Source organism: Ranitomeya imitator, chromosome 8, assembly GCF_032444005.1.
Source record: "Ranitomeya imitator isolate aRanImi1 chromosome 8, aRanImi1.pri, whole genome shotgun sequence".
Lineage (NCBI taxonomy): Eukaryota > Metazoa > Chordata > Amphibia > Anura > Dendrobatidae > Ranitomeya > Ranitomeya imitator.
In genome coordinates, this window is record NC_091289.1 from 141,585,963 (window position 1) to 141,694,239 (window position 108,277).

At 44.0% G+C, this 108,277-nt stretch overlaps 1 protein-coding gene across 2 annotated transcripts; it reads left to right on the top strand.

Annotated features, from left to right (window-relative positions):
- The first annotated feature begins 11,953 nt into the window (after window positions 1–11,953).
- Window positions 11,954–71,772, top strand: LOC138648011 (flavin-containing monooxygenase 5-like). 2 transcript variants are annotated; one of them, XM_069737468.1, is made up of 9 exons: window positions 11,954–12,160; window positions 32,499–32,639; window positions 32,722–32,910; window positions 34,430–34,592; window positions 35,490–35,632; window positions 37,896–38,095; window positions 48,962–49,311; window positions 70,033–70,105; window positions 70,983–71,772. In XM_069737468.1, the coding sequence occupies exons 2-9, from the start codon at window positions 32,508–32,510 to the stop codon at window positions 71,311–71,313; spliced, it is 1,581 nt and encodes a 526-aa protein (XP_069593569.1). In that variant the 5' UTR covers window positions 11,954–12,160; window positions 32,499–32,507; the 3' UTR covers window positions 71,314–71,772. The 2 variants fall into 2 exon arrangements, with proteins under 2 accessions (XP_069593569.1, XP_069593568.1); XM_069737467.1 differs by lacking the exon at window positions 11,954–12,160 and adding an exon at window positions 13,151–13,416.
- The last annotated feature ends 36,505 nt before the right edge of the window (window positions 71,773–108,277 follow it).

Sequence of the window (108,277 nt, forward strand, 5' to 3'; positions counted from 1 at the left end):
AGGATACTGTAAGGGCTCCAAGAAAAACCCACAGCGCCTAGCATACTCCAAGTCCGTCAAATTCAGGGCAGCGCCTGAATCCACAAATGCCATGACAGAATAGGATGACAAAGAGCAGATCAAAGTAACGGACAAAATAAATTTCGACTGTACCGTACCAATGGTGGCAGAGCTAGCGAACCGCTTAGTGCGCTTAGGACAATCGGAGATAGCATGAGTGGAATCACCACAGTAAAAACACAGCCCATTCTGACGTCTGTGTTCTTGCCGTTCAGCTCTGGTCAAAGTCCTATCGCACTGCATAGGCTCAGGTTTATGCTCAGGTAAATACCGCCAAATGGTGCACAGTTTTACGCTCACGCAAGCGTCAATCGATCTGAATGGCCAAAGACATAGACTCATTCAGACCAGCAGGCATAGGAAATCCCACCATGACATCCTTAAGGGCTTCAGAGAGACCCTTTCTGAAAATTGCTGCCAGAGCACATTCATTCCATTGAGTGAGCACAGACCACTTCCTAAATTTCTGACAATATATCTCTACCTCATCCTGACCCTGACACAGAGCCAGCAAGATTTTCTCCGCCTGATCCACTGAATTAGGTTCATCATAAAGCAACCCGAGCGCCAGAAAAAACGCATCAATATCACATAATGCAGGATCTCCTGGCGCAAGGGAAAATGCCCAGTCTTGAGGGTCACCACGCAACAAAGAAATAATGATCTTAACTTGTTGAACTGGGTCACCAGAGGAGCGGGGTTTCAAAGCCAGAAATAGTTTACAATTATTTTTGAAATTCAAAAACTTAGCTCTATCTCCAGAAAATAACTCAGGAATAGGAATTTTAACATAGGATTCTGAACCACTAAATCTTGAATGTTCTGTACACTTATAGCGAGATTATCCATCAAAGAGGACAAACCTTGAATGTCCATGTCTACACCTGTGTTTTGAACCACCCTGATGTAAAGGGGAAAAGAAAGACAAAACACAGTGCAAAGAGAAAAAAATGGTCTCAGAACTTCTCTTTTCCCTCTATTGAGAAGCATTAGTACTTTGGGCCTCCAGTACTGTTATGAACAGGTGATTCAGAACCACAATGGACCTGGTGGTTACGAGCACAGAAAATGACCTGATAGTTGCTAATCACATAGGACGAGCTCTGAGACGTGGGAACTCTGCTGACCGCAATACCTAATCCTATCATACCACACTAAAGGTAGCCGTGGAGCGTTCCTGACCAGACCTAGACGCCTCGGGCACAGCCTGAGAAACTAGCTAGCCCTGAAGATAGAAAAATAAGCCTACCTTGCCTCAGAGAAATTCCCCAAAGGAAAAGGCAGCCCCCCACATATAATGACTGTTAAATATTAATTATTCTTATTTTTATTCTGTACCGAGCACATGGTTTCTTGCTGACACTATCAAAAGCTATTTCTGTGTATGTAGCTCAGAGTATAAGTTAACTCCATATACAGAGGACATGTGATCTGTGTTGAACATATATAAACGTCTCTTAGGAGGGTGTGGGGGCTTTTGTGACGTGGGACGGTCACCTCCCTTCCTTCACCATCATTCTCCATAGACATGGGACAAGACACGAGGAATAACAGCTGTTAGCTACTCCATGCCATGATGACTTCAGACTTCACACAGACAGATGACGTTTACCATTCAGGACCTTGGGAAAGATGAGTAACAAGACAAGCACTGATATTTACACATGGACACTCTGTTCGTAACTGTTTTGCTGCAATGGTGAATAAACCACTATACTTTCTTCAGGATATCATGACATTTTTCTTTTAAGAATAACGCACCTGGTTAAGTCTTGATTAGATATTTTTGCGCAATAACGATTTTTAACAATGACTGAGTTAAGATGAAAATACAAACACAGGGATGAAATAGATTTTAGCAAAGTGAGGCCCGACTTACTGAATAGACCGAGGATAGGAAAGATAGCTTTGCGGTCAGCACAAAAACCTACAAACAACCACGCAGAGGGTGCAAAAAGAACCTCCGCACCGACTAACGGTACGGAGGTGCTCCCTCTGCGTCTCAGAGCTTCCAGCAAGCAAGAAAAACCAATATAGCAAGCTGGACAGAAAAAATAGCAAACAAAAGTAACAAAAGCAGAACTTAGCTTATGCAGAGCAGACAGGCCACAAGAACGATCCAGGAGAAAGCAAGACCAATACTGGAACATTGACTGGAGGCCAGGAACAAAAAACTAGGTGGAGTTAAATAGAGCAGCACCTAACGACTTAACCTCGTCACCTGAGGAAGGAAACTCAGAAGCCGCAGCCCCACTCACATCCACCAGAGGAAGCTCATAGACAGAACCAGCCGAAGTACCACTCATGACCACAGGAGGGAGCTTGACCACAGAACTCACAACACAAAACTCTCTCAATAAAGGAGTGGTTCTGCAAGTGGGGACCACAGACCACATCTCAGTACCAATGCTTTCTGGCTGATGTTTTGGTCACTTTTGAATGTTGGTTGTGATTTCACACTCGTGGTAGCATGAGACGGACTCTGCAAACCACACAAGTGGCTCAGGTAGTGCAGCTCATCTAGAATGGCACATCAATGCGAGCTGTGGCAAGAAGGTTTGCTGTGTCTGTCAGCGTAGTGTCCAGAGGCTGGAGGCGCTACCAGGTAACAGGCTAGTATACCCGGAGACGTGGAGGGCACCGTAGGAGGGCAACAACCCAGCAGTAGGACTGCTACCTCCGCCTTTGTGCAAGGAGGAACAGGAGGAGAACTGCCAGAGTCTTGCAAAATGACCTCCAGCAGGCCACAAATGTGCATGTGTCTGCACAAATGGTTAGAAACCGACTCCATGAAGATGGTCTGAGGGCCCAACATCCACAGATGGGGGTTGTAGTCACAGTCCAACATCATGCATGACGCTTGGCATTTACCACAGAACACCAGGATTGGCAAATTCGACACTTGCGCCCTGTGCTCTACACAGATGAAAGAAGGTTCACACTGAGCACATGTGACAGACGTGACAGAGTCTGGAGACACTGAGGAGAGCGATCTGCTGCCTGCCACATCCTTCAGCATGACCATTTTGGCAGTGGGTCAGTAATGGTGTGGGGTGGCATTTCTTTGGAGGGCCGCAGAGCCCTCCATGTGCTCGCCAGAGGTTGCCTGACTGCCATTAGGTACCGAGATGAGATCCTCCGACCCCTTGAGAGACCATATGTTGATGTGGTTGGCTCTGGGTTCCTCCTAATGCAGGACAATGCCAGACCTCATGTGGATGGAGTGTGTCAGCAGTTCCTGCAAGATGAAGGCATTGAAGCTATGGACTGGCCCACCCATTCCCCAGACTTGAATCCAATTGAGCATGTCTGTGACATCATGTCTCGCTCCATCCAACAACGTCATGTTGCACCACAGACTGTCCAGGAGTTGGCGGATACTTTAGTCTAGGTCTGGGAGGAGATCCCTCAGGAGACCATCCACTGCCTCATCAGGAGCATGCCGAGGCATTGTAGGAAGGTCATACAGGCACGTGGAGGCCACACACAATATTGAGCATCTTTTCCTTTTCATGAGGCATTTCCACTGAAGTTGTATCAGCCTGTAATTTGATTTTCCACTTTGATTTTGAGTATCATTCCAAATCCAGACCTCCATGGGATATTCATTTGATTTCATTGATTTACATTGATAATTGTTATGTTTTATTGTTCTGAACACATTCCACTATGCAATGAATAAAAATTTGCAACTGGAATATTTCATTCAGAGATATCTAGGATGTGATATTTTAGTTTTCCCTTTATTTTTTTGAGCAGTGTATTTTCAGCACTTTAGCAAAGATAATGGTGTTGTATCATGAGCGTTTGGCACGTGTTTGATGAGAGGAGGTGGTTTGCAGAGCTCAGAGGTGCAGCGATCTTGTAAGTAGTCATTTTTTTCCTAACTTTATGTGTGCACATTGCGGCTAGCCAATCAGGGAGCAGGAAACATCCAGAGGCGTAGCTAGAGCTTTTGCCGCCCGGGGCTGTTCCCGAGTTTGGCGCCCCCCCCCCCCCAATACACACAAAGGTTACCAAAAATGGTTTTCCTGTTTTGTAGAACTTAAACTGGGCCTAATGGTGTCACCCCCACATGCCAAACCTGTGACTTAATACCACCACACCATGACCAGACCACATAGCGACCGAATAATACTACATACAAGGGACAATTACCACCGCACCATTTCCAGACCACATATTACCACCACATAGTGACTGAATACTACAATACTGATCAGTAATAAAAAAAAAAAACACAATACTATCACCATAAGTGCCAGTATTCACAGGAGATCTGTACTTAGTATGCAGTGTCTGTGTAGAGGTAATACAGAGATCACTGGTGGTATTATACACAGGAACTCTGTATATAATGTATAGATAATACAGTGATCACTGGTGACATTGTACATAGGACCGCTGTATATAGTATACAGTGTATAGTGTCAGTGTATAGGTAACACTGACTCACCAGTGACGTCTCTAGGTGAAGTCCTTCATCTTTCATCCAGCACAGACCGCCATCATTCCTTCCAGCCAGGACTCGTTTCTGCAGGAAATAACACAGTTATCTCGAGCTCCGCTTGCAGAACACATTACTTAATTTTTCACAACTTCTACATTACACCACATGAAGAAAAAAAAGTGACATAGTGTCACTCTGCACAGTAACAGGACCGCCCCCTCATTTAAAACAGTATACTCAAAAAATAAAATAAATACATCACTGCAGTAATAATATCCCTTAATTACCCCCTATGGTAATAATATTCCCCACCCTGGCCCTGTTTATCTCATTCCTGGCTCCAGCCATATGTTCTCGCATCCTGCCATCATGAGTATCCATTCTACCCCATATGATCTCCACATCCTGCCCCATATGTCTCCATCGTATCCATCCTGCCCCATGATCCAATCCTGCCCCATGATCCAATCCTGCCCCGTGTCTCCAATCATGCCCCGTATCTACATTCTGCCCATGCCTCAAGTCCTGCCCCCAGTGTGTCCAGCATATTACCCCCATGTTGTCCAGCAATCTGCCCCAGTGTGTCCAGCATATTACCCCCAGTGTGTCCAGCAATCTGCCCCAGTGTCCAGCATTGCCCCAGTGTGTCCAGAAATCTGCCCCAGGGTCTCCAGCATTGCCCCAGTGTGCACAGCAATCTGCCCCAGTGTGCACAGCAATCTGCCACAGTGTCCAGCATTGCCCCAGCGTGTCCAGCAATCTGCCCCAGTGTCCAGTATTGCCCCAGTGTCCAGAAATCTGCCCCAGGGTCTCCAGCATTGCCCCAGTATATCCAGAAATCTGCCCCAGTGTGTCCAGAAATCTGCCCCAGGGTCTCCAGCATTGCCCCCAGTGTGCACAGCAATCTGCCCCAGAGTGCACAGCAATCTGCCCCAGAGTGCACAGCAATCTGCCCCAGAGTGCACAGCAATCTGCCCCAGCGTGCACAGCAATCTGCCCCAGCGTGCACAGCAATCTGCCCCAGCGTGCACAGCAATCTGCCCCAGCGTGCACAGCAATTTGCCCCAGTGTCCAGAAATCTGCCCCAGGGTCTCCAGCATTGCCCTAGTATGTCCAGAAATCTGCCCCATGGTCTTCAGTATTGCCCCAGTGTGTCCAGCATTCTGCCCCATGGTCTCCAGTATTGCCCCAGTGTGTCCAGCATTCTGCCCCATGGTCTTCAGTATTGCCCCAGTGTGTCCAGCATTCTGCCCCATGGTCTCCAGTATTGCCCCAGTGTGTCCAGCAATCTGCCCCATGGTCTCCAGTATTGCCCCAGTGTGTCCAGCAATCTGCCCCATGGTCTCCAGTATTGCCCCGGTGTGTCCAGCAATCTGCCGCATGGTCTCCAGTATTGCCCCAGTGTCTCCAGCATTGCCCCCAGAGTCAGACATAAAGAAAAAAAAAATCCTCACCTCTCCCGTTCCTAGCGCAGGTCCGGTGCAGCCAGTCAGCGTCTCTCCGGGTCTGCAACGCTCAGGACAGAGAGGCTGAGCGGCGCGCACAGTGATGACGTCATCGCGCCCTCTGCCCTGAGACGTCTCAGAGTCAGAGGGCGCTGAAGACGCTGCAGCTGCCGCAGGAACCAGGAGAGGTGAGTATTAGAGTGGGGGTGGGGGGGGCCTGGTCTTGGCGGCGGACGGCGCCGCCCGAAGATTTAAAGTGCCCGCGTCTTTTTTTTTTTTTTTCTTCCTCCTACTGCAGCGCCGGCCACCCCCCGCATTGTGCCGCCCGGGGCGGCCCGCACCCCCCCGCACCCCCCTTCCTACGCCACTGGAAACATCTACAATGTTCTGACACAACAGCTTGTGTCATTGGCTGCTGAAATCACATGTCCCTCTCCATATTCATATTAATAGCGGACATCTTCTTTTAGCGCCATTTTGACACTGTAACAGCACAGAGAGGCTGCTCCTGATGCTGGCACGGTTAACAGCAAGATTTTAGCTAGTTAGTTAGGTGGTTGTACAGTATAGACCAAAAGTTTGGACACACCTTCTCATTTAAAGATTTTTCTATATTTTCATGACTATGAAAATTGTAAATTCACACATTGGAAATTTTTTTTTTGGGGGGGGGGGCATTACTGAGGTCTACAGACAAAGTCAGCAAGGTACACGTTGTGCGCTGCTTCTATTGTGCTCTTTGCACGAGTATAGCATTACAATTAATATTTTTTCACTAGCTAAATGTGAAAAAGCCTGCTGTATCCCACATTTTAGCTAGTTAGCTAGGTGGTTGTATATCAGACAGATAGTGTAGCGAGCTACTGTCCAGTCTGGCTGTTAAATTTACCTTCCAGCATTTTTTTGTTTTCTTTTTTGGCCATTACTGAGGTCCACAAAGAAAGCCAGCAAAGCACGTATTGTGCACTGCTTCTACTGTACTCCATGCACGGGTATAGCATTCTAATTCACATGTAGCTAGTGAAAAAATATTAAACAGCCTGCTGTATCTCCCCTTATAATTTAGTGCTGCGGTGATACAAAACTGTCTGCAGACCTAAGGCACATTAAAAAAAGTTATAATTTTTTCTGTTGCTAAATGTGAAACAGCCTGCTATATCCCACATTGTCATTTTGTGGCTGTGATATGAACCTGTCTGCAGACCGAAGGCACATTAAAAAAAAATTATAGTTGCAAAAAGTTAGACAACCCACCGTATCACACTTTGTCATTTTAACTATTTTGTGTGACATAATTATGATTCTGATTTAAGGGCATAAATAATAAAAGGTTAAAAAATTGCAAAATTTTCACCAAATTTCCATTTTCTTCACAAATGAATGCAAGTTATATCGAAGAAATTTTACTGCTATCACAAATACAATATGTCACGAAAAATCATTCTTAGAATCAGTGGGATCTTTTGAAGCATTCCAGAGTTATTACCATATAAAGTGTAAAATCTGGCCTGGTCATTAAGATGCAAACAGGCTTAGGAGGTAAATGGATAGAGACAGAATCAGATTCAGTTATATATGTACATTACATTTAGTATTGAGCTTCCTTCATCTCTAAGTTAAGTTTTCTTTAAGCAGCATAATATTTTGAAGAATCAGTGTTATGGACAATAATAAGATGGTGCTACCCATGTTACATTAACCATATGACATCTGTTTATTTTGAGTGGAAGTTATCTGATATGGACACAAGAATATGTCCAGTTGTAGAAAATTGAATTAACATCCCGGCCTTGTTCCTTCTTATTTTACACATAAGCTATTTCCCAACAATTTCCTATGTGTTTTGGTAAATATATCCATATACAGAGCCAGAAATTTTCTTTAGACGATTGGTACAAGATGAGACAAAAAGGATCACGTGAAGGTTATCCAAATAGGGTTGAGCGAAACGGGTCGAACATTTTCAAAAGTCGCTGACTTTTGGCAAGGTCGGGTTTCATGAAACCCGACCCGACCCCAGTGTGGGGTCGGCCATGAAGTCGGCGATCTTTTGAATCTGGAATCGGAATTCCGATACCGATTCCCGATATGTTTAAGATATTGGGAATTGGTATCGGAATTCAGATTTAAGTGTAAAAGAAAGAATTAAAATAAAAAATTTCGCTATACTCACCCTCTGACGCGCCCTGGTACTAACCGGGAACCTTCCTCCTTCGAATCCGCGCTTCCAGGACCTTGCGGTGACGTCGCGGCTTGTGATTGGTCGCGCGGCCGCCCATGTGACCGCTCGCGCGACCAATCAGAAGCCGTGACGTCACCGAAGGTCCTTCAAGCGCTGATTCTTAGGAAGGAAGGCTGTCGGAAAGAAGCAGGACGCGTCCGAGGGTGAGTATATACAGTTAGGGCCAGAAATATTTGGACAGTGACACAAGTTTTGTTATTTTAGCTGTTTACAAAAACATGTTCAGAAATACAATTATATATATAATATGGGCTGAAAGTGCACACTCCCAGCTGCAATATGATAGTTTCCACATCCAAATCGGAGAAAGGGTTTAGGAATCATTGCTCTGTAATGCATAGCGTCCTCTTTTTCAAGGGACCAAAAGTAATTGGACAATGGACTCTAAGGGCTGCAATTAACTCTGAAGGCGTCTCCCTCGTTAACCTGTAATCAATGAAGTAGTTAAACGGTCAGGGGTGGATTCCAGGTGTGTGGTTTTGCATTTGGATGCTGTTGCTGTGAGCAGACAACATGCGGTCAAAGGAACTCTCAATTGAGGTGAAGCAGAACATCCTGAGGCTGAAAAAAAAGAAAAAATCCATCAGAGAGATAGCAGACATGCTTGGAGTAGCAAAATCAACAGTTGGGTACATTCTGAGAAAAAAGGAATTGACTGGTGAGCTTGGGAACTCAAAAAGGCCTGGGCGTCCACGGATGACAACAGTGGTGGATGATCGCCGCATACTTAATTTGGTGAAGAAGAACCCGTTCACAACATCAACTGAAGTCCAGAACACTCTCAGTGAAGTAGGTGTATCTGTCTCTAAGTCAACAGTAAAGAAAAGACTCCATGACAGTAAATACAAAGGGTTCACATCTAGATGCAAACCATTCATCAATACCAAAAATAGACAGGTCAGAGTTAAATTTGCAGAAAAACACCTCAAGAAGCCAGCTCAGTTCTGGAAAAGTATTCTATGGACAGATGAGACAAAGATCAACCTGTACCAGAATGATGGGAAGAAAAAAGTTTGGAGAAGAAAGGGAACGGCACATGATCAAAGGCACACCACATCCTCTGTAAAACATGGTGGAGGCAACGTGATGGCATGGGCATGCATGGCTTTCAATGGCACTGGGTCACTTGTGTTTATTGATGACATAAGAGCAGACAAGAGTAGCCGGATGAATTCTGAAGTGTACCGGGATATACTTTCAGCCCAGATTCAGCCAAATGCTGCAAAGTTGATTGGACGGCGCTTCATAGTACAGATGGACAATGACCCCAAGCATACAGCCAAAGCTACCCAGGAGTTCATGAGTGCCAAAAAGTGGAACATTCTGCAATGGCCAAGTCAATCTCCAGATCTAAACCCAATTGAGCATGCATTTCACTTGCTCAAATCCAGACTTAAGATGGAAAGACCCACAAACAAGCAAGACCTGAAGGCTGCGGCTGTAAAGGCCTGGCAAAGCATTAAGAGGGAGGAAACCCAGCGTTTGGTGATGTCCATGGGTTCCAGACTTAAGGCAGTGATTGCCTCCAAAGGATTTGCGACAAAGTATTGAAAATAAAAATATTTTGTTTGGGTTATGTTTATTTGTCCAATTACTTTTGACCTCCTAAAATGTGGAGTGTTTGTAAAGAAATGTGTACAATTCCTACATTTTCTATCAGATATTTTTGTTCAACCCTTCAAATTAAACGTTACAATCTGCACTTGAATTCTGTTGTAGAGGTTTCATTTCAAATCCAATGTGGTGGCATGCAGAGCCCAAATCGCGAAAATTGTGTCACTGTCCAAATATTTCTGGCCCTAACTGTACCTAATAGGAATATACTCACCCTCGGATGCGCCCTGCTTCTTTCCGACAGCCTTCCTTCCTAAGAATCAGCGCTTGAAGGACCTTCGGTGATGTCACAGCTTCTGATTGGTCGCGCGAGCGGTCACATGGGCGGCCGCGCGACCAATCACAAGCCGCGACGTCACCGCGACGTCACCGCAAGGTCCTTGAAGCGCGGATTCGAAGGAGGAAGGTTCCCGGTTAGTACCAGGGCGCGTCAGAGGGTAAGTATAACGATATTTTTTATTTTAATTCTTTATTTTACATTAAAATATGGATCGCAGGGCCTGAAGGAGAGTTTCCTCTCCTTCAGACCCTGGGAACCATGGAAACCCAATGCACTGCATTGGGTTTCGGGTTTCGGCCGACCCCGACCCCGACTTTTTTATAGGATCGGCCGATTTCACTCGACCCGACTTTTGAAAAAGTCGGGTTTCGTGAAACCCGACCCGATCCTATAAAAGTAAAGGTCGCTCAACCCTATATCCAAACAATGAAATGTTCCAGGGCGCACAATAATGTGGAGCAAATAACCATCCTGTGTTTTTCTTACATAGTTCAAACCAAACTATTGGAGGCTGAGAACGTAATTTGATATGGACTCAGTCTTTTTAAATTAACTATTAGATTTTTTTTTATCTGCCATATCACAAATGAATTTAATGAATAGGATGTGATGCTAGGTAATGTTACAATCAAAGAGAAAAACTAATTATTAGCTACTAAGTCTTGCTGTACTTAACAAACATATTTCTTCATTATTGCAATGCATTTCTCGCAAAATATTAAATGTTGCATGCTGTAAAGCAATCAATATCCCTGGGAATGATTGAATTAACCACTGTTACCAGGAAAAAACACTACATGCTGTACATGTAAAATATTATTATACTATTTTAGTATCATATCACAGCTTTTGCGCTGTTATTCTTTACAGTCAGGGAACTTTTCAATGGATATTCCATGTACAAGTCCTTTGATGAAATGTTTCTATGGGCTCTTACCTGTGTTAGGCTGGTTTCACATTTGCGTTCAAAAACACAGCATTTTAAACGCAAACGCATGTGGTGAAAAAAACGCATGTAAACGCGTTTTGACGTGTTTACATGCGTTTTTTCCTGCGTTTGCGTTTTTAAAACGCATGATGAAAAGTGTCTGACAGCTGCCAATCATCAAAATCAACAAGAAAACCCACTTTAAACAGAAATAGCTAGGGTTAGGGTTAGGGTTAGGATCCCTAGTAACCCTAGGGATCCTGACCCTAACCTTAACCCTATCTCTAACCCTAACCCTAAAGGATCCTAACCCTAACCCTAACCCTAAGGGATCCTAACCCTAAGGGATCCTAACCCTAACCCTAAGGGATCCTAACCCTAACCCTAACCCTAAGGGATCCTAACCCAAACCCTAACCCTAGGGTTAGGGTTAGGATCCCTTAGGGTTAGGGTTTGGGGTTGGCTTATTAGTGTGTATTCTTGTGTTTTTCTATTAAAATGCATGCATTTAAAAATGCATGCAAACGCATGTGCTTAAAAACGCATGCATTTACATAGACAGCAATAGGTTTTTTTGCGGCAAAAAACGCCGCTAGAAATTACTACATGTTGCATTTCTGCAACACAACGCATGCATAGAAAAGACGCATGTAGACATTTAGAAATATGGAGCATGAGGGTTTGTGCACATAGATTCTTCATGAGGAATCTTCCTGCATTCCACGTGAAGGTGCTAAAAACCAAGAAATATGAACATGTGCATTGCAAGTTGGGTTAACATTGCTGTGCGTATGTTCAGTCTTCTGTAACTTCTTTTAACTGCTTTAAAAGTTGTGACCGGCCCATTCTTCAGGTTGGATGACCAATACATGACTTTGACTCTTATAACATTTGTCCTACTTCTGTTGACCTATAATGCTGAACTGCTGTCCTCACTACTCCAAAGCCTGTAAGACAAGTGGATACACTGACTTGAACCCAATATTTAAAAATGGCCATAATGATATCGTGCCACAGATAAGAACCTGATGGTGTCGGCCAGAGAGTGTTTTAGACTTTAGACAGTGTGATGTTTTCCTATATAAGACTTTGATCACTGGATCGATAACATAACAGGCAGAAAATCGCAACTGATCATCAGGTAAGTGAAGGGCAGGTTGGGAATAGAAGCTTCTGCTTTTGTGTAACTATTTGTGTAACTAACTATACAAATTTACATTTACACAATGCAGCAATTGTGTTGTTGCTGTCCATATATATTTATAGTTTATGCCTTCTGCTTTTTTTTAAGAAAAATTACAGGATTTTTTTTTTCCCCCTGACACTTAACAATTTAGTCTTGGGCATCATTGAATGTCTGACTTTTGCATACAGTTGCAGTGAGTAGTCAGATGGGACTCGTACCTGTGATCTATGGGGCCATTCACACGCTTATATTTATTTTCAGACCAAATGGTCCACAGAACACTATGGATACATGTCCAATTTTGAGCCAAGGGTCTGATCTTAATAAACAATGCAAATCTATTTGTAATCCATCAACTGAGTGCTGTCAGATTTTCATAGTGTTTGAGAAAAGACTTTACCTTCTCTGTACAAGAAGCGGGCACTCAGGACAATTGTCAGACTTTGATTTTTCTCACATAGGAGGGACCATGGTCTGATCAGACGTCGGAGACCTTTTAAAAGTACCCCATTTAGCATCTTACAGAACTTATTGAGATTTCCAGTGCCCTTTGATACATTTTTCTCTCCTAATTGCCTCTATTTTCCCTGCATGATTTTCACTTTGCACAATACTCATCTTGCCCTTAGTATTTCTTTACTGAGGTTATATATTTATGACCCTTTTATTCAGTGTTTAGTATTTTGGTTGCATCTTAAGATGAGGGATTTACGGCAGTAAAAAAACAAAGTACGGTACACACAGAGCATTCTGCAGTATTAGAAAAGGACAAAATGCAGCTTGGCTAAAAAAAAACGCTTTAAAAATATCTGTCATATGAAGCGTGGTCTGGATAAGAGCGAAGTTTGTTGTGTATCAACCATGAATGTGAATCTTTACTGTACAAAGGGCAAACTCTTGTTTGCTCTGTAACAAACCCTTTGGGATCACGGCTGTCTGTTCTGTATGTGAAAGGTTGTTCAGCACCTTCTATGGAAGGAAGGGGGCTCCCTCTGCAGACCGCCTGCTTGTCATTGGCCTAGCTGGGCGTACAAACGCCTCTATTTTTTTTGCTCGTCATGTTTCCTAACATTTTAATGGCTGGAAGCTCTGTACACGCTGTGTAAAAATAAAAAAAAAATGTGTGCAGATCAGTATAGGGTAAAATAGGAAGTTCTCGCTGTAGAGAAGCAGGAAACCTCAGCAGCTACACTACAGACTATTGAGATCAGGCAAGTAATCAGCGTCTTGTAAATGAGCAGTAGCCTCTTCTGTAGCAATGAGTTGGCCCGGTAGGGGCTATCCAGTAGTCTCCTGTCATATACATATTTCCATGTAGTACAATATTTTACTGTATATTAAACTGTTGTGTGGGTATTGGTGTACAATTATTGCAGAATTCTAAGCACATTTTATTGTAGTTGTTAAACAAAAATCTCCCTACATCAGTAGTACTATATTCCCTAAACCTGGGGCAGAATCATTGTATGTAGACATTTGACTTGTTTCCTTTATAGGTTTGGTTCTGCAAAGAATAGGTAGCATGTTATATATGTTCTGTGTGAAGGGATGTGGCTCGCTGCCGGTATGTTGTGCTTCAGTAGGGTCCTACCCCATGATCACTGTTAGGCTGCAGTCACACTAGCAGTATTTGGTCAGTATTTTACATCAGTATTTGTAAGCCAAAACCAGCAGTGGGTGCATATGTTTCTATTATACATTTCCTCTATTTGTTCCATCCTGGTTTTGGCTTACAAATACTGATGTATACTACTGACCAAATACTGCGAGTGACGGCAGCCTTACAAAGAACTTGGCTTGCTATATATACTACAGATACAGATGTGCCATATCGATTTCCAATATCTTTGCACTTGTCAATTTCCGTGTTGCACGTAGAATTAATTGATTGCCAAATTGGCTCACCTGGTCGGGTGCATGGCAAAAATGCTCCAAATGGCCAAAATGGACCAAATCATAGCTGGCATTCAATCTTCATAAAAATAAATAAATAACTTTAATGCAATGCCTGAAAATATGATGTGTTCTACTCCTGCTGTTCAGTTTTAGCGCCATTTTGTGAATCGTTGTTTTAAACCTCTGACGTAGGATTTTTTATGAAAAGGTGAGTGCTGGCTATCGTTTGGACGGTTACAGCAGTAATTAATGCGGTGTTGACACTAAAAGATTATTGTAAATGAGCATTTATTAAGAATGCTGGTGTCACGATAATCTTTTGGTGTAACCAGGTGGCTGATTACCAGTTGAACTAGCAAAACTTGTTTGTTGGGTGAAATGATCTTTTTATGCACTGCAAAAGATCATTGCTCTCTGAGGCACAATGTCCTATGTAAAGAGGACTCGTATGGCCAAGAACTATGGCAGCTTGTGCGCACTGAGCAGTCTATTACACATCACTCGGTGTACGTCCTTTACTTTGGTCGGCCTGTATCAACAGGTTATTAAATGATTGCCAATCACCAGGTTTACCCATCGGCAGTTGTGTGTCGCTGGTCAGTCCACGTAAACAATACCATAGACATGGCATCCAATTGGCTCAAAGAAATTTCAATGCACTTCCTGCCCCTTCTGCTGGCCATCTAAATTGTCCGATTTGATATTTATAGAAGTTTGTCACCAAAGAATACTAGGAGTAATAGTTTTACACCGATTACTGGAAAATTTACTTGAATTACAGGGAACGATAACACAGATAATACAGGATCACAAAGTGTGATGATCCCAGCTCACCTCCTCCCCCTCACTGCACAACAACCTTTGCTCATGTCACATAACATGCCTAGATATGCTACTAAAAAGTCAATGATCATCTTAAGACTACTTCCTCTAGTCCACGGGTAGAGGTAATTTTCCAAGGGACTACATGAGACCGTGACTGTTTTAGAGGGCTGAACCAATAGTAATCTCGGAAAGTTTATGGATACAGTTCACCCCATCCAGTATTTCCATGTAGTTTAATCTGGTTCCTCAGCTGTGCATGGATAAGATTTGTGAAGTATAAGGTTATGTGCACACGTTGCGGATTAGGCTTATTAATTTCTGGTGTGGACTCTGCCTTTCCTGGCAGAAAACGCACCTGCGGATTTGTCGCGTTTTTTGTGCGGTTCCGCAGCGTTTTTTGTGCGTTTTTGCTGCGGTTTTCATGCGGATTTTCTGCGTTTTTTACCCCTGCAGTTTTCTATAATGGAATGGGTACAAAAACGCTGCAGATTCACAAAAAAGAAGCAACATGCTACTTCTTTTAAACTGCAGCGTTTCCGCACAGCATTTTTTTTTTCTCATTGATTTACATTGTACTGTAAATCAATTGCGGATCTGCAGCGTTTCTGCACCTCAAAAAACGCTGCGGATCCGCACAGAATCCGCAAAGTGTGCACATAGCCTTAAGCAGCTTGCTGAATTGAAAAAAAAACATTTTCCCCACTTTGAACAAAGTAAGTTAAAAGCAAAAGGAAAATAAAATTATTTATTGTGGTTTCATTAAACTACTATCATGGGCATAGAAAAATATCTGATTGGGTTAGTCTGACTCTTAATTACTCAATAAATAGTCAGCCAGTCTTAAAATGCATCAGATATTTTTCTATGTCCATTACTATTTTAATGAATTCACAATGTTTTTGCTTTTAACTCGCTCTACAGGCAGAATCGCTAAGCTGAACGTCATTCTGTTCAATATTGTTGGTAAAAGTAATATTTTAATACTATTTTATATATACATTTATTGTTTAATATTGAGCATAATTACTGTAGGTCTGTTGATTAGCTGCTAAAACATGTTACAGTAGGTGTAGGACTCATAACATTTATTCTTACTTACAGCAGCTACCTTAATTAAAAACCATGTAATTTGCTGCTTCTCAAAGTTTTTAAATCATTTGCTCCATGTCAAGAATCTCGATCCCACCCGCTGTCACCAATTTGTCAGGAACAGTCCTACTGCCGCCACCAAGCAGCGCTAGCGACACACATGACTTGGACGTTAGGGTAAAGGGGACTCCAGTTCCCACACTGACTTGTCCACTCGCCTATTGTAATAAATGGACAATGAGCTACTCACACCTCAGACCCAATTTCCGCATTTTTTTGTTGCCACCATTTGACGTTTTGATGGGCCAGTGAGATGCCTGCCTCGGGTCACACATGCCATCAAGTTTCCGGAGCACCCGATAGGCTACGTTCACACTAGCGTTCGGCTAGTGTGCGTCGCGCTAGCGTCGGGCGACGCAGCGGCGACGCACGCGTCATGCGCCCCTATGTTTAACATGGGGGACGCATGCGTTTTTGCTTGTTGCGTTTTCCGACACGTGCGTCTTTTTTGACGCTAGCGTCGGACCAAGAAAATGCAACAAGTTGCATTTTTCTTGCGTCCAATTTTCATCAAAAAACGACGCACGCGTCGAAAAACGCAGCGTTTTTGCGTGCGTTTGCACGCGTTTTTCGGTGCGTTGTGCGTCGCGTCGCCGACGCAGCGGCGCACAACGCTAGTGTGAACGTAGCAAAGGTAATCTTCTTACACTCAGGCACACACTGGGTATAACACCAAGCTATACTCGCCCTCTTCAGGGTTTGTGGGTACATTAAGAGCAGCAAGGAACAAACTTATACAATTTTAGATTTAATATATAAAAAGTAAAGTACTTAAAAAGGTTAGAAAAGATAAAATAAGTCATACATACAGGCAAAAACAATATAAAATAAAATTATAACACACAGATCTGTCTTACGAATTGGATCTGTGAAAGCTTTGGGCAGAGAAGAACACCATGGGAAATGTAGATGGATCTGCAGTACTTGTTGCTTCTCCTGGGTTGTGATCCTGATATTTGGTAGATGAAATGTAATAAAGGGTCTATTACACCCCTCACTCCTTCCTCAGCTGAGGTAAGAGGGGGGACGGCTGATTTTATTCAGTGGAACATCCTAAAGAAACAATAGTCATCATCTTATCAAGCCTCCTTCAATCACTCATACCACACGAGTATGGGATATCCATAATTCAGGGAGATATTGCTCCTCTGGGTTGCCAGTTACCAAAACCTTTTGCAATTTTACCCACTGATGTGAATTTGCCCGCTGATCCTGTATATCTCCATGCATGGTGTCAAATTTGGATTTTCTAGATATGGCATGGAAAATATTGCACTTTTATTGCCATGTGAGGTCTCTGATATGGAGCCATATTGTCTGCCTTGGAGGCACCTTGCATTGATTAGCACCTCTAATCAGACTTTAAGCAGCCAAAGTTTGCCTTTCCAGCAACTGTCAGCTACTTGTCCATTCCTCTATACACACACTCCAAGTCTGCTTCCCATTATATAATGTGCTTAATGCTGGCAGTGACACAATGCCCCCGGCCTTTCATCTGTATAAAGGTACCGTCACACATAGCGACGCTGCAGCGATACCGACAACAATCCGGATCGCTGCAGCGTCGCTGTTTGGTCGCTGGAGAGCTGTCACACAGACCGCTCTCCAGCGACCAACGATCCCGAGGTCCCCGGTAACCAGGGTAAACATCGGGTAACTAAGCGCAGGGCCGCGCTTAGTAACCCGATGTTTACCCTGGTTACCATCCTAAAAAGTAAAAAAACAAACGCTACATACTTACCTACCGCTGTCTGTCCTCGGCGCTTTGCTTCTCTGGTCTGGCTGTGAGCGCCGGGCAGCCAGAAAGCAGAGCGGTGACGTCACCGCTCTGCTTTCCGGCTGACCGACGCTCACAGCCAGAGCAGGAGGAGAGCAGAGCACAGCGCTGGAGGACAGACAGCTGTAGGTAAGTATGTACTGTTTGTTTTTTTACTTTTAGGATGGTAACCAGGGTAAACATCGGGTTACTAAGCGCGGCCCTGCGCTTAGTTACCCGATGTATACCCTGGTTACCAGCAAAGACATCGCTGAATCGGTGTCACACACGCCGATTCAGCGATGTCTACGGGGAGTCCAGCGACGAAATAAAGTTCTGGACTTTCTTCCCCGACCAGCGATCTCCCAGCAGGGGCCTGATCGCTGCTGCCTGTCACACTGGACGATATCGCTAGCGAGGACGCTGCAACGTCACGGATCGCTAGCGATATCGTCTAGTGTGACAGTACCTTTACTCATATGACACGGCTGTTATTCAGCATAATAAACATTGATGTACCTTGATCGTCTGTAATCTTTAATAAGCATTCTCATAGCCTCTAGCCTTGTCCCAGTCTCTATCTTGGTTTTTGTTATGATTAGTGATGAGTGAACATGCTGAGATAAGGTGTTATTTGAGCATGCTCATCTGCTAACGGTGTCTTCGGTGTGGTCAAATGCTATGTCCGAGTCACCGCGGTTGCATGTTTTGCTGCTGTTTGACAGCTGCAACACATGCAGGGATCGCATGTTTCTGAGCACATTCGCTCATGTCTAGTTATGATCACACTCATTCTCCTCCCACTCTTTGTTTCTGTCCTTACTCTCTTCTTGGTCGCTCACTTTCCATTGTTTCTCCATTGGCTTTTGTGCACCTGAGCTGCATCTAATGTTCAGGCCTACGGTTGTACGCAGGTACACACTGCGATTCTGCCATTTGATTTACATCCCTTTGGCTGTTTTGGTCCATAGTTATTAAGGTTGAAGGGAGACTTTAAGTTCATCTAGTTCAACCCATAGCCTAACCTAACATGCCCTAACATGTTGATCCAGAGGAAGGCAAAAAAAAACCCATGTGGCAAAGAGTAAGCTCCACATTGGGGAAAAAAATTCCTTCCCGACTCCACATACGGCAATCAGACTAGTTCCCTGGATCAACGCCCTATCAAGGAATCTAGTGTATATACCCTGTAACATTATACTTTTCCAGAAAGGTATCCAGTCCCCTCTTAAATTTAAGTAATGAATCACTCATTACAACATCATACAGCAGAGAGTTCCATAGTCTCACTGCTCTTACAGTAAAGAACCCGCGTCTGTTATTATGCCTAAACCTTCTTTCCTCCAGACGTAGAGGATGCCCACTTGTCCCTGTCTCATGTCTATGATTAAAAAGATCATCAGAAAGGTCTTTGTACTGTCCCCTCATATATTTATACATTAAAATAAGATCACCCCTTATTGTTTGTTTTTCCAAACTAAATAGCCCCAAGTGTAATAACCTATCTTGGTATTGCAGACCCCCCAGTCCTCTAATAACCTTGGTCGCTCTTCTCTGCACCCGCTCCAGTTCAGCTATGTCTTTCTTATACACCGGAGACCAGAACTGTGCACAGTATTCTAAGTGTGGTCGAACTAGTGACTTGTATAGAGGTAAAATTATGTTCTCCTCATGAGCATCTATGCCTCTTTTAATGCATCCCATTATTTTATTTGCCTTTGTAGCAGCTGCCTGACACTGGCCACTGAATATGAGTTTGTCATCCACCCATACACCCAGTGTCATGCCGTTGCTGCCGCCGCCTCTCCCCACTGCAGCTCGCCGGGTGCGCGCGAGCGTCGCATTCAGCTCTGCGCGTGCGCACATCTGATTCCTCTGTTGGTGCTCTTTCCTGTCCTCTCCGTCATCCTGGAGGACTGTAACCCGGAAGTAGCTCCCATGCTGCTATGTAAACTGCTTCCTGCTGCTTCTCTGTGCCTGATGTTCATTTGTGTTTACAAGTGCTTCTGGCCACCTGTGGTCTCTGTGCCTTCCTAGCTCTCTGACTTTGGGTCTCCTCCGCCCTCTGCAGTGCCTGCCTGTTTCCTGTGTTCCTGCCTTGTTCCTTCAGTTCCTTTTCCTCTGCGGTACCTGCCCGGCTCCTATATCTTTTCCTTGCTCCCGTCAGCCTCGGTGTCTCCTTATTGTCCTGCCAGCCTCCGTGCCTCCGTAGCATTCCCATCTTCTCCCTTGTCTCAGTAGTTCCTTTCTGTTCCCTCTTTCCCTTTGTGCCTGCTGTGTTCCCATCTGATCTCAGTCGACCCTCCAGCTTCCGTGGCGATAGTCCCTCACGGGCCTGCCCCTAACTCTCCCTGTATAGGGGGCGGTCCACCTGGTCAGCTCGTCCGAGAGGGGTTCGTCATCACGGTCCAGTGGGTCCACTCTCCGTTTTTCACTGTTTGAATCTACATGCTCTGTAGGACTGCACTCGGGTGACATCCGAGTGCAGCCAGATTCTTACAGCGTCACAGTAACATCAGGCCATGGACCCCGCTGGAGTCTCTGCCACTCAAAAGGAGTTACTCTTTTTGCGTGAAAACCAGACTAGGATCATGTCATTTTTAAAGAATATGGAGTCTCGCCTAGCGGCTTTACAGCCTTCTGATCCTGGTATTGCTCCGCAGTTGGTTGCCCTTCAGCAGGAGCTAGGTCAACAACGGGACACTCAGTCCCATATTTTGAATTTTATGGCCTCCATTAATGATCGGCTTCTCTCCCTCCAGAATGTGGCCTCTGTTTCCACTCCTGTCTCTGCGCCACAACCCTCGCCCCGACTTGCTAGACCTCCTCGGTATGGTGGGGATTCTAAAGCGTGCCACGGCTTTCTTAATCAATGCCAGTTGCATTTTGAATTGTCTCCGCTACTTTATCCTACCGACCGAGCTAAGGTTGCTTTTATAGTATCCCATTTGGAGGGTGAGGCTTTGGCGTGGGTTAATCCCCTCTGGGAGCGTGATGATCCTTTGGTCTCCCAACTCAATCCGTTCCTGGATACCTTCCGTAAGGTTTTTGATGAACCTGGTCGTCTGGTCTCTACCACTGAGTCCCTCTTTAACCTTTACCAGGGTACTCTCTCAGCAGCCCAGTACGCCATCCGTTTCCGGACTCTGTCCTCAGACCTTGGGTGGAATAATGAGGCTTTGGTTGGAGCTTTTTGGCGTGGTTTGTCTTCACGGTGTAGGGGTTCCACTCACTCAGCTGCGATGGCTGACACTCAGGAGACGTGTTCCTTTAAAGTTCACTGGGTTTATTGCTTCATAAACCATGTGGCAAAACAACAGAAAACAAAATAGCCTTTGGTTCAGGCAAAGAAAAACAAGTGTCCAGTTCTTCCGGCTCAGTCCTGAAGCCGTAACACACTCAGGAGGGTTTCACCTCCACACATATCTGCTGTGTAAAGCATTAGCCAGTCTTAAATAGAGCTAACCACACCCAGTAACCCATCACATGATTAGCCATGTGGTCTGACATTACCACAGGTCCTGAAACACATATATTTACATGGTTATGTGCAAGACAGAAATACCCCTGGGCTACCATACAGTAACAAGGCACTTATGTGGCACATACCTCCCATCGACTACACACCCTTTAGCCATGCTACATACCTCCCCCCTCTGCCTAAAGCCGTGGGGCTTGGCACTTTCCCCCACTAAGCAAGAGATTCTTGATAGGGCATCCGCATTACCATGCAGCTTTCCGGCCCTATGTTCCACATGGAAACTGAAGTCCTGCAGGGCTAAGAACCAACGGGTGACTCTGGCATTTCTCCCTTTCGTTTCCCTCATCCACCTAAGTGGGGCATGGTCAGATACCAGTCTAAATTTACGTCCCAGCAGATAGTACCGTAATGTGTCCACTGCCCATTTTATGGCCAAGCACTCCTTCTCAACGACTGAGTAGTTCTTTTCAGATGAGGACAGCTTCCTACTCAGATAGAGAACAGGATGCTCCTCCCCATGTAGTTCTTGGGAAAGGACTGTTCCCACCCCAACATCTGAGGCATCTGTCTGAAGAATAAACTCTTTCTTGAAGTTTGGGGCCATCAGAACGGGTTGCTTACACAAAGCGTTTTTCATTTCTTGGAAGGCTGACTCTGTTTCTTCGGACCACTTAACCATTACTGGTTTTGTCCCTTTTAGCAGGTCAGTCAGAGGCGCAGCCATCGTGGCGAAATTTGGGATGAACCTCCTGTAATATCCCACGATTCCCAGGAAGGCTTTAACTTGCTTCTTGTAAACTGGTTTTGGCCATGTTTGAATTGCCTCCACTTTACTGATTTGGGGTTTTATTTCTCCATGACCCACTATGTACTTAGCTTCTTCTTTACCCAAGGCACACTTCTTCGGGTTTATAGTAAATCCGGCCTCTCTTATAGCATCAAATACCGCTTGGACTTTCTCCAGATGACTCTCCCAGTCCGGGCTAAAGATGACGATATCATCTAGGTACGCAGCAGCGTAGGCCTTATGGGGTGCAAGGACTCTATCCATAGCCCTCTGGAAGGTCGCCGGAGCTCCCTGTAGGCCAAACGGCATCTGGGCATACTGGAAGCATCCATCAGGTGTCGAAAAGGCTGTCTTCTCCTTGGCTTCCTGTGCCATGGGGATCTGCCAATACCCCTTTGTCAAATCCAAGGTGGATATATATCTGGCGTGCCCAAGCCTTTCGATGAGCTCATCAATACGGGGCATGGGATAAGCGTCGAACTTGGAGACCTCATTCAACTTCCGATAGTCGTTGCAAAACCTCCACTCTCCATCAGGTTTTGGGACCAGGACAATTGTGCTCGACCAACCGCTCTTGGATTCCTCAATGACTCCAAGCCTCAACATACGCTCCACTTCCTTGGAGATAACTTCTCGACGAGCCTCAGGAATACGATATGGTTTCACATTCACCCGCACATGTGGCTCTGTTAGGACCTCGTGCTCTATGACCTTCGTGTATCCTGGCAATTCTGAAAACAGGTCCCTGTTTTTCTGGAGTAACTCCCGGCACTGCTGTTTCTGGGTCTTTGATAGCGTCTCTGCTATAGTAACCGCTCCAACCTCACCTTCTGGGTTGCTTACCAATGACGGAGTTACTGTTGGCTCTCTATCTTGCCATGGCTTGATGAGGTTGACATGGTAAACTTGGAATGGTTTCCGTCTTCCTGGTTGGTGAATTTTATAATTTACCTCACCAAGTTTCTCGACAACCTCATATGGCCCTTGCCATTTGGCCAAGAACTTGCTTTCCACCGTTGGAACTAACACAAGAACTCGGTCTCCCGGATTGAACTGCCTCACTCTTGCAGACCGGTTGTAGACCCTGGCTTGAGCTTCTTGTGCTTGGAGAAGGTGTTCTTTCACGATAGGCATCACCTTTGTAATCCTCTGCTGCATCAGGGCCACATGCTCAATGACGCTTCTGTGGGGCGTGACTTCGGCCTCCCAGGTTTCCTTGGCTATATCCAGGAGTCCTCGTGGATGTCGGCCATATAGAAGCTCAAACGGTGAGAACCCTGTGGAGGCCTGTGGAACCTCACGAATGGAAAACATCAGATAGGGTAAGAGACAATCCCAGTCTCTACCGTCTTTCTCTATAGCTTTTCTCAGCATGCTCTTTAGTGTCTTGTTAAACCTCTCAACTAGGCCATCTGACTGGGGATGGTACACCGAGGTCCTCAACTGGGAGATCTTCAGGGCTTTGCACAACTCCCTCATCACCTTGCTCATGAAAGGTGTACCCTGGTCAGTCAGGATCTCCTTTGGCAGACCTGTCCGGGAAAAGACATGGACCAACTCGCGGGCTATGCTTTTTGAGGAAGAATTTCTCAAGGGAATTGCCTCAGGATAGCGTGTGGCATAGTCCAGGATGACTAATATATACTGATGGCCCCGAGCTGATTTAACTAAGGGACCGACCAAGTCCATGGCAATTCTCTCGAACGGTACCTCAATAATGGGCAGTGGCACAAGGGGGTTCCGGAAATGAGGAGTGGGAGCAGTTAGCTGACATGTAGGGCAGGACCTGCAATAGTTCACTATTTCCCGGTGACACCCAGGCCAATAGAACCTCTGCACAACCCGTTCCTGCGTTTTTTCCACCCCCAGGTGTCCACCCAAGATGTGTGAATGGGCCATGTCCAACACTTTCCGTCTATATGGACCCGGCACTATCAACTGCTCTACCAACTCCTCCCTTATTTTCGTGACCCGGTACAACAACTCCCCCCTCAACAGAAAATGGGGAAATCTTGTGTCTGCCCCCGGCTCCTGTACCACCCCGTCAATAACTGTGACATTATTAAAGGCTTCCCTCAGAGTGGGGTCCCTATGTTGGGCAGTCCCAAAATTTTCACCGGTAACTTCTAACTCCAAAATGTCAGATATAGGGGATACTTCCTCCTCATCCCCAACCAGAACACAAAAAGGAAAGCTGTCTGCCTCTGGGTGTGGCGATACCCTTCCAGGGTTCACTGGTTCCCTGCCAGGGAGCTCAGAACCTTTTCCCCACAAATCCCAAAACAAACAGAAATCCCGGCCAATAATTATAGGGTGCAACAAGTCCTGAACTACGCCGACTATGTGGGACTCAGTGCTACATGCCGTTTCAATGTCCACTCTGGCCATAGGGTAGTCCTTTGCATCACCATGTATGCACCGCACTCCGACCTTCTTTCCTGGGAGCAGGTGGAGAGGAAAAGTGGCCCTCACCAGGGTCACTAGGCTCCCCGAGTCTAACAGTGCCGTTACTGCTCGACTATTCACCTTTACGGGACACGCTTGAGGTCCCTCGTTAGATGGAGAGTTCACACTACAGGCTGGATACGCATAGTATGAACAACGGCGTCCCATGCTGCAGTCCATCCGCTCAGTGGTTTGGGAACAACGGGCAGCTATATGTCCTGGCTTGTGGCACCTCCAACAAATAATATCACCCGTGGGGACCTTGGGCACCACCTCCCCCACCCTTTGTGACCTTGGACGCACCACCCCTTTTTGGGACTCAGCTGCCTTCTGGGACCCCCAGTACGGCATGGGCTGCCTCCCGAAGGAGCCTTCCAACCCTTGGTATCTCTCAACCAGTCCGATCAGCTCGTCGGCATTCTGGGGATCACCCTGGGCAACCCAAGACTGTATAGGCCTCGGGAGGGAATGGACAAACCGATCCATCATCACCCGTTCTACCATCTGTGCAGGCGCAGAGGATTCTGGCTGCAGCCATTTCTGGACCAGGTGCAACAGATCAAACATTTGGGAACGAGGTGGTTTGTCCCGGTGATAGCCCCAGGAGTGAACTCGCTGTGCCCTGACAGTCAGTGTCACCCCCAAACGTGCGAGAATCTCGGCTTTCAATTTGTGATACTCTTTGGCATCCTGCAAGGTCAAATCATAGTACGCCTTCTGGGGTTCTCCTGTCAGGTATGGCGCAAGTACCTCTGCCCACTGCTCTTGCGGAAGTTTTTCCCTCTCAGCGACCCTCTCAAACACCGTCAGGAAGGCCTCAACATCATCCCCGGGAGTCATTTTCTGCAATGCGCGTCTTACCGTCTTCCGGATGTGGGTGTCATCAGCCAAACCTGGGGTTGGGGCGCTCGCCTTGCCCTGGATGGCGGTTGCCAGAAGCTGCATCTGCTGCTGATGCTCCTGCTGGCTCTGCTGCATCTGCTGCCGTTGCTCCTGCTGGTTTTGCTGCATCTGCTGCCGTTGCTCCTGCTGGCTCTGTTGTATCTGCTGCATCAACAGCCTGTTGGTCTCTTGCTGCCTTTGCTCCTGCTGGACCAAGTGTTTCAGCAAGTCCTCCATTTTCTCCGGCAATGCTTGCTGGCTTGCAACAGCCTTGACCCAGGACATTCAAAAATAAACTCACGTCTCCGCTGGGAACGATGCCCGCATTCTCCACCAATTGTAGGGGTTCCACTCACTCAGCTGCGACGGCTGACACTCAGGAGACGTGTTCCTTTAAAGTTCACTGGGTTTATTGCTTCATAAACCATGTGGCAAAACAACAGAAAACAAAATAGCCTTTGGTTCAGGCAAAGAAAAACAAGTGTCCAGTTCTTCCGGCTCAGTCCTGAAGCCGTAACACACTCAGGAGGGTTTCACCTCCACACATATCTGCTGTGTAAAGCATTAGCCAGTCTTAAATAGAGCTAACCACACCCAGTAACCCATCACATGATTAGCCATGTGGTCTGACATTACCACAGGTCCTGAAACACATATATTTACATGGTTATGTGCAAGACAGAAATACCCCTGGGCTACCATACAGTAACAAGGCACTTATGTGGCACATACCTCCCATCGACTACACACCCTTTAGCCATGCTACAACGGATTAAGGATGAGTTGGCGGGACAGGACACTCCCACCTCTTTGGATGATCTTATCTCCTTGGCCATACGCATTGATCTGCGCTTTCAGGAGCGCACTCGTGAGCTTGCCAGAGAGAGGAGACCTCTTCGCCAGACCACTGTTGCTCGAGGGACTTCTTTTTCTCAAGCAGCCCCGGTGGCTTCTTCATCTTCTCCTGAACCCATGCAGGTCGATCGCCTTAAGTCTTCTGAGCAACGCCGCAAGGAGAGACTCGCACAAGGTCTTTGTTTTTACTGCGGCAGTGCCTCTCATCTCTTACGCGCTTGTCCTCAGAAGCCGGGAAACGCATCCGCCTAGGACAGGTAAGAGAGTCCTTCCTAGGTGGTTATGATTCCTCTCCGCCTCTGGTTTTGTCTGTTATTCTACATTTAGGTTCCCGTCACTTTTCTCTGGAGGCTTATGTTGATTCAGGAGCGGCTGGGAACTTTGTTCAGCTCGAGGTTGTTAACAGGCTTGGGATACCTGTTAGACCCTTGGAGACTCCTAGACAAATAGCTTCCGTCGATGGTCAGCCTTTGCGGGAGACCGTCAACTTGGTTACGGAGGAAGTCGAACTTCAGATTGGAGCTCTTCATCGTGAGAAATTGGCCTTTTATGTTTTACCTTCTTTGTCTCATTCTTTCCTTTTGGGTCTTCCTTGGTTGAGAGATCACGAACCCACGCTGGACTGGCGTACTGGAGATGTTCTACGGTGGGGACAGTCTTGTCTGAACAGGTGCCTGCTTCCCGTCAAGCCTGCGTCCTCCTCTCGGTCTGCTTCGGAATCCATGGGAATTCCTCCAGCCTATTGCGCTTTCTCGGACGTCTTTAACAAGAAGGAAGCGGAGATTTTGCCGCCGCACCGCTCTTATGACTGCCCGATAGACCTTGTTCCTGGTTCTACTCCACCTAGGGGTCGTATTTACCCATTGTCTCCTACCGAGATTCAAGCCATGTCCGAATATATTCAAGAGAATCTGGCCAGAGGCTTCATTCGAAAGTCTTCCTCACCTGCAGGAGCTGGGTTCTTCTTCGTTAAAAAGAAGGACGGTTCTCTTCGCCCATGTATAGACTACCGGGGTCTCAACACCATCACGATCAAAAACAAGTACCCACTTCCTCTCATACCAGAACTCTTTGATCGTCTATGTGGAGCACGAATCTTTACCAAATTGGATCTCAGAGGAGCTTATAATTTGATCCGTATCCGTTCTGGTGACGAGTGGAAGACTGCGTTTAATACCAGAGATGGTCATTATGAATATTTGGTTATGCCATTCGGTTTATGCAATGCACCCGCAGTCTTCCAGGAGTTCGTAAATGATGTTTTTCGGGATCTACTTTACACCTGTGTTGTAGTGTACTTGGACGATATCCTTGTGTTCTCTCCAGATCTGTCTACTCACAGAAGAGATGTACGGCAAGTACTTCAGCGTTTGAGAGAGAATCGGCTGTACGCAAAACTGGAAAAATGTGTCTTCGAACAGTCATCTCTACCCTTCTTGAGTTTCATCATTTCCGACGCTGGTTTGTGTATGGATCCGGGAAAAGTTTCTGCCGTGCTCAACTGGCCGCGTCCTCTTGGAGTGAAAGCAATTCAGCGATTTCTTGGATTTGCTAACTACTATCGGCAGTTTATACCTCACTTTTCCTCTCTTTCAGCTCCAATCTCCTCCATGATTCGGAAGGGTGCCAATCCTCATCTGTGGTCGTCTGAGGCCAAAGAGGCTTTCCGGTCCATCAAGCAAGCCTTTGCCTCAGCTCCTATTCTTCATCGTCCAGTGGCCAATAAACCCTTCATCCTTGAAGTAGATGCTTCTGCAATTGGAGCTGGAGCTGTGCTCTCGCAGAAATCCTCTTCTGGTCGTCTTGTGCCCTGTGGTTTTTTCTCTAAGATCTTCTCCTCCTCAGAAAAAAATTATTCCATCGGTGATAAAGAACTTTTGGCAATCAAGTTGGCATTAGAGGAGTGGCGGTACCTCTTAGAAGGGGCTTTACATCGTTTTATAATCTACAGCAATCACAAGAATCTGGCGTATATTCGTTCTGCGCAAAGACTTAATCCTCGGCAGGCCAGGTGGGCCTTGTTTTTCACCAGGTTTGACTTCGAACTTCGTTTCTTGCCAGGAAATAAAAACTCCAAAGCCGACGCTCTGTCTAGGTCATTCCAGGTGGTGGATTTGGAGGACGAGCCTGCACACATCATTGATCCTGCCAGAGTCATCACAGTTGCTCCAGTCTCTCTCACTTCGTTGCCTCCGGGTAAGACCTTTGTCACTGAAGGGAACAGGAGACGTGTCTTACTTTGGGGTCACGCCTCCAAACTGGCTGGACATGTTGGTTTCAAAAAAACCTTTCGTTTGATCTCTCGTTTTTACTGGTGGCCAACGTTGTCTAAGGATGTCCAAAGTTTTGTCGCCTCTTGTCCTTCCTGTGCCAAGAATAAGATTCCCAGGCAACTACCTTCTGGGCTTCTACATCCTTTGCCAGTAGCTTCCACTCCGTGGCAACATTTATCTATGGATTTCATCACTGATCTGCCTCATTCTTCTGGTTCCACCGTCATCTTCGTGGTCATGGACCGTTTCTCCAAGATGGCTCATTTCATCGCTCTCCCAGGTTTACCTTCTGCTCCCGAATTGGCAAAGATTTTTGTTCACCATATTTTTCGTCTTCATGGTCTTCCTTTACATATTGTTTCTGACCGAGGTGTTCAATTCACCGCCCGCTTCTGGAGATCCCTCTGCAAATCTATGAACATTTCGGTTGATTTTTCTTCGGTCTACCATCCACAGTCCAATGGCCAGGTGGAACGTACTAATCAGACCTTGGTAACTTATCTCCGTCATTTTTCCAATTCTCATCAGAATGATTGGTCTGACTTACTGCCATGGGCTGAGTTTTCTTACAATAACCATCCCAGCGAAGCCACTAACAAATCTCCATTTTTTATCGTCTATGGTCAACATCCTGGTCTTCCTCTTCCGGTTCCTCCTGTCTCTACTGTACCAGCGGCTGATCTTCTGTCCAGAGAGTTCTCCAGGGTCTGGCAGGAGACCAAGTCCGCCCTTGAGTTGGCTCAAGTTAGGATGAAGAGACATGCGGACAAAAGACGTCTTGATTCTCCTATATTCCATCCTGGGGACAAGGTTTGGGTTTCTTCTAAATTTATCCATCTCAAAATCCCTTCACATAAGCTGGGTCCTCGCTATATCGGTCCATTCGAAGTTTTGTCTCGTATTAATGACGTTTCTTACAAACTTAAGTTGCCTGCCTCTCTGCGTATTTCTAATTCTTTTCATGTGTCTCTCCTTAAACCTGTAGTTTTTAATCAGTATCATTCTTCTAACCTTTGTTCTCCTTCGCCTGTTTCCGAGGATGATGTCTTTGAAGTTAGGGACATTTTAGCCATGAAAAAACTTAGAGGGAGAACTTTGTTTTTGGTTGACTGGAAGGGTTTTGGTCCTGAGGAGAGGTCCTGGGAGCCTCGAGAGAACATTCGGGCTCCTCGTATTTTGTCCCGGTTTCTTTCTAGTCTTAAAAAGGAGGGGCGTAAAGATGGGGGTACTGTCATGCCGTTGCTGCCGCCGCCTCTCCCCACTGCAGCTCGCCGGGTGCGCGCGCGCGTCGCATTCAGCTCTGCGCGTGCGCACATCTGATTCCTCTGTTGGCGCTCTTTCCTGTCCTCTCCGTCATCCTGGAGGACTGTAACCCGGAAGTAGCTCCCATGCTGCTATGTAAACTGCTTCCTGCTGCTTCTCTGTGCCTGATGTTCATTTGTGTTTACAAGTGCTTCTGGCCACCTGTGGTCTCTGTGCGTTCCTAGCTCTCTGACTTTGGGTCTCCTCCGCCCTCTGCAGTGCCTGCCTGTTTCCTGTGTTCCTGCCTTGTTCCTTCAGTTCCTTTTCCTCTGCGGTACCTGCCCGGCTCCTATATCTTTTCCTTGCTCCCGTCAGCCTCGGTGTCTCCTTATTGTCCTGCCAGCCTCCGTGCCTCCGTAGCGTTCCCATCTTCTCCCTTGTCTCAGTAGTTCCTTTCTGTTCCCTCTTTCCCTTTGTGCCTGCTGTGTTCCCATCTGATCTCAGTGGACCCTCCAGCTTCCGTGGCGATATTCCCTCACGGGCCTGCCCCTAACTCTCCCTGTATAGGGGGCGGTCCACCTGGTCAGCTCGTCCGAGAGGGGTTCGTCATCACGGTCCAGTGGGTCCACTCTCCGTTTTTCACTGTTTGAATCTACATGCTCTATAGGACTGCACTCGGGTGACATCCGAGTGCAGCCAGATTCTTACAGCGTCACACCCAGGTCTTTTTCATTGACGGTTTTGCCCAGAGTTTTAGAATTAAGCACATAGTTATACATCTTATTACTTCTACCCAAGTGCATGAACTTACATTATCCCCATTAAAGCTCATTTGCCATTTATCAGCCCAAGCTTCTAGTTTACATAAATCCTCCTGTAATATAAAACTGTCCTCCTCTGTATTGATTACCCTGCAGAGTTTAGTGTTATCTGCAAATATTGAAATTCTACTCTGAATGCCCCCTACAAGGTCATTAATAAAAATGTTAAAAAGAAGAGGGCCCAATGCTGTCCCCTGTGGTACCCCACTGCTAACCGCTACCCAGTCCGAGTGTGCTCCATTAATAACCACCCTTTGTTTCCTATCCCTGAGCCAGCTCTTAACCCACTTACACATATTTTCCCCTATCCCCATTATTCTCATTTTATGTATCAACCTTTTGTGTGGCACCGTATCAAAAGCTTTTGAAAAGTCCATATACACTATGTCCACTGGATTCCCCTGGTCCAGTCCGGAACTTACCTCTTCATAGAAATTGATCAGATTAGTCTGACAGGAACGGTCCCTAGTAAACCCGTGCTGATACTGGGTCATGAGGTTATTCCTCTTCAGATACTCCAGTATAGCATCCCTTAGAATGCCCTCCAGGATTTTACCCACAGTAGAGGTTAAGCTTACTGGCCTATAATTTCCGAGTTCAGTTTTTGTCCCCTTTTTGAATATTGGCACCACATTTGCTATACGCCAGTCCTGTGGTACAGAACCTGTTATTATGGAGTCTTTAAAGATTAAAAATAATGGTCTATCGATGACTGTACTTAATTCCTGCAGTACTCGGGGGTGTATCCCATCCGGGCCCGGAGATTTGTCAATTTTAGTGATTTTTAGACGCCGCCGCACTTCCTGCTGGGTTAAGCAGGTGACATTTAATTGGGAATTTTTATCACTGATCATTTTGTCCGCCATGGGATTTTCTTGTGTAAGTACTGATGAAAAAAAGTCATTTAGCATATTGGCTTTTTCCTCATCCACCATTTCACCCAGACTATTTTTAAGGGGGCCAACACTATCATTTTTTAGTTTCTTACTATTTACGTAGTTAAATAATATTTTGAGATTATTTTTACTCTCTCTGGCAATGAGTCTCTCTATCTCAATCTTTGCTGCCTTGATTTGCTTTTTACAGACTTTATTTAATTTTCTGTATTTATTTAATGCCTCATCACTACCAACTTCCTTTAATTCTCTAAATGCTTTCTTTTTGTCACTTATTGCGCCCCTTACAGCTCTATTTAGCTATATTGGTGTCCTCCTATTCCTAGTATGTTTATTCCCATACGGTATATACTGTGCACAGGTCCTATCCAGGATGCTAATAATCGTCTCCCATTTTCTTTGTGTATTTTTGTGTCTCAGGATACCGTCCCAGTTTATTGCACCAAGATCCTCTCTCATCCGTTGGAAATTTGCCCTCCTGAAATTTAGTATCCTTGTAACCCCTCTATTACACATCTTATTAAAGGATACACAAAAACTTATTATTTTGTGATCACTATTTCCCAAGTGACCCCCAACCCTTACATTTGCTATGCGGTCTGGCCTGTTGGTTAATATTAGGTCTAGCAGTGCCCCCTTTCTTGTTGGGTCCTGAACCAGTTGTGAAAGGTAATTGTTTCTCATAGTTGTCAAAAACCGATTACCTTTGCTGGAACTGCAGGTTTCTGTTCCCCAATCTATTTCAGGGTAGTTGAAGTCCCCCATAATAATGACTTCCCCTTGAGTCGCAGCTTCATCTATTTGCTTTACGAGGATATTTTCCATTGCTTCCATTATTTTTGGAGACTTAGAACTAACCCCTATCAGTAATTTATTATTTTTTCCCCTTGTCCCCATGGACTAGTATATGTAATGCACTAATAGGTGATGTTAAATCTAGAAAACATTGTAGTCAATTAATGGTAGTTTTCCATTGATTTTGTAGGCCACCACCATGGGAAAAAAAGTTGCTGTGATCGGAGCTGGAGCCAGCGGTCTTGTAGCTATAAAGAGTTGCTTGGAGGAGGGTCTAGAACCCACCTGTTTTGAAAGAACTGAAGACATTGGTGGACTATGGAGATTCGATGTTGGTTACTAATATTATTTTAGTTATTCCTAACATAGTCCAGCAAAATGTATAATATCTTCTGTATTTCTCGTTTATTCAGGAAAACCCTGACGCGGGCAGAGCAAGTATATACAAATCTGTCATTATTAACACTTCCAAGGAGATGATGTGTTACAGCGATTTCCCTATTCCAGATGATTATCCAAATTATATGCACAATTCTAAGATTTTGCGGTATTTCAAACTTTATGCTGAACATTTCCACCTGATTCAATATATCCGCTTTAAGGTGAGATGTGGAGTCGTACGAACTAGCAAGACACCTTATGAGTGTTTTTTCAGTGTTTTTATTTAGAAAAAAAAGCTAGTATGTTCCTCATTACTTTGTAGACATAAAAAATTCATAAGCGCTTAAACAAATGCTCAAACACCAAAAAATAATTAAAAAAAACTTTAGGAAATGTAAACAAAACATTTTAAAATCTCTGACGTTTCCTGAACCGGTTTAAGCTTGAAAACCTCATGGTTTTTGCCCAATTGAAAAAAATGATTGTGTGAAAATACCCTAATTCAGTATTTAAGCAAAGTCGGCATGCTGTTTAGTCTGGGATTCAATGGTCAGAGAGGAACGCTCCTGGCATCGAGCACTCAGACCATAGATAACACATGAGTTTTTATCAGATAAGTATAGTCAAATATGGCTGTATAAATAAGCCTTACATGTGTATCTATGTCAACGCCTTGTTACACCTATGGCTATGGTCAAGGGTCGTAAAGTATCGAAGCACTCCATAATGTTGCATATTAACTACCACTGATATGGATGTTGGTTTATAGCAGATTACTTACTCACTAACTTCATTGTGCAGTTTCACATCAAATTTTTCCTTTATTTGGTGTCTCCGTCATGGATTTCTGTCTAAAACCCCGAAAAGCAGAACAGAACCTTAAGGAGTCATTAAGTATAATGAGACAACACAATTCAATGTCCTCAAATTTGGACTGTGATTTTTTTTCGGAGGTGTTCATTTTTGCCAGACACAATAGCTTAAAGCACAGAAGCGTAATGTGAAACTAGCCCTACAAGGTCCATATAGACTGCCATTGTGGACAGTAGACTCCATGGCTATACTAATTGTAAGGATTCGTGCACACGGCCAGTTTTCTTGTTCAAGTGCTATCTGTGGTTTTTATGGATAGCATTTGAATCTATGATATCCTATGGAGCTGGGAACATGGTCGGAATCTTTCCTCAGACTGAGTGATCATAAAAAAACAGACATGTCCAATTTTTATCCGAGTATCAGATCAAACTCGGCAATGCAAATCTATGGGTCTGTAAAAATAAAAAATAAAAAATTGGACAGCACGTGGATGACATCCGAGCATGATATAATTTTTATAGATTGACAGAATGGAGAAGGTGGAGAAACTTTTTTTTCTTTTCACATCAGAAAAAAACTGATGTCACTGATCAGAATAATTGGACCACTTTTTGTCAGAAGTGTAAATCGGTCATTTGAACCTTCCCTAACCATAGAATTCAAGATGCATTTACTCATATAGAGAAATATTTAAAATGAAGACATCCACTATCCAAAGGGATAAAACTTGTTTCAATGTTTCAAGGATCCTAGCTAGGATAGGTTAGGGATTGATAGGGGATGTTCTCTGGGTTCCAAGGTGGCTACAATGAGTTAATCTGCCCTGACTATGATGTTTAGTTACTGGGCTTGATCAGCACCCTGGGCAAAGGAAAACCTAGAGTTTGAAAGTGCATTACTTGAAATAATACCTTTTTATTTCAGACCTCAGTTTGTAGTGTCAAGAAGCGTCCAGACTTTGCGAAGAGTGGACAATGGGAGGTAATTACTGAGAAGGACGGTAAACAGGAGTCGGCCGTTTTTGATGCTGTTCTTGTATGCAGTGGTCATCACACAGAAGCACACATCCCTCTTCAAACCTTTCCAGGTGATTTCATTATTATTCATAGTCAGGACTGTTGTACAATAAACATTCTATATGTCTGTGTACGATAGAAAGGTTGTAGCTTTTATTAGAAAACTAAAAGCATTGTGTGACTTTGGATTGAGATATTTCATTTCAATACAAAAAAAACTTTGCAAATGATTATTGTACACTGATTATGATGTTTTTTCTTCCAACATGAATTATCCAATTAAGACATACCTTTAAAAACATTCCTCAGTCTTTTGTTATTTCTATGTTAGCTCTCTGACCGAGAAAGCTGTGATTAAAAATCATGGTTATTCCACAAAATATTGATTTCTGAACTCTTCCTGAGTTAAAACATTAGTATTGTTGTTTCAAAATGAGCATGAACTTGTTTTCTTTGCATTATTTGAGGTCTGAAAGCATTGTTTTTTTTATTTTGATCATTTCTCCTTTTCAGAAAAAAATCCAAAATGTATTGCTTGGAAATTCGGAGACATGTGGTCAGAAGTTTATAGACTAAAAGAACAATTTACATTGTACTCAAAACTATACATATAAACAGAAAAATCAGAGAAACTGAAAATTTTGCAGTGGTCTCTTAATTTTTGCTAGAGCAATATATATATATATATATATATATATACGTATATATATATATATATATATATATATATATAGAAATAAAAACTTTTCAAAGCTAAATAATCAGATACAAAATGAATTTCAGTTGACATTTTGAACAAATTGAAGTGTATTGTATGAAAGAGGCTACCATCTAATGAGTTATTCCTAAAAGTGACTCGGTCTGCTTCATTATATTTTTTCGGTAGGGGCGCATCACTAGCGTTGACATGTTTTCCACATTGTATTTGTAAAGCAGAAAATGAGACTGAAATGTGTTATTCACAACAGGAATTGAAAAGTTCAAAGGACAATACCTTCACAGCAGAGATTATAAAAATCCTGAACAATTTAAGGGAAAAAGAGTCATTGTCATTGGAATCGGAAACTCTGGTGGGGACATTGCTGTGGAACTGAGCAGGACGGCATCACAGGTTTGTCACAATTATAATGCTACATGGAGAATCGCACTGCTGGATTAAACCCTGTGACGGCCCCTAGGCAGCCGAAATCTTGGGGCCTTTCCTGTAAATTATTTTCTAATATGGTTTTAACAACTATTTTAATACACCAAGTACATTTCATAACACCGAACAAAAATTAAGTTAAACTACAAAAGCTAATTCACTAACTTGACCTTGGCTGTCAGCCTGAAAATACTCGTCTGTGTTCCCAAATCTTCTACTCATTATTATTCTATGATGATCTATAGTTGGCGAGAGCTTGTGGCCTCTTACCTCTCCTCCACTCCCACTCCCCGTTCTGGCCAAAGAAACAGTTGCCATGCCCAATCACATAGATGCCCATCCTCTACTGTTCCTAAATTCGCAAATATGCCCTTCAGCAGTGTTCCCCAACTCCGGTCCTCAAGAGCCACCAACAGGTCATGTTTTCAGGATTTCCTTAGTATTGCACAGGTGATAATTGCATCACCTGGACAGTCAAGAATTCAATAACCTGTGCAATACTAAGGAATTCCTCAAAACATGACCTGTTGGTGGCTCTTGAGGACCGGAGTTGGGGAACACTGCCCTACAGCATCCAAAACATAAGTTCATAATAATCACATCAGAGCTCCATTGCTCTAGTTGGCTTCCAATGTCAGCTGGTTGTGCTTGCATACGGTTTGCAAATTTCTTTCAATATCAAATCAATACTATTTTTAATCCATTGCCCATAGGCCAGTGCTTATTATGCCTAATTAGTAATCTAGCACTGGAGAATCCTACCACAAGCTAAACAGTCTGGCCGATACATTGAATAAGGTTTGTAACAGAGGCATGTATGGAAATCATGGGGCCCTATATAAAAAGTCCTAATTGGGTCCCATTAAAAGAAAAAGGAAAATAGGCATATCATTGCACATAGTTGCTGTCAAAGAAGGACATATCTCACAACTTTTAAAGACGGGCAGAAGGATATGTATTGTGGCATTTACACAGTTGTTTTGTCCTACTGAAGCCCCTTAGTGTTCTCACCTACTGCAATACCCCATTCATGACCCCCATAAATTATGATGTCAGCAAAAATGACCCCAAATATAATTATACCCCCGCAATTTAATCCTAGACAGCACCATCCACCCAGTATGAAACTCCCACAGTCATCCTGTAACCAAACACAATGTATGATGAACTACAGTCCTCCTTTACACAGTATGCTGATTTCACAGTCTCCCTACTCAGTATAACGGCCCCCCATAGCTCAATGTACAGTATGACGGTGCCACAGTTATTTGTATCCGAATTGTTGGGTGTTGTTGGTTAGTGTTTGCTAAAACAAACATTTTTGTGATTAGACAATTAAAAAAAACCGTATTCCACTGATATTGACAACTTCACCATTTCTTGTTTATGGCTTATTACCAAGGGGACCTGCCACGGCTGTAGCCAAACATGCGCAGTGCTTACAAACCTTTTTTTATTGAGCTAGTAAGCACTGCTCTGAAACTGGCAGGATCACTGGAGTAAACTGTTAGCTCCCTAAGTGGCCAGCTTCCATACCACTGCACTACTGATGCTGCAGAGGCAAAGCTGCCTCATATATCAGCATCGAGAGAGCACGCAACTGGTGGGAAATATGAATTAAAGGGGTGATCCGAGATGGGTTTTTTCCCTATTGGGCTAAGAACTTACCGGCATGTCGACAGAGCAGCACCTACTCTTCCGGTCTGCAATGTCAATGGAGCGTTACTGCTGGCGTCGTGCTGATTGACAGCTGGCTCCCCGCAGTTACAAAGCGAAGAGTCAGCTGTCAATCAGCATGACATCAGCAGTCACCGTCAACCACAACAAAAAGACCGAAGTAAAGAAGCTGCTGTTTATGTGACGTAACCGGAAGGGGAATTGCAAGCAGAAGCATCCGATAACCCTTCTGAACTGGGATTGACCATCACAGGGCAGAACAAACACGTAGTTAGCAACTATTTAATTTTTCGGTCTTGGACAAATAGGAAAAAAATACCTAAGCCCTGGACAACCCCTTAAAGCTGGAGGATCCACTCCTCAGCAATCAGAAACTCTGAAGGCTGGGGAGCAGTGCACTTCTAAACTGAGCAGACACAAATCCTTTAATTCATCACCGCTGCCTATATAAAAAAGTTGCACAGCTCTCGATTATTCTGTAATTCATCTCTAGTTACATAAGCCAGAAGACATATTTAGATATACAGTACATTTTCTATTTTTCTGCTTACAGGTGTTTCTCAGTACCAGGAGAGGATCGTGGATAATAAACCGAGTGTCAGATTATGGCTATCCTGTGGACATGTTGCATCATACACGCTTTTTTAATGCACTGCAACATTCTGCACCCAACTTCCTCGTGAATCATTTTGCAGAATCTAAGTTAAATCAACGTTTTGACCATGCGAATTATGGCCTGAAACCAAAACACAGGTAAGTCACACTACCGAACATATAATGAAAGCGAATGCAACTTTTTATGGTGTCCACTGATAACTTTAAGGCTATGTTCCCACTATGAGTATTTGATGAGTTAGTAGTAAAGTAAATTAGGTTGCCTTTTTATCACATTTTTGTCTCTTTTTGGTGTGTCATGTTGTAGATAAAGCTGCTTTGCTTTTTAATGCTTCCTGGTATTTGGCTTTGATAAGCCTTTACTGTTGCAGTCATGTGCAAAATACATGTATTTTTACCTGCAGATTTTAAGCATTTAATGCAATTATGTGGGAAAATTTGAATATAAAATTTGAAATTGTTGTGAATTTCAAAACCTCACCGCAAGATCGGTTCACGCAGTATAAGAAAAGCAGTGGGCGTGAGATTTCTATAAATCCCATTCACTTTTCTGGAATTGTATGATGCTGTGGTTTTTTGTGTAGCAAAAACTCACCAAAAACTTATCATGGGAACTTAACCTAAAATCGACTCATTAAAGAAAGAAAAGTGCAGTAGAAAGCTCCTGCTTCACTTCTGCCATTACTGTACATACTTACACCTCTATTAACCTTAGCAATTGGCTAACGGGAGCTGTCAAAGAATAAAGTTATGAGTCTCCCATATACATGATGGGAACGCTGGCTGCCTCTTCCTGCCCCCTCAGTAGTGGTTGTGTAAGGATGTGGAGATGTTGCCCACGTTCCCCCTTGAAGGCATGTATATTGGTGCAATGCATTATGACGTTTCAATGCTTAATAAGTTGTATTGGTAGTGATAGGATGTTTTCTGCCCAGCACTGGGTAGCCTACATGGTTATACATTAGATAGGACTGCTCTATAAGTCTATACCTTGACGATTGGTGGAGCAGCTTAGTATACATTTTTTTGCAAAAAAATGTGTCAACTAAATACCCTGTTTTTTCCATCTTTTGACTAGCACTTGCTTAGTACTGTGATTTTTTTTACAACAGAGTATTTTTGACCTCACTGTGCTCTTTTGTGTTTTTACATTTTTTGGTGGTGTGAACAGGTTCCTACAGACTTGTTCGGTGTGCAAGTGGCCCATGTGTTTCTGGTTCTATAATTGTTCTCTTGTTTCTACAAGACTGGGGAGTCCACCACTCCTCTGTGGGTCATTTGCATTTAAGCTGTTCCATCCTGCATGTCCACATGGATATTCCTTCTCTGAACCCTGCTTATACAGGTACTATACAGATGATCAGGTTTTAAATACATCAGATAGGGATTATATACATTAGATAGGACTGCTCTATAAGGGTATACCTTGACGATTGGTGGAGCAGCTTAGTATACATTTTTTTTTGCGAAAAAACGTATCAACTAAATACCCTGTTTTTTCCATCTTTTGACAAGCACTTGCTTATTACTGTGATTTTTTTACAACCGAGTATTTTTGACCTCACTGTGCTCTTTTGTGTCTTTAAGTTTTTTGGTGGTGTGAACAGGTTCCTACAGACTTTTATGGTTAACAGCTGGGACTAGCCCAGGGAGAGGGGCTTATTGTGGGTGCAATGGGGAGTTTTCTGTCAGGAAGTCAGATAGAGCCTGGCTCGAAGCTAGATCAGACCTTTGGTCTTTTTAATCCGCAGAGCCACCTGAATTGGATGTCCCTAACATGAGCGGAGACCAAAGCAATGGATAACGTGATCCAGAGTTCGGACAAGGAAAAGTTTTAGAAGCAGAGAGTCATTCTCCGGAGACGAGGTCTGGGGCAGGAAGTTTAGCGGTATGGTACAGTGTTATCTGAAAGTCAAATGATGGAGCAGCGTTAAGAAGAAAAGCGGGCCAAAGAGAGAGAATGCAACATGTGGTAGTTCTAAGGCTTTGGCAAGCAGAGATGTTAAGTAACCACCGTAGGGGCACAAGAAGCTCTCCTAAGGGGAAAAGGATGCAGTACCGCAGATTGAACATTAGGATTCTCGCTTACTGGTTAGTGGTGCAGTTGTTGGAGACTAGAGATGCTCCAAAAGTGTTCTGCTGGGTGGTGATGAAGCTAGAGAGAGAGGCTAATGGAGATAGAGAGCAGAGTGAGCTCAGGAAGGAGGGAAATGTGTATGAAAATGTCATATTTTCTAAGAGAAAAGTCCGCAAAGTTTGCACCTGTATATACTTCTCCCTGCATTATTGTTCAGTAAAAGACAATTTACTTTTCAGTGATGGTCTCCCTCCTTAAACACTACAACATTATTTTTAATGGCACCTGTAGTGTGGCTAATGGTCACATAATCGATGGGCGGTATGTGTGACGCCCGCCAGGGCTGTGGGGTACTTGGAACCGGGCGGATGATTCTTAAAGGGGTGGTCACGGCAGCAGTGACCCGGTCTGTGGCCCTGGGCGCAATAAAAGTTATGAGGGAATGTTTGTAGGGGATTTCACTTGACGCCACCTGTGGTGTTTGACAATGGGTAGCTGACGGTGTTTAAGGGGGCCGATGGTGCCGCAGCTGAGATGGTTCTGCTCCCCACAGGTGGAGCAAGGTCCCAGGGCTACGAGTACAATCTATCAGGGATCGTGGATGTTGGGGTATAGGACTGAGGATGTGGGAAAAGGACTTGAGGACACAAAGACTGTACTTTCTTATACCATTAATGGCAGATGCAGTCTGGGGCACTAGTGACAGGTGGTCATGGAGATCCGGGCAGCCTGGAAGCATTTCAGGGTCCACCTAGCCAGGTGGATTTGGAGGCCTTCCCCTTTGCACTGCTCCCTAGGTCCTCGGTGCCTTAAGCTCCCCACAAGTTCCAGTTACAGTCTGTCCATGAAATGGAACATTTCCCCGCATGGCAGGCAGCTTGAGCCTGTTCCAGGTGTCACTCCCTTGTTGTGATTCCGGGCTCTCGTATGCTGCTGTTCCTCAGGGTGTAAGCTGGGGCCAGGAGATCTGAAATCTCCTGCCCTCCAGTTTTAGTTGTCGGGCCTGCATTTCCCACTCAACCACGGACTCCAGTGTCTAACTAACACTCACTCTCTCTCTCTTAACCCCGCCTCCAGGCCAGAATTTATAGGGAAGCTCCCTTAAAACAGGAGCTCCCCCTTCTTGTCTGGAGTCTGGAAAGGTGTTGTATGCTGAAGTTACCTGGTAAGGGGACCCTTCTTTGCTCACAGGCATGACATCACCCCCCGAGAGGAAGGCAATACCACTGTGGCAACCGCAATCATGGGGTGCCACATATGTGTCCCAGAGATGGCTTGCCTCTGTGATGTAACCCGAAGTATTTTCTCTAGCGCAAGAAAGCACTAACGCTACTTTCACACTAGCGTCGGTGTCGGCTCATCGCAGTGCGTTGGGCCGACGTACCGACGCATCCTGTGACAACGCAGCACAACGGGGGCAGCGGATGCATTATTACAATGCATCTGCTGCCTCATTGTGAGTTGCGGGGAGGAGGGGGCGGACACGATGCACAAAAAAATGTAACGTTTTTTTGCTCCGGCGGTCCGCCACAACACGACGCAACCGTCGCACGACGGTTGTGACGTGTGGCAATGCGTCGCTAATGTTAGTCTATGGGGAAAAAAACGCATCCTGCAGCCAACTTTGCAGGATGTGTTTTTTCACCAAAACGACGCATTGCGACGTGCGTCGTACGACGCTAGTGTGAAAGTAGCCTAAGAGGTTTGTTTGTTGCACCTGGATCCATGTTGTGGGTAGCTGTGAGAGATGGGTGGGTCTGGCTACCCACATACCTCACCTGTGGGTGTGGTTACAGCCTATGTAAAGGAGGCTGTTGGCACATTGTCTGTGTGTTGGTAGGGAGAAGGCCTCCTGTGTGTGTGGCTCCAGACCGAGCCTGAATGCTGGACATTACTCCAGCCTGTGTGCTCACAGGCCTGGCGCAGCAGAGCCCTGCTATAAACATTTGTACTTTGTTATGCTTTATCTAAATGCTGTTTACTTTTTGTTTTTGCTTCTGGCTTTATGAAGCAATAAACCCACATGAACTTTTAAAGGAACAAGCCTCCTGTTTTCCTCCCATCGCGCCCAAGTGAGTACAACCCTTACACACCCAAAAGCAAAAAATCATTTTTTAGCCCCAAATAAATACATTTAAGGTAAAACATTTTTTTCCCTGAACGTGGACAACGTTTTTCAGCACCGATGTAAGGCTATGTGCACACGTTGCAGATTTGACTGTGGAATTTTCTGTGCAGATTCTGCATTTCTTGGCAGAAAAAGCAGGTCAGAATCTGTGCCTTTTTTTTGGTTTGTGCACACGTTTCAGATTTTTGTGAAGATTTCTTCCTTTTTTACCCCTGCAGATTTCTATTATGGAATGGGTGCAGAAACGCCGCAGATCTGCACAAAGAATTGACATGGTCCTTTTTTGAATCTGCTGCGTTTTCCGTGCAGATTTTGCTGCACCATTAGCACAGCATTTTTTTGCCATTGATTTACATTGTACTGTAAATCACTTGCAGATCTGCAGCGTTTCTGCGCGGAAAAAAAAGCTGCAGATCTGCAGGAAATCTGCAACGTGTGCACAAACTGTTTGCATGTGATAAGAACTATACAACATACAGCCGTATCTATACTGCTAAGCACTGCTAGTTACAGAACGTCACCGCTGTGCTCTGCTTTACGGCCGGCACTGACAGTCAGTGCAGGGAAGCTGACGGCGGGGGACGTGACAGACATCAGAATGTGAGTATGTACTGTTTTTTTTTTTTTTTTTTACTTTTACAGTGGTAACCAGGGTAAATATTGGGTTACTAAGCGCGGCCCTGCACTTAGTAACCCTGTTACCCTTGTTTACCCTGGTTACCCGGGGACTTCGGCATCGTTGAAGACAGTTTCAACGATGCCGAAGTCGTTCCCCTGATCGTTGGTGGCTGGAGAGAGCTGTCTGTGTGACAGCTCCCCAGCGACCACACAACGACTTACCAACGATCACGGCCAGGTCGTATCACTGGTCGTGATCGTTGGTAAGTCGTTTAGTGTAACGGTACCTTAAGTCAGAGGCTTCTGACTGGGGGTCTAAGGCTCGTTAAAGGGAACCTGTCACATGAAAATACGTTATAAACCTGCTGATATGGGGTTAATCTGCAGGTTAATAGCATTCGAACCCACCTGCCCCAGTACTTAGACCCCCACTGCTGGTAGGAAATTAACTTTATTCCTCTCGGCAGCATTTGGGTTCCAGTCACAAGGGTAACAGTCAGTCAATATTGACTTTTAGGTTTGCTATCCCTAATAGGTGGCACTAGAGTTCCTGTCCTCTTCCTCTCTGAAGAGGCAATTTGACTATGTACTGTATCTACTGTGTTATTAGCTGCCCATAGGGCTGTTATTTGCTATAGAGAATATTGCAAGATTACTGTTTTCTTTTTATTATAAAGATTGTAATACAAAAAAAAAAGCCAAATAAAAATATGCAACACAAAAGCCTGGTTTAAGGTTTTTAGTTGTTTTCTGATGATAGCTTCCTGTTAAGGGGCAGCAGAAAAATGAAGAGGTTGGGATGAGGCTTTTCATAAGAGCAGGTAAGAAGAGTTTGTAGTGTTTCAGCTCATGGTAAGGTAGTGATTTGGAACAGCGTAATGTTTTCATTTTATAGGTTGGGAGAGAGCAGTCGGTGAGGGAGAGAGGGAGTATGCACTCAGTCTTTGAAGATAGAGCTTACTTTGATGGAGAGGAAGCATAAAGGCCCCTTCACATTAAGGGACGCTGCAGCGATACCGACAACGATCCGGATCGCTGCAGCGTCGCTGTTTGGTCGCTGGAGAGCTGTCACACAGACAGCTCTCCAGCGACCAACGATGCCGGTAACCAGGGTAAACATCGGGTAACTAAGCGCAGGGCCGCGCTTAGTAACCCGATGTTTACCCTGGTTACCATCCTAAAAGTAAAAAAAACAAACAGTACATACTTACCTAACGCTGTCTGTCCCCGGCGCTCTGCTTCTCTGCACTCCTCCTGTACTGTCTGTGTGAGCACAGCGGCCGGAAAGCAGAGCGGTGACGTCACCGCTCTGCTTTCCGGCTGACCGACGCTCACAGCCAGTACAGGAGGAGTGCAGAGCACAGCGCTGGAGGACAGACAGCGGTAGGTAAGTATGTACTGTTTGTTTTTTTTACTTTTAGGATGGTAACCAGGGTAAACATCGGGTTACTAAGCGCGGCCCTGCGCTTAGTTACCCGATGTTTACCCTGGTTACCAGTGAAAACATCGCTGGATCGGTGTCACACACGCCGATCCAGCGATGTCAGCAGGAGATCCAGCGACGAAATAAAGTTCTGGACTTTCTTCAGCGACCAACGATCTCCCAGCAGGGGCCTGATCGTTGGTCGCTGTCACACATAACGATTTTATTAACGATATCGTTGCTACGTCACAAAAAGCAACGATATCGTTAACAATATCGTTATGTGTGAAGGTACCTTAAGACCTGTCTGCTATGGAACATGAGCATTGAGAGGCTGACACGTTACTGTTAGTGATGAGCGAGTATACTAGTTGCTCGGGTTTTCCCGAGCACACTCGGGTGACCTCCGAGTATTTGCTAGTGCTCGGACATATAGTTTTCATCACCTCAGTTGCATGATTTACCGCTTCCAGATACGCTGAATACATGTGAGGAATGTCTGTTTGTTAGGGAATTCCCACATGTATTCAGCTTATCTGGAAGCCGTAAATCATGCAACTGAGGCGATGAAAACTAGATCTCTGAGCAATAACAAATACTCGGAGGTCACTCGAGCGTGCTCGGCAAAACCTGAGCAACGAGTATACTCGCTCATCACTAGTTACTGTATATTCTAAGGGGTTATTCACAAGGCAGTATTTTTGCTGACCAATGGTCTGCAAAAAAAAGGAGGTGTGTCTCTGATCCAATTTTTACGTCAAACTAGAACATGCACTTGAATCAGTCAACTAAAAAACAAATTGAAAACCACACAGTTGCTCCTTGTTGCACATGTGCAAGGCTGCCACCAGGAATTTCAAGGCAAAATTTACAGGCCCCCTTCAGACTCTGCCCAGGCTCCACCCCAGCTCTGCCCCCACCCCTCGAACGCAACACGTCCTCACAAATCACACATTAACAGTTCCCATCTAACACCAGATCACATACAAAGCCATCAGGCTGTGTTTTGGTCAAAAGATTTTTTAAGCTGCCACCATGACAAGGTTGACTCATTTGGCAGGGCCCTACACTAGCCTAACCTATTAACCCCTTTTCGACATCGGGCATACATTTACGCCAGTGTAGGACTCCCTCCCTTTGATGTGGGCTCCGGCGGTGATCTCACATCTTTGACTAGACTTGTCAGCTGTTTTGAACAGCTGACATGTGCCCGCAGTAGCCGCAGGTTGAATTGCGATCCACCTGCGGCTATTATCCAGTTAAATGCCGCTGTCAAACTCTGATAGTGGCATTTAACAAGTGCTTCCGGCAATCGCGTCCGAAATATGCACACCGGTGATCCCCGTGATCTCGGGTCACCAGTGTGTTGGTAGGAAAACCGGAGGTCTCCTGGAGACCTCTATGGTTATCAGTTCCGGCTTGTTGTGATCGCCGCCCAGTGGTCGGCGCTCATAACAAGTCAGCAATTCTACTATGTAGAGGCGATCTGATAATCGCCGCCTCTATGTAGCAGGGCCAATCGGGTTGTTGCCGCTTCTAGTCTCCCATGGAGACTATTGAAGCATGCCAAAAGTAAAAAAAATGTTTTTAAAAATATTAAAAAATATAAAAGTTCAAATCACCCCCCTTTTCTCCCCATTCAAAATAAAACAATAAAAAAAAAAATCAAACATACACATACTTGGTATCGCCGCGTTCAGAATTGCCCATTCTAAAAAAATAAAAAAAAAGATTAACCTGATCTCTAAATGGCGTAGCAAGAAAAACAAAGCCAAAATGCCAGAATTAGGTTTTTTACGTTTTTTTGGTGGCCGCGATATTGCATTAAAATGCAATAACGGGCGATCAAAAGATCATATCTGCACCAAAATGGTATAATTAAAAACATCAGCTTGGCACGCAAAAAACAAGCCCTCACCCAACCAAAGATCATGAAAAATGGAGACGCTATGGGCATCGGAAAATGGTGCAATTTTTTTTTTTTTAACAGAGTTTGCAATTTTTTTTTCACCACTTAGGCAGGGCTCACATTGCGTTCATGGCAATGGGCTGACAGCATCTGTTACATAGCGGCACTAACGCTATGTAACGGATGCATTAGCGCACCCATTGACTGCCATTATGTACCGCATCGCTAACGCATGTCATAATCGGCATGCGTTAGTGATGTGTCGTCATTCTGTAATGGACCCTTGGAAGCGATCTGCAGCATTCGTGGGTCCGTCACTGCTAGCGCAGATGGAGCATCTGCACTAGCGAGATCACATAACGCGATCTCTAAAAGGCACTTGCATTGTGAAGTCCGTTCAACGCATGTGTTGAACAGACTGCACTAAAGCAATGTGAACCTAGCCTTAGACAAAAAAGAACCTAGAACCTATGAACTTGTAATGACCTGGAAAATCATATTGGCAGGTCAGTTTTAGCATTCAGTGAACCTAGTGAAAAAGCCAAACAAAAAACAAGTGTTGGATTGCACTTTTTTGCAATTTCACCGCACTTGAATTTTTTTCCAGTTTTCTACTACATGACATGGTAAAACCGATGGTGTCATTCAAAAGAACAACTCATCCTGCAAAAAACAAGCCCTCAAACAGCCATATTGATGGAAAAATAAAAAAGTTATGGCTCTGTGAAGAAGGGGAGCAAAAAACGGAAGCGCAAGAATGAAAAAAGCTCGAGGGGTTAAGGGTTTAAACATTTATTAAAATATCCAATTCTCTGTTTAGATATAATTTTCTTTAAGGGAATTAGTGTCGCATACTTTTTTTTAAATGACTAATAATACCACGTACAAAGGACAAATACCGTCACACCATGGCCAGCAAGGCCAGACCACATGTTACCACCACTTAGTGACCGAATAATACCACTTACAAGGAACTGGTACTGCTACACCATGACCAGACCACATATTACTTCCACATAGTGACCTAATAATACCACATAAAAGAAACATATAATACAACACCATGGCCGGACCACATATTACCACCACATAATGACTGAATAATACCACATTCATTTTGCCCCATATGTCTCCATTTCGCCCCATGTGTCTCCATTTTGCCACGTTCATTGCCAGTCTGCCCCTAATGCATCTCCATTTTGCCCCATGTTGTCTCCATTCTTCCCCATAGTATGGCTATAAAAAAAAGTAAAAAAAACACATTCTCCTTACCTTGCCATGGTCTGGCAGAGTCCTCTCCTTCATCGATCTGAGGTGCAGACGCATGGGAGCATGGAAGTGAAGTCATACTCAAGTGACATGTGCGCCGATGTCAGCTGCCTGTATGCAAAATCCCCAGTATATTTCTATATGATGCAGCTTTAACCTGTCTCCCCATCCTTCAGCTTGTAAGGAATGAGAGGGAGAAACCTTTTACAAGCAGGAGGCAGGCTGAAGTTTAATAAATAACTTGCATAACGATCTTGTAGGGCAATGTATGCCTCTGTAAGTAATTGTTTATCTGATAATGGTATGCATTAATTATCTAGTCTCGGTATGATTATTTCTGTGGCTGCTGTATACCCTGTTTATCTTTGAAACTGTATGTCTGTGTGCCTCAAGAATTTACTAATTGCGTCTTTGATTGCTTGCTGACACTACTTAACTTGCTGCTGTGTATGCTTCAGTTGGTCGATGAATATAATTTTTTTGAGAGGGATTGTATGCTGGTGGTGGCGAATGTCTTAGATGGTCTGTTACTTAGCACAAAAGAGGACTACTCATGCATTTTGGAATTACATTAAAATGAAAGTAAATTTTGATTTCTCCTAACTGCAGATATGGATGTATTTGTAATAGAGACCACCATTTCAGTAAGCGCATGTGGTGTTGGGATGTGGAAGTTATATTAAATAGCCCTTTACTGTGTTTAACAGAGACCATTGGAGACCCTTTTGTAAATATGGCTTTGTCTCCAGTTAATACAAAATAACATTTTCTGGAAAGGAAATTAAAATTCTACATAGTGTCACTCCGATGTCACTGCATTTTTGTCGGTAGATGACCAAGAGCAGTTTACAGACTATGTGGCTTCTGACTCCTTTACACACAGAAGTACAATCATGCATTGCATTTACTGCTTTGTATACAGCACAAGGTGTACATATATAACAAATGATTATGGCCGCCGTCACACTAGCAGTATTTGGTCAGTATTTTACATCAGTATTTGTAAGCCAAAACCAGGAGTGGGTGATAAATACAGAAGTGGTGCATATGTTTCTATTATACTTTTCCTCTATTTGTTCCACTCCTAGTTTTGGCTACAAATACTGATGTAAAATACTGATAGTGTGACGGCAGCCTTAGTATTTGGTCAGTATCTTACTTGTATCTTATTTGTAGCCAAAACCAGGAGTAGAACAATTAGAGGAAAAGTATAATAGAAACATATGCATCACTTCTGTATTTATCACCACTCCTAGTTTTGGCTTACAAATACTGATGTAAAATACTGACCGAATACTGATAGTGTGACGGCAGCCTAATAGTTGTGCCATATATACATTTACTACAACCACTAGGTGGCAACATTCACTTAATTACTTTGTGTGTTTTCTATATGTTGGTTTTACTATTTGAAAAAAGGATAAAGTCACAATATAATGTCCTTTATCGGTCTAATTTATTACACAAACATGAGTACGGTAATTTACCATCAAATATACATATATGTTTTACTTTGATGTACTGTTCATAATAGTATTTTCCATAAGCATTAATGACACTAATATTTTGATTTCTACCAGTTTTTTTGGCCAACATCCTATGGTGAATGATGATCTTCCAAATCGTATTATTGCTGGCACAGTACTCGTGAAATCCAATGTGGCAAAATTTACTGAGACAAATGCTATATTTGATGATGAAACTGTGGAAAAAGATATCGATGTTGTTATATTTGCCACGGGTTATTCCTTCAGTTTTCCTTTTTGCGAGGAGCTTAAAGTCCAACACAACAAGGTCTCGTTATATAAATATACCTTCCTACCGGAGCTCGAGAAGCAAACGCTGGCCGTCATTGGTTTGATACAACCACTTGGGGCCATTATGCCCATTTCAGAACTTCAATGCCGACTTGCCACAAGAATCTTTGCAGGTAAGTGAACTATGAGTTCAGTCAGTACAGAGAAATCTAGAGAACTATTCCCAGGATAGAGGATAATTGCATCATAAGGGATCTGAACATTGGCACATGTGAACTAAACTCGTGTAACTTCAATCTATTCAAATGTAGTAATGTCAAACATGAACACAACCACTCTGTTCATAGTCCATATGGCACCAAAGAAATCGCAGTAAAGCACTCGGCTATCTAATCAGTTTAAATGTGACCTGTCAGGTCGGATAATACTACTATTAACTGCAGATAAAGGGTTAATCTGCGGATCAATAACATTATGAGGCTGGCGTCACACTCGGCGTAAGACAATACTGTCCGTATATTACGGCCGTAATACGCTGAAAAGTCACCAAAATAGTGGTCCGTATCTCCTCCGTAGGCAGGGTGTGTCAGCGTATTTTGCGCATGGCATGCTCCGTATGTAATCCGTATGGCATCCGTACTGCGAGATTTTCTCGCAGGCTTGCAAAACCGACATACGGATATACAAGGGATCCATGTGCTCAAAAAATAATTAAAACATATGTACTGTTATATATATATATATATATATATATATATATATACAGTGGGGCAAAAAAGTATTTAGTCAGTCAGCAATAGTGCAAGTTCCACCACTTAAAAAGATGAGAGGCATCTGTAATTTACATCATAGGTAGACCTCAACTATGGGAGACAAACTGAGAAAAAAAAATCCAGAAAATCACATTGTCTGTTTTTTTAACATTTTATTTGCATATTATGGTGGAAAATAAGTATTTGGTCAGAAACAAACAATCAAGATTTCTGGCTCTCACAGACCTGTAACGTCTTCTTTAAGAGTCTCCTCTTTCCTCCACTCATTACCTGTAGTAATGGCACCTGTTTAAACTTGTTATCAGTATAAAAAGACACCTGTGCACACCCTCAAACAGTCTGACTCCAAACTCCACTATGGTGAAGACCAAAGAGCTGTCAAAGGACACCAGAAACAAAATTGTAGCCCTGCACCAGGCTGGGAAGACTGAATCTGCAATAGCCAACCAGCTTGGAGTGAAGAAATCAACAGTGGGAGCAATAATTAGAAAATGGAAGACATACAAGACCACTGATAATCTCCCTCGATCTGGGGCTCCACGCAAAATCCCACCCCGTGGGGTCAGAATGATCACAAGAACGGTGAGCAAAAATCCCAGAACCACGCGGGGGGACCTAGTGAATGAACTGCAGAGAGCTGGGACCAATGTAACAAGGCCTACCATAAGTAACACACTACGCCACCATGGACTCAGATCCTGCAGTGCCAGACGTGTCCCACTGCTTAAGCCAGTACATGTCCGGGCCCGTCTGAAGTTTGCTAGAGAGCATTTGGATGATCCAGAGGAGTTTTGGGAGAATGTCCTATGGTCTGATGAAACCAAACTGGAACTGTTTGGTAGAAACACAACTTGTCGTGTTTGGAGGAAAAAGAATACTGAGTTGCATCCATCAAACACCATACCTACTGTAAAGCATGGTAGTGGAAACATCATGCTTTGGGGCTATTTCTCTGCAAAGGGGCCAGGACGACTGATCCGGGTACATGAAAGAATGAATGGGGCCATGTATCGTGAGATTTTGAGTGCAAACCTCCTTCCATCAGCAAGGGCATTGAAGATGAAACGTGGCTGGGTCTTTCAACATGACAATGATCCAAAGCACACCGCCAGGGCAACGAAGGAGTGGCTTCGTAAGAAGCATTTCAAGGTCCTGGAGTGGCCTAGCCAGTCTCCAGATCTCAACCCTATAGAAAACCTTTGGAGGGAGTTGAAAGTCCGTGTTGCCAAGCGAAAAGCCAAAAACATCACTGCTCTAGAGGAGATCTGCATGGAGGAATGGGCCAACATACCAACAACAGTGTGTGGCAACCTTGTGAAGACTTACAGAAAACGTTTGACCTCTGTCATTGCCAACAAAGGATATATTACAAAGTACTGAGATGAAATTTTGTTTCTGACCAAATACTTATTTTCCACCATAATATGCAAATAAAATGTTAAAAAAACAGACAATGTGATTTTCTGGATTTTTTTTTTCTCAGTTTGTCTCCCATAGTTGAGGTCTACCTATGATGTAAATTACAGACGCCTCTCATCTTTTTAAGTGGTGGAACTTGCACTATTGCTGACTGACTAAATACTTTTTTGCCCCACTGTATATATATATATATATATATATATATATATATATTAGTGAGACATATATATATATATTAATATTTCATCCAGCGCGAGATAGCTTTAAAGCCGGTAATTCAATTGCCGGCTTTTGCTATCTCATTCCTAAACCAGACATGATATGAGACATGGTTTACATAAAGTAAACCATCTCATATCCCCATTTTTTTGCATATTCCACACTACTAATGTTAGTAGTGTGTATATGCAAAATTTGGGCACTCTAGCTATTAGATTAAAGGGTTAAATGGCAGAAAAAATTGGCGTGGGCTCCCGCACAATTTTCTCCGCCAGAGTAGTAAAGCCAGTGACTGAGGGCAGATATTAATAGCCTGGAGAGGGTCCATGGTTATTGCCCCCCCCGGCTAAAAACATCTGCCCCCAGCCACCCCAGAAAAGGCACATCTGGAAGATGCACCTATTCTGGCACTTGGCCACTCTCTTCCCATTCCCGTGTAGCGGTGGGATATGGGGTAATGAAGGGTTAATGTCACCTTGCTATTGTAAGGTGACATTAAGCCAGATTAATAATGGAGAGGCGTCAATTATGACACCTATCCATTATTAATCCAATTGTATGAAAGGGTTAAAAAAAACACAAACACATTATTAAAAAGTATTTTAATGAAATAAACACAAAGGTTGTTGTAATATTTTATTGTACTCTCAATCCACCTGAAGACCCTCGCTCGGTAACAAAGAAAAAATAATAAACCAACAATATACATACCTTCCGAATATCTGTAACGTCCCGCGATGTAAATCCATCTGAAGGGGTTAAAATATTTTACAGCCAGGAGGTCTGCTAATGCGGTGATGCGCCCTCTGCTGGATGTCCCTCGAGCGTGGGAACTTTCCTGGAAAGCTCCCAGGCTCGAGTTCATATGAGGACATCCAGCAGAGGGCGCATCACCGCGAATGAAGGTAAATATAGGTCATTGACCTACTTTACCTTCATTCCCCGGGGTTTTACAGCCACGAGCACTGCTGCATTAGCAGAGCTCCTGGCTGTAAAATATTTTAACCCCTTCAGATGGATTTACATCGTGGGACATTACAGATCTTGGGAAGGTTTGTATATTGTTGGTTTATTATTTTTTTTTTGTTACAGAGCGAGGGTCTTCAGGTGGATTGAGAGTACAATAAAATATTACAACAACCTTTGTGTTTATTTCATTAAAATACTTTTTAATAATGTGTTTGTGTTTTTTAACCCTTTACTACTATTGGATTAATAATGGATAGGTGTCATAATTGACGCCTCTCCATTATTAATCTGGCTTAATGTCACCTTACAATAGCAAGTGTTGTGAATTCTGTTGTCGGGCTCCCTCCTGTGGTCATGAATGGTACTTCGGCTTGTTCTGTCCATGGACTTCCTCTGGTGGGTGTTTCTGAGTTTTCTTTCACAGGTGACGAGGTTAATTCGTTAGCTGGTTGCTCTATTTAACTCCACTTAGATCTTTGCTCCATGCCACCTGTCAATGTTCCAGTATTGGTCTAGTTCTCTCCTGGATCGTTCTTGTGACCTGTCTTCCCATCAGAGGCTAAGTTCCAGCTTGTATTTCTTTGGTTTGCTATTTTTCTGTCCAGCTTGCTATTTAATTTGTTGTCTTGCTTGCTGGAAGCTCTGGGACGCAGAGGGAGCGCCTCCGCACCGTGAGTCGGAGCGGAGGGTCTTTTTGCGCCCTCTGCGTGGTCTTTTTGTAGGTTTTTGTGCTGACCGCAAAGTAACCTTTCCTATCCTCGGTCTGTTCAGTAAGTCGGGCCTCACTTTGCTAATTCTATTTCATCTCTGTGTTTGTATTTTCATCTTTACTCACAGTCATTATATGTGGGAGGCTGCCTTTTCCTTTGGGGAATTTCTCTGAGGCAAGGTAGGCTTTATTTTTCTATCTTCAGGGCTAGCTAGTTTCTTAGGCTGTGCCGAGTTGCATAGGGAGCGTTAGGCGCAATCCACGGCTATTTCTAGTGTGTTTTATAGGTTTAGGGATTGCGGTCAGCAGAGTTCCCACGTCCCAGAGCTCGTCCTTAATTATCAGTAACTATCAGGTCATTCCGTGTGCTCTTAACTACCAGGTCCATTATTGTCCTGACCACCAGGTCATAACAGTACAGGTGGCCCAAAGTACTAATGCATCTCAATAGAGGGATAAGAGAAGTTCTGAGACCATTTTTTTTTCTTTGCAGTGTGTTTTGTCTCTATTTTCCCCTTTACCTCTGGGTGGTTCAGGACACTGGTGTAAACATGGACATTCAAGGTCTGTCCTCTTGGATGGATAATCTCACTACAAGGATAAAAAACATTCAAGATTTTGTGGTTCGGAATCCGATGTCAGAGCCTAGGATTCCAATTCCTGATTTGTTTTTTGGTGATAGATCTAAGTTCTTGAATTTCAAAAATAATTGTAAATTGTTTCTTGCCTTGAAACCTCGCTCCTCAGGTGACCCTGTTCAACAAGTAAAGATCATTATTTCGTTGTTACGTGGTGACCCTCAAGACTGGGCATTTTCCCTTGCGCCAGGAGATCCGGCATTGCGTGATGTTGATGCGTTTTTCCTGGCGCTTGGATTGCTTTATGACGAACCTACTTCAGTGGATCAGGCAGAGAAAATCTTGCTGGCTCTGTGTCAAGGTCAGGATGAAGCGGAGATATATTGTCAGAAGTTTAGAAAGTGGTCTGTGCTCACTCAGTGGAATGAATGTGCACTGGCAGCAATCTTCAGAAAGGGTCTCTCTGAAGCCCTTAAGGATGTCATGGTGGGGTTTTCCATGCCTGCTGGTCTGAATGAGTCTATGTCCTTGGCCATTCAGATCGATCGACGCTTGCGTGAGCGTAAAGCTGTGCACCATTTGGCTGTACTATCTGAGCATGGGCCTGAGCCTATGCAATGTGATAGGACTTTGACCAGAGCTGAACGGCAAGAACACAGACGTCGGAATGGGCTATGTTTTTACTGTGGTGATTCCACTCATGCTATCTCCGATTGTCCTAAGCGCACTAAGTGGTTCACTAGGTCTGCCACCATTGGTACGGTACAGTCTAAATTTCTATTGTCTGTTACTCTGATTTGCTCTTTGTCATCCTATTCTGTTATGGCATTTGTGGATTCAGGCGCTGCCCTGAATTTGATGGACTTGGAGTATGCTAGGCACTGTGGTTTTTTCTTGGAGCCCTTGCAGTATCCTATTCCATTGAGAGGAATTGATGCTACGCCTTTGGCCAAGAATAAGCCTCAGTATTGGACCCAATTGACCATGTGCATGGCTCCTGCACATCAGGAGGATATCCGCTTTCTGGTGTTGCATAATCTGCATGATGTGGTTGTTTTGGGGTTGCAATGGCTACAGGTTCATAATCCAGTATTGGACTGGAAATCTATGTCTGTGTCCAGCTGGGGTTGCCAGGGGGTACATGGTGATGTTCCATTTTTGTCTATTTCGTCTTCCACTCCTTCTGAAGTTCCAGAGTTTTTGTCGGATTATCGGGATGTATTTGATGAGCCCAAAGCCAGTGCCCTACCTCCTCATAGGAAATGCGATTGTGCAATTAATTTGATTCCTGGTAGTAAGTTTCCTAAGGGCCGATTGTTCAATTTATCTGTGCCAGAACACGCCGCTATGCGGAGTTATATAAAGGAATCCTTGGAGAAAGGCCATATTCGCCCGTCGTCATCACCGTTAGGAGCAGGGTTCTTTTTTGTGGCCAAGAAGGATGGTTCTTTGAGACCTTGTATTGATTACCGCCTTCTTAATAAAATTACAGTCAAATTTCAGTATCCTTTGCCGTTGCTGTCTGATTTGTTTGCTCGTATTAAAGGGGCTAGTTGGTTCACCAAGATAGATCTTCGAGGGGCGTATAATCTTGTGCGTATTAAACAAGGCGATGAATGGAAAACAGCATTTAATACGCCCGATGGCCATTTTGAGTACCTGGTTATGCCATTCGGGCTTTCCAATGCTCCATCAGTATTTCAGTCCTTTATGCATGACATCTTCCGAGAGTACCTGGATAAATTCCTGATTGTGTATTTGGATGATATTTTACTCTTTTTGGATGATTGGGAGTCTCATGTGATGCAGGTCAGAATGGTGTTCCAGGTCCTTCGTGCGAATTCCTTGTTTGTGAAGGGGTCAAAGTGTCTCTTTGGAGTTCAGAAGGTTTCATTTTTGGGGTTCATTTTTTCCCTTCTACTATCGAGATGGACCCTGTTAAAGTCCAGGCCATTTATGATTGGACTCAGCCGACATCTGTGAAGAGCCTGCAAAAGTTTCTGGGCTTTGCTAATTTTTATCGGCGCTTCATCGCTAATTTTTCTACTGTTGCTAAACCGTTGACTGATTTGACCAAGAAGGGTGCTGATGTGGTCAATTGGTCTTCTGCGGCTGTAGAGGCTTTTCAGGAGTTGAAGCGTCGTTTTTCTTCTGCCCCTGTGTTGTGCCAGCCAGATGTTTCGCTTCCGTTTCAGGTTGAGGTTGATGCTTCTGAGATTGGAGCAGGGGCTGTTTTGTCGCAAAGAAGTTCTGATGGCTCGGTGATGAAGCCATGTGCTTTCTTTTCTAGAAAGTTTTCGCCTGCTGAGCGTAACTATGATGTTGGTAATCGTGAATTGTTGGCCATGAAGTGGGCATTCGAGGAGTGGCGTCATTGGCTGGAAGGAGCCAAGCATCGCGTGGTGGTCTTGACAGATCACAAGAATTTGACTTATCTTGAGTCTGCCAAACGGTTGAATCCGAGACAGGCTCGATGGTCGTTATTTTTCTCCCGTTTTGATTTTGTGGTTTCGTACCTTCCGGGCTCTAAGAATGTGAAGGCTGATGCCCTGTCAAGGAGTTTTGTGCCTGACTCTCCGGGTGTTCCTGAGCCGGTGGGTATTCTCAAAGAGGGGGTAATTTTGTCTGCCATCTCCCCTGATTTGCGGCGGGTGCTGCAAAAATTTCAGGCTGATAGACCTGACCGTTGCCCAGCGGAGAAACTGTTTGTCCCTGATAGATGGACTAGTAGAGTTATCTCTGAGATTCATTGTTCAGTGTTGGCTGGGCATCCTGGAATCTTTGGTACCAGAGATTTGGTGGCTAGATCCTTCTGGTGGCCGTCTTTGTCACAGGATGTGCGTTCTTTTGTGCAGTCCTGTGGGACTTGTGCTCGGGCTAAGCCCTGCTGTTCTCGTGCCAGTGGGTTGCTTTTGCCCTTGCCGATCCCGAAGAGGCCCTGGATGCATATTTCTATGGATTTTATTTCGGATCTCCCCGTCTCTCAAAAGATGTCGGTCATTTGGGTGGTTTGTGATTGCTTTTCTAAGATGGTCCATTTGGTACCTTTGTCTAAATTGCCTTCCTCCTCTGATTTGGTGCCATTATTTTTCCAGCATGTGGTTCGTTTACATGGTATCCCGGAGAACATCGTTTCTGACAGAGGTTCCCAGTTTGTTTCAAGGTTTTGGCGATCCTTTTGTGCTAGGATGGGCATTGATTTGTCTTTTTCCTCGGCTTTCCATCCTCAGACAAATGGCCAAACCGAACGAACTAATCAAACTTTGGAAACATATCTGAAATGCTTTGTTTCTGCTGATCAGGATGATTGGGTGTCCTTTTTGCCGTTGGCTGAGTTCGCCCTTAATAATCGGGCCAGCTCGGCTACTTTGGTTTCGCTGTTTTTCTGCAATTCTGGTTTCCATCCTCGTTTCTCTTCAGGGCAGGTTGAGTCTTCAGACTGTCCTGGTGTAGATACTGTGGTGGATAGGTTGCAGCAGATTTGGACTCATGTGGTGGACAATTTGACATTGTCCCAGGAGAAGGCTCAACGTTTCGCTAACCGCCGGCGCTGTGTGGGTCCCTGACTTCGTGTTGGGGATTTGGTTTGGTTGTCGTCTCGTTATGTTCCTATGATGGTTTCCTCTCCTAAGTTTAAGCCTCGTTTCATTGGTCCGTATAAGATTTCTGAGGTTATCAATCCTGTGTCATTTCGTTTGGCCCTTCCTGCTTCTTTTGCCATCCATAATGTGTTCCATAGGTCGTTGTTGCAGAGATACGTGGCGCATGTGGTTCCATCCGTTGATCCTCCTGCCCCGATGTTGGTTGAGGGGGAGTTCGAGTATGTGGTGGAGAAGATTTTGGATTCTCGTGTTTCGAGACGGAAACTCCAGTACCTGGTCAAGTGGAAGGGTTATGGTCAGGAAGATAATTCCTGGGTTTTTGCCTCTGATGTAAATGCTGCCGATCTGGTTCGTGCCTTTCATTTGGCTCATCCTGGTCGGCCTGGGGGCTCTGGTGAGGGTTCGGTGACCCCTCCTCAAGGGGGGGGTACTGTTGTGAATTCTGTTGTCGGGCTCCCTCCTGTGGTCATGAATGGTACTTCGGCTGGTTCTGTCCATGGACTTCCTCTGGTGGGTGTTTCTGAGTTTCCTTTCACAGGTGACGAGGTTAATTCGTTAGCTGGTTGCTCTATTTAACTCCACTTAGATCTTTGCTCCATGCCACCTGTCAATGTTCCAGTATTGGTCTAGTTCTCTCCTGGATCGTTCTTGTGACCTGTCTTCCCATCAGAAGCTAAGTTCCAGCTTGTATTTCTTTGGTTTGCTATTTTTCTGTCCAGCTTGCTATTTAATTTGTTGTCTTGCTTGCTGGAAGCTCTGGGACGCAGAGGGAGCGCCTCCGCACCGTGAGTCGGTGCGGAGGGTCTTTTTGCGCCCTCTGCGTGGTCTTTTTGTAGGTTTTTGTGCTGACCGCAAAGTAACCTTTCCTATCCTCGGTCTGTTCAGTAAGTCGGGCCTCACTTTGCTAATTCTATTTCATCTCTGTGTTTATATTTTCATCTTTACTCACAGTCATTATATGTGGGGGGCTGCCTTTTCCTTTGGGGAATTTCTCTGAGGCAAGGTAGGCTTTATTTTTCTATCTTCAGGGCTAGCTAGTTTCTTAGGCTGTGCCGAGTTGCATAGGGAGCGTTAGGCACAATCCACGGCTATTTCTAGTGTGTTTTATAGGTTTAAGGATGACGGTCAGCAGAGTTCCCACGTCCCAGAGCTCGTCCTTAATTATCAGTAACTATCAGGTCATTCCGTGTGCTCTTAACTACCAGGTCCATTATTGTCCTGACCACCAGGTCATAACAAGCAAGGTGACATTAACCCTTCATTACCCCATATCCCACCGCTACACGGGAATGGGAAGAGAGTGGCCAAGTGCCAGAATAGGCGCATCTTCCAGATGTGCCTTTTCTGGGGTGGCTGGGGGCAGATGTTTTTAGCCAGGGGGGGCCAATAACCATGGACCCTCTCCAGGCTATTAATATCTGCCCTCAGTCACTGGCTTTACTAATCTGGCGGAGAAAATTGCGCGGAAGCCCACGCCAATTTTTTCCGCAATTTAACCCTTTAATTTAATAGCTAGAACGGCCAAATTTTGCACATACACACTACTAACATTAGTAGTGTGGAATATGCAAAAAAAAAAAATGGGGATATGAGATGGTTTACTGTATGTAAACCATGTCTCATATCATGTCGGGTTTAGGAAGGAGATAGCAAAAGCCAGCAATTGAATTACCGGCTTTAAAGCTATCTAGCGCTGGATGAAATATTAATATATATACATATATGTGTCTCACGGACATATATATATATATATACCTATTCTATGTGTACACATTTATTCTACCTATTCTATTGTAAGCTGGCAGTGTGATTTTACTGTACACCGCACTGAATTGCCGGCTTTTCTCTCTAACACCGCTGCGTATTTCTCGCAAGTCACACTGCTGGTCCGTGTGTAATCCGTATTTTTCTGGCTTCCATAGACATTCATTGGCGATTTTTTTGCGCAATACGGTGACAAACGCAGTACCTGGGGGAAAATGAACTTTATTTATCATGGGAGCCTCCGGCTTTGTCATACAGGTGTGGCGGCGTGGCTACAGTATCCCTCACTCCCTCTCTCATTCTCTCTCACTTTTTCCCTCTCTCGCCATCACTTTCTGTCCCTCACCTTCTTTGCCTCTTCCTCTCCCTCTCTTTCTCTCCATCTCTCTCCCTCTCTCTCTCCCTCTCCCCCCTCCCTCTCTCCTTCTCACTCTCTCTTTCTCTCCTTCTTCCTCTCTTTCCCTCTCTTTCTCTCCATCTCTCTTCCTCTCTGTCCCTCTCTTCTCCTCCCTCTTTCTCTCCCTCTTCCTCTCCCTCTTCCTCTCCCTCTCTCCTTCTCCCTCTTTCTCTCCCTCTTCCTCTCTCTCTCTCTTCCTCTCGTTCTCTCTTTCTCCCTCACTCTCTCCTTCCTCTTTCTCTCCCTCTATCTCTCTTTCTCTCCCTCTTCCTCTCTCTCCCTCTTCCTCTCCCTTGTCCTCTTTCCTCTCTCTTTCCTCTCCCACTTCCTCACCCTCTCTTTCTCTCCTTCTCCATCTCTCTTTCTCTCGCTCTTCCTCTCCCTCTCTCTCTCTTTCTTCCTCTCCCTCACCCTCTCTCTTCATTTCTCACTCTCCTTTTCCCTCTTTCTCTCCATCTTCCTCTCCCTCTCTCTCCTTCTCCATCTCTCTTTCTCTGGCTCTTCCTCACCCTCACCCTCACCCTCTCCCTCTCTCTCTCTCTCCCTCTTCATCTCCCTCTCTCTCCCACCCTCTCTTTTCTCTCTTTCTCCCTCACTTTCTCCTTCCTCTTTCTCTCCCTCTTCCTCTCTCTCTTCCTCTCCCTTGTCCTCTTTCCTCTCTCTCCTCTCCCAGTCCCTTACTGGAGTGACCTTTCTGGTGAAGGGCCACTGCAGTTGTAAGATGCACCTATTTCGTTATGAGGCCTGTGCTGGAGTAAGAGGCTCCTTAATCATATGTCTCTTAATGAATTCAGGGCGTCTTACTCAAGCAGTTCTTTCTTTAAGACTGACATGCAAAACGACAAACAACCATTGTTACTGACTTATACTTTGTGTATCATATATAGTGTTATCTTAACAAAAATCTACAGTACCTCGACATTTCTCACAATCCTGTGGTAGTAGTTAAGTTTTTACTTTCTTCTAATAAACACCAGAAAATCTTACTGATCTGGCATGATGATCAGATAATTTGTGTGCCTTTTTTGTTTAGAAATAAAAATCTGAGACACTGGCAGGCTTACTAAGGTCTTGTTGGTGGATGGACGCCTCTACCTTTGCCAAGGAGCAAAAGATAGAAGTGGAATAAAGGAATAAAAATGTTCCTAATAGTAGACAAAGGTGTCAAGGAGGCCTAGTTTTCAACATTATTATTGTGCAGGATTGCTGAAAGTCATTGGAAAAGGGTGGAGACTAGAGAACCAAATCTTAGAAAATTATTGTTGGTAAAATCAATTCAGAGAGATATGTTCAATAGAATATGTCCATCACAAGTTAGGATCTCTCCGCAGTCTGCACAAGGAGGATACTCTGGTTAAGAAAAAAAATCATTTAAGCACAGAGATTGTAAAGAAGCGACCTTCACACAGATCACAAATCATTAATTTGATTTAAGTGGGGATTTAAACTATGGAACGATTACTGTATTTTTCGAACTAGAAGACGCCCCGGACCATAAGACTCGCCTAGGTTTTAGGGGAGGAAATTAGGAAAAAATAATTGAAGCAAAAAAATGGTCAATTCTGTACTGTAATATCCCCTATCCTGGTATATATGTTCCCCTCATCCCCATTCTGATACGCATGGCCCCTCATCCCTATCCTGGTATGCATGGCCCCTCATCCCTGTACTGGTATGGATGGCCCCCTCATCCCTATCCTGGTATGCATGGCTCCCTCATCCCTATCCTGGTGTGCATGGCCACATCCTTATCCTGGTATGATTGGCCCCATCACGATCCTGGTTCGATTGTTTCCCGTCCTTATTCTGGTATAATTGTCCCCATCCTGGTCCTGGTTTGATTGGTCCCATCCTTATTCTGGTATAATTGTCCCCATCCCATTCCTGGTATGATTGGCCCCATCCTTTTTCTGTTATAAATGGCCCCATCCTGTTTCTGGTATGATTGGTCCTATCTTTTTTCTTTTATAAGTGGCCCCATCCCGTTCCTGGTATGATGGGTCACATCTTTTTCTTTTATAATTGGCCCCATCCTGTTCCTGGAATGTTGGTCCCATCCTTTTACTTTTATAATTGGCCCCATTCCGTTCCTGGTAGGCACTGCCCCATCAGGAAAGATGAAAAAAACTAACCATTACACTCACCTACACAGCGTGGAATGCAGTGCATATTCATTTCTCTTTAGTAGCGGGCACAGGAGTTAGCTGGGGCCGCCAGCTCCAGCCTCTTGTGACCCAAAGCTCCACCATAACCGCTCCCCCACATCCCCACCACAGCCAGAGCCCATACATCTGGACTATAAGACACCCCCCATTTACCTCCACATTTTGGGAGGAAAAAAGTGCGTCTTATAGTCCGAGAAATACAGTAACAAAGGAAAATGGAAGCAAGAGGTTGCTTAGCATACATGATGCTTATGAACTGCACATGGCCTCCAACAAGTCTCTGCAAACTGATGCTGAGTTAGGAGAGGTGCCTGGGGTTTCCTTTCTTAGGGAGAGTCATCAAAAGACAACATTAGACTGTAAATTGTGTAAATACATAATATATTAACCTCATGGACGTTGCATAAAAAATCCTACTGATTTGGTATTTCCCTTAAAAAAAAACCCAAAATTTTCACCAACAAGGTCAAAGGGGACTGTGCTTTCACCAAGGGCATGATTCATCATTTGTGATATATTAAAATCACTTATCCTTTTTTGTCTTGTGGTAGTCACTGTCATTTTTTGCGCAAAATTCTTCAAAATGCCATACATGTTTCATGAGTACGCCGCAAACTAAAAAACGCTCTTCATATCTTGTCTTTACCTGTTTTTGTTGCAACTTTTTAACACTAAGGCTGTGTGCACAAGTTGCTGTTTTTTCGCGTTTTTTTTTCAGTTTTTCCCGATAAAAACGCTATAAAACCGCAAAAAAACTGCATACAATAAGCATCTTATAATTTAGAATGAATTCCGCATGTTTTGTGCACATGATGCATTTTTTTCTGCGAAAAAAACGAATCGCGGTAAAAAATGTAGCATGTTCATTAATTTTGCGGGCTTTTTTTTGCGGATTTCCCACTACAAAATGCATTGGGAAATGTCTGGAAAAAGCGCAGCAAAAACCGTGGCAAAAACGCATGCAGATTTCTTGCAGAAAATTTCAGGTTTTTCTCAGGAATTTTCTGCGAGAAATCCTGAACGTGTGCACATAGCCTAAAAGTTGGAAATCCTTAAAAATGTGAAAAAATGTGCCAGTTTGAAAACTCCTCCAGAAACTTTATAATCAAGGGGTAGAGGGGGATAAAGGGGTAAGATGCCTCCCCCCCAAAAATGCGACATTTGGTAAAAGTCACATTTCATGAATCTGTCTACATCATCTGGATAAGCAAAGTTAATAAGGGAAAATAAAAAAAAAGACTTTAACCCCTTTACCCCCAAGGGTGGTTTGCACGTTAATGACCGGGCCAATTTTTACAATTCTGACCACTGTCCCTTTATGAGGTTATAACTCTGGAACGCTTCAATGGATCCTGGTGATTCTGACATTGTTTTCTCGTGACATATTGTACTTCATGACAATGGTAAAAATTATTTGTGAAAAAAACGGAAATTTGGCGAAAATTATGAAAATTTCGCAATTTTCCAACTTTGAATTTTTATGCAATTAAATCACAGAGATATGTCACACAAAATACTTAATAAGTAACATTTCCCACATGTCTACTTTACATCAGCACAATTTTGGAACCAAAATTTTTTTTTGTTAGGGAGTTATAAGGGTTAAAAGTTGACCAGCAATTTCTCATTTCTACAACACAATTTTATTTTAGGGACCACATCTCATTTGAAGTGATTTTGAGGGGTCTATATGATAGAAAATACCCAAGTGTGACACCATTCTAAAAACTACACCCCTCAAGGTGCTCAAAACCATATTCAAGAAGTTTATTAACCCTTCTGGTGCTTCACAGGAATTTTTTGAATGTTTAAATAAAAATGAACATTTAACTTTTTTTCACAAAAAATTTAATTCAGCTCCAATTTGTTTTATTTTACCAAGGGTAACAGGAGAAAATGGACCCCAAACATTGTTGTACAATTTGTCCTGAGTATGCCAATACCCCACATGTGGGGGTAAACCACTGTTTGGGCGCATGGCAGAGCTCGGAAGCGAAGGAGTGCCATTTGACTTTTCAATGCAAAATTGACTGGAATTGAGATGGGACGCCATGTTTCGTTTGGAGAGCCCCTGATGTGGCTAAACATTGAAACCCCCCACAAGTGACACCATTTTGGAAAGTAGACCCCCTAAGGAACTTATCTAGAGGTGTGGTGAGCACTTTGACCCAACAAGTGCTTCACAGAAGTTTATAATGTAGAACCGTAAAAATAAAAAATCATATTTTTTCACAAAAATTATCTTTTCGCCCCCAATTTTTTATTTTCCCAAGGGTAAGAGAAGAAATTGGACCCCAAAAGTTGTTGTACAATTTGTCCTGAGTACGCTGATAGCCCATATGTGGGGGTAAACCACTGTTTGGGCGGATGGGAGAGCTCGGAAGGGAAGGAGCGCCGTTTGACTTTTCAATGCAAAATTGACAGGAATTGAGATGGGACGTCATGTTGCGTTTGAAGAGCCACTGATGTGCCTAAACAAACATTGAAACCCCCGACAAGTGACACCATTTTGGAAAGTAGACCCCCTAAGGAACTTATCTAGAGGTGTGGTGAGCACTTTGACCCACCAAGTGCTTCACAGAAGTTTATAATGTAGAACCGTAAAAATAAAAAATCATATTTTTTCACAAAAATTATCTTTTTGCCCCCAATTTTTTATTTTCCCAAGGGTAAGAGAAGAAATTGGACCCCGAAAGTTGTTGTACAATTTGTCCTGAGTACGCTGATACCCCATATGTGGGGGTAAACCACTGTTTGGGTGGATGGGAGAGCTCGGAAGGGAAGGAGCGCCGTTTGACTTTTCAAAGCAAAATTGACAGGAATTGAGATGGGACGCCATGTTGCGTTTGAAGAGCCACTGATGTGCCTAAACATTGAAACCCCCCACAAATGACACCATTTTGGAAAGTAGACCCCCTAAGGAACTTATCTAGAGGTGTGGTGAGCACTTTGACCCACCAAGTGCTTCACAGAAGTTTATAATGCAGAGCCGTAAAAATAAAACAAAATTTTTTTCCCACAAAAATTATTTTTTTAGCCCCCAGTTTTGTATTTTCCTGAGGGTAACAGGAGAAATTGGACCCCAAAATTTGTTGCCCAATTTGTCCTGAGTGCGATGATACACCATATGTGGGGGGAACCACTGTTTGGGCACATGGGAGGGCTCAGAAGGGAAGGAGTGCCATTTGAATGCAGACTTAGATGGAATGGTCTGCAGGTGTCACATTGCGTTTGCAGAGCCCCTAATGTACCTAAACAGTAGAAACCCCCCACAAGTGACACCATTTTGGAAAGTAGACCGCCTTAGGAACTTATCTAGATGTGTGCTGAGCGCTTTGACCCACCAAGGGCTTCACAGAAGTTTATAATGGAGAGCCGTAAAAATAAAACAAAAATTTTTTCCCACAAAAATTATTTTTTAGCCCCCAGTTTTGTATTTTCCCGAGGGTAAAAGGAGAAATTCGACCCCACAATTTGTTGTCCAATTTGTCCTGAGTGCGCTGATACCCCATATGTGGGGGGGAACCACTGTTTGGGCGCATGGGAGGGCTCGGAAGGGAAGGAGCTCCATTTGGAATGAGGACTTAGATGGAATGGTCTGCAGGTGTTACATTGCATTTGCAGAGCCCCTAATGTACCTAAACAGTAGAAACCTCCCACAAGTGACACCATTTTGGAAACTAGACCCCCTAAGGAACTCATCTAGATGTGTTGTGATAGCTTTGAACCCCCAAGTGTTTCATTACAGTTTGTAACGCAGAGCCGTGAAAATTAAAAAAAAAAATCTTTCCCCCCAAAATTATTTTTTAGCCCCCAGTTTTGTATTTTCCCGAGGGTAAGAGGAGAAATTCGACCCCAAAAGTTGTTGTCCAATTTGTCCTGAGTACGCTGATACCCCGTATGTTGGGGGAAACCAACGTTTGAGCGCATGGCAGAGCTCGGAAGGGAAGGAGCGCCATTTGGAATGCAGACTTAGATGGAATGGTCTGCAGACGTCACATTGCGTTTGCAGAACCCCTAATGTACCTAAACAGTAGAAACCCCCCACAAGTGACCCCATATTGGAAACTAGAACCCCCAGGGAACTAATCTAGATGTGTTGTGAGAACTTTGAATCCCCAAGTGTTTCACTACAGTTTATAACGCAGAGCCGTGAAAATAAAAAATCTTTTTTTTTCCCACAAAAAATATGTTTTAGCCCCGAGTTTTGTATTTTCCCAAGGGTAGCAGGAGAAATTGGACCCCAAAAGTTGTTGTCCTATTTGTCCTGAGTACGCTAATACCCCATATGTTGGGGTAAACCCCTGTTTGGGCACACGGGAGAGCTCGGAAGGGAAGAAGCACTGTTTTACTTTTTCAACGCAGAATTGGCTGGAATTGAGATCGGACGCCATGTCGCGTTTGGAGAGCCCCTGATGTGCCTAAACAGTGGAAACCCCCCAATTATAACTGAAACCCTAATCCAAACACATCCCTAACCCTAATCCCAACAGTAACCCTAACCACACCTCTAACCCTGACACACCCCTAACCCTAATCCCAACCCTATTCCCAACCGTAAATGTAATCTAAACCCTAACTGTAACTTTAGCCCCAACCCAAACTGTAGCCCTAGCCCTAACCCTAGCCCTAACCCTAATCCTAACCCTAGCCCTAACCCTAGCCCTAACCCTAGCCCTAACCCTAGCCCTAACCCTAACCCTAGCCCTAACCCTAGCCCTAACCCTAGCCCTAACCCTAACCCTAGCCCTAACCCTAGCCCTAACCCTAGCCCTAACCATAGCCCTAACCCTAGCCCTAACCCTAGCCCTAACCCTAGCCCTAACTCTAACCCTAGCCCTAATGGGAAAATGGAAATAAATACATTTTTTTAATTTTTCCCTAACTAAGGGGGTGATGAAGGGGGGTTTGATTTACTTTTATAGCGGGTTTTTTAGCGGATTTTTATGATTGGCAGCCGTCACACACTGAAAGACGCTTTTTATTGCAAAAAATATTTTTTGCGTTACCACATTTTGAGAGCTATAATTTTTCTATATTCTGGTCCACAGAGTCATGTGAGGTCTTGTTTTTTGCGGGACGAGTTGATGTTTTTATTGGTAACATTTTCGGGCACGTGACATTTTTTGATCGCTTTTTATTCCGATTTTTGTGAGGCAGAATGACCAAAAACCAGCTATTCATGAATTTCTTTTGGGGGAGGCGTTTATACCGTTCCGCGTTTGGTAAAATTGATGAAGCAGTTTTATTCTTCGGGTCAGTACGATTACAGCGACACCTCATTTATATCATTTTTTTATGTTTTGGCGCTTTTATACGATAAAAACTATTTTATAGAAAAAATAATTATTTTTGCATCGCTTTATTCTCAGGACTATAACTTTTTTATTTTTTTGCTGATGATGCTGTATGGTGGCTTGTTTTTTGCGGGACAAGATGACGTTTTCAGCGGTACCATGGTTAGTTATATCTGACTTTTTGATCGCGTGTTATTCCACTTTTTGTTCGGCGGTATGATAATAAAGCGTTGTTTTTTGCCTCGTTTTTTTTTTTTTTTTCTTATGGTGTTTACTGAAGGGGTTAACTAGTGGGCCAGTTTTATAGGTCGGGTCGTTACGGACGCGGTGATACTAAATATGTGTACTTTTATTGTTTTTTTTTTTTTATTTAGATAAAGAAATGTATTTATGGGAATAATATTTTTATTTTTTTTTTCATTATTTTGGAATATTTTTTTTTATTTTTTTTTACACATTTGAAATTTTTTTTTTTTACTTTTTTACTTTGTCCCAGGGGGGGACATCACAGATCAGTGATCTGACAGTTTGCACAGCACTCTGTCAGATCACTGATCTGATAGGAGTGCAGGCTGCTTCACAGTGCCTGCTCTGAGCAGGCTCTGTGAAGCCACCTCCCTCCCTGCAGGACCCGGATCCGCGGCCATCTTGGATCCGGGGCTGGAGGGAGCAGGGAGGGAGGTGAGACCCTCGCAGCAACGCGATCACATCGCGTTGCTGCGGGGGGCTCAGGGAAGCCCGCAGGGAGCCCCCTCCCTGCGCGGTGCTTCCCTGTACCGCCGGCACATCGCGATCATCTTTGATCGCGGTGTGCCGGGGGTTAATGTGCCGGGGGCGGTCCGTGACCGCTCCTGGCACATAGTGCCGGATGTCAGCTGCGATAAACAGCTGACACCCGGCCGCGATCGGCGGCGCTCCCCCCGTGAGCGCTGCCGATCGCATATGACGTACTATTGCGTCCTTGGGAAGTAAAGCCCACCCCACATGGACGCAATAGTACGTCTAATGGCAGAAAGGGGTTAATAAGAAAGTCAACTTATAAGGCTTGAGAAAGGTCCACACTTTGGACTAAAACGTCGCACATGGGCCAATAAAATACTCTTATTTTTTCTACTGGAGTGCTGCCTTCATCTTTCTGGACAATAGCATGAGGTTTGGTATATACCTGGAAGGATTTTTTGCACCCTCTGTCTTCTTTTGGTGCTGCTTTTTGTTTTCTTTTTCCAACTTATAAATAAGCCGGAAATACAAAAGCCACTACAAAGGTGCAAATAATTTCAGAAAACTGGAGAAACAGCGATGACAAATCGAGGCCAAGTGTCTATGCGAGGTGATAATCAGATTTATCTTCAGGGTTCCTAGTTCAGAGCTTGCCCTTTTGGACATTGGCTTTGACCAACTGCACTGTGCCACAATCCAATTTCTGAAAAAAGTTCCAATGCAATATCCTCTAAAACAGTGGTCCCCAACTCCAGGCCTCGAGGGCCGCCAACAGTGCAGGTTTTCAGGATTTCCTTAGTATTGCACAGGGGATTCCAACCCCTGTGCAATACTAAGGAAATCCTAAAAACCTGCACTGTTGGCGGCCCTCGAGGCCTGGAGTTGGGGACCACTGCTCTAAAATGTCAACTCAACATACGTAGTTTTTGTGCCTAGAATTACCTTCTGTCTGTACATTAGTCTCATCATTCCAGAGTGCTGAATGGCGTCAGGGTTCTGTTACTTCAAGCCCCTTGGTTCCTAGGCAGAGATGCCACACTTCCCTTTGCCCAGCAATTATTGTGCATGAGTCCCATTTTAATTAAAGGGCTATTTTTTGTCACACAACATGCAGTTGCATCTTTTCACCCCCATTTTGAACGGTAGGTGAGAGAGTAACCCTTCAAAATTAAATTTGACCCTAACACGTTACCATTGACAGTGGGGAGTTGGTCGAAAGTTTTGATCACTTGTTTGTTCATTCCAACCATCTGTGCACTTTCAGCACCATGTAAGGCCGGTTTCACACGTCAGTGGCTCCGATACATGAGGTGACAGTTTCCTCACGTACCAGAGACACTGACTCACGTAGACACATTAAAATCAATGTGTCTCTGCACATGTCAGCGTGTTTTCACGGACCGTGTGTCCGTTTGGAAAACACGGAGACATGTCAGCGTTCGTGGGAGCGCACGGATCACACGGACCCATTAAAGTCAATGGGTCCGTGTAAAACACGTACCGCACACGGATGTTGTCAGTGTGCAGTCCGTGTGCCGTGCAGGAGACAGCGCTACTGTAAGCGCTGTCCCCTCCGCATGTGGTGCTGAAGCCGGAATTTATCCCTTCTTCGCATATTCCTCACTGTAATGAGCGGGACCACGTGACCGCTCACACAGCACAGGCTGCAGCCGCTGAGAGGAGACATCGCTGGAGCTGGGTGTCGGTGAGTATTTCCTGGCAAGCGGTGGGGATGGGGGAGCGCACAGGGGATTAAAGGCGGGAGGGGATGCAAAAACTTTATTTTTAAGGGGAAAGAAAAAAAAGATTATTCATTCCTTCTTTCCAGCGAAAGCTGCTGGGAAGAAGGGATGAATACCGGCTTCAGCACCCCACGCAGGGGACAGCGCTTAACTGTAGCGCTGTCTCCTGCACGGTCCGTGTGGTCCTCAGTCGGCACACGGGCGGCACACGGCTGCCGCACGTGTGCCACACTGATGTGCTACGTAAGCACACGGACACGGATAATTCCGGTACCGGAATTATCTGGACGTGTGGGACAGGCCTCACAGGACCATGTTCTTGAGCTATAGGCAAGTCCCATTGGTGGGACCCGAAATCTGCTATACATTTATGGCATCTTCTCCACTTGACATGCCATAAATATACAAGATGGGAATACCCCTTTAAAGAAAAACAAATCTATATTTAGGAAATAGAAATGTGATCTAAATCTTTGCATCATGTGTCATATTAGTTTATTGAAACTTGATACCAAATATTGCTATTACTTTGTTCTTTAGGAGAACAACGACTGCCCCCCGTCTGTGACATGAAAGAGGATATCAGAAAAAAGAGAGAAGAAATGGAAAATCGGTAATTTTACCTATTCTTTAAACAGATGTATACTCTGTATTTAAAGCAGAGCTTTCTCCAAGGAGATCATTGAATAGGTCCAAGAAAACCGTGAGATTCCATGAAACCATGGATGGAAAAAGTGCTCTACAGCTGGGCACAACGTTCTCTGCTCCAAGTGCCACACTGTCAGGCTGTGCCACTTCCAAAGACCACAATAACATTTAAAGGGGGATTATTATCACATTGATAAATCAATGTTTTATCTGCTGCAGATCTAGCAGTTCTCTGAATGTTGAGCTCTATATTCCTGCTCACAACACTGACTGACAGCTTTCTGTGTACACTGTTCATAGGCAGAAAGCTGCTAATCAGTGGTAGGGGTGAGGTTAGATAATAAGGCATAAGACACCAAGTCCTTTAGTGATAATCTCCTGCTGATAAAACACTGATTTTTTTTAAACATCAAGACACAGCCTAGTAAATGACGCATTGCTGGAATCAGGGTCCCTGTTTCTACATCCTGTTGCTCTCTGATTACATAGCAAAACCCTGCTGACAGATTCCCTTTAAGATTAGCTTGACAGTTTTTATAGCTGTCTAGATACAGTCAATGTTTAAAAGTGTCTTTACCAAGGGGTCATTGCTCAGAAGTTTTTATCAGGGCATGTCCTTAGGCTTCTCTGCATTTCTATCCTCTGTACGATGCCCTTTTATTAAAAAAAAAAAAATGTAGTTGCACATAAAAAGCCCACATTCCGGCAACCATATGGCGTATACAAAAAATAATGAACTGAATACTCAGGGGAGCAATGGTAATAATATAATAGCAAATTCTGACAACTTTTGACCTGGTGATGGCTAAATGTAATTTCTATACCTATTCTCTCCTCCTCAGCTATGTCTGCAGTCAGCGACACACCATACAGGTGGATTACTTGGAATTCATGGATGAGCTGGCAGAATTGCTAGGCGTGAAACCAAAAATGAGTCTTTTTCTAACTGATCCCCAGCTTGCCTGGAATGTGTATTTTGGCCCGTGCACGCCATATCAGTATCGGATATCAGGACCTGGGAAGTGGGTGAAAGCGAGGGCAACCATCTTATCTCAATGGGACAGAGTCTTGAAGCCAATCAAAACGCGATATGTAGAGCCAAGCTCACGCTTTTCTCTTCTACACGTGATCATAGGGCTGGTCATTTTGGCTGCTATATTCTTTTTTTTATGATTGGTGATGAAGGAGAGACGGGCTCCAATAATGACACTAATTTGTCCAGCAGATGACAGATTTATGAACTACTGAATAATATGATCACACTGATGTTTTTGTAAATTTCATCAGTATCTCGGTGAACTTACCATATTTTCATAGGGTCTCTATAGATAAGGAGCCTTATTTTCTGGAATATAACAATGTTTACAGTTGTCTTCTAGATTTTAGTGAGGAATTTCATCAATAATTTTCATGAGACACATTTGAGTTTATTGAAATTGGTGCAACAATTTGGGATTTAATACTCTCCCCAGATTTTGGGTTTTAATTACACAAATAAATGACTTGTAAATCCTGCTCCAATACATACATGACTGTATGAGTTTTATGCATCAGTGATGAGTTATCATTTTAATATAAAAAATACTTTAACTTTTAATAATGAAAACAATAAAGCTTTTCATTTCTTGAAAATATGTAGCTTTTTGTCTTGTTTTAATAGCAACACATCAAAAATTACTGCCATATCCAAAACACTTTCATTTAATAATGGATTTATGTTGTGTTCAATATTTAGTTTTCATCCAGTCCCAATCCCCTGTTTTTGATAGAACATTTATACCAAAAAGAACACAGAGATAAATTTAGACTGCCATATAAAGGACCCATAATGTACAGATGCATACAGGCATAAAGGTGCTTCTCACAAAATTAGAATATCAACAAACAGATAATTTATTTCAGTTCTTCTGTACATAAAGTAAAACTCATACAGTTAGGTCCATATACGTATATTTGGACATAGACAACATTTTTCTAATTTTGGTTATAGACATTACCACAATGAATTTTAAACAAAACAATTCGGATGCAGTTGAAGTTCAGACTTTCAGCTTTCATTTGAGGGTATCCACATTAAAATTGGATGAAGGGTTTAGGAGTTTCAGCTCCTTAACATGAGCCACCCTGTTTTTAAAGGGACCAAAAGTAATTGGACAGATTCAATAATTTAGGGTAAGCACAGAGATAGACTAGGGATAAGATAAGTACTGTTCATATACTTAAGTGGCTTATCAACGTCATAGGACATAAGATAACAATAGGTTTAATCAATATGATAGTATATAGTTAATGGAGAGAACCTAACAGTGGGTGGGGACTAGTGTTAGTAAAAAGAGGGCACTTCTTGGTAGTGAGGGGAGATAGAGAAGTGCAGTGATAAAGTCACGTCAGGTGCTGTGTGCTGCTCGGGCCAGCATGTATCAGTCATTCAAAGCAATAGGAATTCCTACTGGAATCCCGAGTAGATGTTTCTGCCATGTCCAGAGCCCAGGGTCTGGTATAGGGGCTGCTGGGCACATCATGTGCTCTTGCATACAGTGGAAGATGGACCGGGACCCGTGTAGACGGAAGGTGATGGATCCCAAGTGCAATGCTGAACTGGTCAGGAAATCCCAGAGGCTGACTGAGTCAGTGGGCTTAGGGCTATTTCAGGACGAATGAATGGTAGGGCTGAACATGCATTACACTAAGAAAGTAGGAAATATGAAGTGTTGTACCCTATCCAACATGATACACCCTGATGAACTTGAACTGACCAGTAAACATTTGCTTGTTGCAATGAACTTGGTGTCCCCTGAATAGTGTGCGGCAGCTCCCGAGGATGTTAGCCTGAAAGCAGTTGAGGCCTGCGACCTACAAGTAAGTGGGATGCACCACACACCTAACAGAACACTATGACTAGAAGTCTGTTTTCCTGTATAGTGCCCGTAACCGGACAGCAGCTCGCTCATGACTACCGCTCTCGGTTACTTTACACATGCAATACTTGTGAGAATCTTCCCACTCTCCACCCACAGGAGATTTCATGCCATGGTATTCCCTACTAACCAGAATCCCTCAATGTCTGTCCGCTATTTCATCCTTCTTCTCCACTAGATTTCTAAAACTTAACATGGACAAAACAGAATTCATCATCTTTCCCCATCTCACGTGACCCCCCAACAAACCTTTCCATTACAGTAAATGGCTGTCCACTCTCCCCAGTCCCACAAGCTCGCTGCCTCGGGGTAATCCTTGACACCGATCTCTCCTTCAAACCACATATCCAAGCCCTTTCCATTTCCTGTCACCTTCAACTCAAAAATATTTCACGGATCCATACATTCCTAAACCAAGAATCTGCAAAAACCCTAGTCCATCCCCTCATCATCTTTCACCTTGACTACTGCAATCTCCTGCTCTGTGGCCTTCCCTCTAACACTCTCGCACCCCTCCAATCTATTCTAAACTCTGCTGCCCGACTAATCCACCTGTCTCCCTGCTATTCCCCAGCCGCTGCCCTCTGTCAATCCCTTCACTGGCTCCCCATTGCCCAGAGACGCCAGTACAAAACCCTAACCATGACATACAAAGCCATCCGCAACCTGTCTCCTCCATACATCAGTGACCTCATCTCCCGGTACCTACCAGCATGCAACCGCCGATCCTCACAAGATCTCCTTCTCTACTCCCCTCTTATCTCCTCTTCCCACAATTGTATACAAGATTTCTCTTGCGTATCACCCCTACTCTGGAACTCACTACCACAACATATCAGACTCTCACCTACCATCGAAACCTTCAAAAAGAACCTGAAAACCTACCTCTTCCGACAAGCCTACAACCTGCAGTAACCACCAGTTGACCAAACCGCTGCATGACCAGCTCTATCCTCACCTACTGTATCCTCACCCATCCCTTGTAGACTGTGAGCCCTCGCGGGCAGGGTCCTCTCTCCTCCTGTACCAGCTGTGACTTGTATTGTTTAAGATTATTGCACTTGTTTTTATTATGCATACCCCTCCTCACTTGTAAAGCTCCATAGAATAAATGGCGCTATAATAATAATAATAATTCTATTTAACACAGGTAAGAGCCCATAGAAACATTTCATCAAAGGACCTGAACATGGAATATCCATTGAAAAGTTTCCTGACTGTAAAGAGTAACAGCGCAAAATCTGTGATATGATACTGAAATAGTATAATAATATTTAACATGTACAGCATGTAGTGCTTTTTTCCTGGTAACAGTGGTGAATTCAATCATTCCCAGTGATATTGATTGCTTTACAGCAGTGTTCCCCAAGTCCGGTCCTCAAGAGCCACCAACCGGTCATGTTTTCAGTATTTCCTTAGTACACTGTGTGCAGAATTATTAGGCAAGTTGTATTTTGATCACATGATACTTTTTATACATGGTGTGCTACTCCAAGCTGTTCAGGCTGGAGAGCCAACTACCAATTAAGTAAATCAGGTGATGTGCATCTCTGTAATGAGGAGGGATATTGTTTAATGACATCAAAACCTTATATAAGGTGTGCTTAATTATTAGGCAACTTCCTTTCCTTTGGCAAAATGGGTCAGAAGAGAGATTTGACGGGCTCTGAAAAGTCCCAAATTGTGAGATGTCTTGCATGCAGCAGTTTTGAAACTGCCAAACTTTTGAAGTGCGATCACCAAACAATCAATCGTTTCATGGCAAATAGCTAACAGGATCGCAAGAAGCATGTTGGGCAAAAAGGTGCAAAATAACTGACCATGAATTGAGGAAAATCAAGCGTGAAGCTGCCAAGATGCCATTTGCCACCAGTTTTGCCATATTTCAGAACTGCAACGTTACTGAAGTAACAAAAAGCACAAGGTGTGTGATACTCAGGGACATGGCCAAGGTAAGGAAGGCTGAAAAACGACCACCTTTGAACAAGAAACATAAGATAAAACATCAAGACTGGGCCAAGAAATATCTTAAGACTCACTTTTCAAAGGTTTTATGGACTGATGAAATGAGAGTGACTCTTGATTGGCCAGATGGATGGGCCAGAGGCTGGATCAGTAAAGGGCAGAGAGCTCCACTCCGACTCAGACGCCAGCAAGGTGGAGGTGGGGTACTAGTATGGGCTGGTATCATCAAAGATAAACTTGTGGGACCTTTTTGGGTTGAGGATGGAGTGAAGCTCAACTTCCAGACCTACTGCCAGTTTCTGGAAGACAACTTCTTCAAGCAGTGGTACATTAAGAAGTTGGTATCGTTCAAGGAAAACATGATTTTCATGATGTACAATGCTCCATCACATGCCTCCAACTACTCCACAGCGTGGCTGGCCAGTAAAGGTCTCAAAGAAGAAAAAATAATGACATGGACCCTTGTTCACCTGATCTGAATCCCATAGAGAACCTGTGGTCCCTCATAAAATGTGAGATCTACAGGGAGGGAAAACAGTACACCTCTCGGAACAGTGTCTGAGAGGCTGTGGTGGCTGCTGCATGCAATGTTCATCGTAAACAGATCAAGCAACTGACAGAATCTATGGATGGAAGGCTGTTGAGTGTCATCATAAAGAAAGGTGGCTATATTGGTCACTAATTTTGGGGGGGTTTGTTTTTGCATGTCAGAAATGTTTATTTCTAAATTTTGTGCAGTTATGTTGGTTTACCTGATGAAAATAATCAAGTGAGATGGGAATATATTTGGTTTTTATTAAGTTGCCTAATAATTCTGCACAGTAATAGTTACCTGCACAAACAGATATCCTCCTAAGATAGCCAAATCTAAAAAAAACCACTCCAACTTCCAAAAATATTAAGCTTTGATATTTATAAGTCTTTTGGGTTGATTGAGAACAAAGTTGTTGATCAATCTACTATATAAATGTCTAAGGGTCACTTCCGTCTGTCTGTCTGTCTTTCTGTCACAGATATTCATTGGTCGCGGCCTGTGTCTGTCATGGAAATCCAAGTCGCTGATTGGTCGCGGCAAAACAGCCACGACCAATCAGCGACCGGCATAGTCCGGTGGCAATATGGCCGCTCCTTCCTCCCCGCAGTCATTGCCCGATCCGTACTCCCCTCCAGTCACATGGAAGGAAAAAATGAACATTTAACTTTTTAGTCACAAAAATGATCTTTTAGCAACAATTTTTATATTTTCCCAATGGTAAAAGGAGAAACTGAACCACGAACATTGTTGTCCAATTTGTCCTGAATACGCTGATACCTCATATGTGGGGGTAAACCACTGTTTGGGCGCACGACAGGGCTTGGAAGGGAAGGAGCGCCATTTGACTTTTTGAATGAAAAATTTACTCCAGTCTTTAGCGGACACCATGTCACGTTTGGAGAGCCCCTGTGTGCCTAAAAATTGAAGCTCCCCCACAAGTAACCCCATTTTGGAAACTAGACGCCCCAAGGAACTTATCTAGATGCATAGTGAGCATTTTAATCCCCCAGGTGCTTCACAAATTGATCCGTAAAAATGAAAAAGTACTTTTTTTTCACAAAAAAATTCTTTTAGCCTCAATTTTTTCATTTTCACATGGGCAGTAGGATAAAATGGATACTAAAACTTGTTGGGCAATTTCTCCTGAGTACACCAATACCTCACATGTGGGGGTAAACCACTGTTTGGGCACATGGTAAGGCTCGGAAGGTAAGGAGCGCTATTTGACTTTTTGAATGAAAAATTAGCTCCAATTGTTAGCGGACACCATGTCGCATTTGGAGAGCCCCTGTGTGCCTAAACATTGGAGCTCCCCAACAAGTGACCCCATTTTGGAAACTGGACCCCCCAAGGAACTTATCTAGATGCCTAGTGAGCACTTTAAACCCACAGTTGCTTCACAAATTGATCCGTAAAAATGAAAAAGCACTTTTTTTCACAAAAAATTTCCTTTCGCCTCAATTTTTTCATTTTCACATAGGCAATAGGATAAAATGGATCCTAAAATTTGTTGGGCAATTTCTCCCGAGTACGCCGATACCTCATATGTGGGGGTAAACCACTGTTTGGGCACACGGCAGGGCTCGGAAGGGAAGGCATGCCATTTGACTTTTTGAATGGAAAATTAGCTCCAATGTTAGCGGACACCATGTCGCGTTTGGAGGGCCCCTGTGTGCCTAAACATTGGAGCTCCCCCACAAGTGACCCCATTTTGGAAACTAGACCCCACAAGGAACTTATCTAGATGCATATTGAGCACTTTAGACCCCCAGGTGCTTCACAGAAGTTTATAACACAGAGCCATGAAAATAAAAAATAATTTTTCTTTCCTCAAAAATGATTTTTTAGCCTGGAATTTCCTATGTTGCCAAGGGTAATAGTAGAAATTGGACCCCAAATGTTGGTGTCCAGTTTGTCCTGAGTACGCTGATACCCCATATGTGTGGGTAAACCACTGTTTGGGCACACGGCAGGGCTCGGAAGGGAAGGCATGCCATGTGGCTTTTTAAATGGAAAATTAGCTCCAATCATTAGCGGACACCATGTCACGTTTGGAGAGCCCCTGTGTGCCTAAACATTGGAGATCCCCCACAAATGACCCCATTTTGGAAACTAGACCCCCAAAGGAACTAATCTAGATGTGTAGTGAGCACTGTGAACCCCCAACTGCTTCCCAGAAGTTTATAACGCAGAGCCATTAAAAAAAAAAAAAATTCTTTTCTCAAAAATGATTTTTTAGCCCGCAATTTTTTATTTTCCCAAGGCTAACAGGATAAATTTGACCCCAAAAGTTGTTGTCCAGTTTCTCCTGAGTATGCTGATACCCCATATATGGGTGTAAACCACTGTTTGGGCACATGCCGGGGCTCGGAAGTGAAGTAGTGACGTTTTGAAATGTAGACTTTGATGGAATGCTCTGCGGGCGTGACGTTGCGTTTGCAGAGACCCTGATGTGGCTAAACAGTAGAAACCCCCCACAAGTGACCCCATTTTGGAAACTAGACCCCGAAAGGAACTTATCTAGATAGTGGTGAGCACTTTGAACCCCCAAGTGCTTCACAGAAGTTTATAACGCAGAGCCGTGAAAATAATAAATATGTTTTCTTTCCTCAAAAATAATATTTTAGCCCAGAATTTTTTATTTTCCCAAGGGATACAGGAGAAATTGGACCGCAAAAGTTGTTGTCCAGTTTCTCCTGAGTACGCTGATACCCCATGTGTGGGGGTAAACCACTGTTTGGGCACACATCGGGGCTCAGAAGGGAAGTAGTGACTTTTGAAATGCAGACTTTGATGGAATCTTCTGCGGGCGTCACGTTGCGTTTGCAGAGGGCCCTGGTGTGCCTAAACAGTAGAAACCCCCCACAAGTGACCCCATTATGGAAACTAGACCCCCCAAGGAACTTATCTAGATATGTAATGAGCACTTTGAACCCCCAAGTGCTTCACAGAAGTTTATAACGCAGAGCCGTGAAAATAATAAATACGTTTTCATTCCTCAAAAATAATTATTTAGCCAAGAATTTTTTATTTTCCCAAGGGTAACAGGAGAAATTTGGCCCCAATATTTGTTGTCCAGTTTGTCCTGAGTACGCTGGTACCCCATATGTGGGGGTAAACCACTGTTTGGGTGCACGTCGGAGCTCGGAAGTGAGGGAGCACCATTTGACTTTTTGAATACAAGATTGGCTGGAATCAGTGGTGGCGCCATGTTGCGTTTGGAGACCCCTGATGTGCCTAAACAGTGGAAACCCCTCAATTCTACCTCCAACACTAACCCCCCCACACCCCTAACCCTAATCCCAACTGTAGCCATAACCCTAATCACAACCCTAACCACAACCCTAATTCCAACCCTAACCCTAAGGCTATGTGCCCACGTTGCGGATTCGTGTGAGATTTTTCAGCACCATTTTTGAAAAATCAGCGGGTAAAAGGCACTGCTTTTTACCTACGGATTTACCGCGGATTTCCAGTGTTATTTGTGCGGATTTCACCTGCAGATTCCTATTGAGGAACAGGTGTAAAACGCTGCGGAATCCGCACAAAGAATTGACATGCTGCGGAAAATACAACGCAGCGTTTCCGTGCGGTATTTTCCGCACCATGGGCACAGTGGATTTGGTTTTCCATAGGTTTACATGGTACTGTAAACCTGATTGAACACTGCTACGAATCCGCAGCGGCCAATCCACTGCGGATCTGCAGCCAAATCCGCATCGTGTGCACATAGCCTAATTCTAAAGGTATGTGCACACGCTGCGGAAAACGCTGCGGATCCGCAGCAGTTTCCCATGAGTTTACAGTTCAATATAAACCTATGGGAAACAAAAATCGCTGTACACATGCTGCAGAAAAACTGCACGGAAACGCAGCGGTTTACATTCCGCAGCATGTCACTTCTTTCTGCGGATTCCACAGCGGTTTTACAACTGCTCCAATAGAAAATCGCAGTTGTAAAACCGCAGTGAAATGCGCAGAAAAACTGCGGTAAATCTGCCATAAATCCGCAGCAGTTTAGCACTGCGGATTTATCAAATCCGCTGTGGAAAAATCCGCAGAGGACCAGAATACGTATGCACATACCGAAACCCTAACCCTAACCCTAATTCTAACCCCAACCTTAGTGGAAAAAAAAAATTATTTATTTTATTATTGTCCCTACCTATGGGGGCGACAAAGAAAGGGGGGGGGGGGGTCATTTACTATTTTTTTTTTATTTTGATCACTGTGATAGGTTATATCACAGTGATCAAAATGCACGGCAGATTCGGCGGGCGCACTACGCATGTGCCCGCCATTTTGGAAGATGGCGGCGCCCATGGAGAAGACAGATGGACCCTGGGAGGCTCGGTGAGTATGATGGGGTGGGGGAGCACGGGGGGGTGGATCGGAGCACGGGGGGTGGATCAGAGCATGGGGGGCGGATCGGAGCACGGGGGGATTGGAGCATGGGGGGAGCGGACAACAGCACGGGGGAGCGGACAGGAGGACGGAGGGGAGCGGAGTGGTGCATAGGACTGATCGGAGGACTGGGGGGGCGATCGGTGGTGGTGGGGGGGGGCAGACCAGTGTTTCCAGCCATGGCCGATGATATTGCAGCATCGGCCATGGCTGGATTGTAATATTTCACCAGTTTTAATAGGTGAAATATTACAAATCGCTCTGATTGGCAGTTTCACTTTCAACAGCCAATCAGAGCGATCGTAGCCACGGGGGGGTGAAGCCACCCCCCCCCCCTGGGCTGTACTAACACTCCCCCTGTCCCTGCAAATCGGGTGAAATTGGAGTTAACCCTTTCACCGGATTTGCAGGCACGCGATCTTTCCATGACGCCACATAGGCGTCATGGGTCGGATTGGCACCGACTTTCATGACGCCTACGTGGCGTCATGAGTCGGGCAGGGGTTAAAAATTGACTGCATCTGTCCTTGACTGCATCTGACCGTGTACGGAGCATTCCACATCTCCTGGGCAGGGGAGGAAGCAAAAGATAATACTGACATTATAGCAGGGGATCACAGTGAATTCATTTTGTGAGGTAAAATATTTCGCTGTTTTTAAAAAATATTTTACCTCACAAAATGTATCATCTGCGATCTCCTGCTGTAATGTCAGTATTGTCTTTTGCTTCCTCCCCTGCCCAGGAGATGTGGTATGTTCTGTAGATGGTCAGACACTGGGGTGAGTGTGTCTGACCGTGTACGGAACATACCACATCTCCTGGGCAGTGAAGGAAGCAAAAGACAATACTGACATTACAGCAGGGGATCACAGTGTATTCATTTTATGAGGTAAAATATTTCACTGACTGTTTTTAAGAAATATTTTACCTCACAAAATGTATCCTCTGCAATCTCCTCCTGTAATGTCAGTATTGTCTGTTGCTTCCTCCCCTGCCGAGGAGCTGTGGTATGTTCGGTACACGGTCAGACACAATTTTTAAAATTAACTTTTGTTTGTTTGAAAACCCCTTTTAAAAGTAACTATCAATACCAACATGGCTCCTTCAAAAAAGTATGCCAATGACAATGAAAGGAAAGCAGCAAAGGCACAACGTCGAAGGCAAGAAAAGACAAATGAGGCTCTTGAAGAGCAACACCATCGCTGGGACAAAAACAACGCATATAAGCGTAGGCGTCAAGCACATGAGTCCCCTGATGCAAAACTCATTAGATTATCACAGGATGCCATAAGGCAACAACAGCTCCCCATGCCTGCCCCCATCGTGACATTACCGCCACTGCATTGGGCCTCCATCTAGTGTATACATATTTCTCTGTGAATGTGAGGGTTTGCATACATGAATTGTGGCATTAATACGCTTCAGGTGCTGGATGGTGTTGCAGAGCTCTGAGACTGCATTGTTATGAAGCAGTGGCTACAGAGAAGACTCTGGAGGCCAGCAATGCTAGTGATTAGACTAGATGCAAACAGAAGTACAATAGCGCAGTGAATGTTTTCTAGCAAAAGTTTAGTTAGACCATTTATATGAAGCTGTGGAGTGTGTTTTCTTGGGCTGTAGTAAGGCCAGATAACTCTCCTTTGGGTATTCTATCCAAAGAGAAAATATGTCTGGATTTTAAGAAGACTACGATGTCAAATCTGAAAAATATTGTTTTGCTGACATGAAACACATGTTTACAAGAAGTATTCTGCGCTAAAGATCAATGACTAACAGGACTGCCATGGGCCATTTCTAAAATGCCTCAAGATTTTTCTCATGTTTGGTAATCATAGGTCCTGCACATCATGAATCATTTGGTCAAAACCAGTTTTGAATAATTCTTCTAAGACAGATGTTTGGCTTGTTAAGGTTATTAAAAGTCATTATTCTGAGACTATGTGCATGCAAAGTTTTTGAGGCGTTCAAAAAGTAAGAGTTTTTTAATAAGAAACTTCTTCGGAAAACTGAGTGCTGTTATGTGTGGGGTGCATTACACATATTTTAGGCCTCCATTGGCTCCAGGTTTTCCTCTTCTGGAACCTCAGCAGCAATCAATTCAGGGGACACAAGATTTCTAAAAACAATCCAACTTTTACTTAATGGCAGACATTACAAGCAGGCATACGGGATAAGGCCCAATGGGTTGTCTTCTTTCCAACAGATACCAAACACAACTTCAGCCCTGGTAGCGCGGTGTCTCTCTTGCACTAGGAGTTCTTCTCCACCACTAGTAGTGCACCTGGATTGCAATACCTTGCACCCCATGTAGTCTGAGTCCATTTTTACCTGTAGCATCAAAGGCTGAGTGCGCCCAAAGGCCCCAACTTCCATCTCAAGGTTCCCAAGGCTGGTAGATGGAATCACACGGAAGGGTATTCTTGGCAATCCATAGCCCCAAGTATTAGGCCCATTGTCCTTAGCAGCCCAGTGCGTGAGACTGCTGGTGCCACTTCACACTACTGTCGTAAAATCTGAACCTGTTACAAGAAGTGACATGCTCATTCTTTAAGCAGTTTTCACCAAAGCTTGTGTCATGGGGTTACTGCAACAGAGAGAAGCCAGAAAACTTCATTGTCTGATTGCTCCTACTCCTGCGCTGAATAGAAGCACTTCACCTTCTTATTAAATGGTGTAAATTTCTTTAGGCAATACAGGGGTTAATCTGGAATGTTAAGAGCTCTGGGAGCTATGGCTCTAAGCTGAGCACGGTTAGCCTCTCCTATCCCTTATATAATCTGGGTCCTGACTGACACACATCATCAGAGCTAACTTATGCTGCATGGCTGGGATGATAGTAGTCGGTGGTTATTAGAGTAGGCGTTGGATTTATCTGTGACTGTTGCTTGTGTTTGCGAGTGAGGTAATTCCCTTTATTTTCCTACTTTGGTTTTACCTCATGCAACACTCCCCAATGCATTTCTCTGTTATATGTGAGTGTATATTTGTATGTCTGTTATTTTCTGCTTCCCCTATTCATGTTACCTTGTTCGTCTGGTTGGTGTACTATGGTGCACTGCTACTCCCTGGCCCTTTTCCCTGGGACGGGGAAGGGTGCAGACGGAGGGAAGATTCAGGTGATAACGCAAGGTACGTGGCACTGGCATCTTCACCTTCAGAAGTAACCCGGTGAGCAGGGAGAGCTAGAGCGCCCCTAGCATTACGGACAGGAAAGGAGTCCATGGTCCTGGGTCATCTGGCAACAGAGTCGTGGCAGCTTGTGGTAGCGGAGCCACTGCAAGAATGTTGGCAAAGCCTATTCAGTAAGATGAACACCTGCTGATTTGACTGTGCCTAGTTTGGAGAGTTTTCTTTCAGGAATCAGAAGGAAGTGGCATACATTCTCTTTTTTCCACCAAGCATCCCCCCACAAAAAAAATCAAAAACTCCTCATATTAAATGGATTACTCATAAAAATATATATATACAGTTTTTTATAATCTTTGTTGAAATTTGTTGAAGATTTTGGGGAACATCCACTATAAAATATAATCTAAACACTCCTTGTGAACATAGCCTTTGTGTGGGTGAGCCATTTGCTGAGTCCCTGAGGAGATTGAACGGTAGAACTTCCCCTTAGGGCAGTCTCACACGTCCAGATAATTCCGGTACCAGAATAATTGGTACCGGAATTATCCATGTCCGTGTACCGGTGCGTTTCTGTGGCACATCAGTGTGGCACACGAGCGGCACACGTGTGCCGCCCGTGTGCCCACTGGGTACCACACGCACCGTGCAGGAGACAGCGCTAAAGTTTAGCGCTGTCCCCTGCATCTGGTGCTGAAGCCGCGATTCATATCTTCCCTGCAGCAGCATTTGCTGTAGAGAAGATATGAATAATCGTGTTTAAAATAAAGATCCATGACCCCACCCCCCTTCCACCCCCTGTGCGCCCCCCGCTGTTATTAAAATACTCACCCGGCTCCCTCGCTGGCTGGCGCTGCTTCCTGTCCTGGCCGCACCTTCTACTGTATGAGCGGTCACGTGGGGCCGCTCATTTACATTAATGAATATGCGGCTCCACCCCTATGGGAGGTGGAGCCGCATATTCATGATTGTAATGGGCGGCCCCACGTGACCGCTCATACAGTAGAAGGTGCGACCAGGACAGGAAGCAGCGTCAGCCAGCGAGGAAGCAGCAAATGCTGCTGCAGGGAAGATATGAATCGCGGCTTCAGCACCAGATGCAGGGGACAGCGCTAAACTTTAGCGCTGTCTCCCGCACGGTGCGTGTGGTACCCAGTGGGCACACGGGCGGCACACGTGAGTATTTTAATAACAGAAGGGGGGGGCGCACAGGGGGTGGGAGGGGTTTGGGGTCATTGATCTTTATTTTAAACACGATTATTCATATCTTCTCTACAGCAAACGCTGCTGCAGGGAAGATATGAATCGCGGCTTCAGCACCAGTGGGGGGGGCAGCGCTTACAGTAGCGCTGTCTCCTGCACGGCACACGGACTTCACACGGACAACGTCTGTGTGCGGTATGTGTTTTACACGGACCCATTAACTTTAATGGGTCCGTGTAATCCGTGTGCTCCCACGAACACTGACATGTCTCCGTGTTTGGCACACGGAGACACGGTCCGCAAAAAATCAATGACATCTGCACAGATGCATTGATTTCACTGTGTCTACGTGTGTCAGTGGCTCCGGTACATGAGGAAACTGTCACCTCACGTACCGGAGCCACTGACGTGTGAAACCAGCCTTAACACGTGACCCAATTTTGGAAACTATAGCTCTTAACCCCTTTACCCCCAAGGGTGGTTTGCACGTTAATGACCAGGCCAATTTTTACAATTCTGACCACTGTCCCTTTATGAGGTTATAACTCTGGAACGCTTCAACGGATCCTGGTGATTCTGACATTGTTTTCTCGTGAGGTATTGTACTTCATGATAGTGGTAAAATTTCTTTGATAATACCTGCGTTTGTTTGTGAAAAAAACAGAAATTTGGCTAAAATTTAGAAAATTTTGCAATTTTCCAACTTTGAATTTTTATGCAATTAAATCACAGAGATATGTCACACAAAATACTTAATAAGTAACATTTCCCACATGTCTACTTTACATCAGCACAATTTTGGAACCAAACATTTTTTTTGTTAGGGAGTTATAAGGGTTAAAAGTTGACCAGCAATTTCTCATTTTTACAACACAATTTTTTTTTAGGGACCACATCTCATTTGAAGTCATTTTGAGGGGTCTATATGATAGATAATACCCAAGTGTGACACCATTCTAAAAACTGCACCCCTCAAGGTGCTCAAAACCACATTCAAGAAGTTTATTAACACTTCAGGTGTTTCACAGGAATTTTTGGAATGTTTAAATAAAAATGAACATTTCACTTTTTTTCACAAAAATTTACTTCAGCTCCAATTTGTTTTATTTTACCAAGGGTAACAGGAGAATATAATGCAGAACCGTAAAAATAAAAAATCATATTTTTTCACAAAAATTATCTTTTCACCCCCATTTTTTTATTTTCCCAAGGGTAAGAGAAGAAATTGGACCCCAAAAGTTGTTGTACAATTTATCCTGAGTACGCTGATACCCCATATGTGGCGGTAAACCACTGTTTGGGCGCATGGGAGAGCTCGGAAGGGAAGGAGCGTCGTTTGACTTATCAATGCAAAATTGACAAGAATTGAGATGGGACGCCATGTTGCATTTGGAGAGCCACTGATGTGCCTAAACATTGAAACCCCCCACAAGTGACACCATTTTGGAAAGTAGACCCCCTAAGGAACTTATCTAGATGTGTGGTGAGCACTTTGACCCACCAAGGGCTTCACAGAAGTTTATAATGCAGAGCCATAAAAATAAAACAAATTTTTTTTCCCACAAAAATTATTTTTTAGCCCCCTAGTTTTGTATTTTCCCGAGGGTAACAGGAGAAATTGGACCCCAAAAGTTGTTGTCCAATTTGTCCTGAGTACGCTGATACTCCATATGTGGGGGGGGGGGGGGGGGGGACCACCGTTTGGGCGCATGGGAGGGCTCGGAAGGGAAGGAGCGCCATTTGGAATGCAGACTTAGATGGAATGGTCTGCAGGCGTCACATTGTGTTTGCAGAGCCCCTAATGTACCTAAACAGTAGAAACCCCCCGCAAGTGACACCATTTTGGAAAGTAGACCCCCTAAGGAACTCATCTAGATGTGTTGTGAGAGCTTTGAACCCCCAAGTGTTTCACTACAGTTTATAACGCAGAGCCTCGCAAATAAAAAATATTTTTTTCCACAAAAATTATTTTTTAGCCCCCAGTATTTTATTTTTCCAAGGGTACCAGGAGAAATTGGACCATAAATGTTGTTGTCCAATTTTTCCTGAGTAGGCCAATACCTGATATGTTGGGGTAAACCCCTGTTTGGGCACACAGGAGAGCTCGGAAGGGAAGGAACACTGTTTTACTTTTTCAATGCAGAATTGGCTGGAATTGAGATCGGACACCATGTTGCGTTTGGAGAGCCCCTGATGTGCCTAAACAGTGGAAACCCCCCAATTATAACTGAAACCCTAATGCAAACACACCCCTAACCCTTATCCCAATGGTAACCCCAACCACACCTCTAACCCAGACACACCCCTAACCCTTATCCCACGGTAACCCTAACCACACCTCTAACCCAGACAAACCCCTAACCCTAATCCCAACCCTATTCCCAACCGTAAATGTAATCCAAACCCTAACCCTAACTTTAACCCCAACCCTAAATGTAGCCTTAACCCTAGCCCTAACCCTAACCCTAGCCCTAACCCTAACCCTAGCCCTAACCCTAATGGGAAAATGGAAATAAATACATTTTTTTAATTTTTCCCTAACTAAACGGGTGATGAAGGGGGGTTTGATTTACTTTTATAGCGGGTTTTTAGCGGATTTTTATGATTGGCAGCCGTCACACACTGAAAGACACTTTTTATTGCAAAAAATATTTTTTGCGTTACCACATTTTGAGAGCTATAATTCTTCCATATTTGAGTCCACAGAGTCATGTGAAGTCTTGTTTTTTGCGGGACGAGTTGAAGTTTTTATTGGTAACATTTTCGGGCACGTGACATTTTTTGATCGCTTTTTATTCCGAGTTTGTGAGGCAGAATGACCGAAAACCAGCTATTCATGAACTTCTTTTGGGGGAGGCGTTTATACCGTTCTGCGTTTGGTAAAATTGATAAAGCAGTTTTATTCTTCGGGTCAGTACGATTACAGCGATACATCATTTATATTATTTTTTTATGTTTTGGCGCTTTTATACGATAAAAACTATTTTATAGAAAAAATAATTATTTTTGCATCGCTTTATTCTGAGGACTATAACTTTTTATTTTTTCACTGATGATGCTGTATGGTGGCTCGTTTTTTGCGGGACAAGATGACGTTTTCAGCGGTACCATGGTTATTTATATCTGTCTTTTTGATCGTGTGTTATTCCACTTTTTGTTCGGCGGTATGATAATAAAGCGTTGTTTCTTGCCTCGTTTTTTTTTTCTTACGGTGTTTACTGAAGGGGTTAACTAGTGGGACAGTTTTATAGGCTGGGTTATTACGGATGCGGCAATACTAAATATGTGTACTTTTATTGTTTTTTTTATTTAGATAAAGAAATGTATATATGGGAATAATATTTTTTATTTTTTTCATTATTTAGGATTTTTTTATTTTTTTTATTTTACACATTTGGAAATTTTTTTTTTTAACTTTTTTACTTTGTCCCAGGGGGGACATCACAGATCACTGATCTGACAGTTTGCACAGCACTCTGTCAGATCAGTGATCTGACTTAGAGCACTGCAGGCTTACCAAGCGCCTGCTCTGAGCAGGCACTTGGTAAGCCACCTCCCTCCCTGCAGGACCCAGATGCCGCGGCCATCTTGGATCCGGCCTGCTACAGGGAGGGAGGTAAGGAGACCCTCGCAGCAACGCGATCACATCGCGTTGCTGCGGGGGTCTCAGGGAAGCCCGCAGGGAGCTCCCTCCCTGCGCGACGCTTCCCTATACCGCCGGCACACCGCGATCATGTTTGATCACGGTGTGCCGGGGGTTAATGTGCCGGGGCGGTCCGTGACCACTCCTGGCTCATTGTGCCAGATGTCAGCTGCGATAGGCAGCTGACACCCGGTCGCGATTGGCCGCGCTCCCCCCGTGAGCGTGGCCGATCGCTATGACGTACTATCCGGTCGAGGGTCAGATAGGCCCAGGGCACCTTGACGGGATAGTACGTCTAAGGTCAGAGAGGGGTTAATACATGAGGTTTTTACTACAGTTCAGTTTTACCACACTTGTAGTTATAGTATTAGAAATGTAAATACAATATATGTGCTCGCATGTAAAACATTTCCAATCTTGTGAGTATACCCTTAGCACATAATGCAATTGGGACTTACTTAACCAGACAAAACCAATTTACTGAGTGTAATATATATAACCCCTGGCAAAAATTATGGAATCACCGGCCTTGGAGGATGTTCATTCCGTTGTTTTAATTTTGTAGAAAAAAAGCAGATCCTTTGATCTTTAAAAAATTGTCTTTAAATTGCACAAAAGTAAAGTCATTTCAAATAGCAAATTTCTGGCTTTAAGAAACACACAGAAATCAAGAACAAAAAATGTGGTAGTCAGTAATTGTTACTTTTTAACCAAGCATAGGTAAAAAATTATAGAATCACTCAATTCTGAGGAAAGAATTATGGAATCACCCTGTACATTTTCATACCCAAAAATAACACCTGCATCAAATTAGATCTGCTCCTTAGTCTGCATCTAAAAATGAATGATCACACCTAGAGCTGTTGCACCAAGTGGACTAACATGAGTCATGGCTCCAACATGAGAGATGTCAATTGAAACAAAGGAGAGGATTATCAAACTTTTAAAACAATGTTGCAAAAGATGTTGGTTGTTCAGTCAGCTGTGTCTAAAATCTGGAGCAAAGACAAACAACATGGGAAGGTTGTTAAAGGCAAACATACTGGTAGACCAAGGAAGACATCAAAGCGTCAAGACCAGAAACCTAAAGCAATATGTCTCCAAAATAGGAAATGCACAAAAAAACAAATGAGGAACGAATGGGTGGAAACTGGAGTCAAAGTTAGGGTTGAGCGACTTTTACTTTTATAGGATCGGGTCGGGTTTCACGAAACCCAACTTTTTCAAAAGTCGGGTCGAGTGAAATCGGCCGATCCTATAAAAAAGTCGGGGTCGGGGTCGGCCGAAACACGAAACCCAATGCAGTGCATTGGGTTTCCAATGGTTCCCAGGGTCTGAAGGAGAGGAAACTCTCCTTCAGGCCCTGGGATCCATATTTAAGTGTAAAATAAAGAATTAAAATAAAAAATATTGCTATACTCACCCTCTGACGTGCCCTGGTACTAACCGGCAGACTTCCTTCCTTAGAATCAGCGCGTGAAGGGCCTTAGATGACGTCGCGGCTTGTGATTGGTCGCGTGAGCGGTCGCGCGACCAATCACAAGCCGCGACGTCACCGAAGGTCATTCAAGGTCTGATTCTTAGGAAGGAACGCTGCCGGAAAGAATTTTTTCATTTTCACATGGGCAGTAGGATAAAATGGATACTAAAACTTGTTGGGCAATTTCTCCTGAGTACACCAATACCTCACATGTGGGGGTAAACCACTGTTTGGGCACATGGTAAGGCTCGGAAGGTAAGGAGCGCTATTTGACTTTTTGAATGAAAAATTAGCTCCATGTCGCATTTGGAGAGCCCCTGTGTGCCTAAACATTGGAGCTCCCCAACAAGTGACCCCATTTTGGAAACTGGACCCCCCAAGGAACTTATCTAGATGCCTAGTGAGCACTTTAAACCCTCAGTTGCTTCACAAATTGATCCGTAAAAATGAAAAAGCACTTTTTTTCACAAAAAATTTCCTTTTGCCTCAATTTTTTCATTTTCACATAGGCAATAGGATAAAATGGATCCTAAAATTTGTTGGGCAATTTCTCCCGAGTACGCCGATACCTCATATGTGGGGGTAAACCACTGTTTGGGCACACGGCAGGGCTCGGAAGGGAAGGCATGCCATTTGACTTTTTGAATGGAAAATTAGCTCCAATGTTAGCGGACACCATGTCGCGTTTGGAGGGCCCCTGTGTGCCTAAACATTGGAGCTCCCCCACAAGTGACCCCATTTTGGAAACTAGACCCCACAAGGAACTTATCTAAATGCATATTGAGCACTTTAGACCCCAAGGTGCTTCACAGAAGTTTATAACACAGAGCCATGAAAATAAAAAAAAAATTTTCTTTCCTAAAAAATGATTTTTTAGCCTGGAATTTCCTATGTTGCCAAGGGTAATAGTAGAAATTGGACCCCAAATGTTGGTGTCCAGTTTGTCCTGAGTACGCTGATACCCCATATGTGTGGGTAAACCACTGTTTGGGCACACGGCAGGGCTCGGAAGGGGAGGCATGCCATGTGGCTTTTTAAATGGAAAATTAGCTCCAATCATTAGCGGACACCATGTCACGTTTGGAGAGCCCCTGTGTGCCTAAACATTGGAGATCCCCCACAAATGACCCCATTTTGGAAACTAGACCCCCAAAGGAACTTATCTAGATATGTGATGAGCACTTTGAACCCCCAAGTGCTTCACAGAAGTTTATAACGCAGAGCCGTGAAAATAATAAATATGTTTTCATTCCTCAAAAATGATTTTTTAGCCCGCAATTTTTTATTTTCCCAAGGGTAACAGGAGAAATTTGGCCCCAATATTTGTTGTCCAGTTTGTCCTAAGTACGCTGGTACCCCATATGTGGGGGTAAACCTCTGTTTGGGTGCACGTCGGAGCTCGGAAGTGAGGGAGCACCATTTGACTTTTTGAATACAAGTTTTCCTGGAATCAGTGGTGGCGCCATGTTGCGTTTGGAGACCCCTGATGTGCCTAAACAGTGGAAACCCCTCAATTCTACCTCCAACACTAACCCCCCCACACCCCTAACCCTAATCCCAACTGTAGCCATAACCCTAATCACAACCCTAACCACAACCCTAATTCCAACCCTAACCCTAAGGCTATGTGCCCACGTTGCGGATTCGTGTGAGATTTTTCAGCACCATTTTTGAAAAATCAGCGGGTAAAAGGCACTGCTTTTTACCGACGGATTTACCGCGGATTTCCAGTGTTATTTGTGCGGATTTCACCTGCAGATTCCTATTGAGGAACAGGTGTAAAACGCTGCGGAATCCGCACAAAGAATTGACATGCTGCGGAAAATACAACGCAGCGTTTCCGTGCGGTATTTTCCGCACCATGGGCACAGTGGATTTGGTTTTCCATAGGTTTACAGGAAAAACAAAATCCAGCTCACCATACCGACATTCCCAGGAGCTCGGAGCACGGAACCGCTGTGTCAGGGCGTGGACGAACAGGAAAGAGAAGGAGATCCAGCTCAACGAAATAGTGAAAAATCCATAATTTATTTCACTCAAAATACAGTGAAAGGACAAAACATCAGCATCCAGAAAAAATTATAAAAACAAGGTCAACGCGTTTCCGGTGACTAAGCACCCTTAATCATGATTAAGGGTGCTTAGTCACCGGAAACGCGTTGACCTTGTTTTTATAATTTTTTCTGTATGCTGATGTTTTGTCCTTTCACTGTATTTTGAGTGAAATAAATTATGGATTTTTCACTATTTCGTTGAGCTGGATCTCCTTCTCTTTCCTTTCCATAGGTTTACATGGTACTGTAAACCTGATTGAACACTGCTGCGAATCCGCAGCGGCCAATCCACTGCGGATCTGCAGCCAAATCCGCATCGTGTGCACATAGCCTAATTCTAAAGGTATGTGCACACGCTGCGGAAAACGCTGCGGATCCGCAGCAGTTTCCCATGAGTTTACAGTTCAATGTAAACCTATGGGAAACAAAAATCGCTGTACACATGCTGCAGAAAAACTGCACGGAAACGCAGCGGTTTACATTCCGCAGCATGTCACTTCTTTCTGCGGATTCCACAGCGGTTTTACAACTGCTCCAATAGAAAATCGCAGTTGTAAAACCGCAGTGAAATGCGCAGAAAAACCGTGGTAAATCTGCCATAAATCCGCAGCAGTTTAGCACTGCGGATTTATCAAATCCGCTGTGGAAAAATCCGCAGAGGACCAGAATACGTGTGCACATACCGAAACCCTAACCCTAATTCTAACCCCAACCTTAGTGGAAAAAAAAAATTATTTATTTTATTATTGTCCCTACCTATGGGGGTGACAAAGGGGGGGGGTCATTTACTATTTTTTTTTTTATTTTGATCACTGTGATAGGTTATATCACAGTGATCAAAATGCACGGCAGATTCGGCGGGCGCACTACGCATGCGCCCGCCATTTTGGAAGATGGCGGCGCCCATGGAGAAGACGGATGGACCCTGGGAGGTTCGGTAAGTATGATGGGGTGGGGGGAGCACGGGGGGGTGGATCGGAACACGGGGGGGTGGATCAGAGCATGGGGGGCGGATCGGAGCACGGGGGGATTGGAGCATGGGGGGAGCGGACAACAGCACGGGGGAGCGGACAGGAGGACGGAGGGGAGCGGAGTGGTGCATAGGACTGATCGGAGGACTGGGGGGGCGATCGGTGGTGGTGGGGGGGCAGACCAGTGTTTCTAGCCATGGCCGATGATATTGCAGCATCGGCCATGGCTGGATTGTAATATTTCACCAGTTTTAATAGGTGAAATATTACAAATCGCTCTGATTGGCAGTTTCACTTTCAACAGCCAATCAGAGCGATCGTAGCCACGGGGGGGTGAAGCCACCCCCCCCTGGGCTGTACTAACACTCCCCCTGTCCCTGCAAATCGGGTGAAATTGGAGTTAACCCTTTCACCGGATTTGCAGGCACGCGATCTTTCCATGACGCCACATAGGCGTCATGGGTCGGATTGGCACCGACTTTCATGACGCCTACGTGGCGTCATGGGTCGGGCAGGGGTTAAAAATTGACTGCATCTGTCCTTGACTGCATCTGACCGTGTACGGAGCATTCCACATCTCCTGGGCAGGGGAGGAAGCAAAAGATAATACTGACATTATAGCAGGGGATCACAGTGGATTCATTTTGTGAGGTAAAATATTTCGCTAACTGTTTTTAAAAAATATTTTACCTCACAAAATGTATCATCTGCGATCTCCTGCTGTAATGTCAGTATTGTCTTTTGCTTCCTCCCCTGCCCAGGAGATGTGGTATGTTCTGTAGATGGTCAGACACTGGGGTGAGTGTGTCTGACCGTGTACGGAACATACCACATCTCCTGGGCAGGGAAGGAAGCAAAAGACAATACTGACATTACAGCAGGGGATCACAGTGTATTCATTTTATGAGGTAAAATATTTCACTGACTGTTTTTAAAAAATATTTTACCTCACAAAATGTATCCTCTGCAATCTCCTCCTGTAATGTCAGTATTGTCTGTTGCTTCCTCCCCTGCCGAGGAGCTGTGGTATGTTCGGTACACGGTCAGACACAATTTTTAAAATTAACTTTTGTTTGTTTGAAAACCCCTTTTAAAAGTAACTATCAATACCAACATGGCTCCTTCAAAAAAGTATGCCAATGACAATGAAAGGAAAGCAGCAAAGGCACAACGTCGAAGGCAAGAAAAGACAAATGAGGCTCTTGAAGAGCAACACCATCGCTGGGACAAAAACAACGCATATAAGCGTAGGCGTCAAGCACATGAGTCCCCTGATGCAAAACTCATTAGATTATCACAGGATGCCATAAGGCAACAACAGCTCCCCATGCCTGCCCCCATCGTGACATTACCGCCACTGCATTGGGCCTCCATCTAGTGTATACATATTTCTCTGTGAATGTGAGGGTTTGCATACATGAATTGTGGCATTAATACGCTTCAGGTGCTGGATGGTGTTGCAGAGCTCTGAGACTGCATTGTTATGAAGCAGTGGCTACAGAGAAGACTCTGGAGGCCAGCAATGCTAGTGATTAGACTAGATGCAAACAGAAGTACAATAGCGCAGTGAATGTTTTCTAGCAAAAGTTTAGTTAGACCATTTATATGAAGCTGTGGAGTGTGTTTTCTTGGGCTGTAGTAAGGCCAGATAACTCTCCTTTGGGTATTCTATCCAAAGAGAAAATATGTCTGGATTTTAAGAAGACTACGATGTCAAATCTGAAAAATATTGTTTTGCTGACATGAAACACATGTTTACAAGAAGTATTCTGCGCTAAAGATCAATGACTAACAGGACTGCCATGGGCCATTTCTAAAATGCCTCAAGATTTTTCTCATGTTTGGTAATCATAGGTCCTGCACATCATGAATCATTTGGTCAAAACCAGTTTTGAATAATTCTTCTAAGACAGATGTTTGGCTTGTTAAGGTTATTAAAAGTCATTATTCTGAGACTATGTGCATGCAAAGTTTTTGAGGCGTTCAAAAAGTAAGAGTTTTTTAATAAGAAACTTCTTCGGAAAACTGAGTGCTGTTATGTGTGGGGTGCATTACACATATTTTAGGCCTCCATTGGCTCCAGGTTTTCCTCTTCTGGAACCTCAGCAGCAATCAATTCAGGGGACACAAGATTTCTAAAAACAATCCAACTTTTACTTAATGGCAGACATTACAAGCAGGCATACGGGATAAGGCCCAATGGGTTGTCTTCTTTCCAACAGATACCGGACACAACTTCAGCCCTGGTAGCGCGGTGTCTCTCTTGCACTAGGAGTTCTTCTCCACCACTAGTAGTGCACCTGGATTGCAATACCTTGCACCCCATGTAGTCTGAGTCCATTTTTACCTGTAGCATCACAGGCTGAGTGCGCCCAAAGGCCCCAACTTCCATCTCAAGGTTCCCAAGGCTGGTAGATGGAATCACACGGAAGGGTATTCTTGGCAATCCATAGCCCCAAGTATTAGGCCCACTGTCCTTAGCAGCCCAGTGCGTGAGACTGCTGGTGCCACTTCACACTACTGTCGTAAAATCTGAACCTGTTACAAGAAGTGACATGCTCATTCTTTAAGCAGTTTTCACCAAAGCTTGTGTCATGGGGTTACCGCAACAGAGAGAAGCCAGAAAACTTCATTGTCTGATTGCTCCTACTCCTGCGCTGAATAGAAGCACTTCACCTTCTTATTAAATGGTGTAAATTTCTTTAGGCAATACAGGGGTTAATCTGGAATGTTAAGAGCTCTGGGAGCTATGGCTCTAAGCTGAGCACGGTTAGCCTCTCCTATCCCTTATATAATCTGGGTCCTGACTGACACACATCATCAGAGCTAACTTATGCTGCATGGCTGGGATGATAGTAGTCGGTGGTTATTAGAGTAGGCGTTGGATTTATCTGTGACTGTTGCTTGTGTTTGCGAGTGAGGTAATTCCCTTTATTTTCCTACTTTGGTTTTACCTCATGCAACACTCCCCAATGCATTTCTCTGTTATATGTGAGTGTATATTTGTATGTCTGTTATTTTCTGCTTCCCCTATTCATGTTACCTTGTTCGTCTGGTTGGTGTACTATGGTGCACTGCTACTCCCTGGCCCTTTTCCCTGGGACGGGGAAGGGTGCAGACGGAGGGAAGATTCAGGTGATAAGGCAAGGTACGTGGCACTGGCATCTTCACCTTCAGAAGTAACCCGGTGAGCAGGGAGAGCTAGAGCGCCCCTAGCATTACGGACAGGAAAGGAGTCCATGGTCCTGGGTCATCTGGCAACAGAGTCGTGGCAGCTTGTGGTAGCGGAGCCACTGCAAGAATGTTGGCAAAGCCTATTCAGTAAGATGAACACCTGCTGATTTGACTGTGCCTAGTTTGGAGAGTTTTCTTTCAGGAATCAGAAGGAAGTGGCATACATTCTCTTTTTTCCACCAAGCATCCCCCCACAAAAAAAATCAAAAACTCCTCATATTAAATGGATTACTCATAAAAATATATATATACAGTTTTTTATAATCTTTGTTGAAATTTGTTGAAGATTTTGGGGAACATCCACTATAAAATATAATCTAAACACTCCTTGTGAACATAGCCTTTGTGTGGGTGAGCCATTTGCTGAGTCCCTGAGGAGATTGAACGGTAGAACTTCCCCTTAGGGCAGTCTCACACGTCCAGATAATTCCGGTACCAGAATAATTGGTACCGGAATTATCCATGTCCGTGTACCGGTGCGTTTCTGTGGCACATCAGTGTGGCACACGTGCGGCACACGTGTGCCACCCGTGTGCCCACTGGGTACCACACGCACCGTGCAGGAGACAGCGCTAAAGTTTAGCGCTGTCCCCTGCATCTGGTGCTGAAGCCGCGATTCATATCTTCCCTGCAGCAGCATTTGCTGTAGAGAAGATATGAATAATCGTGTTTAAAATAAAGATCCATGACCCCACCCCCCTTCCACCCCCTGTGCGCCCCCCGCTGTTATTAAAATACTCACCCGGCTCCCTCGCTGGCTGGCGCTGCTTCCTGTCCTGGCCGCACCTTCTACTGTATGAGCGGTCACGTGGGGCCGCTCATTTACAGTAATGAATATGCGGCTCCACCCCTATGGGAGGTGGAGCCGCATATTCATGATTGTAATGGGCGGCCCCACGTGACCGCTCATACAGTAGAAGGTGCGACCAGGACAGGAAGCAGCGTCGGCCAGCGAGGAAGCAGCAAATGCTGCTGCAGGGAAGATATGAATCGCGGCTTCAGCACCAGATGCAGGGGACAGCGCTAAACTTTAGCGCTGTCTCCCGCACGGTGCGTGTGGTACCCAGTGGGCACACGGGCGGCACACGTGAGTATTTTAATAACAGAAGGGGGGGGCGCACAGGGGGTGGGAGGGGTTTGGGGTCATTGATCTTTATTTTAAACACGATTATTCATATCTTCTCTACAGCAAACGCTGCTGCAGGGAAGATATGAATCGCGGCTTCAGCACCAGTGGGGGGGACAGCGCTTACAGTAGCGCTGTCTCCTGCACGGCACACGGACTTCACACGGACAACGTCTGTGTGCGGTATGTGTTTTACACGGACCCATTAACTTTAATGGGTCCGTGTAATCCGTGTGCTCCCACGAACACTGACATGTCTCCGTGTTTGGCACACGGAGACACGGTCCGCAAAAAATCAATGACATCTGCACAGATGCATTGATTTCACTGTGTCTACGTGTGTCAGTGGCTCCGGTACATGAGGAAACTGTCACCTCACGTACCGGAGCCACTGACGTGTGAAACCAGCCTTAACACGTGACCCAATTTTGGAAACTATAGCTCTTAACCCCTTTACCCCCAAGGGTGGTTTGCACGTTAATGACCAGGCCAATTTTTACAATTCTGACCACTGTCCCTTTATGAGGTTATAACTCTGGAACGCTTCAACGGATACTGGTGATTCTGACATTGTTTTCTCGTGAGGTATTGTACTTCATGATAGTGGTAAAATTTCTTTGATAATACCTGCGTTTGTTTGTGAAAAAAACAGAAATTTGGCGAAAATTTAGAAAATTTTGCAATTTTCCAACTTTGAATTTTTATGCAATTAAATCACAGAGATATGTCACACAAAATACTTAATAAGTAACATTTCCCACATGTCTACTTTACATCAGCACAATTTTGGAACCAAACATTTTTTTTGTTAGGGAGTTATAAGGGTTAAAAGTTGACCAGCAATTTCTCATTTTTACAACACAATTTTTTTTTTAGGGACCACATCTCATTTGAAGTCATTTTGAGGGGTCTATATGATAGAAAATACCCAAGTGTGACACCATTCTAAAAACTGCACCCCTCAAGGTGCTCAAAACCACATTCAAGAAGTTTATTAACACTTCAGGTGTTTCACAGGAATTTTTGAAATGTTTAAATAAAAATGAACATTTCACTTTTTTTCACAAAAATTTACTTCAGCTCCAATTTGTTTTATTTTACCAAGGGTAACAGGAGAATATAATGCAGAACCGTAAAAATAAAAAATCATATTTTTTCACAAAAATTATCTTTTCACCCCCATTTTTTTATTTTCCCAAGGGTAAGAGAAGAAATTGGATCCCAAAAGTTGTTGTACAATTTATCCTGAGTACGCTGATACCCCATGTGTGGCGGTAAACCACTGTTTGGGCGCATGGGAGAGCTCGGAAGGGAAGGAGTGTCGTTTGACTTATCAATGCAAAATTGACAAGAATTGAGATGGGACGCCATGTTGCATTTGGAGAGCCACTGATGTGCCTAAACATTGAAACCCCCCACAAGTGACACCATTTTGGAAAGTAGACCCCCTAAGGAACTTATCTGGATGTGTGGTGAGCACTTTGACCCACCAAGGGCTTCACAGAAGTTTATAATGCAGAGCCATAAAAATAAAACAAAATTTTTTTCCCACAAAAATTATTTTTTAGCCCCCTAGTTTTGTATTTTCCCGAGGGTAACAGGAGAAATTGGACCCCAAAAGTTGTTGTCCAATTTGTCCTGAGTACGCTGATACCCCATATGTGGGGGGGGGGGGACCACCGTTTGGGAGGGCTCGGAAGGGAAGGAGCGCCATTTGGAATGCAGACTTAGATGGAATGGTCTGCAGGCGTCACATTGCGTTTGCAGAGCCCCTAATGTACCTAAACAGTAGAAACCCCCCGCAAGTGACACCATTTTGGAAAGTAGACCCCCTAAGGAACTCATCTAGATGTGTTGTGAGAGCTTTGAACCCCCAAGTAGTGTTGAGCATTCCGATACCGCAAGTATCGGGTATCGGCCGATACTTGCGGTATCGGAATTCCGATACCGAGATCCGATACTTTTGTGGTATCGGGTATCGGTATCGGATACATAGAGATGTGTAAAATAAAGAATTAAAATAAAAAATATTGATATATTTACCTCTCCGGCGGCCCCTGGACTCAGCGCGGGTAACCGGCAGGCTTCGTTGTTCAAAATCAGCGCTTTTAGGACCTGAGAATCACGTCCCGGCTTCTGATTGGTCGCGGGCCGCCCATGTGACCGCCACGCGACCAATCACAAGCCGCGACGTCACCGCAAGCTATTAACGCGCTCATTTTTAAAAATGAGCGCGTTAATGACTTTCAAAGACGTAGCGGCTTGTGATTGGCCGCGGCCACGCGACCAATCACAAGCCGCTACGTCTTTGAAAGTCATTAACGCGCTCATTTTTAAAAATGAGCGCGTTAATAGCTTGCGGTGACGTCGCGGCTTGTGATTGGTCGCGTGGCGGTCACATGGGCGGCCCGCGACCAATCAGAAGCCGGGACGTGATTCTCAGGTCCTAAAAGCGCTGATTTTGAACAAAGAAGCCTGCCGGTTACCCGCGCTGAGTTCAGGGGCAGCCGGAGAGGTAAATATATCAATATTTTTTATTTTAATTCTATATTTTACACATCCCTATGGATCCCAGGGCCTGAAGGAGAGTTTCCTCTCCTTCAGACCCTGGGAACCATGAGAATACCTTCCGATACTTGATGTCCCATTGACTTGTATTGGTATCGGATATCGGTATCGGCGATATCCGATATTTTTCGGGTATCGGCCGATACTATCCGATACCGATACTTTCAAGTATCGGACGGTATCGCTCAACACTACCCCCAAGTGTTTCACTACAGTTTATAACGCAGAGCCTCGCAAATAAAAAATATTTTTTTCCACAAAAATTATTTTTTAACCCCCAGTATTGTATTTTTCCAAGGGTACCAGGAGAAATTGGACCATAAATGTTGTTGTCCAATTTTTCCTGAGTAGGCCGATACCTGATATGTTGGGGTAAACCCCTGTTTGGGCACACAGGAGAGCTCGGAAGGGAAGGAACACTGTTTTACCTTTTCAATGCAGAATTGGCTGGAATTGAGATCGGACACCATGTTGCGTTTGGAGAGCCCCTGATGTGCCTAAACAGTGGAAACCCCCCAATTATAACTGAAACCCTAATGCAAACACACCCCTAACCCTTATCCCAATGGTAACCCCAACCACACCTCTAACCCAGACACACCCCTAACCCTTATCCCACGGTAACCCTAACCACACCTCTAACCCAGACAAACCCCTAACCCTAATCCCAACCCTATTCCCAACTGTAAATGTAATCCAAACCCTAACCCTAACTTTAACCCCAACCCTAACTGTAGCCTTAACCCTAGCCCTAACCCTAACCCTAGCCCTAACCCTAGCCCTAACCCTAATGGGAAAATGGAAATAAATACATTTTTTTAATTTTTCCCTAACTAAACGGGTGATGAAGGGGGGTTTGATTTACTTTTATAGCGGGTTTTTAGCGGATTTTTATGATTGGCAGCCATCACACACTGAAAGACACTTTTTATTGCAAAAAATATTTTTTGCGTTACCACATTTTGAGAGCTATAATTTTTCCATATTTGAGTCCACAGAATCATGTGAAGTCTTGTTTTTTGCGGGACGAGTTGAAGTTTTTTTTGGTAACATTTTCGGGCACGTGACATTTTTTGATCGCTTTTTATTCCGAGTTTGTGAGGCAGAATGACCGAAAACCAGCTATTCATGAACTTCTTTTGGGGGAGGCGTTTATACCGTTCTGCGTTTGGTAAAATTGATAAAGCAGTTTTATTCTTCGGGTCAGTACGATTACAGCGATACATCATTTTTTTATGTTTTGGCGCTTTTATACGATAAAAACTATTTTATAGAAAAAATAATTATTTTTGCATCGCTTTATTCTGAGGACTATAACTTTTTATTTTTTCACTGATGATGCTGTATGGTGGCTCGTTTTTTGCGGGACAAGATGACGTTTTCAGCGGTACCATGGTTATTTATATCTGTCTTTTTGATCGTGTGTTATTCCACTTTTTGTTCGGCGGTATGATAATAAAGCGTTGTTTTTTGCCTCGTTTTTTTTTTCTTACGGTGTTTACTGAAGGGGTTAACTAGTGGGACAGTTTTATAGGCTGGGTTATTACGGATGCGGCAATACTAAATATGTGTACTTTTATTGTTTTTTTTATTTAGATAAAGAAATGTATATATGGGAATAATATTTTTTATTTTTTTCATTATTTAGGATTTTTTTATTTTTTTTATTTTACACATTTGGAAATTTTTTTTTTAAACTTTTTTACTTTGTCCCAGGGGGGACATCACAGATCACTGATCTGACAGTTTGCACAGCACTCTGTCAGATCAGTGATCTGACTTAGAGCACTGCAGGCTTACCAAGCACCTGCTCTGAGCAGGCACTTGTTAAGCCACCTCCCTCCCTGCAGGACCCGGATGCCGCGGCCATCTTGGATCCGGCCTGCTACAGGGAGGGAGGTAAGGAGACCCTCGCAGCAACGCGATCACATCGCGTTGCTGCGGGGGTCTCAGGGAAGCCCGCAGGGAGCTCCCTCCCTGCGCGACGCTTCCCTATACCGCAGGCACACCGCGATCATGTTTGATCACGGTGTGCCGGGGGTTAATGTGCCGGGGGCGTTCCGTGACCACTCCTGGCTCATTGTGCCAGATGTCAGCTGCGATAGGCAGCTGACACCCGGCCGCGATCGGCCGCGCTCCCCCCGTGAGTGTGGCCGATCGCTATGACGTACTATCCGGTCGAGGGTCAGATAGGCCCAGGGCACCTTGACGGGATAGTACGTCTAAGGTCAGAGAGGGGTTAATACATGAGGTTTTTACTACAGTTCAGTTTTACCACACTTGTAGTTATAGTATTAGAAATGTAAATACAATATATGTGCTCGCATGTAAAACATTTCCAATCTTGTGAGTATACCCTTAGCACATAATGCAATTGGGACTTACTTAACCAGACAAAACCAATTTACTGAGTGTAATATATATAACCCCTGGCAAAAATTATGGAATCACCGGCCTTGGAGGATGTTCATTCCGTTGTTTTACTTTTGTAGAAAAAAAGCAGATCTTTTGATCTTTAAAAAATTGTCTTTACATTGCACAAAAGTAAAGTCATTTCAAATAGCAAATTTCTGGCTTTAAGAAACACAAAGAAGTCAAGAACAAAAAATGTGGTAGTCAGTAATTGTTACTTTTTAACCAAGCATAGGTAAAAAATTATAGAATCACTCAATTCTGAGGAAAGAATTATGGAATCACCCTGTACATTTTCATACCCAAAAATAACACCTGCATCAAATTAGATCTGCTCCTTAGTTTGCATCTAAAAATGAATGATCACACCTAGAGCTGTTGCACCAAGTGGACTAACATGAGTCATGGCTCCAACATGAGAGATGTCAATTGAAACAAAGGAGAGGATTATCAAACTTTTAAAACAATGTTGCAAAAGATGTTGGTTGTTCAGTCAGCTGTGTCTAAAATCTGGAGCAAAGACAAACAACATGGGAAGGTTGTTAAAGGCAAACATACTGGTAGACCAAGGAAGACATCAAAGCGTCAAGACCAGAAACCTAAAGCAATATGTCTCCAAAATAGGAAATGCACAAAAAAACAAATGAGGAACGAATGGGTGGAAACTGGAGTCAAAGTTAGGGTTGAGCGACTTTTACTTTTATAGGATCGGGTCGGGTTTCACGAAACCCAACTTTTTCAAAAGTCGGGTCGAGTGAAATCGGCCGATCCTATAAAAAAGTCGGGGTCGGGGTCGGCCGAAACACGAAACCCAATGCAGTGCATTGGGTTTCCAATGGTTCCCAGGGTCTGAAGGAGAGGAAACTCTCCTTCAGGCCCTGGGATCCATATTTAAGTGTAAAATAAAGAATTAAAATAAAAAATATTGCTATACTCACCCTCTGACGTGCCCTGGTACTAACCGGCAGCCTTCCTTCCTTAGAATCAGCGCGTGAAGGGCCTTAGATGATGTCGTGGCTTGTGATTGGTCACGCGACCGCTCACGCGACCAATCACAAGCCGCGACGTCACCGAAGGTCCTTCAAGCGCTGATTCTTAGGAAGGAACACTGCCGGAAAGAAGCAGGGCGCGTCCGAGGGTGAGTATATTCCTATTAGGTATATACTCACCCTCGGACGCGCCCTGCTTCTTTCCGACAGCCTTCCTTCCTAAGAATCAGCACTTGAAGGACCTTCGGTGACGTCGCGGCTTGTCATTGGTCGCGCGAGCGGTCACATGGGCGGTCGCGCGACCAATCACAAGCCGCGACGTCATCTAAGGCCCTTCACGCCCTGATTCTAAGGAAGGAAGGCTGCCGGTTAGTACCAGGGCGCGTCAGAGGGTGAGTATAGCAATATTTTTTATTTTAATTCTTTATTTTACACTTAAATATGGATTCCGATACCGATTTCCGATATTGCAAACATATCGGAACTCGGTATCGTAATTCCGATACCAGATTTAGAAGATCGCCGACCTCATGGCCGACCCCACACTGGGGTCGGGTTTCATGAAACCCGACTTTGCCAAAAGTCGGCGACTTCTGAAAATGGCCGACCCGTTTCGCTCAACCCTAGTCAAAGTCTGTGACCGAACTGTAAGAAACCACCTAAAGGAAATGGGATTTACATACAGAAAAGCTAAACGAGAGCCACCATTAACACCTAAACAGAAAAAAACAAGGTTACAATGGGCTAAGGAAAAGCAATCGTGGACTGTGCATGGCTGGATGAAAGTCATATTCAGTGATGAATCACGAATCTGTATTGGGCAAGGTGATGATGCTGGAACTTTTGTTTGGCGCCGTTCCAATGAGATTTATAAAGATGACTGCCTGAAGAGAACATGCAAATTTCCACAGTCATTGATGATATGGGGCTGCATGTCAGGTAAAGGCATTGTTATAATAGATGAAATGTGGAGTACATCCGCGCTGCTGCGACAAATAATAGATTATAATCTTTGTGTGGAAACTTCCTGAAGAAGAAGCCATGAGCTTCGAAACGCATTGAATAAACCACCCGAACATCTTACAAGTATATCTGGATCTATTATTTGTCGCAGCAGCGCGGATGTAATCCACATTTCATCTATTATAATGGTTCTGAGAGGTCGCAGCGCCGACCTGTGGATCTGCAGCAGCTGACAAACTACACGCTTGTACTGTGTACCACCAGGTGAGCAGTTCTCTCACTATTGATTAGAAACAATCCTGGGGATAAGACCCTATTTGCGCTTTTTTTGTCTCCTATTTTTCTATACCAGGTAAAGGCACTGGGGAGATGGTTGTCATTACATCTTCAATAAATGCACAAGTTTATGTTGATATTTTGGACACTTTTCTTATCCCATCAATTGAAAGGATGTTTGGGGATGATGAAATCATTTTTCAAGATGATAATGCATCCTGCCATAGAGCAAAAACTGTGAAAACATTCCTTGAAAAAAGACACATAAGGTCAATGTCATGGCCTGCAAATAGTCCGGATCTCAATCCAATTGAAAATCTTTGGTGGAAGTTGAAGAAAATGGTCCATGACAAAGCTCCAACCTGCAAAGCTGATCTGGCAACAGGAATCAGAGAAAGTTGGAGCCAGATTGATGGAGAGTACTGTTTGGCTTTTACAACAGCTTGCAGTTTCTGAGGCATTGACTTAGAGTGTCAGAGGTGGTGCAATAAAATACTAGTGATGTTTTTTGTCTGTTTGTTTTTCACGATTCCATAATTTTTTCCTCAAAATTGAGTGATTCCATATTTTTTCCCCTATACTTGGTTAAAAAAGTAACCATTAGTGACCACCACATTTTTTGTTCTTGATTTCTTTTAGTGTTTCTTGAAGCCAGAAAGTTGCCATTTGAAATTACTTTAGTTTTGTGCCATATCGGTGATCTGCTTTTTTTCTAGGCCGGTGATTCCATAATTTTTGCCAGGGGTTGTATATACTGTACAGACCAAAAGTTTGGACACACCTTCTCATTTAAAGAAGGTGTGTCCATCAAGAGAATGCCAAGAGTGTGCAAAGCAGTCATCAAAGCAAAAGGTGGCTACTTTGAAGAACCTGGAATATAAGACATGATTTCAGCTGTTTCACACTTTTTTGCTAAGTATATAATTCCACATGTGTTAATTCATAGTTTTGATGCCTTCAGTGTGAATGCACAATTTTCATAGTCATGAAAATACAGAAAAATCTTTAAATGAGAAGGTGTGTCCAAACTTTTGGTCTGTTTAGAAGTGAAATATCCCACTATTACTTCAGTGTAATATGCTCTAATTAAGAACCATAATAGGTTATAATACAATAGAGTAATAAAGACTGCTGCTGTGAGAGATTTTTATCTTACATAGTATATAAAGTCTTTCAAAGGAACTTCACTACCAGAGCCTGGCAAGTTTGCCAGGTAGCTGTATTCCAGGCTGAGGAGTTAACTCCTAAGATCCCAGTTACCTCTCCAGTAGGGTTGAGCAACTTTTGTTTTTATAGGATCGGGTCGGATTTCACGAAACCCGACTTTTTCAAAAGTTGGGTTGAGTGAAATCGGCCGATCCTATAGAAAAGTCGGGGTCGGGGTCGGCCGAAACACGAAACCCAATGCAGTGCATTGGGTTTCTAATGGTTCCCAGGGTCTGAAGGAGAGGAAACTCTCCTTCAGGCCCTGCGATCCATATTAATGTGTAAAATAAAGAATAAAAATAAAAAATATTGCTATACTCACCCTCGGACGCGCCCTGGTTGTAACCGGGAGCCTTCCTTCCAAAGAATCAGCGCTTGAAGGACCTTTCGATGACGTCGCGGCTTGTGATTGGTCGCGTGAGTGGTCACATGGGCGTCACGTGACCAATCACAAGCCGCGACGTCATCGAAAGGTCCTTCAGGTGCTCATTCTTAGGAAGGAAGGCTCCCGGTTACAACCAGGGCGCGTCCGAGGGTGAGTATAGCAATATTTTTTATTTTTATTCTTTATTTTACACTTAAATCTGAATTCCGATACCGATTCCCGATATCTTAAACATATCGGGAATCGGTATCGGAATTCCGATTCCAGTTCAGAAGATCGCCGACCTCATGGCCGACCCACACAGGGGTCGGGTCGGGTTTCATGAAACCCGACTTTGCCAAAAGTCGGCGACTTCTGAATCTGTCCGACCCGTTTCGCTCAACCCTACTCTCCAGCCCATGATTTTTATACAGTTATCTGCACACCTCCCTCTCAGCTCCTGACTGAGCTTCTCTTATCATTACTGTCTAATAACAACTTCCTCTCCTCTTTTCCCTAGCCGGCAATTTACTGAGTAGTTCTCCTAATCACAGCTCTCACCTTCCTGAATTAAATGCTTGTTCAGATGTACTGTCATCTCTACATGTAAATACCGTGATAACAGCGTAGAAACAGAACAAACACCAACAGACCATTAATGTGTTGTAGTTGGATAGTTGGATAAAGCTAGAACATTCATTCAAGGAGGAGCACCCCCAAGCAACCAGGAAGCAAATAGACTGCATAGCTTTGAGCTGCTCAAGAGACAATTAAGAGAATGGGAATGGCTGGTGATATCATCTTCCTGTTTATGGCACATTAGTAAATGGGAGGGGGAAAACTTTTCAAGATGGGTGGTGACAATGGCGGCCATTTTGAAGTTGGCTATTTTGATCCAACTTTATTTTTTCCAATGGAAAGAGGGTCATGTGACACATCAATCTTATTGAGAATTTCTCAAGAAAAATAATGGTCTGCTTGGTTTTAACGCATCTTTATTCTTTTATGAGTTATTTACAAGTTTCTCTTTGTTTACAGCCTTTGACATGTCGCAGAGGTTAACACATGAGGAGCGAATAGCATTTGTGTTGATGTCTGGTGAACGCAGTACCCGGGTCATTGCAGCAGATTTCAATGCAAGACAAGGAACAGGACCCTGTTTACACAGAACATTATGTTCAGTGTTGAGGCAAAGTTTTTTGGGTGTGCCATTTATATGGATACACCTAAATAACATGAGAATTGTGGCAGCTTTCTTGCATAGGGTGTCTTGTATTGAAACCTGCTGCAATGGCCCAGGTACTGCGCTCACCAGACATCAACACAATTTCTATCCGCTCCTCATGTGTTAAACCAAGCAGACCATTGTTTTTCTTGTGAAATTCTCAAAAAGGTTGATGTGTCACATGACCCTCTTCCCATTGAAAAAAATAAAGTTGGATCCAAATTGGCCAACTTCAAAATGGCCACCATGGTCACCACCCATCTTGAAAAGTTTTTCCCCTCCCGTATACTAATGTGCCACAAACAGGAAGTTGATATCACCAACCATTCCCATTTTATTTAGGTGTTTCCATATACATGGCCCACCCTGTAGAACTGAAAATTCATCTTCTGTACATTTCCGTAATTTCCATTTTCTAATGTTAAACTTCCTATATTGTGTTTTGCTATAAGATTTATGTCGTCTTTATCACCTATTTTCTTGAGTCTCATCTGTATTTTGTGTAGTTTACCTATTCTATAAAAATATCACTTATTCGGAATCAATAAATATGAAGAAAACTAATGCTAATGGTTGGTTTAATATGATTAGTAAGTGTTCATTTTTATAACTTGTAGATATTTCTCAGTAAACTTCACTGACTATGCTAATTAATTATGTATACTTTGTAATCTCTTATGTAAAGTGAATAATTTTTTAGTCCTAAAAATACTACCAAAGTCCGATGTAAGGGTGCATTGGCACGATATGATCTCATGCATACATGCTTATTGGCGGTCATTTATAGCAGCCTGTTTAGACAGGACAATTGCTCTTTTATGTGCATAGAATGTTTGTTAATACAATCATTCTGTGTTTATAGCGTGCAATTGTTCTTAGCAGCACAGGATGATGTGCTGCCAAGAATGAAGATTTGTAAGCAAGCTTAAAGAGAATTTGTCAGCAGAGTCAACTCTCCTAAGTCGTCTATGAAGGTATGTAGGTCATGGAAAGGTGAATAAAATGATACATTGATATCTGCAATGCAATGTCTTATTCCAGAAAAATCCACATTCTTGTCAATATGTTAAAGGGAACCTGTCACCTGAATTTGGCGGGACCGGTTTTCGGTCATATGGGCGGAGTTTTCGGGTGTTTGATTCACCCTTTCCTTACCCGCTGGCTGCATGCTGGCCGCAATATTGGATTGAAGTTCAATCTATGTCCTCCGTAGTACACGCCTGCATAAGGCAATCTTGCCTTGTGCAGGCGTGTACTACGGAGGACATAGAATGAACTTCAATCCAATATTGCGGCCAGCATGCAGCCAGCGGGTAAGGAAAGGGTGAATCAAACAGCCGAAAACTCCGCCCATATGACCGAAAACCGTTCCCGCCAAATTCAGGTGACAGGTTCCCTTTAATTAGCTGTTAAGATCTATGGACTGGACATAGAGAATCTCCCCGAGAATCTGCCTCCAGTACTTATTTTAAAT

Coding starts and splice junctions, on each gene's coding strand:
- LOC138648011 (XM_069737468.1), top strand. CDS start 32,508: ATGGGAAAAAAAGTTGCTGTGATCGGAGCTGGAGCCAGCGGTCTTGTA. Junction 32,911..34,429: donor TTCAATATATCCGCTTTAAG/GTGAGATGTGGA, acceptor TTTTTATTTCAG/ACCTCAGTTTGTAGTGTCAA. Junction 49,312..70,032: donor TGCCACAAGAATCTTTGCAG/GTAAGTGAACTA, acceptor TTTGTTCTTTAG/GAGAACAACGACTGCCCCCC.